The 127,910-nt window shown below is 29.4% G+C and overlaps 10 protein-coding genes and 1 pseudogene across 22 annotated transcripts; 6 read left to right on the top strand and 5 right to left on the bottom strand.

The window, feature by feature from the left end:
- Positions 1–4,419: 4,419 nt before the first annotated feature.
- Positions 4,420–5,433, top strand: LOC111039572 (putative nuclease HARBI1). The gene is made up of 4 exons (XM_022323129.1): positions 4,420–4,562; positions 4,644–4,782; positions 4,849–5,102; positions 5,238–5,433. Exons 1-4 carry the CDS (start codon positions 4,420–4,422, stop codon positions 5,431–5,433), a joined length of 732 nt encoding a protein of 243 aa, XP_022178821.1.
- A 985-nt stretch (positions 5,434–6,418) lies between these two features.
- Positions 6,419–8,530, bottom strand: LOC111039571 (myb/SANT-like DNA-binding domain-containing protein 3). The gene is made up of 5 exons (XM_022323127.1): positions 8,488–8,530; positions 7,564–7,667; positions 7,260–7,418; positions 7,059–7,191; positions 6,419–6,972 (listed from the first exon to the last, which is right to left on the bottom strand). Exons 1-5 carry the CDS (start codon positions 8,528–8,530, stop codon positions 6,419–6,421), a joined length of 993 nt encoding a protein of 330 aa, XP_022178819.1.
- A 15,514-nt stretch (positions 8,531–24,044) lies between these two features.
- On the top strand, positions 24,045–40,959 carry LOC111039575 (lachesin-like). 5 transcript variants are annotated; one of them, XM_022323140.1, is made up of 7 exons: positions 24,045–24,067; positions 34,290–34,708; positions 37,977–38,218; positions 38,288–38,544; positions 38,610–38,873; positions 39,430–39,569; positions 40,505–40,959. In XM_022323140.1, exons 2-7 carry the CDS (start codon positions 34,666–34,668, stop codon positions 40,642–40,644), a joined length of 1,086 nt encoding a protein of 361 aa, XP_022178832.1. In that variant the 5' UTR covers positions 24,045–24,067; positions 34,290–34,665; the 3' UTR covers positions 40,645–40,959. The 5 variants fall into 5 exon arrangements, with proteins under 5 accessions (XP_022178832.1, XP_022178835.1, XP_022178833.1 ...); XM_022323141.1 differs by lacking the exon at positions 24,045–24,067 and adding an exon at positions 30,757–31,269 and having other exon boundaries at positions 34,447–34,708; XM_022323138.1 differs by lacking the exon at positions 24,045–24,067 and adding an exon at positions 30,757–31,269.
- A 2,020-nt stretch (positions 40,960–42,979) lies between these two features.
- LOC111039569 lies at positions 42,980–44,146 on the top strand. Its single transcript, XM_022323126.1, has one exon. It carries the CDS (start codon positions 42,980–42,982, stop codon positions 44,144–44,146), a length of 1,167 nt encoding a protein of 388 aa, XP_022178818.1.
- A 12,160-nt stretch (positions 44,147–56,306) lies between these two features.
- LOC111039577 (tigger transposable element-derived protein 4-like) lies at positions 56,307–57,715 on the bottom strand. Its single transcript, XM_022323146.1, has one exon. The coding sequence runs from the start codon at positions 57,561–57,563 to the stop codon at positions 56,787–56,789; it is 777 nt and encodes a 258-aa protein (XP_022178838.1). The 5' UTR covers positions 57,564–57,715; the 3' UTR covers positions 56,307–56,786.
- A 3,766-nt stretch (positions 57,716–61,481) lies between these two features.
- Positions 61,482–91,007, bottom strand: LOC111039576 (histidine decarboxylase). 2 transcript variants are annotated; one of them, XM_022323144.1, is made up of 17 exons: positions 90,810–91,007; positions 82,971–83,046; positions 82,450–82,622; positions 82,210–82,323; positions 82,012–82,134; positions 78,979–79,113; positions 78,293–78,436; positions 74,650–74,716; positions 74,380–74,542; positions 70,697–70,767; positions 68,814–68,833; positions 68,648–68,746; positions 68,378–68,561; positions 67,606–67,758; positions 62,097–62,252; positions 61,873–62,022; positions 61,571–61,710 (listed from the first exon to the last, which is right to left on the bottom strand). In XM_022323144.1, the coding sequence occupies exons 2-17, from the start codon at positions 82,996–82,998 to the stop codon at positions 61,571–61,573; spliced, it is 1,920 nt and encodes a 639-aa protein (XP_022178836.1). In that variant the 5' UTR covers positions 82,999–83,046; positions 90,810–91,007. The 2 variants fall into 2 exon arrangements, with proteins under 2 accessions (XP_022178837.1, XP_022178836.1); XM_022323145.1 differs by lacking the exon at positions 90,810–91,007 and having other exon boundaries at positions 61,482–61,710; positions 82,971–82,998.
- Positions 91,008–92,444: 1,437 nt separating this feature from the next.
- On the top strand, positions 92,445–95,614 carry LOC111039568 (annotated as a pseudogene).
- Positions 95,615–103,990: 8,376 nt separating this feature from the next.
- LOC111039567 (zinc finger MYM-type protein 1-like) lies at positions 103,991–105,796 on the top strand. The gene is made up of 8 exons (XM_022323125.1): positions 103,991–104,098; positions 104,216–104,305; positions 104,471–104,548; positions 104,628–104,873; positions 104,943–105,061; positions 105,159–105,256; positions 105,335–105,691; positions 105,762–105,796. Exons 1-8 carry the CDS (start codon positions 103,991–103,993, stop codon positions 105,794–105,796), a joined length of 1,131 nt encoding a protein of 376 aa, XP_022178817.1.
- On the top strand, positions 105,582–107,252 carry LOC111039566. Its single transcript, XM_022323124.1, has 5 exons — positions 105,582–105,691; positions 105,762–106,255; positions 106,472–106,685; positions 106,750–107,042; positions 107,139–107,252. Exons 2-5 carry the CDS (start codon positions 105,827–105,829, stop codon positions 107,250–107,252), a joined length of 1,050 nt encoding a protein of 349 aa, XP_022178816.1. The 5' UTR covers positions 105,582–105,691; positions 105,762–105,826.
- Positions 107,253–108,898: 1,646 nt separating this feature from the next.
- On the bottom strand, positions 108,899–117,336 carry LOC111039573 (farnesol dehydrogenase-like). Of its 8 annotated transcripts, XM_022323132.1 has the most exons (8): positions 117,120–117,296; positions 116,906–117,014; positions 116,303–116,552; positions 112,359–112,527; positions 109,896–110,019; positions 109,621–109,753; positions 109,336–109,461; positions 109,020–109,106 (listed from the first exon to the last, which is right to left on the bottom strand). In XM_022323132.1, the coding sequence occupies exons 3-8, from the start codon at positions 116,432–116,434 to the stop codon at positions 109,020–109,022; spliced, it is 771 nt and encodes a 256-aa protein (XP_022178824.1). In that variant the 5' UTR covers positions 116,435–116,552; positions 116,906–117,014; positions 117,120–117,296. The 8 variants fall into 8 exon arrangements, with proteins under 8 accessions (XP_022178822.1, XP_022178824.1, XP_022178825.1 ...); XM_022323133.1 differs by lacking the exon at positions 116,906–117,014 and having other exon boundaries at positions 117,214–117,336; XM_022323136.1 differs by lacking the exon at positions 116,906–117,014 and having other exon boundaries at positions 116,303–116,482; positions 117,214–117,334.
- A 4,160-nt stretch (positions 117,337–121,496) lies between these two features.
- Positions 121,497–123,548, bottom strand: LOC111039565 (zinc finger MYM-type protein 1-like). The gene is made up of 2 exons (XM_022323123.1): positions 122,981–123,548; positions 121,497–122,812 (listed from the first exon to the last, which is right to left on the bottom strand). Exons 1-2 carry the CDS (start codon positions 123,546–123,548, stop codon positions 121,497–121,499), a joined length of 1,884 nt encoding a protein of 627 aa, XP_022178815.1.
- Between the last annotated feature and the right edge of the window lie 4,362 nt (positions 123,549–127,910).

Below are 127,910 nucleotides of genomic sequence, written 5' to 3'. Positions count from 1 at the left end.
AATACTGTCTTAATAATATATTCGTGTGTGGTCCCTCTTACCTTGGCTATCTCAACAGTTTGTTTATCACAGTACTTAATATGTATACTAATGAACAACATTTTTAATTTAAAAAAAAGATTATACTTTTAAAATAGTTGATAACATAAAAACAAAATGTATACTTCACAAAAAAACAAAACTTAATGGTAAATTATTTATGTTAAATTTAAAACTATAGTACCTTAGTTACCATAATCAGTCTTAAAGCAAACTTATTAATTAACAGAATCATTTTCAGATACAGAAATGACAATTGTATCCTTCTGTTTTGAACATGCTGGAATACTTTGATACCACTCATGAAATTCTGCAGGAATGGCTTCAGTCTTACACAGTTTCAAGATATCTTTTTTTTCAATGTTAAAACTGGTCTTGGCTTATCATTTAATTGTTTAATATTGTAATATTGTCAGGATATTTTGTGGGTTTTCCTCTTCTACTTACACATATCTGAATAGTTATATTTCAACTCGCCAACGCCAGGCTCAGTTTTCTCATATTTTAAAACTTAAATTTTTAACCAATTAACTTTATAACCTTGCGTATCAGTTGAACAATTTTTTACTATCAATCTTGCTAACCTTTTCAAATCAAGAAAATCATTATACTTAAATTCTTGAACTGCGTAGCTGGAACATTTTTTATTATACCTATTGGACCGAGCGAGTCAATAAATATTCATGTATAGTATAAACAGGAACATTTTTTTTGCTGACTCTATCCACTTCCATGTACGAATGTTCACTTTCCATGAAATTATGTGTTATATCATCAATTTTTGAATGTGTGACAATGTATAAAAATAAAGCTGCTGTATATTGATTCCTATTTTGACCACTGCATGTATCAGAAAACAGGGAAATATTAGTTATATTTACTGGTAGCTGTTCAATCCATTTTGGTAAAGCTGTTCCAATTTCAGAACTTCCCTCTTGTCCATTTAATTCAGTCCATAAAAAACAAAAGGCATAGTTTTCTACTGTAATACATACTAGAGCAGCGATTCCCAACCTCTTTAGCTGTAAGGACCACCAATTTTGAAAAATAATCTTTGAGGCCCACAAATAGCTCACCTATATACGAATGCATAAATATATATATGTATGTATAAACAAACGTCAGTTCTTAGAACTAAAAAGAATTAAAAAATCAATTGTTTATCATGAAATTAAACATATATTAAACTTAATCACAAGTTAAACAATTTGATGTGATTTTTGACATTAGTACCTCTTACTTGTCTTTCGTGAGAGAGTCGATATCGGGGTGAAAACTGTATGGTTTTAGAATTAAAGAATTAAATCACTTTCAACGTTCAGTTTATTTCTATATTTACCTTTAATTATACACTAATGTGATACTATAGACTGTAAGTGATATTGATAAATATTATTATAACCAGAAATATTATTAGGTATATACTAAAAATATATGATAATATTTTTTATAATTTATATTATATATTTATATGGTTCACGGCCCAGTACCACGCTGCTCGAGGCCAACAAGTGGGCCGCGGCCCATGGGTTGGGAACTGCTGTACTAGAGACTTCAGAACTAGGAATTTGTAATACGTTTTGTTTGTTCTATACTTGATCAAACGATCACATAAATCTACTCCAGCCATATTTTCATTATATTGTTTTACAATAATAAGTAGAGGTACATCAATTTTCACTCTTTTCATTTTATTTCAATGTTTACATGCATTAATTGGATTTTTTCCACATTCATTTGAAAGTAAATGTATAGGTTTGTTGTCAAATCATTTAATAAGACATACCTTTGTATGTATTGTATCGTTGTTCCTCTCGATTTTTTCATAAGTATTTTATCTGTAACGTTTTTGGTATATTATTTTTCATAACCGTGCCAGTACTCAAAATTTTCTTTGTTTTCAAAATGTCTAAAAGTTATTGCGTAGTAAAAAATCGATCAAAATAAAGGCAAGTACCTAGAAGTATGGTTTTTGATAAATGAATAACTGCTGACTTACTTACAGTTAGAGAATATTTACTTTCTGTAATAAACAACGAACCTTTACCTTGATATACACAAAAATCTAACACTAATCCATGTTTATTGGCTAAAATAAAGTTTTTTAATACAGTTGGATTAGGTTTTCCTCTTACAAATTGTTTCATTTTAGTATTTCCTGTAAATGGTATTATTTGTTCATCGATACTTAAATGTACATCTCGTACTAACCGGTAGCAGCCAGCTCTTATTGCTTCTAATAACGGACGAACTTTCCATAAAGAATCTTTTCAGATTCTTTGTGGTTTTTTTTCGTTAGTTATTGCATTATCATTTACAACTTTTAAAAAACCACGAATTTTATAAAAACGATTTCTAGACTTAGTATTATTAATAAGAGGTACTCTAATGGTTTTTGATCAAAACATACGCCATTCTTGGATATCCAAGCTTGACATAAATATATTACATTCGATAAAACGTTTCATTTAACCCTTTCTTTAACGAAAGCTTAAAAACGTTAAAAAAATTTAAAAAAATTTGTGAATTTTGATTTTTTCCTATATCTAAGATTGGGTATGAACAAAAAAAAATATTATTTTTGATCCTTATTTTATCCTTGTCCCTTCAGTCCTTTACGGTCTGGACTTATAAGTCCCGTCAGGCATTTAGGTTATTTTTCTTATACATATAAACAATATAAAAAACACGTTTTCCTAAGGATTTTTTTATTTTAATTTTGAAAAAATACAAACGATTACAATTTATAGAAAATTTTATTTTTTTTATATACTTAAGATGTTTTTTTATAATTCATGATACTCAGAAAAGCAGTTTTTTTCATTGACACATAGATGGACCTTGCAATACGAGCATTTTGAATGTGGTCTTGACTCAATACCTTTATTGCTGCATACTTCACATTGTGTTCCGAAAGTTGGATGATGGATACCTAGATTTCCAGTGCGGACGTCTCTTGGCATAGAATAAGCTGATTTTCTTCTTTTTAAATTTTTTTGGATTTGAGCTGGTGATTTTTTTTCTGTGGTAATTGTTTGGTTAGTAAACCTCGTACTACAGCTCTTCTGTATTCCAACACCGGAATTTTCTCAAATAAGGTACAATAAACTACATAAGAATTTACAAACATAATATCGATCAAACCAAAAAACCATCTGTGCCACCACTTGCGAGATTTCCTATCTATATCATACAATGCACGTAATCTGTCAGCATGGTCTACTCCACCCATATATGAATTGTTATCTGAGACAACAGTCGGACATGTTACTGAAACTGAAGTACCGTCCTTTTCTTTCCTGTTTACAGATGTAACTTCAGAACCATGAAAATTAGATATTAAGTTGGCGGCCTTATTATCCGTCTACTTAAAAAATGAAATCCCATCTGGTAAAAATTTGTTATCATGTTCGCCTCTTTTCATTTTTTTGTCTGTACACATCTCTGTCGGTAACCCTTTTCTGTTGGTCCTTATAGTTCCGCAAGCTGGAGTGTTCTCTAGTTTTAGTTTCTGCACTAAAGGTAGTGAAGAAAAATGATTATCAATGTATATTTCTCGGTGTTCGTTCCAAATTGATTTGGTAAGTTCCAAAACAACTCGTTTACCCAGTCCATATTTGTCAAACTCATGGTTTACAATTTCTTATTAACCTTGATAAATTTTGAAAGCTAACATGTATCCTTTTTGATCTGCTATGCTCCAAATTTTGTAACCTCTCTGTACTGGTTTCATCGGATTAAATTGCTTCAATGTTGACCTACCCTTAAATTGCACCATACTTTCATCAACACTAACTTGTCTAGTACCAAAATAGTTACGTTTGAAAGATTCATTAAGTTTATCTATTAATGGTCTTAATTTGAAAAACTTATCTTTGTTGTTTGTAGGCATTAATGTACTGTCATTACAGTGTAGATGAATGAGAATTTTTTCAAACATATCTCGTGACATAGCATTTGACACAAGTTTAACTCCAAGATCATCTGATGTACTCCAATAATCTTTATAAGACGGTAAACGGTTATATCCCATCAAAAAGTTAATACCTAAGAATACTAACATATCTTCTCTCTGTATTCTAATTCCGGGTTGCATGAACATTTACTGAACCGATAAGTCGTTATCGGTTCTGTAAAAATAAAACCGTTCTGTAAAATTGATAAATAAAAAACCAATAAACCGTTATCGGTTCGATAAGTTATAGGTCCGAATTCGGATCTGTAAAATTTGCAGAACCGTTTAAAAGATTCCTTATCATTTAATTTAAAATTTATTATCACTTAAAATTATTATTTATTTATTTTCAACAATTATTAATTTTATCGAATTCCATATTGTTTATTGTTTCAAAACATTTTAAATTTAAATAATTAATTGTTATGTCTTCGTCGTCCTCGTCTGATGATTCCGATGAAGATATTATTCTTCAAATTTTAATAAATCTTCCAAGACCAAGGCGGTTTAAGGATAGGTCAAATCCGTTGCAGGACTATGACGACTTGGACTTCAAGTGTCGCTTTAGGTTAGAATTTTTTTATGTCTGTTGTTTTCATTCTGCTGATTTTAACAGTTTTTAATAAATTGTGTCATTTGCTGTTAATAGATTGTCGAAGGAAACATTTATGATACTTTTGCATATGATCGGTGATTCTATTAAACATAAGACAAATAGAAGTTCATCTCTATCACCTGTACTTCAACTTTTAATTGCTCTGCGTTACTATGCTACTGGAGCATTCCAAGTATTTTTCAGAAACACAAATTATATAATTTATAAATAAGAAGTACAGTACGGTTTTTAATTATAGATGGTGTTAGGCGATCATATTCAGGTTCATAAATCTACTGTTTGTAGAGTTATTAAAACAGTGTCCACAGAAATTGCTCGATTACGTCCACATTTTATTGAATTCCCTAGTACTGTTGCAGAGCAACAAAGAGTTCAATTAGGATTTTTCAGATTACATCAATTTCCTCGTGTTATTGGTGCCCTAGATTGTTCGCATATCAGAATACAATCACCTAAAAGTGATATCGGCGAACAGTTCCGTAATCGTAAAGGGTATTTCTCTTTCAATGATGTGATAGCAATTTAAAAATATTGGATATTGTAGCGAGGTATATTTAAATCGTTTTTAACTTCATTAAAATAATCATCCATTATTACGTTTCTTGTTACTTTTCTATTTTTATTTAGATGGCCTGGATCTGTCCACGATAGCACTATCTTTGATAATAGCTTGATACGAGCAAAATTTGAAAATAATGAGTTTGGAAATACTTTTTTGCTTGGTGATGGAGGTTATCCTTGTAGAAATTATCTCCTAACTCCTTTATTGAATCCAAGAACTGAAGCTGAACGCAAATATCAAGTATATTTTGAATACATTTAAACGCTAGCGCTTGCCACACTTTTTTCAGTGGCGTGCCGAGAGGAGGAGGTTATGGGTTATAACCCCACCTATTGCCTTTTTTTATCCAACCTACAGTAAAAAAAACAACTCATTCGAAATGTATACCTCCTCTTTTGTGTTTGGTGGGGTTAAGTTTGATTTACCTTTACCTAAAACTGTTTTAATTTATAACTTACAACTATAGTCTATAGGTATACCTACCTGGCTAACGGCACTGCTTTTTTTTTTAAACTATTATTTGTTTTGATAGAAAGCTCAAATTGGTTCAAGGAATGTAGTGGAAAGATTGTTTGGGGTTTTAAAGAGAAGATTTCCTGTTCTAGCAGTTGGAATTCGCACAAAACTAAGTACTACTATGGCTACTATCGTTGCTACAGCAGTTCTGTATAATTTTCTTCTAAAAGAAAAAGATGAGATACCTCAAGAAATTGATAATCATTTAATTGATATTGAATTACTTCAAGAGATACCAACCTTGCCTATTCGACAGTTAGGAAATGCTGAAAGATCACATTTAATAAATACTGTGTTTTCTTGACATAATCATTAATTTGTAAAATATTTTAATTTTTTAATTTTTAAAACATTTTTTGGTTTAATTGTCTATTATTCATTTTTTAGATAACTTTCTGTAACAAACAATATAAAAATTAACTGAATACCTATATAACAAAATAAAATTAAGTAAATCTAGATACATTAATAAAAATAAATGATAATTATAACATCCTGTTCAATAAAATTAGTAAACTTTAAACAAAATAATTAATAAAAACTTTAAATTAATCAACAAAATGAAACTTATTGTTCTTACAATATATCCTAATTTTTTTTACTTATTTTATAGCTTAACAAAAGGTTATTTTTAATTTTAAGGTAACTTTCTGTATTATCAAATTTAGATAAAAATAAACTTTTACTATACATATTATAATAAAATAACAAACACACATATATGAATGACTTACAAATTAATTATTAATTGTTTTGAAAGAATAGTTTCTTTCATTTTATTCTGTCTTAGTTCAGACTCAAGAATTAGTTCTTTTAATTTGTTTTGCTTGAGTTCTGAATCACACTTTTGTTGTTCAGTATCATATCTTAGGACCATGATCTTTTGTTCCATTTCTGTAATTTCTAACTGCAGTTTTGATTTTTTTATTGCTAACAAATTCAAATTGTCTTTTAGCTTTTCTTTACTTTCAACTATATCCAAATGTTTGGAAGTCAAAAGGTTTAGTCCTTCATAAACCTTTTTTGCAGAAGACTCATGCTTTTTGTTTATATTTTGTTCCACAGTTGCAGGATGACTAGTGGCGACGTTATGAGCAACAGATTGTTTGTCCAATATTTTTACCAATTTGTTGCTTGGTGCTAAAAGTATTTCTGGAGATCTTTTTTTTGTAACTGGTTTCTCAATTAAATAGGGGTTTTCATCAGAGTTGTTAAATAAGTCATCTGATAAATCATCTTCATTTAATGTTTGAATAATGAATTCATCAGGTGGGTTATTAACATCTAAAAGTTATAAGATAATAATAAAATATAGGTACCAACATCTACAGTTTAGAATAAATAACTATGATAAAATTCATTATACATACTTGGATAGTCAGAATCACAATCATATTGGTTAGATAAAGGTTCTAAACGATCACCTAGGATTCCAATGACTTTGTCTGTTGTACTTGACAGCATTGATAAATTACGACCACCACCAGTTTTGTAAAGTTCAACCTAAAATGTTCAATATTTTAATTTAAATATTTCAAAAACAATAAATAAATTGAAATGATTATAGGTACCTTATAATCACTTTTGTCTTTTCGAGCCTTTCTTTTTTGAACATCATATACAGATTTCAATTGACGAATGGTTCTGATACCAGTAATTTGTTGGCAATTGTGTGTATTTGCAATTTCACCCCATGCCAAATCTTTTTCTTTATTTGTTGCACCATCAGTCTATACATTTTAATATTGTATTACTAACATATTCTGAACACCAGAAACATGCAAATTTGACTTTTGAAACTGTATTCATTCATAAAATTGTTGTAGAAAATAGAATCAATAAACAGTAAATAATAATAAAGCATGTTATTCTTACCTTGATATTTTCAATAATATGTTTGTATGGCAAAATAAGATCGATTAAAATTGATTTTTCTGTTTCGGTAAAATTCTTGCCCCTTTTTTTGTCGTCTTCCATAACTGTTTCATTCAACCCGGTAATTATTTAAATATTTAATTATTTAATTATTAAATTAAATAAAAGCCATATAGTTTTAACAAACACATTACAACATTTACAACACGGAAAATAAAAATATTTAACAACTGTCAATTAATTATTAAATAACCACAACATTCTTATCTCTTCAAAAAAAAATTATTATCTTAGATAAGAATAATATTTATGTACTACTGAATACCAGATAACTGGTTATAAACTGATTATTTGATACAATTTATAAAACTTTCATGAAACGCAATCTGTTCTTTAACTTCCATTATTTTACTATCAATATATTATCGGTTCAACAATTTACGGAACTGTTTCATGCAACCCGGCATAAGTGTTTTATTTTTCTGTGTGCCATATAAGTCTGTTTGATAAACCAAATCATTCAAAATTGATTCAACAAATACCATAAATACATCTGTAGGGGTGTGCATTTCCAGAAAGGGTTAAGTTGATGTCACTAGTATAGATTTTCCTGTTTCTACAACACTTAATATTAGTGCAATTTACCATATTTTCAATAGTTTTTTCGTTAGTTTATTGATTAAAATAATTTATAGGGGCCTATTCATATCTTTCTGAGTCATTATATTCATCACGTGAAGAACGAATTAATTTCTTTTTGGGTTTAAAATGATTTGTTCTTAGTCATTTCATGGTATTTATATATTTAATTTGTTGTACGTTTCGATTCAAATTATTATTAGAATTAATTACTGTGTAAGTGTCAATCTGACTCGCATCTACTGATTTATAAGTAAATGCTGTTCTGCAGTTAAATAATATTACCTATCAAAGAACTGAATTCTTTGTCTGCATCTTTGAGCAGCATGATACAACAATAACTTCTGAAGAGTTACATTATTTTATTGTAGCACTATATGTTTTTATTTCTTCTAAGGTACTTTACTCTTCTCGGTCCGCACAAAAAAAGATTGTTTGCAAGGGAAAAATCTTCACAGTATTTTAATTAATAATTTTCAATCACGGTTTCGTGTCGGTGATTTTCATGATACATTTTTTTTCATGAATCTTAATTTTATGTACATTCATATTCAGTGTTGGTAATATTTGAGTAAGTATATAATATAAATAATGAGTTGCATACATTTTGTATCTTTTGTTGCGATCTACCGCGTATAGATACCGTTGATGAGATAGGGGATGAAGTAGTGTTGTATAATAATTAAAGTAGACTTGACTATTTATTAAAAGTTAATTCAAAATACGAGGTGTTAAAAGTTGAAATGTTGTACATTTTGTTGTATCAGGATACTTTAATCATAAAATATTCTAAATGTCTTGAAAATAAACGATATCAGCTCGTTTATTTTTTAAGTTTAAGATATTGCTGATCAAAATTATTCGAATTAAATATTGCAAAATATGGGCTATTCCTATATAGACCTACCCTCAAGCTAATCAAGAATTTATTTCTAGTAATTATTAATGGTTTATTTTCTTTTTGTGATCCATATTGATCACATGTATGTATAAACTCAGATACATTTTTCGTACCTGTACAGACCTTAATAAGAGCAGAAGCTTTGTGTAAATCGCCTGCGTCATTGTCTTATGTTTTATTCTTTGTAATTCTAAGTGTACTACTACCGAATCAGTTCGTGTTCTCCTTCTTCTTAATTCATTCGTTTTACTTGAGGGTGATTTACATGTTATAAGGTTGTTATTTATTGCTGCGACGATGTGAAAAATCGTCTAATATTAGAGGAAGTTTTATGTGTTTTTTGAATTGTGGTAGATGTTATTTGGTTGTTTTGGAATAAAATATTGAAAATGAAATTTGTGCGGTTCGCAAATGGCTTGCCGCTGAAGTGATCTCTCACTGTCGTTTATAAAAAGTGTTCTTCGACGCTGGTGTCTTGGTTCCGTATGAATCAGTTTGGATGAAGGATAGATTTTAAGTAAATTGAACAAACGACTTTATTCGTTAATTATGAGTTATTTATTAAAGTTTATTAAAATATAAGTTTGAGGACGGAGCGAAAAGTTTCTGCCCCAGAATTTGGTTTATCCTATAATACTGGGAATGACGGCGATGTTGAGGACCAGGCTCAATGACCAAACTAAGTCCTACAAATGTAGGATGTTAGACTAATTCTAAATCCGCTATGGGAGAGTTCTGTATTTATACATAATCTCTTTTGGTTTACAAGTACATGGTAGAGACTAGGAGGTGGTTAAATAAATCATTGACTAGGAGTTGTTGTCGTCGTCGGCTGGATTCTTAGAAATGAAAATGCCCTTTATTATTGCCCTCTCTCCTCTGCGATTATCTGGTATATTGAACGGGTAACGCACTCATCTTTCTATACGTTTACGTTTCCCGAATTATTATTTATTTCTACTCTCATCATTACATTTTTATAGCAATCATTTATATTATGGCCTATCCGATTACAATATGTGCACATTACTGCTTGCGATGTATTATAGTTTGTGGGTGGCCTAGTGAAATTATTTCCATTAGATTGAAGATTTTTTTTTTTTTTTTTTTTCATTGAACTTAAGCCCGGCGACTAAGGCCATTAGCTGTTGTAGGGGTTATGAACTGTGGTAGGGGTAAAGTTGGTACGGTTGGTTTTTTTTTACGATTATTACGGTTGTTACGGTAGGTAGAAAACACGTGTATGTGTGGCAAGGTTTTGAACTACTATGAACTCGAGTGGTCACCCATCCGAGAACTAGTAGCTGTGGCCGTTACTTACTCACAGTCGCATTCCGCAACTGGTAGCAGCCAACGCGCCACGCCAAGCCACAGATTGAAGATTGTTATTACTGTTATTTGAATTATTTGGTCTTACGTTATTTTTATATTGCGAAGCATAGGGATTTTCTCTACAATGATAGCATTTTATAACCGGTCTGTTAGCGTTATTTAGCTGTGAATAATTATTTGTTCATACATTATTTGTTCTTGTAAAATTATTAGAATTATTACTATTATTATTATTAAGTGATTATTTCTACATATTGTTGTGTGCGTAATCTCAAAGGCTCCAAAAGCCGTAAGCTTTTGAGACAAATCGAATAAGTACCAAATTGAACTGAAGAATAACGTTTATTTAGCAGAAAATATGGTAAGTGTATAATAGCGTGTGCGTGTATGACGAGAAGTTGCTCTGGTCTCCGTGGCTATGATACATCTGCCCAGTGTATTAACCAGTTGCTCTCACTGATTGTGGTTACTGCAATACTTCTTTAACGACGAATGCACAATGTCAGGAACGGAAGAGGTTTGCGTTTGATTAAGAACGTTGTTTAATAACAAAGAATTAACATATAACTTTAAGTGTTTACTAAAAGTAAATAATTAATATAAAATAACTTTAACGATAATAAATGTATTTTGAAGTGCTTCGATTTAATATTGAACTACTAAACCGGAGAGACTGTGTGTGTAACGTTTCCCTAGAGGCTCTTGGTAAGCATGGATAAAACGTTTGTGTATGAACTATCTCTGTCGCTTCTGTCATGACTACTCCTATTTATATGAGACATACAGTGATTGAGGAGTGGATGATTGACGTCATAAGACTGTCGCGATGTGCCTAAACTCGGCCTTAGCAAATCAGATGGCAGCATCAATATGATTATCTGGTGGCGTGATGTTGTTCTGACCGACTGTACTTTGGTACAACGTTTTTATGTAAAACGTCGGTTTACTACACCAGGCTGTACTACGGGCTCCCTTATAAGGAGTGACGGTTCCTTTGATGCAGTGGCACGTGCAGCTTGTATGTGTAGTGTTTTTCGGTTGTTGTGGCTGATTCCTAGAACAGCGACTAGTGTTCATGATTTCTAATCGTGTACCTGTCCAGTAATTTATTACATAAGTAGATGCTAACCCGTTTTAGGACATTAGTTGTTTTGTGCTGACGGTTTTTTATGTTTGGACAGGTTTATACATTCGTACGCTATTTCCTAAGGACTGTGGTTTCGGTAATACTGTATACATTGTGAAAGGTCAATATATTCTATACTACCTTATTATAATATTACATTATATATGCGGAGATTCCAAGGCCCGCAACAATATAATAATCTCAATAATAATCTTAATAAAAACAATATAATATTCTTCAACTACAATAATCTCTATTACTTCAATGGGTTTCAATAATAATCTCAATAACTTCAATAATAATCTAAATAACAATTAAATAGGCTTTTATATAGATTCTACTAGTTACTAGTAACACTTACACTACTATATGTACTTGACTACCTTAAATAAATTCTGTACGCCTCTATTGTACTAAAGTCTATGTAACAATATTTAATGAACTATTCACTCACAATAAAGCGGTATTCGTCGATGATTCCATGTTCCTCTCGATATTACTGCAACTTGTTTTGCTTAGAATCGTCATTTAGAGTTGTTGATGAAGAAGAGTGGTCAATTCCTCTTGTCAATGATGAGCCTTTGATGGTTTGCCTCCTTGGAAATCCTACCGACTACGCCAGATGTTGTGTGCGTAATTTTTAAAGGTTTTTTTTTTTTGAGATAAAGGCTTCAACAACAACAGGTTATTAGCCTATGCTTACAACAAGAGTGAACAAAGATAAAATAATGTATACAGATATTTACAGTTTATAGTTTATAGTTTACAGTATACAGTTTATGTTCAAGATGGATATAATGAAAAAAAAATGTGAATTGCTTCGGTGTTTTCTTCACTGAGGGCGAGTCGGAGGGATGATGGGTTCTTGAAGATTTTCCGAGCTTGAGAATATTTTGGGCATCTTATCACAAGGTGTTCGATTGATAGAATCTCGTTACATGCAGTACATATTGGGGCAGGTTCCTTGGTGATGAGGAATGAGTAGGTGAGGTGCGTGTGGCCTATTCTGGCTCAGGTAATGATGACTTCGTCTCTTCTTTTTAGGCTGACGGGAAAATTTCATTTTTTGATGTGGGGCTTGGTGATTCTTAATTTATTTGACAGGGGAACGTTGGACCAGTTTTTCTGCCATGTCTCTAATATTTTGAGGTTAATGATGTTAAGTGATTCAGAAGATGTGGTTAGGTTTAGTTTGGAATATTCTGGTTAAGTGAAGCTTCGTTTGCAAGTGTGTCTGCTGTTTCGTTGCCAGAAATGGCGACGTGGGATGGGACCCACATGAAAGGGAATTTTTTCTTTGATGTTGATATCAGTTCCTGGATGTGCTGGACTAGTTCATTTGTAGAATAGGGATTTAAGATTGATTCTAAAGCACTTAAAGAGTCACTGATGATAACGAATGAGTCCGGAATGGAGGAAGAGGCGATTTTCGGAGCTTCGAGAATATCATAGGTTTCCGCTGTGTAGATGCTGGTGCTGGTTGGGAGAGAAAATTTGTAATGTTCATGTCCTAGAACTTCCGCAAAGCCCACACCTTTGGGATTTTTAGAGGCGTCGGTGTATATAGGTGTACTACTGGAGTATTGTTGGGACATTATTTCTGAGAAGAGATTACGGATGATAGTGCTGTCGGTTTAATGTTTACAATGATTGGTAAGTTGTGTATTGATATGAGGAAACCACATCCATGATGGCGATGAGAGTTGTATTTTGCTCATCTATTGTGTTTGGAGGCCAATATTTGTACTGATCGTTGTGAAATGTTCAAAAATTGTAATCCTGTTATTGGTAGGACTAGTAGCAAAGGGATTGTGGAGAATCTTGCTGGATATATGATTAGACAAGTTGTTAATTCTTAATATGTATTTGAGTATAAGGCTATGGCGTCTTAGTTCAAGATGGTGTTCACCAGCGTTGCATAAGATGCTATCTACCGGGCTGGTTCTAAAAGCTCCAGTAGCCAAACGTATACTTTGATTATGTATAGGATTAATGGTGTTGAGTACATTATTTTTTGCGGAATTGTAAATTATAACGCCATAATCGATTATCGATATAATGAGGGATTTGTAGATTCTGAGGAGGCTTTTTGTCTCGGATCCCCATGTCTTGTTACCGAGTATTTTAATGATTTTCATTCTTGATAGACATTCACCTTTGAGTTTTTTCAAGTGGGGGTGCCAACTAAGTTTGTCATCGAACGTGAGACCCGGGATACGGATATTATTGGAAAAGGTCAAAGGGAAGTTCATGAACGTGATTGGCGGAAAGTGTTCTTTTTTCTTTTTGTTGAATATGATACATTGCGTTTTTGAGGGAGAAAACGTAAACCCAGACTCTGACGACCACCTGGATAGGACATTAAGGAAAGTTTGAAGAAAATTGGCGGTAGTCTCAATTTGTGATCCGCTGCTGTAGATATGGCAATCGTCCGCGAAGAGAATGTATTTGACCGGCTTAGGGATTTTTTTACAAATGTCATTAATGGCGACAAGAAAAAGAGTAACGCTGAGAGCAGATCCTCGAGAAGCCCGTTGACAATATCGTGGGATGATGAGAGGTGGTTATTGACTTTGACGCAAAACTTACGGTTGGCAAGAACATTTTTTATAAATCTCAGGAGGTTGCCGTTCAGTTGCCAGTTGTGGAGAATTGTTAAGACTCTGTTTTTCCATACAGTGTCGTATGTTTTTTTGATGTCGAGAGCAATTGCAATGAGGTGCTGTTTGTTTTTATATGGGGAGCAGATGTTGGTATGTATTGAGGTTAACGCATCTAGTGTTGAGTGGTTATGTCTGAAACCACATTGCTCTTTGTTAAGGAGAGACTTGGATTCTAACATCCAGATTAGACGTAGATGAATTCTGGTTTATGGAAGAAGTGAAATTTTGCCAAGAGAGGGTTTTGCTGTTTTTAGTTGTGTAACGGGTTATGGCTCTAGCATTTTTTAGGAGTATGTGGTCTTCAGGAGTTTTGGTTTTTTTATATCGGTTGAGTCTCTTCTTATAGTTTTTGATTGCATCATGACAGTCCTTATTCCACCATGGAACAGTTTTTTTCTGGGATTTTGGTATTAATATATGATTTCCTAATGTTAACGTGTGTTCGCCACACCCGTATGGCTTATTGTATTGTAGTGATTTGTAACTGGAAAATGGTCTACTTTAATGAGTGGCATATCGTTTTTAACTATATAAAATTTTATATTTTCAAATGTTTCTGTTCCTATTTCTATCGGTATTTCTACTATATCTATGGTGCTTTCTAACGTTTTACTTATTCCTCATAAAGAAATTGTTTCACCTGGTACTAACTTCCTATCCGACGTTAGTTCAGATAAACGAATTATATTTACGCTGCTACCTGTATCCACTAAAAATTCCAACGTTTTATTTATAAAATTTACTGACCTACTTTTAATGCGCTTCAAAGCTGGCTCTCGAACGAACAAACAATTTTACGTCCTCCGTCCACGGTGTACCATCTCTCGTTACGGTCTCCTTAAGTCTTTCTCTGTGTTCTTCTGTCCTCGGACAATGAAACAGTACATGTCTCGCCGTTTCGAGTTCTCCGCAGCTACACGCGGGGGATTCTTTTAACTTGAAGCCGTGAAGCTTTTCGTTAAAGTCCCCGTGTCCCGTGATAAATTGCGTGGAGAAATGGTCGAGCTCTATATCCGTCCAATATCTGGTCTTCACATCCGGGAACCACTCGTAGGTCCATCTCCCTTTATTACTGTTCGTCCATCTGTCTTGCCATATTTGTAGAACTTCCTCGTGCTCCTCTTGTATTTTGTCAAATTGTTCTTTCCCGAGCCTCACCTTCTCCTTCACTGATTGCAATCTCAGCTCCAGATCCAGTGGTAGGCATCCTGCAGCTACCTGCAAGGCGTCGGTGGAGGTGGTTTTGTACGCACCTGTTACCGACAGCAATGCCCTTCTTTGTTTGCTGCCCAGTCTTTTGACGGCTTTCCCCGTTAGCAGCGCCTTCTCCCAAATGGAGACCGCGTAGCTAAGGCGGGGAACAAAGACTGCCTTGTAGATTACTCTCGATGTCGTTTGATTAATGCCCCAGTTGGCCGAAGTAGCGGATCTCATCCTACTGTACATACTCTCAGACTTGGCTGATGTTTCCATTAGGTGGTCCCAAAAGTTCCTTTTGTAGTCGACTTGGACGCCAAGGTACTTTACTGGGCTCCTCAAGATGACCAGATCGTTCCCGAAACGAATGGCGTACCCGGGTTTCAAACCACCCTTGAGAGTAATCACCTGGGTTTTTTGACTAGAGAACTTTAGTCCTCTGTCATCCGCCCACTGTATTACTCTGTCGAGTAGGTGTGAAATCCTTTCCTTGGCGATCTTGATGTTAGTCGCCGCTGTTACGATGGCAAGATCGTCCGCGTACGCCACCATTTTCATTTTATCTGAAAGATGTACTTTCAGCACTTTATCCATAGACACGTTCCACAATATCGGTCCTGGTTGGGAGCCTTGAGGGCACCCCTTGCTAAGCGTGCAGCTCGTTGTTGACTTCCCGATAGTTATATGGGCCCTCCGGCATTCCAGGTAACTTTTGACCATCCCGATGGAATGGGAACCTGCTTCAAGACTAGTAAGGTCGTTGAAGAGGACATCCCATTTCAGATTGTCAAAAGCTCCCGAAATGTCCAGAAAGACTCCGATGACTAATTTTTCATTCCTGTTGTCCGTTCAATCAAACAGGGAGTTCATGGCACTAAGCGTCGACTTGTACGGTGTGAACCCGTGTTGATCCGTAGAGAGGTTCCTCGAAATCTCGGCCTTAAGTCTCGTTATTCTGAGCGTCTCTAGTATTTTTCCCAACGTCGGCAATAGACTCACTGGCCTATAGGACTTGGGTTCCGTACGATCTTTATCGCTTCCTTTCAACAAAACTACAACTTCCGCATCCTTCCAGCAGCCTGGGAAAAACGAATTTTCCAGGCACCTTCTGTAGAGACGCGTTAGCTGTAGTTTTATGACAGGTCACGCTTTCCTGATTATGGCTGCTGTTAGGTTCCAGGGCTTTGCCAAGCACCGGGAGCAGACTTACGTATATTGTAGACAGAGTACATCCGGGTTTTGCGGCCTGCGCCATACAACTATGGACCGTGTGGTAGCTCAGAGGAGCTAATTACGAGCCATAGAGGTTCAGGCGCCGCTACTGCGACGCCCGGGTCGTCATAGGGACCACCAGCACCGCGACGAGCGCGTACCTTTCTGATTTCGGTCGGCTTTCGCCTTAGGGTTCCGTCCTCTCACTAAGGTTCAGTGATTGGTTACTATCTAGCGCTGGTCCCACGGCCACCGCGTTGCAGCCGAGATAGGCACCTCAACCTTGAGGGGCACTGTTTTCGGAGCGGCTTGCCGGTCCGACGTACAGTGGGGCTCCCCTCTCCCGCGGCACTGACTGGGTTTTGAGTTGACGTCAGTTGGTCAACCCGAGATGTTGCCATCTCTCCCACTATTCTAGCTACCCAGGCCGGCTAGTGGTTGGCCTTGTTATCCCATTTGGTCCCCATCGACCTAATGGGACTAGGGTACTCTGGGCACTGGATGATAGGATCCTTTGTGACCATCATTGTTCCCTGTTTGATCCTTATAGTCGCCTCTTACGATCAAGTTGGATCAGACTGATGCTGCAATTCTATTCCCCAGCAACAGGGTTTGATGTCTGTCCTTATCCTATGTCTGTCTCCTCTTTTGCTTTTAGTGTTTCATTCGCAAATCTTCTTAGTGCGCTGTAAGTCTTTCTTGTTCTTGTGAAGTCATCTGGCTCACATGGCCATGCAAAGCCTTCTTCTGTGAGTGTCTGCTCTAATCTAGTTCTTTGTTCATTCCATCTGGTGCATTTGTAGATTGCATGCTCTGGATCATCAGTTCCCTCGCCACAGCTGCAATTAGGTGAATCCCGTAGGCCTAACGAATGCAGTTTTGCCGCGAAGTTCCCGTGTCCAGTGAGATACTGTGTGGTGTAGTGGTCTAATTCTATTGGTATGCTGAGTCTGAATCTGATGTCCGGAAATAATCTGTATGTCCATCTACCTTTCGTCGATTGATCCCATCTGGCCTGCCATATGTTAAGCAGGTTGCTCCTTAGCTCTTCCTGGGCTTCAACTGTTATTGTCCCCATCTTTGTTTCTTGTCTTGTCCCTTCCCATAATATTTGAATATCTAGGGGTAGGATTCCAGTTATGACCTGCAGTCCTTCCGTTGGTGCTGTCCTGTATGCTCCTGATACAGCTAATAGAGGAGTCCTCTGTCCTCTTGCTAGTCGTTCTCTATCAGTTTTTGACCATTCCGTCATCCAGATCGATGCCCCGTATGTTGTTCTGGGGATGTAGACTGCCTTGTAGATCAGAAGTGCCGACATGTAGTCAACACCCCAGTCCCTACCAATCATTCCCCGCATTCTGCTAAATTCTTGCGTTTCTTTCTGCGTTATATGTTGTACTTGGTTCTTATATTTCATATCTGTGTCGATGATAATACCTAAGTATTTTATCTTTTCCGATACTTTTATCCTTTCCTCTCCAAAAGCGAAGGTGAACCCATCAGTTAGTCCTCCTTTCAGCGTTAGTCCAGACGACTTGGCTGTAGAGAATTTCAGCCCATATCTGTTTGCCCAGGTAATTAGGTCAGTAAGGTGTTCCTCTGTCCTTTCCACCAATTCCTTGCGGGTATTTCCTGCTATAAGTGCCGTTATGTCATCTGCGTATGCTACTCGATGTGTGTATTCCTGCCTGATGTTTTTCAATATCTGGTTCGCAGCAATGTTCCATAGTGTCGGTCCAAAGCCTGAACCTTGTGGACACCCCTTTGTGAGTATTGTGCTGACTCTTGTATGATTTGCCGTTATTACAGCCCTCCTGTTAATTAGGTAGCTTTTCGTAATATTTATCGTTGCTTTTGTTGCTCCTAGTTCAGTCATATCTTCAATAAGTGGAACCCATGCGACGTTGTCAAAGGCTCCACTTATATCGAGAAAGACACCTAGTACGTATTTTTCTGTCCTGCTATTAACCCAGTTCTTTACTTCGTTGATTGCTGTTATTGTCGATCTCTCCTTTCTAAATCCATGTTGATTGTCCGCCAGATTTCCTTGTATTTCCTCATTTAGTCTTGTGCATACTAAGTGTTCCAGGGCTTTGCCAAGCACTGGAAGCAGGCTGACTGGTCTAAATGATTTCGGATCTTCTCTTTTCTTGTCCTTTCCTTTTAAGATTGTGACTACATCTGCCGATCTCCATAGTCTTGGAAAATATCCTTGTTCTAAGAGGTCTTCGAAGAGATTTGTTACATATTGACTGATCTGAGGCCAGGCTCTCCTGAGTATTTTGGCATCTATGCCATCCTCTCCTGGTGCTTTTCTTGTTGACATCCTCCATATAGCATTTTTAACTTCATCAACGCTTGTCCTTACGTGAGCCAGTACCTCTCTTCTGGGTTCTTGTGTAGTACGATCTGCTGTGTGTTCACTTGGTATGAGAGTGTCCAGCAAGTATTGTAATGTTTCCCTAAGTGTTTTTGTGTATTCTCCATTGGATTTTCTGAGGACCGATGGTGCCTCGTGTGTAGCTGAGCCCTTTTTAATCCATCTAAAACATCTCCCCCATTTATCGTCTTTGATTTCTCCAGCGAATCTTCTCCATGAAGCCCGTTTTTCACTTCTTAATTGTTTAACAAAATTATTTCTCTCTATGTTATATGCCCTTCTGTGTGTTTCTCGTTCTTCAGGGTCTGAATTTATTTTTCGGAATGCTGCCTTCATCCTCTTTCTTTGATCATCCAGTTCTCTGGTCCACCATGGAGGATGCTGTTTAGTCCTGACCTTTCTCCTTGGTATTGCCTTGTCGGCTGCTTTTGTGATAGCCTGCATTAATAGTTCTGTTCTATCTTCCAGGTCTGCATATCTGAGATCATCATCAACTAAGCTTAGTTGTAAAACTAGCTCAGCACTGAATTGATCCCAGTCTGCCTTATCTGTAGCGTATCTTATCTTGCTTTTTAATTTCTTGAAGGATTCGCCTCTTCCGATGTTATATCTGATAAGTCTGTGATCGCTGGTAATTTCACCTTCTATTACCTCCCAACCTTCTATTTCTTTAGCTATATCTTTTGTTGATAACGTGATATCTATATTGTGTATATTGTAGACAGTCGTCGGTATAATTATTTTACTTAGGTGGGAATACTTTTAGCAATTAAGATATTAGGATAGGTCAAGCCTGGGAAGCTAAATGTGCTGAGGCGACAATAATATTTTCTATATAACGTCGCCGTAAGCGCAGGCACGAAAAGTCCCGTCGTCGCTCGGCGAGGACGCGGGTACGACGACCGTCCGCGTGGCGGTCGTAATACCGGCTAGGCGATCCGAATTTGCTCAGTGTTTTATTTATGTTCATTTTTAATGAAAAGTGTTTCCGACCCGAAAAATTATTTGTTTTATTTTTGAGTAGTCTCGCAATTCTACCGTACTCTTTAAAAAATCCGATCTGGACTTAAAGGCTTAAACGGTGATGGTATATCACTTGAAAAGTGCGTATACGACAATGGTGATGACGTGATTCTATTGTTCTCGTTTATTACGCGTTGTCGGAAATAACCTACAATTAGAGTGTCATTGACAACCGGCTGCATAATATGTACACCAGATAATAGTTCATTCTTAAGTTCCCGAAAGAAATCTCAATATAATATATAATTTAATGTATTGTTTCAATTTAGACACTTTAAATTTAACTGGTAAACTATTACTTTGTATTATAATATTTATCTCAGAGAATTATTCTAAGTGTTAAGAATAATAATCGGTTTATCGGTTTAACTCTAAGTCCAAATAATTCACTGTTAAAAATAATAAATCAAAAGACTGACTGGGGTGAAGGTGCTGTGGCTCGCCTGGTCAAATCACATCTGAATATGGGCTGTTCGGGGCTCTCTTATACAGGCCTAACCACTGCTTATCCTAGCCCCTTCGATACGATTATCGTTCCTACGGATGTTGCGTCCGTCTGTAATCTCTCGTAAATGCTTACGGCCCACGCCTAGACACGAGTGCGCGTCCTTGTGTAATTGCATTATTGATTATCTACTGCGTATTTTCAATTTTGTTATATTGTATTATTATGGATGCATTATTACATATTATATTTTATATAATCAGCATCCCAATGGCTTGTTATATTGATACGCCCCTATAAACTGGTAACATTTATGTAGTGTCAAAATCCGTACTTTTGAATCTTCTTCCCGTAGTTTGAACGCTATCCTTATCACCCTACATTATTGCTCAGACTGGCTCTCCTTGAATATTTATTTATGATTGTTTCTAGCCTACTCTTGATTACACTGTTGTGTAGGAATCTACCTTTAATTATATTATAATAAGATTTAACGCAGGACACTAGTCCACACGCATGAAAGTCCGACCTAGTGTTGTTAATGTACAATATTTTTTTACTTCTTGACAAATTGTTATTCTTAATTCATTGCGAATTCGGATCAGGCTTTTTAAGCAACAATGGCAATAAAAAATAAATTAATATATGTTCATAATTTAGCATATATCCATGATGTGTCCATGGCCTCAATGTAACTTACTATGTAACCTTTACTCCCTTTATAATTATATATTCTGTTTTTGTATATTGACTTAACTAAAAACCATTTTCTAAGAAGTTTATATTATGTACAATTAAGAGTGTAATGTACATACATTATAAAAATTATTTTAGAAATAGTTGTTAATAAATATTTATAGCTACTTATAAATATTAATTTACATTTGTTATTAATATTTGTACCTTATTTCTAAATATTAATGAGAATTTGGCTATAATAAAATGTAAATTGATTTGAGTATAAAATCATTTTAATACTTGAATACTTTTTATTGCTATATATTCAGTTTTTATGTAACTTATATTATTAATAATAAAATAACCATACTAATATTTGCAACACTATTTTATTTTTGTTTATTATTTATTAAGTGTATGTTATATATTTGTGTTATTATGAATTTATATTATTTAAGTAGATATGTTCAATGTCCAATTATATTTTTAAACTTAAAACAAGTTGAAATGTATTTTATAATTTTTGTTTTCATTGTTCCTATAGAGTTGTTATATTTAAAATGTACCATAAAACTTATTGTAATAAAGCAAATATTTCTTTGAAAAAAAATTATATTCTAGTTGTTTCTATATTAAATATTATAACCTTATGAGATATACAAACTGGGTTTGTATCCACTGCTAGGAATGGGCAATTGCCAGGAACGTTATTTGACGAGCATTCCCAGAAATACGCTGGAACCATAAATAAATTGTGGGAATTATTGTATACTCACTATATGCCTAAATATGATATGCTACAATTACATTTTCATGATTTTTGATAATTCTTAATTTAAATTACCACTTAACCACACAATGTAACAAATAAAAATTTAATAAAATATATAAAACATTACAACTGCCTTTTTTTACCATATAGTAATAATTATTAAACCAAATAAACCACTCTTAATTTTAGTAGTTTAATTAGTTCAAATACATAAAAACATACATCATACATTTATTTTTGTCATCATGTGTTTTCTTCAGAAAGTGGAGCTTGGAAATATTGTCTATACATGATACATTTCTATCAATAACTTGAAAATCTTTTTTAGACCCAACAAAAGATTTTAAACTCCAACCTTTAAATCCTGTTTTTCTAAAATTTTCTACTGAACACTTAAGTATTATGTTTTATAATTTAAAAATATTAAACAGTTATTTAATAATATAAAGAACACTTAAGAAAACAGGGAAACTTGATAACCGACTTTTAAAAGTGGGTTCATACATTTTTAAAACTGTATAATATTGAATTTAATTTGATTTTTTAAGTAACATAAAATATTTTTTTAAATTGTTAACAGATGATAACACTGAAAATTCATATTACAGGATTTATTAGGATGATCATGTGTTTGCACTTAATACTAATTGAATTAGTAAAAAAAAACACTGGCACCAACAAAATGTATTCTATAAATTATAATATAATGTAGTATTAAATCTTTATTTTTATTGTAATTTATGGTGACACCAGTATTCGGTGGAATTCTGCCCTCCTAGTGGAACAAGCCGTAAGCCCAATAATTGAATTGTTGGTAATATGAGTTATTCATATCTTTAGTTGTAGACACCCTTAATTTTTTGAAAGTTTTTTTTCAACTTGGCCAATTATTTTTGTTTTTTTTTTTCATTTTTGAAGAGATGCTGCCTTTTCATCTAGTATTGTTTATAAAAAAAGTGCAGTTTCTCTTTAGAGATATTTTGTACTGTAAATTATAATACACATTTATGTGATTTTAATTTAATATAATTTATATTGAATATAATAAAATAATAATAATATAAATATTAACTGAAAATTAAATTAAAATCTATTACCTGATTTAATGTACAATGCCTCTATTGCAAAATAGTATAATATAAATTGCATTTGGTATGTTTATTTAGCAAAATAATTGTTTAAATTAAAAAACAATTATGATATCATAATTTTAAAACAGCATTGAAAATAAAAAGATAATCATTTCATACTTTTAAATGAACTTATATCACATAAAAACAATTTAATAGCTATACAAATATAACCTTTTTAAAGGAATCTACTCTAGTCAACACAATTATTTTATAGAGTAATATACTGTACTAGAATCATGAGTTGATTTTGAGGATTTTTCTGCTTGTTGTTGGTACAATACTCAAAAGTTCTTATAACAAAAAGTGTGTTATTTTTTAGTTATCATATTTCACAATTTGATTGTATGTTTTCCTCGCTGTTATGGTCGTGAAATTTAAATGATTCACACACACTTCACACTCTTCATAGCCGAAGGTTGAAAAAGAAATTCACTTTTAATCTATAGAACTCATAAGAACTTTAAACATTCGGATACTTTGTTTATGTCACTGGGAAGATAGAGTACATTTGGGTCATGTTCCCCGTAGTAATGTGTGGTAGTTGAATGGAAAAGTTTGATATGAGTATTAACTAAATCATGTGTTTCAATTCTAAACTCAGACTTTGGTCTATTGCATGTGCATTTATCTGATGGTTTAGTTAATGCATCATCATATGTATTATGCTAGATGTCAAATATCACTATCATAATTTTTTTGAAACCTAAAATATTAAGGAAAAATACTTAACAAACTTTTATAAAAATTGAATCATTATCAGTAAAATGATGAGTGTTAGATTGTTATAGCGAATTATTTGTTGTTGTTTTAATTTATTTAACACTACCAAATACCAATACTGATGGAATCGATACAAATATCAATATATGTTACTGCCTATAGTAACAAAGAAGAATGGCTGGAAAAAAGTTAATTTTTGTTTATTTTTAGAATTTCGGTGTATTCTTTCCCGGGAATGTTGCTAGGAATTTCCAAAAAACCAACTCTATCTCCCTCAATAGAAGTAAGTGATCGCATAAAATAATTATTTAAAGTCAATAGTTTTAGTTTGTATGGACATAAGTATTTGTTAATTTGGCGTATATTTAAATATTTAATTATGCAGACATTTTTCTCAGCAGAATAAGTTTATAAATTGCAGCAAATATTGGGGCTATTGGGAATAATATACCACATACATTTTTTGTAGATTATTTATTTCAAATTATCGAAGTCGTTGGCTATTTACTCGTAAAATAACAATTTATCTCAGTTTTTTTTTATTTTGTTCATGTTAATAACGTATTATTTAATGATAATATTATATTAATATTATAATGATATAATTTATGATAATTAAAAACTTAACGCTTTACAAATAATTTGTTTACTGAAACTAGCAAATAAGTAATAATTTATGACCAAGATAATACACATCTTGTTGAATACGATTAAGACTGGGCAAGTTAACTAACTTTTTAACTCGTTAAATGAAAATAGAAAAATGTGGGATCGCGTATTAAAGACTATACAAATCCGAACTAAAAATCTGAACTTACAAATTTGGAATCTAAAAATCTGGACGGTACAAAACCGGATTGTTAAAATCTGGCGGCGACAAACTGGATTTAATATTATCATTTTAACTTAATTCATTATTATAGATAATTATTTATTTTCCTATTTTATTTATAAATAATATTTGATATTTCTGATTATTTTTTTTTATTGACTTAATTTTTACAAAATAGAATATATTTTAAATCTGTGATTTGAGAGGACGTTATAATAATAACTAAAAAACCTATGAGGGCCCCTAGCTAATAATCTTACCTTTAAATTGTATAAGAAGTTAATTCTCTCTAATTTTTAAACTTACGGTGCTAAAAGTGATCTGCCGAGCGTAAAATGTTGCTATATTACGCACTTGTAAACGGAGACAACATAAACGGCCAAACGGGTATCACTTCCTTTTAAGAAAAATATAACTATATATTATATACTATAACTATATAACTAATAAAACTTATTAACTGATGATAAGTTACTTTATAAGACAGGCAAAAATTTAACTTGGTTAAGAAGGAATCTTTTACTTCGAGATTATTTTACACGTTTATTAGGAATCGAACACAGTACCTATATTTATATAATTTAATATTACTTCAATATGGAAAAAAGTATCAAATTTTGTCGAAATATAAATAGCAATTGTAGTCTTTAGCTTGAAAGAGGCACACAATGGTCAGAAATACAAAACCTGTATTATAATATGGTAATTTTCGTTATTATTTATTAGAACCCGGTACCGTATCTGCGTCATTGCTTATTCTTAAAATGGGATTTTATATTGATTTTAGTAAATATTGTATTGTTATAAGTGCACAATTAACTATTAATATACATACTTCTCTAAATAATATACGAATAATAATGTAACTGTAAATTTATTATTGCTGGTCCTAAGTACTGCAACAACAGTGCCAGGTTGCAAATTTGCCGCCTGGGGCCGATTTTAAAATTTTTCCCTGCAACCCCTTCCCCCACCCACCAAATAAATACATTTATATACACAAGTAACAACATAATTTTGATTGTTTAATTAACATATATTATTATATATTATTATTATATTTAATAAACATATCGTAAAATCGGTAGTTTTCTAAATGTATAGATCTTAGTACTAAATATAAACAATTTTATACAAACTAACTCTCTTACCGCTAGCATTTAAGCATGGTATGAATACAAAAAGTTTTAAAGCTATTTCCACATTAGGAAATAAATCGTTTAACTTTGATTTTGTTGATGCTTGCAAGTAAATTTCATTTCTCAAAAATGATTCACTATTGTTTTAAATTTTATAAAATCTTCTCAATTTCCTGTTCTGAATCTTAACTATAAGTCTATAAATATCTACTATTGCTTTGATTTTTCTCTTAAAATATCATTGTCAATTCCTTCCACATTTAAAAAAAAAACCAAACAAAGCATTTATTTCAATATATAATATATATAATATACGTTGTAAACTTTTACTTGTTGCATCGAATCTTTCTAATATTGGAGTCCAGAGAGCTATCATAAATGAGAACTCGGGTATACAACAATTCATACACCAGTTTTCTGATCCAAACTTAAAGCTATAGTTTTCAATAAATTTAACACACCTTTAAACCAAATTTCAAACTCTTACAAACACTGTACCTCGATTACCATCTTGTAAGTTTGATTTTTCTTTTATTCGAGCTTGTAAACCGTTATACATACCAAACATATTATGTCAAGCGTTGAACATGACAGTAATTTAATTTTGATACTTAATCCCGTTAATTGCATTAATATTGTGATTTTCATTCCCATTTCTTTACTTCTATGTCCAACCGATGGAATAAAACATACGAATCGTTCAAAAATCGGTGCCACTAAAATTTTGTAGCTGTTGCAGCTGCCCCCTTCCCATCCCCTTTAACCCAGCAACGCAGAGCAATAAGGATATTGATTTTGGTTTTTATCTCTTAAGTTGTTTTTGCAGTAAATAAAAATATTAAAAATGCAAAATCACATTTTTTTAATAACCGTATAAGATCATATTTTTACAAAATTCATAAAAATAATGAAAATTGTCCTACAACAGATAGGGTAAAGCGTTAATTTCTACCAACGATAATAAAAAAAAAATTTGTACAAAACATTCAAATTCATTTTAAAACAAAGTGGATAAGTGAATGTCACTCTGCTGTACTGTAGATTACAAGTGGGTTAATGTAATGAATTGGCCAAAATATAAGTTTCAAGTACTTACCAATGAATAATATTTGTAAACTACAACAAATTAACTTTAAATCATTATTCTTGGTTATATAATAATATGTAATTTCGTCCAAATTTGAACATAAAATAACTATAAATAAACCGTGTTTATTTATTTTTCAGATTTTTTGATTACTTACAGAATTAACTACTTGTTTGCTACTTTGTTTTTAATTTTTGATCCTTAGCTATAATAGTTATATTATAAATATTTAACTACAAAAAAATGTGTACATTCTCAAATTGATATATTTTGTCAACATTTAACTTTAAATGCTTATAAAACAAAATTGTGCCTATGTATTTTTAATATTTTTCAATGGATATGTAACAATATATCAGGCATTGTATTATATTTTTAAGCTTTTTTTACCAACAAATTAATTGTCCTAAAACGAGTTGAAATATTTTGAAAATTGTATTAAGTATATGAATTGATAAAATAAATATATATTGTAAATTTCAAGTACGTACAGTAAATTCGTTTTTAAATCACAATAAAATAAGAAAGTCATTGCATTAGAAATCGAGTGAATATTCAACTCTGTAAATATTTCAACTTCAATCGCTCATAAAACTTTAATTTTTCCTTCCTGCAATAGAAATTTTTTTTTGATACATTTAGACGAACCTAAGGAATTTTGTATTAAATTTTAAAATCTTAGATATAAAAAGAAAAATTTCATGAATTTCTAACTCGAAATAATTTGTGATTTTTACGAATTTTGACAAAATTCTCAATTCAAACGCTCATAAAAAATGTAAGTTGATTTACGCTCAACTTTTTTCTTAATTTCCACTAACAATAACCTATGATGAATCTTGAATTACATTTTCAAGTTTTTTGATTAAGCGAAAATTTTTTATCGACATTAATGTATTCTATAGGATAAAAAAATACGAATAATAATCTAAAATTTCATATACCTACCCATAAATAGTTCAACACTAGTCAAAATATTTTTAAAATTTTATGGTGTATAGAAAATGTGGATATAAGCATTCAGTGAAAATTGAATGTATCTAAACGGTATTTTTTTGTTTAGAGTTACACCAAAACCCAAAATCGTTTTATTGAAACCCGGGGGCCCGTAAAAATACCTGATTTTTAAAATTTTCTTTTTTGTTTTTCCTGCCGCTTTTGAAAACCTTTGAGAATTTTTTACTTTTGACCTCTCAAAGTACCAACTAAATTTACTTTCCTACTAGAAAAGATGATAAAAACAAATCAGTAAAAAAATATGATAAATCAAATAAAAATAATATATATTTTCGATATTAAAAATAAAATATCAGTCTTGCAATATATTAATAAATGTTGTACAAAAATCAATTCAGTTGTATGAATAAAAACTTGAATAATAATCATATTAATATTTACATTAACCAAAAGTAGTACTAACTTAAAAATAAAAGTAAAGAAAATATAAAAATTTAATAAACCAATAGCCATGTTTATTAACGTTTATTTTGATGCATATTTCAGAGATAAACTCTCCGCACCTACGTTTAAATTCATACTTCGAATTTTTTTTTTTGTGTTTTAAAGTCTTTGTTGTGTTGTATGACTATTGCAGACTGCTTTTAATTTTAACACACGTTTCGGTCTGTACATATTTTAAAACTTTCGAGAACAAATGGAGATTTCGATGATGATGATGATAAAAACTACTATTATATCTCAAATGAAAAGATTCACATTCATTAATAATCTCATGAGAAGGCCCCTCAATTTTGAAGGAAATACTGAATATGAACTATAAATAATTGGCCAACAGTGCATTAGTAGGAGTTTACCATTCCCCAATTTTATAGACCCATGATCTTTGTAACGAAATAAACGTGTACTTGGGAATATCTTACACATATTTTAATTTTATCTCTAATTTCCTTACAACTATCATGGGCCTATTGAACTGACTTGTTCATTTAGCAGTTTATGGTGGATATATTGAACTATAGGGTTGACGGTTTTTTGCTGAAATACCACCGAAACAGTATACCGTAAACCGGTACACACCGTGACACCGGCGCATACCGAAACCCGTAATACCGTGGGACGACGGTTTTTTGTTACACCGCTTCTTGCTGAAATGAATGTTAATTAAAATAAATAAATATTGCTTAAAGTAGTAATGAGGAGGCTTCACTCGGATCTAATACCGGTTTCCGATTTCAATGCCGTCAACCCTAAATTGAACAATAATATTAAGACAAATAACAAACATAATATACAATTTTAACGAATATAAAATGTTCTTTATTTTCCATTCAATTAGTATTAGTTATGATTTTAGTTTAAACTCCTACACAATATTTTGTCACTGTGTATTTTTGGTATTTTTTAAATGACATATGAACAACTTATGAGGAACCTTGGATTCAATTTTCAAACTTTTTGAACCACCAAACATTGAATTAATTCTGCATGTAAATCTACTGTAAGTATTATTAATAGTAAAATAAATTACTTTAATAGAAATAATATCACAAAATAAACATATATATGTATAAGTACTATGTATGAAATATGAATGTAGAATACCTATATATGTATGTTTTTTAATTTAATCTTTATTATCTAATTAACTATTGATTACGGTTCTATACCTATTATTAAATACAAATGCATGCGATATGAATAATCAATGATATTAAATATTGGTGATACTTAAGGCACGGAAGTGTTATTTATTTGTTTTAAATCTATGTTATATACTTATGTGATTTATATATTAAAATAATTATACCCTTATGACCTAACCTACAATAATATCTTAAAAATTAAAAATTACTTTCATATAAATGATTGTTATAAATAGCTAAAAAATCAAATTATTTTGAAATTTTAATAATGTATAGAAAATGTTATTATAAACATCCGGTAAAATATAACGGTTTTAGTTTTTTAGTTACTTCAAAAAACTTAATCAATTTTGTCAAATACGTGTTTTGGGTAAAAATCCCTGTTTTTCCTTAAATGTTTTTTTAAATTTATATATATATGTTATGTCAATATAAACTATGTCTCCGAGTCTCCGTATTCCTTAGTTTTAACTCATCATTCTTCACAAAAAAATAAACATTTTTTAATTATATTGCAGTGTAGTGTACTACATGGTAGAGTTGTGCAAAATTTAATCTAGATAATTATTTGAATAAAATATTAATCTAAATAAAATTGCATTCCAATACCGCCCTAATTTGTTATGGCGCTCCTCTCTACTATCGGGTTTTTACAGAAAATTATGTAAGGTAGTCAATATTTCTCCAAAAACCTAATTAAGACGTAATTTTCATGGCCCGGTCGGCTAGTAAGAGCCAGATTAAAAATAAATTCAAAAAGTGATAAAAATAATTTTATATTTTTCCAACCACTCTGGAGTCTGGATGAGGAACACGCTGTAAACATCAGAAAATATTTTTATAATAAAAGGTTATACATGGAATTTAATACCAAGTAACAATAATAATATTATAGTATACATAATATTATGATATATTATTCACGATCGACGACGTCGCAATTTCGGAAAAAGAGTAAACAAAAATAAAAACCATTTATTAAATTTATATCCAGATGAAATATGTATATTTATATAATATATTGATAATTAAATATGTTATTAATTATTATTATATGGGTACCAATATCCATAACTATTTTATATTTACGTATACGGACATACGGTGTATTGGTGTAACGTATATAATGTTTTAAGTTATAACCCTTGATTTATTAATATTCTTAGGCATTTATTGCGGATGTATTATGTAGGTTTAAAACTTTTAACTTAAACTATTCCGTATTTTCGTTTATATAGAAAAAAATAACATTTCTTTAAAATCTTAATGTGGATGTGATTTGTAGGGGGGCGCATTGTTCATCTGCTTAGTTGCGTGGTGGGCCAGTACTCAGTAATCATTACCCTATATATTATATTATAGTCGGTACTCGGTAAGCAATGTTGTCATCCTGTAGATTAAAATATAGTAATAACCAGAATACATTTGTATTTAGTGCTGAGGTAACGCATTCTTAATTCGTATTAAAACTGACATAGTAATTCATGGTATGTAAACGCAGACACGCATAATAGTATAGTCACATGATACTACTGGGTACTGATTTAACGTAATGCATGTTTCTATCGTATGTTTTCGTTTTATTTTTTTATCGTGACACCTAGACACCCGGGAGTAGTGTGTAGTGCGCGTCAGTAGTGTTGTGTTCGATTTGTGCTTGCATATAGGAATATAATTGTACAACAGTAAAATTATAAAATATCACAGTAATTTTTAATTGTATTATACAGTGTGTGGTCGTGCAGGGCTTTATAACCGAAAGTGGATAAAAAATCTTTAAAAATAAAATAACTAACCAATGCTTAAGATTGTGAAATATTTGATGTAAGTACCCAACAAGTACATACAAAACATATTTTAAACATTTTTGACCCTGAAAAATTAAATTGATTACGCTGCTTGATGAATGACAGACATATAATATATTAATGATTAGAAATATATTGTCATGTCTGTAGACAAGCAGCTGTTATAGACGTTACAGTACCTACTTATATACAATCTTGTGACGAAGCAAACTAAATATGGCGTCAAATTCAGTACTTATTATAGACTATTATTTATTATTTATATTACTAGTCTGATATCTGCATTTATTAGTAAAAGAGTTTTTTAGTTATGTTAGGGTTGCTGCAGATAGTACTCCGTTCACAGATCAAAAGTATAAATATTTAAATTTTAATATTTTGTAAACATTTGTGGACTTGACAGGTATATACTGTGATTCTTTAGTTTTGCTGTAGAATTTTCTTACCTAATTAAGTAAAAACTGAATATTGTCTTGTTCATCATACATAAATTAATTTAATTAACAATAAATCTTTTATACTCTTTTAATAAATCATCCCAAGTCTCTATAGAATAATTTGATATGTACTTTAAAAGTTTAAAATAATTAAATTAATATTTTTATAGTTACAATTTGATGTCAGGCTTTTCATATTTAATTGGAAAATTGAAATCAAAAATTTAAATAAATTGACATAAAATATCAATACCTAACAATTTATTGAATATAAAATCTAATAACTGTATTAGTTATTAGGGTAGTAAGTTGAAATGGTTGAATAGTTTTCAAACTGAATAAAATAAAAACATATTTTTTACCAAATATTAAATAGTTTTGTAAAATATTGAATTAAACTCATTAAATTACCATACAAAGCAGTCCCTAAAATTGTGTGTAGTACAAAATTTAAAAATGTGTTATTCAAATTAAACGTTTATTGTAATATGTACAATTTTATAGCTTAACATTTTTTTTATGTTTTGATTGTTTTTTTTCCAAACCACATTTTAACTATCTACATTCTGCACAGACACACAGCAAACAATATTTTATGCTGTTATGTGCTATACTCTTATTATAGTTGTTATTATTTATTTATTTATTGTTATTGAGAGCAGCTATTTTTATTTTTATCAGTTTTGTTGGTAGTGAACGGTGATACTGTGATAGACAGTAGTATACTAGTGTTTATCTAGAATTAACCCGCATACAACACAACAATAATTCATTTTTAATTTAGATTTTACCGATTTGGAACTATGTGTGTAGTATAAAAATTTGGATATTTTAGGGACTGATACAAAGTATAGTAGTTACAATACCTAACTAATAGTAGACTTATACCAGATAATTTATTTGATGATATCTTCTTCTCCGGGAGTTTTATTGTGGCTTTATTTTAAAATTCACCAAAATTAGAAATTAAGATTCCCCTAGTTCATTAATGAAAAAATTAATATACCTAATACATCAATATTAAAATAAAATGGATATAGGCTATTGAGGCGATAAATTTGTTATTTAAGTCTGTATTAATTTAGCATGTGACCTTGCTGTATTGGGTGTTGGTTCAACATTGTTAGTCAAATTAAAAATCAAAAAATTGTATAAGATATAATATGAATTACATTTCATTCGGTAAAAATCAATCAAATAAAATTGTATGTTATTCTATGAAAATAACATGTGTTTCTTAACACAGTACACTTCCTACCACCTAATAAAATATAAAATGAACAACACAATACATATAATATATATATATATATAATATATATTATTACATTGATCTTGTGTATTTACTTGACTAAATGCCCCATACTTCACTGACCTCCAAGTTAACTTCCATAATATTATATGAATAAAAAAATAATTGAATATTTTCAGTATTAATTATTTATGTATAAATATTAACAAATAATTAATTTAACTTTTATATTTTTTAATACTCATAACAACATGTATTGTACTGATCAAATTAAGTGTACCTGTTACATATTATTACTAGGTAAGTATTATATATTATAAAGGAACATCTTTGTCAATTCATAGAACAATACACATTTCAATACAATTATTATTCGTAGGAAGGTAAAAAATGTCTAGTTATTTATGAATTATTACTGAAAAAAAAGAATTACTTTAAAATTTGGGGAGAGATATATAGCTCATTCATCTTAGGATGATAATAATGCTATTGAGGCGCTCATATCAAGCGTTTGAATTTCAAACCACATCCCTCTTATAATCTCTTTATATTTCAATAAGAAAATCATAAACACTAAAATGCATACAATCATTGAATCATACATGATTAACTAATAAGTGTCATATACCTACTCAATCCCATCCACAACATGCACTCATAGTTTATACACACAATTAATATAGAATCAAATGCAATATTCTCAGTTCTCACATGCTCTAGTAGTCTAGTACACACAAACAAGTACAGTGTAAATAAACAAGCTTCAAACACAAAATACAAATGAAAGAAAATGCCTTAAACGAAATTATATTTTAGATACTAACACAGTAAGCCGGCAGAGCCACAACAAATCTCGACATAAAAAGTCTTCAGACCTGCTCTCCGATCTACACATTTAGTTTGCATTCGATATTATACATTTAAAACTTTTAGTCAACTAAGCATTTTTAGTTGAACTATTTTTAATATGGAAATTGGTATTATATTGAAAAAATTATAAATTAATTATTATCTCAGCCTATTTGTGTCATTGGCAATAAAAAAAGGCTTACATACGAATTTAAGGAGCTATACTGTTAATTCTACTTTAAATTTTAATGTACTATTCGTAAGGCCCATCAATATATATTACACAACTTGTAGTTGCTAAAAAAATTAACTGTTAGTTAATCGTGCGATGCTAAAATTATGCATAAAACTATTTCTTTTTTCCATATAGATACAAGTTAAATAATATTTTAAATCACGATTGTTTCGCTACTCTATAATGATGTTTTGAATAAAGTGCAATAAGTACTTATCATTAACCTGTAAATTGTTAATGTTTATCGCATATTGTACCCACAGATCGAGGATAGGGGTTGCAAATGCTGCAGTAGATAATTGATTCACGAATCAATTAGATTAAAGAATGTTGAAAAATGCCGTTACTTACATTTCAAATACAGTACTGCCACTACGACATTACGAATTACTGCGACTACATTTTGGAACCCCTACCTAGGTACCTCACCATCAACTTTGAGTTGACGAATGCGTTCCTTGATTAAAACACATGCTCACATTGGCTAGACGGAACCACCTCCATGTGTTTTGCGCCGGAACAACGATTTTTGCAATTCCACATTCTACGGAAGCGAAAGGCGTTTACTTAATTTTATATTTTTCTCGTCCGTTCGGCGTTTGTTGATACTCAACATTTCCGTTATTACAGTTCTCCGAGATGAAGAACGTCTATGGAATCCTCCTGCTGTGCATCCACCTCGGTGAGTACCACTTTATCTACTACTTGTTCTATGCACTTAACCAGGCCGCGCATGGAGAACCTTGACCACGTCCCATTGAACGTATGTTGTTGAGGTGACGTTTAAGTCAGATATGTGGATGGTCTAAATCCATATCCGTTTTCGACTGATAATGTTTAAGCTGTCATACAACCGACTACGGTTACGGTCTGTGCATGAACATGTTTTGCTTGCTTTGTCAAATCTGGATGAGATCTTTTCTTTGAAACTATTGTCATACTGAGCAAGTAACAACAAGAATGATGTGACCATTGCTAAATAACAATTTTTTAGCCATTAGTTCAACTGACCGACTTGATTGTACGGTACAAGACAGTATGTTGATTACTGTATACACTTAGGTTGCATATTTTGAAGTCTTATTTCTCTTCTGGCTGTTAGGCAACTACCAAAAAATACTATAGGTAGGTTACACTTACAACTAACATATTATATAGTGTTTGCTGTAACAAGCTAGTAGAGCTTTGCCTAATGCATTTTGCATGCCTATTATACGTAAGCAACATAATTGAAATTAGACATCCGATCAGTGTCATTCTTATGGAGTGCACGGGGTACACTTGCAACCTCCTGATATTATATTGTAACAGGTATAAAAAAAGGCATTTTTTTAACTAATTAAATTCTTGCTGGAATTTGCTTATAAAATATTTTAAGATTTTAAAATAAAAATTAATTAACAATATTTAGCTATTATCACAATTAAAAGATAAAACTAATAAAACTTACAGCTTACAACTCTAATATCATTATTAATCGCCTAAAACTTTTATCTTCTTAGTATTTATATAGAATCGATTAAATCGTTAGTATTGTTAGTCCTTGATATATTGTGTTAATTACATTATAATAAGACCTGTTATTTTTATGCCCTAAAAATTTTAATTAATGCACTGCTAAAACAATGCATTTTTATTTTTAATAAATTTGTCATAAATTTTGGTATATCTTTTTTTTTTTCTGTTTGAACCGACGGCGCCGCGGGGACTGCTTTCGTATTACTTCCGCAACGCCGCCATTTGGTATATCTAAATGATAATAAACATTTTAAAGGATAGCAAAAAAAGTGTAACAGAAAAAACTAATTGTTTAATCTAGAAAAACCTGTATTTACATAAGTTAAACAATTTTTTTTATATAGGTTTAGATTATAATATATTTATTTACCTATAGGTACATAGTTAAGTTTAATCAATTTATATAAAAGTGCAATTTTGGATTCTTAAACTTAAAAAATACTTCTACATTTAAAATTGTCAATAAATAAAAATTACTTTTTATTATCCAAAAATACATGAAACGTATATATTATAAATTGAGCATATCTTGGTTTAATTTGAAAAGCAGTTCAAAGTGCTTTGAAATTGCAGCCAAATTATTATTAATAATTATGAATTTTTTACTAATTTAATAGGTACGCTTGCACAGACTAACAATATTGTCAGTGCATTGGAACATAAAGTTGAACCCCAAAGGCATAGAGGTACTAGACAATTTTAGAAAAAAAAAAGAAATAAGAATGACGAATTTAACATTATGAATAGTACATTTAATTTAATTGTTTACCTACTTTAGTATCTTTAAAATCCATTTATATCATTTAATTTGTAATACTAAGTTAATATAATATGATTTATGAAATTGAACGAACAAAATACCATGGCCACTATTACAGTTATAAAAACACATACCTATCCCGCCCCAGAACCAATTCAGAATTATACCACTGCCTCTAACTCAGCCTAATTTTAAGCGAGTTTCATGCTTGTGGTGTTTGTTATGCTAGTTTGAACTTTTAGGTAGTTATAAAAAATTGTCTCATTATTGATAAAGAAAATGTTTGACTACTGTTTGAAAATGTTCAATAACTGTGTCACTGTTACTAGATGATGTAGCTTGGTTTTTAGCCTGTTATTTATTGATACACATACAATTTAAAGTTAGAATGTATTTATCTAAGTTTTATTTAAATAACATTTCTTTTTGGTATAAATATATTGTATTTTTATATGCAATTAATATTTATATGCATTTTTTTATCAATTATTTAAAATATTATATGGTTTATGTTGAGCAAATTTTATATTAATCTAATGAAATATAAAAGGCAAAGTATACTGTTGCCGGGACTGTAACTAATTATAAAATAATAATCTTGAGTACCATAAAACAGTTATAAAACACTGTTGTTTACATATTAACAGAAATTAATAATAATAATAACTATTAAATATTTATAATAAATTTGAACACATTTTATTTTCTTAAAAAAATAGGCAATAAGTAACATTAAAAACATAACAAATTATAATGTCTTATAATATGTAGTAATGTGTAGTTCTTTTAAAGCACTATATTGTGCATTTGTTTCTTCCTATCTGGAATATGGTGTACTGATCAGAAATCCTCTTACTTTACATCAGTGTTTCTTAACCTGTGTTCCGCGGAACCCTAGGGTTCCGCAATTCTCACTTAGGGGTTCTACAAAAGCACTTTATCTACATTACCTATCATATATACTTTTTATAGATAATTTTCATAGGGGTTCGGCATAAAAACAATATATTAATTGTTTGGTGTTCCGTAATATCAAAAAGGTTAAGAAACACTGCTTTACATGACTCTTACCAGCTTGAACGTGTTCAAATTACGTTTTTAAAGTATGCATCCTTTGTTCTGAATATTACACTTCGCACAATTACACACCGATATTAAAAAGATTAACTTTAGATACATTGAGTAACAGAAGAATCAATGCCAATTTAGTTTTCTTATCCAAACTCATAAGCAGGGAGAGTGATGCTCCTTATCTATTGGCTATGGTCAATATTAATAGTTCCAAGTGCTAATTTGCTTAAATTTTTTCCATTTCATATCCCAATGTATGCTACTAACTATTTATGCAACAGACTCGTCTTGTGAATGATGCCGTTAGCCAATGAGGCCCATAATGACTCCTAAACTATTTTTAATGCCTTTACTAATTTTTCTTTTTTATCCTTATTATTGAAAATAACAGGAATATTAATGTTTGAATCATTGTATATTTTGATGTGATATTGACAGACTTCTTCCTTTATTAAGTCAACATTGGCGAAGTTAGCCAATTTTGATTTTACATCAATTAGAGATTATATAAATAGAACACATAACATATTTTATTTAAATATTAAAAATGTGAGGGTGCTGTATAATCTTATTAAGAAGACCAATTTAATTTTATCTTTAGCTTATTCTCAAAGGACACCAATGATATCGCATATTACGCAACAACGTATAACAGATATTGGCGATACGACTGAATTGACATGCACAGTTTTATATGCTTCTGATTTCAATATTTTGTGGACTAAGATTGACAAAGAAAGATCTACTGATCCTGTTACGTTTTCATCTGGAAGTACACTTATCATCAGGGATTCAAGATTATCATTGAGATATGATATGCATAGCAATAGTTACTCATTACAGGTATCTATATATATTTAGACATAATATGATAATTGACATTTTTTTACCAGCAATAATTTTTATTTTCAGATTATTGAAATCCAAGAAACTGATGCCGGTTTCTATCGCTGTGATGTCAATCTTGGGATGAACAACAAATTATCAGCTGAAACCGAGTTAGTAGTACGGAGGCGCCCATTTATTTCTGACAACTCAACTAGATCGTTGATTGTAAACGAAGGTCAACCAGTAAAACTAGAATGCTATGCTGGTGGATACCCTAGTCCAAAAGTTTCCTGGAGGCGAGCAAACAATGCAATTCTATTTAATAATATTTCAATATATCGGTACCAAATATAATTTAATAAAATAATTATAAAAATCAAACATTCATGTTCATTTAATCTTCTAGAGGAAACATTTTAAAAATTGATTCTATTACAAAAGAGGATCGAGGAACGTATTTCTGTGTTGCTGAAAATGGTGTTGGTAAAGGTGCTAGGCGTAATATTGCCATAGAGGTCGAATTTGCTCCAGTCATAACAATTCCTAAACGTCACTTGGGACAAGCTTTACAGTATGACATGGATCTCGAGTGCCATGTTGAGGCATATCCTCCACCAGCTATAATTTGGTTAAATAATGGAGTACAACTAACCAATAATCAACATTACAGGTATACTGTTGTATCATGACTATTTTTTATTAATTTTTTTACTAATGATTTATATTTAATTATTGATGTTTTCGAGTTCATGTATAACAATATTATATTTTTTTTTATTACTCACTAGATCAGGGATTCTCAAACTGTGGTAGTACCCTTGGGGGTAGGAGTCTGGCCAACAAACCAATAAGGAAAAAATTCTTTATAGTCTTTAAATTATTTTATATATATTTTAGTTTAGTAACTAAGAAGGGGGTACTCAAAAAAATGTATTCATAAAAAGGGATACAATGTTTATAAGAGTTTGAGAATCCCTGCACTAGATATACACTTTTTTAGATACACAGTTTTCTTTATGTTATATAATTAATATGTCTAATAATTGTACTCGTGTTTATATAATAACTCCTGGGCCTCCACACAAGAATACTTAGCACTGCCCAGTATTCTTTTTTTTAAGAAATAAAGTAATACAAATAATTATAATAAAATTTGAGGACTCTAAAACGTTTCAATGATCCAAATGATCTAATGAAATTTTAAGTGGTTTTTCCTTAATTTTCAGAATATCACATTTTGCTACCACAGATGAAACAACAGATACTACAATACGAATCATCACAATTGAAAACCGTCAGTACGGAGATTATGTCTGCAAAGCATCAAATGTATTAGGAACTACTGAAGTCACAGTTACTCTTTATGGTAAATATTGTTTCCATTAATATGTGTGCTTATGACAGCCCATAACAATCAATATTGACAATGTTATTGACCAGATTTATATGTGCTTAAAATCTTAAAACTAAGATGTTTTTATGCTTTATAATTTCATTAAAATAATCTTTTATAATAAGCATAAATATTCTTTTTCATAGATATGTATTAAATATTGAAAAATGAAATTAAAGTAACAGTTTATAATAATTATAAGATAGTTTAAGTTAAATTAACCCTAATGTTTAAAAAAAAATTCAAACAGTCATATTGATTAGGCATATTTGGTTGTAGCTCGCCCTGTCACATTTCGACTTCTCTTGAAACCAGACTCAATTTTCTCGATGCTCAACCCGAGTCTGCATCCATAGTCGTTCCTCTCCAATTGAGTATCTTATCAATAATATGTTTGCATTTATTTATTAACCCTTACATTTTTATAAAATATTCAAATTAAACCCCAATAGGTCAATATATTTCTAAAACATTTTTCACAAAATATTCTTTAACTTTGAAATATGCTTTCTTATGCGCTGAAAAATGTTGTACATCAGTTCATAGAAAAATTAATCGTTGAGATTATCCAATTTGAGCTGCATACACTCAGTAAAAATATTTAAAAACATAAAAATCTGGTGTCTATAGTCAGTCTCATGAGAGAAAGGTACTATTCCGTTCATGGCACATGCAGACTGAATTCCTCACTAATGCCGAACCATCAAACAATCTGATCTAATACTATTCAATAATTTCCAAACCTGCTATATATTTTTTTATGTCTAGCACAATAGAAGTTTAACTTTTTATGGTAAGAGATATGTAGATCAAATCCTCCTATATTTGCAGAGTACACATTTATATTTATTTTATATTTATTTTCATCAACTTACTTTATTAACTATTTATATTTGTTTATTTTACAGAAACTATCATACCAGTGTGCCCGCCAGCCTGTGGCGAACTATCATCATTGCACTTAAAAAACTCCTCTATCAAAATGACTAGTGCTTATGTTCCTTTCTTGATTGCTATTTATTTATTTTTTGTGTACTCCAACTTTTAAATTATCATACCATTTATAAAAAAATGTATTAATGAGTTACGAACATTATTTTTCCTCTAATTTTCCATACATATATTTTGTTACCATTTTTGATTTTAGATTATACAAATGTCCAAAATGTATTTTATACAACTGTTATTTGTGCTTTTATTAAATTAAATTTCTTAGTATTAAAAAATTAAATCAAAATGTTAAGCATCAAGACTGCAGTTCTAAATATTATATGTAGGTTGGAAACCCTGTAGATAAATATTACTTACTATTTGTATATATGACTATGCACTATGAATATAATATTATACTTTAATGCTTATATTTTCTGAATTTTGTCTATTGTAATATATGCCAAAAAAATATCATAGAATAATGTTAAAAAAAAATTGTTTTTATCAGTTTTGTGTATTTTATTGAATGGTGTTACAACTCTGGTGTTATGAGTTACAATATAATACAACTAAAATAATTCACATTGCAGAATCTGTACTAAGTGTGTACAAGATATATTTTTTTGGTATTTATTGAAACGGATTTTCTAATATTATTTTATTCAAATCTAAAATATTCGACTACTAGATGCTTGTAAAGTTCCTCAGAACGCTTGAGTGACCTCTAGTGACGATTTTTTTTACTCAAAATACTAAGTTGACGTAATTTACACTGACTTCTTAAAAGTATTCTATACAATCGACCACGGTACCTTGATTTTCTTTCTAGATAGACTCCGAGTTGGTGATCCACTCTTACTTGGTTAAAAGCTTAATTGAGCGATTGTAGGCAGTTCGTTAATCTCTTCGGTAAATCCTCCAAACTGTTTTAAGTCCTTACTGGTATTCCTCAAGGTAGCCACTTAGGTCCCCTTTTTTAAAAATATTTTCATAAACACCGTTTGCCTCACTAATTACTCCATGTCGTATTTTACTGTTTCCTGATGCCATCATTTTCTATTCTATTTCATCTCTTGATGACTGTACATTTCTCCAGAATTCTTTAACAAAATTTGCTAAATGATGTAATTCGGCTAATCATTAATATCAATAAATATAAAGCAGCGGTTCTCACACTTTTTGGTTCACGGGACACGGAGCACTCATGTTCCTAAAAAAAAATTACGGAGCCCCCAAAATTCAGAAATGTCTATTTGAGACAACAATAATTCATAGAAAATGATGTTGTTTATAAACAAATATGTGGATTTATAAATAGTTTACAGTTTTAAACTTTAAAATAATACATATTGGTACGGTCCAAATAATATTGAATACAAGTATAAAAATTAAAAATGTAACTAAGAAATATAATAATAATTTAATAATTTGAATTTAATTAATACAGATGATATATGGGAGCCACGGAGCCCCTAGATTACTATCGCGGAGCCCCAGGGCTCCACGGAACACAGTTTGAGAACCGCTGATATAAAGTATACATTTCATCGCACCAGAGATTTTATTGAGTTTGATTCTTGTTTTCAAATTCTGAAGATCTAATAATATCTTCTATTTCAATAAATGGTGTTAATAATGGTTCAGGAGAAAGTAACCATGTTAAATCAATACTATGACTTGGTTGATTAAATGTAGAAAATACATTAGTTTTTATATTGCTACAGGGCTGCTACCAAGTCACTTTTTGTCACTTTTATCACTTTTTTGAAATACTGTCACCTTTTGTCACTTTTTTTGCTTTTTCATAAAAATAGTCACTTATTGTCACTATTTTGTGTAACAATAGGAGATATATTTTTTTTTAATCTAGATATTCAAATTAACAAAGTTGAATACAAAAAAATCATAAAAATTGTTTTGAAAATATCATATCATATATTCTGTTAACATCATAGATAATAAAGATTCTTTATTATCTATGGTTAACATGCCTAAATTTTATTTGTATGTTGTTAGCACTGGAAATAAGATTGTGCATGAACCATAGATAGCAGAACAAAACTAATAATAGAATATTAAATTAATATACTATGAATATGATTGTAATATTATTAATTAATATAATAGTCATATTTGTTATTATCTATTATCACTATTTTTTGTATAGTTAGCCTAGCATAAAATACGTTTTATTTTATTACGGTTTACTGGTTTAGTGTTTAACTTTCACTTGTAAGTTGTAATTTGAACTCAAAGGTTATAAAACTAAAATCTCCAGTAAAATGGGAAAGTGTACTGTGAATAAAGTGTGGTTTGAAAAAACTGATAGTCATGGTTACAAGATATCAGAATGGGCTAAGGAAGTTGACAAAACACAAATATTTTGTATTGTTTGTGCAAACAATATCTAATGTGAAAAAAAAGGATATCAAGCCCTCTTGCAGCACTCCATGACTGACAAACACAAATATAATTGTAAAAGTAAGTTGAATTTAAAACAGTTACACCTTAGTCTAGTGTCAAAATCATCAAGCGCTACAACGACAGAATTTAATGAGTCAACAACTGTCAAGCCTTCTGGTAATCTGGAACTTGGTGTATACTGTAAGCAAGAAGATGCTACTAAAGCTGAACTTATGTGGACCATGAAGAGTGTATTGTGCAATATGTCAGGCAGTTCATGTGATGGACTAGTAGAATTATTTAAAGCTATGTTTCCAAATGCAGTTCCTGATAAATTTAGTCTAAGTCGCTCAAAGATGTCTTACCTAATTACTGATGCTTTAGGTCCTCATTTCAGACAGATTGTTTTAGATGGAATTCAAAACCTTTCAACATACTATACGCTTATGTACGATGAAACCACCAACTCTGAAAGTAAAAAAGAGTTACAAGTTGCAGTACGTTATTGGTGTAACACAAAGAAAGAGATTGTTGTAAGCCATTTAGAAACTTTTTTTATTGCTTCTGCCACAGCGGTAAAGATTGAAGAATATTTGATGTTGGCATTAGACAATGCAGACCTTCCCAAAGAAAAGTTACTAATGTTAGGCTCAGATGGACCAAACGTTAATAAAAAAGTGTTTCGACTTGTAAATGAAGGAATAAAATCTATTAGAGGTCATGGACTAATTGATATTGGTTCATGCAATATCCATATAGTACACAATGCTTTTCTTAAAGGTCTTGACAGTTATGGATCCGATGTATCAGAATTTGTTATACTTGTTTATTATTTTTTTAAAGGGTGGCCCAAGCGATGGGAAGATTATTCAGTCATTCAGACTGAAAAAGGAATTCCAGCCCACCGATTTATAAAACACTGTTCTTCGCGTTGGCTTACATTAGGTGCAGCAGCTGAAAGAATATTAGAACAATGGGAAGCATTAATGCATTACTTTAAAATATTTGTACCCAAACATAGAAATGAAATCTTAAGAACTCCAAAATTTTTAAAAATATCTTCATTTATAAAACTAGTCGAATTAAAACCGGAAATTATTTTTGTTGTAAATAGCGCAAAAATGTTTCAACAGTTCACATTGACATTTCAGCGTCAAGAACCTTTGATACATGTAATGTACGATGAACTTTGGAAACTTTTAATTACTATTTGAGGAAAAGTTTGCAAAGAAACAGCATTAAGTACATGGAATAATAACGATTCACTATTTATAAATGAAAATCTAAAACCACTAAACTCAATTGAATTGCCTGATAATGTTTCAGAAATATTAGCAACTTTTGATGAAAAAAAAAAAATAATGTTTTTGAAGAATGTGCAGACTCATTACAAAGCAGCTGGTTGTCACATTTTAGAAAAAAGTTCTTTCAATCATGCAACTAAAATAAAATATTTTTCTTGTTTACAACCAAATGAACTGAAGGTGGATAGAAGTATAAGATACATAGTCAAAATTTCTGAATTTATGCCTTTTAAATTTGACTCTAGTTTATTAATTGATGAATGGAGATTGTTGAGATTAGAAAAAACAACTATTCCACTTAATAATCGCATTGATCACTACTGGAATAATATATTTGATATAAAAAATAATTTTGGTGATCAAAAATATCCTTTTATTACAAAAGTTGTAAAGGCAGCATTAACATTATCTCATGGCAGCGCTGATATAGAACGTCAATTTTCTGTGTCTGGTAATGTTTTGACTGAAGATAAAACTGCTATGTCTTGTCGCATGTTAAATGCTCGACTCAATATAAAACAAGGCATAAAAAATTTTCACAATCGACCTGATTTAGTGCCTATTGACAAGAAGCTTTTAATTGCTGCACAGTTAGCTAAGCAAAAGTATATGTCAATGCTAGAAAAGCAAAAAAAAAGAATTTGAAGAATCTAACAGGCAGAAATTGAAAGAAGAAGAAGAAGAAAATAAATGGAAAAAAAATCTTGAAGAGATAAATAATTGTGAAAAAAATATCATTAAATTGGAAGACCAGCTTAAGTCTGCACAAAAACATCAGGATCATCATAAAAAAGCAGCTGATAAATTGCTACATGATGCTAATGTTAGATTAAAAAAAGCGATTGAAAAAAATGATGTAGTTGAAATGAAAATAGCTCAGAGTATGGTCGAAACTGCTACTAAATTAAGGAATGAAGAACGTGAAAAAGAGACTGAAACAGTGTATATTCAAAAAAAAATTGAAAAAAGGAAGAATAACATAATAACGAAGTTGAACAAAAAGTCCAAGATGGATTGATAATAATTGTAAACATTTGTAATAAATTTGAATAAACATTAAAATGTTTTGTTAAAATATAAATAATGTTTCTTTTATTATTAATTGTAAGTCAATAAAATAACTAAGTTATAAGGTCAAGGAAGACTGATTAAATAATATAATATTAATTAATGACAACATAATGTAACTTGATTCATTAAAAGCAGGGACTTAGCTAGGTAGAAAAAAACTAGGTAGGTACCTATCAGAAACTTGTAATCAAAGTAATATATTGAAGTTGAACATACCATTTTAATTTATTTTAATCGTTCAATTTTAAATCTGGTATCCAATTAAGTGATAATATGATATTTTGTGAAAAAAATCTAGTCACTTTTTATAGAAAGAAAAATTAGTCACTTTTTTCCCAAAAAATGTCACTTTTCTCACTTTTTTAAATTTTAGTAACGGTAGCAGCCCTGTTGCTATCAAAAGTAGCTATAGCTCAGTAACTTTTTTTAATTTCGGTAACAAAATAAAGTGCATCAATTGGTTTTGTGGTCACAAAAGATGGATGAATTTTTTTTGACTAACTAAAACGTATATATTGCACTAGTTACTGAAATATTCTTAATTGCAAAAATGAAGTATGTTTCCATATGATGGCAAGGCACAAGCCCTTTTGGTAAGCACGTTTTAATGCCACCATTGTCAGAGAAATATATCAAAGTAAATTATAAAGAATTGCTAATATCGTAGGTTGTAGATGAGTAATAATAACTTTTAGTATTAATGATTAGTGCTAGCTACATTATTGTTAATACCTAGAAATTACCATTTACCAATATAGGCAAACGGCTATACTACCTAAATGTATACTAAACAGTAAACACAAATATTACATAAAGATTATTCATTAATTTACTTGCAGAGTATGGTTGATCCCTCGTACTAGCTTTAGCTACACATTTTAAATTATTATCCACAAAAATACATTCCTTCATAATATGCCCACTTGCATATGCATTTTCATCCATTTTGGCTAACTTCACTTCTTCTTTAAAAAATGCATCAACACAATGTGATTTAATACAACTAGAAGCAGCCACGATCACCATTAACAATCAACACACTACTAGTTAATAACACTAGTATTGTTATCTTAAAATGTAGTGTGCCGGATCAGCTGGTATTATATAAATCTTGTTCCATTCCCCACATGTTGCCTGAAATTTTTGAGAACAATAACCACCAGATCACTCAAGCGTTCTGAGGAAGTTTACAAGCATCTTGTAGTCAAATATTTTAGATTTGAATAAAATAATATCAGAAAATCCGTTTCAATAAATACCAATATATGTAGATATAGTTCGTTTTAGTTCTTCATAAGGATTTGAATTTGAAACCAGTCGTTTTAATTCACCTTGAATTTCCGAAATTGGTTGCTTGGTTTCATGTTCAATATCCGAAACATCTCCTTTTTACTGAGCTACATATGTGTTCATTAAAATCATCAAACCAATAATTGATTCAACGCGAGTTACAAAAAAATCATCTAAACGAACTGGTACAGTTTTGTGTTTAAAAACGATTGACTTCAAATTTTTAAACATACTTTCGGAGGAAGCACTTGTTGCTGTGAAGCTACCATATTCAAAAATAGGGACCATCACAGCAGACCAACAAGTTATAGGTTACCTTAAGTGCTTACGACGATCAGACAAATTGCTCTCATGTAAAATTGTTTGACTCTTGACGTGCAACTTTTTAACTCAAGCCATGTGCTAGTTAAATGTATCACATGATTACCTGCCAGCAACACCGTCGAACGCACGGTTGCCCTATTTTGGTTGCCTCTCACACAAAAATATTCGAGTCAAACCGATATTTCCTGAACACTAAATAATCTCTGCAACAAATATTCTAGTACAAAATAGCCAATCCACAGTTTAAATTACATTTTTTTTATTAAATATTAATAAATTATACCACATTACATCAGCTTTACAAATTAAATCAAAATACATCTCATCCTCCTCTTCTCAACGACACCTGTAGTCGTCAGACCACTGCATCAAGGGTGGCCAACAGGTCAGTAGCGATAAATTTGAGTCGATCGTAACTCCCTTTCGCATTTTCTTGAATTTTTTCAGAAAACAAATAAAATATTTATTTTTTGTAAATTTGTGTATCTTTGTATATTTCAACATTATAAAATTTATATATAGAAAAATACAATAAATCACTATGAAAAACGAGATTATACAATAATATCATCGAGTTACTATCGTATACCAACGGGGTACATACCACGTAATCTGATGGATATACCTCATTAATTCTTATTAATGGCCTTTATCGCGTTCGTATAAATTGATAAATCAAACCAGTCCGCAATGACATTAACAATAAATATATACATCAGGCACGCCCGGAGGGGGGGTGGCAGGTGGTGCAAATGCACCACCTGAGAATTTTAATAATTTGGATTTTTCAAATAAATAATAAAATATAAAAATTCCTTCTCTGTAAATTTTTAATTTATGCCCATGATTATTCCTAATATAGTAAATATTAAATACTTATTAGCTATTCTGGCATCTGGCTATTCTGAGATACCACCGTCTGCCGTATTTTAGTACTGTGTACAGTCACGTCTAACCACGCGTCTATTATTAATACATTTATTTTGGTCATTAATAATATTATTATGAATTTCGTTATCTGACATCTATTCTGTGGTACACTATTATATATATATATATATATATATATATGTATGTGTGTGTTATACATCTAAAATTCTATTTAATTTTTATATTTTATAAGAAGTAATAAATAAAATGAGTTATATTTTAAATATATTTTGTTATACCCATTATTGATGATAAATAATATATGTATTCGTAGTATCGCATTCATGACTCGTGTAGTGTGTGTGTGTTCATGTATTGTATGTATCAAGTGTGCGCATATAGAATTATTTTCCAATACAATCGTGTCAATATGAGCAAAAGATCAAAAACATATCACTTTAATGGAAAGTGGAAAACAGACTACTTTTTTACTATGGTGAATGAAAAATGTCGTTGTTTAATTTGCAATACTTCTGTTGCAATGCCGAAGAAAGGAAATGTAGAGAGGCATTTTAATACAATGCATAGCAAATACAAATCTGATTATCCGCTTAATTCCTCCGCGAGAAACAAAAAATTGCAAGAGCTGAAATGAGGCCTATTGCTCAGTGTAACATATTTTTAAAACCACACAATCAATCAAAATCCGCAACTAGTGCTTCCTTTATTGTAAGTCATAAAATAGCGGCAAAATATAAACCTTTTTCAGACGGTGAATTCATCAAAAGTATATTGGAAGAAATAGCAGATCCTTTGTTTGAAAATTTCAAGAATAAGGGAGGAATAAAAAAAAGCAATCCTTGATTTACAACTATCTCGAAACTGTAATGAGACGAATTGAAAAGTCGAGCCACAGCGTAACAGAGCAGTTACAAATCGATATTGATCGGTGTGTTACATTTTCCTTGCAAGTCGATAAAAGCACTGACGTATCTGACACAGCTCAACTACTTGTTTTCATAAGAATGTTAATGAATGATTTTACATCAAAAGAAGAATTGCTTTGCATGATTTCGTTAAAAGGAAAAACCAGAAGTTTTGATATTTTTAACAGTTTTAAGGAGAGAGTCGCTTAAATGAAATTGCCACTCTTCAGATTGGTGTCAATAACTTCCGATGGAGCAGCAGCAATGACAGGACGGCTGCACAGTTATTTCAAATTGACGAAGTAAACCTTGAGGATTAGATGATCAATATGCAATGCAACATCTCCTTAAAAGCTAGATCGTCAGAAAATAACTTTTGGTACTTGGTAAGCAAGGAAGAATTTAACAATTTAAGACGATATGCTGAGTCAATATATTCCTGCTTTGGATCGACATATCTATGTAAATCGGCTTTTTCGTATTTACTTCAAACCAAAAATAAGTACCGATCACGTTTGACTGATATGCATTCTGAAGATAGCTTGAGATTAGCATTGTCATCATACACCCCAGAGTTTGTGAAATTATCAAATCAAATGCAAGCACAAACATCTCATTGAATGCTTAAATAAACATAATAATAGAATAGCAGTAATAATAAAAGTAGAATTATAGTTATAGTAGGAATAAGTTAAAAATAATAATTAATCAAATATATATTTATATTAAAATACGTGTTATGTTACACTGTGCAATTCAACGTTAATAATACTTATTTTTATTGTAAATAAAAAGTAATAAAAGAAGTCTAACACGCAAGCTACGTATGATATGATTTTTTTTTGGTCGATCGCGACAACCTAGAAAAACTCGGAGGTCGATCACAAACCTATTAAAGTTGCCCCTGCACTACACTATTTAACATAACTGTTTTGTTCAAGATCACCTAGTTATTTTTTCCGTGTGGTTATTCATCTTTTGATTACCTACCAGAAAAAAAATTAGAATTTATTAATTTACCGTTGAATATCAAATATTGTAAAAATATTAAATTCAAACGCTCATAAAAAAATGTATGTGACGTTTTAATAATTTTTTTTGTTATTGTAAAGATAGAAAAACTTTTTGGGGAATTTTGTAATAAAATTTCTTATTATGCTAGCTATGAAAAAAAAACTTATGAATTTCAAACTTACATTTAATTTGAATTTTTTTTTAAATTTTGTTAAATTTTGAACTTTAATTGTTTATATAAAATAATCATGCCTATAGTAAATAAATATTATAAATAACTATGTATCTTTAATATGCATTTTATGTGAAACTTGCAGACCTTTAAATAATAATTTTTATAAATTGAACAGTACATTTATTATTGGGTACCTATTTAGACAAAACACAAAAGAACATTATATTGGTTACAAATTAGTAAAAATATTATTTTATTAGTTTTGTGTTCATACACATTTTATGAACCATTGATCTAGTTAAATAACTTGATTGAGTTTGACTAAATAAATTATCTATTTAGTCATTATGATTTATATTGTTTGTACTTTCTATAAATAATATAATTATATTTAAATGACTCATTATCGGATAGAAGACATACACCAACCTAAATTTCCAAAAAAATGAACTGAATGAACGTTTATGTCCATTGCTAATTCAGACATTACTTCCCTCTCTTCTTTCTCTCTTTTTATATTTTACCCAATTAAATTATATTTTGTAAAACTCAACAATTTTTATTTATTTATTTCTAATTGTTAGGATATGTGTGTTTCTTATTTTTTTGCTTTATGCACAGGCATTTGTAATGTCTTTCTTTAGAATACTTTATTATAAAACTTTTGTAAATGGGATGATTAAAAAATTAATCAAATAAAAATAAGTATTTCAAATAAATAAATGGTAATTTGTTTATTTTAGATTGAAGTTCATTGAAACTTGTACAGGCGGAGTGAGTAAATGTTTAGAACTTTTGGATTTCAATTCTACTACCCAATGAACACTTTTTAAATCAATATTAATTATTCGATGCTCAAGAAACATCCAATTCTAATTTTCCGGACTATACTGCATTTTTTTTTTATTTACTAGCTCCTACTGATTTATATAGGTACTTTTAATGTAATACTTTTTAAGTAATCATTGTTTGATTTAAATTTTAACGCAAACTAAAATTATATTTATATTATTTACATTTCAACTGTGTAAGACGTATAAGACAATGTTTCCAGAATAAGTATATTCCGTACATACATTAATACATAAAATAATATTTTTTTTTTTAAGAAACTGAATACGCACGTATCTCGCGCTCCCGCTCTCCTAATTACCTAATTAGTGTACGTCTAGTTTCAATGCTTAGTTGCGTTATACTTATTAATAACAGTGTAAACTTACCGTTAATTATAATAACTTTGTTTTTTTAAAAAACTTTCCATGGTAAACTGTTAAGACAGTGCGTATATTGATCAAGTGCCAAAACACACTATTATTTGGTTACACGTAAGCCACAGTGTTATTACGTAACTGTTCCATTGCGGTTATCTTATCTGCTGACCGCCGTCAGGCGGTCTTGCTACATACATAAATAAACTGCCCACTGCCGCTCGCTCATTAATTATTATGTCGACAACAAAAACCAAATAAAACACCAACGCTAATCAACAGTCCAAACCCAAGGCAAATAAACATAAACAATCAGGTAATGATAATACTCAAAGCAGCTCTGATATGGACGTAAATTCAAGCGATCCCTTTACCATGGTTAGAAGTAAAAGAATCCTCTCTGTCTCCTCTTAAGCATCATCTGAGAGTGCTACTTCCAAATCTTCTCAGACACATACTCACAAAAAAACAAAATTGTTCAAATCAACAAATCGTTTCCAAATCCTTTCTCAAGAGGTTGAGACTGGTCCTGACACAACATTGCCTCCAAATTTGGATAACGACAACCACAATGATGTTTTCAAACCTCCCCCTCCGATCGTTGTAAGAGGTTTAAGCAACTTCTTAGATCTATCAAAAGCACTCGTTGAACTAATCGGTGTGGATAACTTCTTTTGTAAAGCATCCGCCGACCGTCTAAAAATCCAAACAGCTAACCCGGAATCATACCGATCCCTTATCCATTTCTTAAAAAACGAAGAAGCAGAATTCCACACATACCAACTTAAAGAGGACAAACCTCTCCGTGTCGTCATATGAAACCTGCACCCAACCACGAACCCAGACACAATTAAAGATGAACTAGAAATTCGTATGTTTTATGTCAGACGTGTTACAAACGTGCTTCACAAAGTGACCAAAGCTCAACTTCCTCTTTTTTTCGTTGAATTGGAGCCACAAATCCAGTCTAATGATATTTTTCAACTTACATCACTCCTACACACAAAAGTTAGAGTTGAAGAACCTTACAAGTCCAAAATAATAAGTCAATGCAATAATTGTCAAGAGTATGGGCACACCAAAACGTACTGCGCCTACCCTCCGAGATGTGTTCGTTGCGGTGCCGATCATAAGTCACCTGATCTTCCAAAGCCACGTTCGGATCCTCCAAAATGCGCACTCTGCTCTGGTGATCACCCGGCAAGCTACAAAGGATGTACCATCTACAAAGACCTCCAGCGTGCCAAAATACCATTTACTAAAGGTAACTTTGCACCAACATACTCTAGACCCAACTCATCAAATGTTAAAGATACTCATCCCTCCAATGACACTCACCCTTATCACTCTAATGCTCACACCCCCACTTATGCTAAGGCCATCTCTGGCAGAGCCACCAATAACGTGACTTCCGAATCAACTACTGATTTAAATACTACTATCACTAGATTCCTTGAGGATTTTAAATCTCTGATTAATCCTCTCTTGTCACTACTTACCAAAGTAATAGAAAAGTTACTTATCAAAGTATAATGCCTCACAACTCAATTACAAATAAATCTCTTATAATACTACTATTTAACGCTAACTGTTTAAAAAATCACGCCATCGAACTGCAAAATGTTCTATATAATAAACGCATTGACATTGCCCTAATCACCAAGACGCATTTCACTAAATATTCTACCATTCATATCCCCGGATACAAGCTATTAAAAACTAACCATCCTGACAGAACAGCCCACGGTGGCATTGCCATACTAATTAAATCCCTAGTCCTTTTTGAACACCTTCCAAATTTCTGTCTTGATCATCTTTAATCATGTGCAATTACTATAGAACTAAATAATATTCTAATTACCATTGCTGCAATTTACTCTCCTCCAAAACACAAGTTCACAATTAATCATTACTATAGTAAATCAATAATTTCGTTAATTACTTTAACACAGTTGGTAACAACTTTTTAATTGGAGGTGACTTTAATGCAAAGCACCACTCCTAACAACCCCCGTGGTTCAGTCCTTCACAACTTCGTATCACAACACATTTCAAAGTTCTTGCCCCCCGGCCCAACATATTGGCTGACCTCAGTTCGTAAAAATCCTGATATTTTTGTGGCAAAAATTCCAAATAATATTCTTACTAACACTATTAACATCCTAGACCTAAATTCCGACCATTCCTCAGTAATTTTAACTTTAAATGTCTCTCCACCTCTACGTCCTATTTCTCCAAAGTTATTTAATTGCACTACAAACAAACTCCAATTTCACAACCTTGTAGATCATCGTATTAAACTTAATGTCAAACTTAAATCTAAAGACGATTTTACAAACATTATCCAATCGTCGGCTTGGTCTTCATCAAACCCCCCCCCCCCTTCAAATTCGTTTTCCACCCAGGACTTCATCCGTGAGATTATAGTAAAAAAACGCAGGGCTAGAGCGCTTTATCAGCACTCTCAGCTTCCCTCACATAAGCAAAATTTATAACAAACTGTCTAATAGTCTCAAAAAATTACTAGCTAAACACAAATCTAACTCTTTTGCCAGTTACTTGAAAAACCTTTCCCCTATAGACGGTAGCCTATGGAAAGCAACAAAGCGTGTTTGCAAAACTATAGCCCCAAATACTCCAATCAAAAAACCTGATGGTAGCATGGCAATCACTGATTTTGATAAAGCCGAAGCTTTTAAACAACATCTTTTTGATATTTTTGTCCCTCACTTCGATATTTACTCTCCTCAAAATATAAACACTGTCGAAGAATTTCTTAAAGCCCTACTCTTAGTGTGCTCCCCTGTCAAACATTTCACCCCAAATGAAGTGAAATATACTATTGACAAATACCCCCCTAACAAATCTCCTGGGTTCGATCTTACCACAGCTGATGTTGCCAGATGCCTTCCCAAAAAAGCAATTGTTCACCTCACACATATTTTTAAAGCTGTCTTTAGACTATCCTACTTTCCATTGATTTGGAAATTTGCAATCATTATTCTGGTCCCCAAGCCCAATAAACTTCCTGACTCCACCTCCTCTTTTCGTCCAATAAGTTTACTGCCTTTCTTTGTTAAAATCCTAGAAAGACTTTTATTAAAGTGTATTCCACCAAGCGTTACGTCAAATTCCATTCTTTCTGACTCCCAGTTTGGTTTCCGCAATGCTCACTCAACAATTCATCAAGCCCACAGACTGGTAGACTTAATCTCATTTGCACTAGAAAAAAAATTATACTGTACATGTGCCTTTCTAGATATATCTCAGGGTTTGGCATGACGGGCTCTTAAGCAAACTGAAGAAATTTTTACATCTGGTCTTCTTTCTAATCATCAAGTCTTATCTCTCTGACAGATACTTCAGCACTCGTATCGGTGACACCCTTTCATCCATAGCCAAAATCTCAGCGGGTGTCCCCCAAGGGGGCATTCTTTCCCCTTTGCTCTACAATATATGTACCTCAAACCATCCTATCACACCCCACACTCAAGTCGCTGACTAAACTGATGATAAGGTAATTATTTCCATAAGTCCTGATCCCATCACAGCTTCTAGCTACCTACAAAATCATCTATCTCTCATGGAAGACTGGTACACTAAATGGAGGTTAAAAATAAATCAAACAAAATCTGTGCATACTACGTTCACTCTTAGACCCTTACCTTGTCCTGCTGTCTCCATCTTTGGCTCCCAAATTCCCAATTCTTAAACGGTTAAATACCTCGGTCTAATCCTAGATCGTAGGTTAACTTGGGATCATCATATAAAATCTAAGCGTCTAAATCTTAATGCCCGTTATCGTTTGCTTAAAACATTCATCAATAATAACACGCACACTAACCTAAATACAAAACTACTCATCTATAAATCCCTAATTAAGCCAGCTATGGGGTAATGCTAAAAAATCTAACCTTAACAAAATTCAAACCTTCCAAACCTTAGCCCTCAGGAAACTCAATGATCCACCTCGAACAGAACTATCCACTCTGACTTAAAAATGAAAACTGTCCAGGAAGAAGCCAAAGCACATTATAAGAGTTTTCATAACCGTCTGTCCACCAACAGTAATCCACTAATCCGCGATCTCGCGGTCCCGACCATTCCTGGCGATCCTCCTAGGCGTCTAAAACGCAATTGGTGTCGTGACCTTCTCACCCCCCCCCCTCAAAAAAATTTAAACAATAAAAATTTTTTTTTTAAAATAATAATAATAATATAAAATACCCATGGTGAGTGTCATTAATGGATGGCTTCTCACAACCCGTGTATTCATGTAAATATATGTTTAGGTTAGCATTTTGTACTAATGTTAATTGTATATGTTGTATCTCTCATCACATGTACTCATTGTGTCTCATAGGTACAAATTGTTTATTCCAAATAAAGAAAAAAAAAAACGGAATATTTTTAATAATTATGAATATTAGCTATTATCTCCTGTATAATGTATAAAAACAATATTAATTTGTATTATCTTTTAAATGTTTGGTTAAAGTTAATAAAGTGTTCTGAAATTGTTTAATTTAGCAAATTCTAAACCTCTCTGCTTACTTGTGGCTAAACTCCGGGTGATATAAACACGTACCTCTCTCGCAGGCGCGAGGCGGGGTGACCGATTCCTAACCTCCACTTTCTCATAGTTATAAGCATAATAAATAATAATATAGTTATAGTTATAAGCCGGACATGCGAACAGCAAACCTGTTTTGGTCCGCCTCCGAGTATATTCTTATTTCGCTCGGAGTATAGTTTTTAAATTGTCTTCTGCAAAAATAAAACTTGAATATAATGTAATTATGTAAACAATATTAAATTTTTAGGTAAGTATTAATAATGTGCCTTCCTAGGAAATCTATGACTAATGAGGAAAATGAAATAATATGTAAATGCAATATATTTAATTAAATTATAGATAAGCAGGTATGTAATACAGTAGGTAGGTACTGAAAATATAATATTATGATTAGAACAGTTAATTATTTAATTATATTAATTAATATCACTAACATTCTAAGGCGCATAAGTAATAGTTATATATGTGAATTAAACATTTTAAAACAAATTGCAAAGATTAGCTTATACAGTTATATAGAGTAGGTACAATAATTTAAAAAGTAGGTGGGACGGTACAATAATTTGTAAAGAAAAGAATTAATTTTAAGCTTAAGTTAAATAATTAAATATATGTATAAGTTATAAATCTATTATATGTTAGCGGCAATGTTGATATTTAGTCATTTTAGTGAATTACTAGTCAATTCCAAACGGCAATGATTATTTTAATAACCATATTTCCTATCTATTTTAAATAATGTCTTATTGTCTCAGGCAATATGTATGGATATTAACGTGAGTCTATAAATTAGAGTGTAAACTTTCTATCAAATATAAATAATAATAGGTAGGTTGGTAACTACCTATAAGTTATTACAATATGAAACCAATATTATGGTGAATGTTTGTTTTCCAATTTCAAGCAAAATACAGTCAAATTCGCTTATAACGATCTTCTAGGGACCTAGGGAATCTGATCGTTATAACCGAACATCGTTACATCCGGATCATAAAAAAAAAAAATAGTTTTTTTGAAAAATTGATTTATTAAACACATTTTTTACTGTTATTTAAGATTACATATGTATTTTAACATTCAAGGTATTTATATAAATTTAACCATCTTTTAACCAGTCGGAAAATATGTCACCGGTCATCCATGCTTTTTTATTGCTTTTGTAGTCGACTGGCAAGTTTTTGACATTTTTAAAACATCTCGGAGTCTTAGATTTTCCAATTACTAACAATTTTTGTTTGTAAGAACCAGTCATATTAGAGGCTACAAGAATTGTGAGTCGCTCTTTAGATAATTTACCACCACTGCATGTTTCCCCTTTAAAACGTAATGTTTGAGATGGTGTTAGACGATAAAACAATCCAGTTTCATCAGCGTTATAAATGTCACAATCTGCATAATTTTTACGCAAATTAGGCCAAACGTGTTCCAGCCAATTTTCCGAAACACCAACAGGAACGCTTGACGATTCTCCACTTATTTTTCCAAAAACGATATTGTGTCTTTGACGAAAACGGGTAATCCAAGAAGAAGAACATTGAAAATCGATTTTATTAAAACGCTTCCCGAATTCGGTCGCTTTTTCTTGAAGTATCGGACCACTTATTGGAATATTTTTAGATCGTTGTATTTTGAACCATTCCAAGAGAGCCAGTTCGACGTCTTGATGTTGGCTACATTTTAACCTTTTGTTAGATGTCACGTCTTTTTGAAAAACGCTTTTTATTTGGTCTTTTGATTTCCATATGGTAGATAGTGTTGATTGACTAATTCCTAGCTCTTGGCAAAGATCTTTATTAGAAACACCACATTCTAAACGTTCAATTATTTTCACTTTTTCAGCAATAGTGAAACAGCGTCTTCTTTTATTTGACATTTTTAACTACGGAATTCAGAACGTGTCTAAACGGATAGCAATCAAAACGGCGACTAAACGAGTAAGAAACGTATGCTGTATACAGTACGGTCGCACAAGACACATTATCTGTTACAGATAAGATTAAGTCATATCGATTTGGTCGAAATCAAATTTACTACTAGGTACAATACTGTATTAATAATCGCTATAGGTGATTATAAAAACAAATTTTCGTTTTAAAATAACATCGCTATATCCGGATTATCGTTATAACCGATATCGTTATATACGAATAAAAGTAGTACACATAACATATAAAACCAACCAAATACATTGCTTTTGATCGTTTTACCCGGAATATCGTTATATACGGCATCGTTATAAGCGAATTTGACTGTAGATACCTATATTTTGTTATTTAAAAAAATATATAATTTATATTTATTATCTACCCAGCAAAAATAATAGTACCTACTATCATACAAATTAATTTATAAACATAAATATTATGAAATGTTATGTTGAGTTTTTCTTGTCACTAACATATTTAATAAGTCGATCTTTACTGTTAATGGTCAAAATGCACTCAAGTACATTTCGATTATGTTTGGTGCAATTTTTTCAAACCAACTAATTGATAACCAATCTTTAATTGTCTTTATATGCCTAAAAATTACGGGCTTGGCGATAATTTTCGTTATCGTTTTGTCTTTGTAATACATGAACAGAAAATAGTTACCGACAATAACCTCTAATCAATAATATATAGTTATCACATTAAACAACACTCAAAACACAATAATTTAAATAAATTAAGTCAATTATTAGAGCTATCATTATTTCCTAAAATGTTTATTCTCTATAATGATTTTGACTAGTAATTGTTGAAAAATGATAATATCTGACATCATTGCCGCTAACATTTATATTAAGTTCTTAACATTCCAAAGCATTTCCTCAATACAAAAATACAAAATAGGTAATACTAAATATTCACACATTTTTTTATAACAATAATAATGTATGTATTATAATATTATTATTTATTAGCTATTGACAGTTACATTAAATATAATTAAGTATTTATATTGTGAAGTAGGTACAATAAATCGAGACGACTGCGACCAATTAGCGAACAAATCAGGCATATGTGTATAGCGGGAATATTAGGTATAATATAATACGTATTATATAGGAATGAATTTTATAATTTTTTTGGAGACTTACATTCTTGACGTCAAGATAAGCATTTAGCCACCCAATATTTAGCCTACCCACCTATATTTTTTATCTGGATTATTGATTTGAATGTTATGCCCACATATGGTTGTGTAGGAAGATTATAGTATTATAGATGTATAGTATTTATCTATCTGGCTTTATGAGTAGGTATTTTAAAATTTTACACAACTACGATTTTCAGTTTGATTATAATATAAACCTATTTTAGATTTTATTTTGTATTACAATGTTTAATATTATTGGTATGTTAAAAAAATAAGAATAACTAAACTGAAATTAAGTACCTATCAAATTATATTTTTGATAATACTTATTTTCTTTTCAATAGTGTGATGGGCGATTACGATAATAAATGTTTCCTGAAGCTTGTGTTCCAACTTCCAACATAGGACTAATACAATTAAATGAAATGTAATTCTAATAAAGTAATATCACGTTAGCTTAGACCGTAAATGAAAAAAAAAATATATATTTATTTAATTTATTACTGATTAATAGTGTAGTTTGAAAAATTCCAAATTAAAGGTCCCCACACACTGCAACGGTGGCGGTAAAATTTTTTGTCTTGGCGGTGCCGCCGCGGTGGCGGTAAATTGTGTCCGGACTCATTTCACCGCTACCGCCACCGCCACCGCTGCAGTGTGTGGGGACCTTAAGTCATATCTATATGGACTCTAGCACCTACATATTATATTTTTTAAAATACAATACACATTGCAAATTAAGTTATATATAGAACAAATAATATGTATCTGTTTTATGTAGGCCTAAGATTTTATAATCCTCTAAAAAAAAAAATCAAATAGTATGAAAATACAATGATATGGGTTATAAAAATCATAAAATTCTTGGTTGTATTATAATAGACAATAGTACAACCATTATTTAATTATAAGGTTATACAACTTTAAAATAGTGTTCAAATCTTTAAATGATATAGTAATAAATTATAGTATAGGTATTTAAAATTTTGGTAGCGGTGTACCGATAATTATACCAAATTCATAAAATCATAGATAATAAAAGTTTATGGATTAATTGCTAGGTACTGAATTAGGTACATTTTATAATTTATTTTCAAATGCATATGTTCATTGGTAAGTGTTTTTACTTTTAACTAATCAAACTATATTTGTGTTAGATTGTGATATCTCACAAAATTTGTTAAATAAAATGTTCAGTATATTTTAGAACAACAGAAGTTTTAATGTTCCTAAAAAAATTGAAAAAGACGATGATGATCCTATAATTTCTGCCGTTCCAAATGTTCATAAGATGATAGTCAAAATCGTAAATATACCTATAGTAGAATGCATTAATAATTAAGACTAGACAGTAGGAAATCTAGAAACTCGTAGGTACTATAGCTACCTATGTCCCATATTACAAGTAAATTAATTAAGCTTATGCAATTTATATTTTTAGTTATGTATATAATAAACATGAAACATTATTAATTATAGAAAATAGTAATATTTAAGACCAATCTTTGAATACTTGTTTAACAATTTACTAAAACATATCAATAAATACTGTTTTTAATTTATCTACCTAGGTACTTAGCTATTTATTAAATAAGAAATGTATGGATTTATATTCACATATTTTTTTAAAAATAAAAATATTGAAATATTGTATTGTGCATATTAAATACTTGATAAAATAATGTATATTGTGTATTATAATTGGAGCTTGATAAAATAATTTATATTGTGTATTATACTTGGAGCTTGAAACAATACTTAAATATTTATCTAAATTTAATACCCATTTTTAATGAAATATTTTGTGAAGTTTAGTAGGTAATTGGGGAATAAATTGATTGTGAAAAATGTGTAGGTATAAAAATAAAAATATTCATTGAAAATATCATATTGTTTAATTTTGTAATAATGAAATTGGTATATTGGTGGCGTATAGGCAAGCCATGGTGCACTTTAGTATAAAATATTTTTAATCCAAAGTGTTAGTGTAGATCCACCCATGTTGCTTGGCAACAGTGTTTGATTTTGTGTACCTGACTATTTAAAGGTCTAATTGATTAGAATATAATTAGAAGAAGTACATATAAATATTTATATGCAATTTTTGTCAACTCTTTTGTTATATTTATTAAAATATGTAGGTAATATAATATAATATGTTTAAGTACGTGTAAAGTAATAATAATATTGAAAATTGTATATTAATTCTATAAAATAAGTAATAACTAATTCATTTTTTGTAAATATATTGAATGTATATATATATATATTTGTGTGTGTGTGTGTGTGTGTGTGTGTGTCTACTGTCTTATACTTAGTATTCTGCAAATAAATTAAAGTTGTCTTTTAACTTAACTGTGTTTAGTGCATTTATTATTTAACATAGGCATTTTACTAAAAAAAATTCATAATAGTAGGTAGGTAAGTTTATGGTTATATATTTAATTGTAAAATAAAAAAAATTACACATTATCTGAAAACCTTAAACAAAACATTTACTTACTCAGGTGGCAAAATTGAAATGAAAGCAGTTAATAGTAACTTTATAGTTTCTATTCTAATTCGATAAGCGATAGACACTAAATTAAATAATATAGTTTAAAGATGTGTAATATATGTAGTTTGTAATAAATAGAATAAGATTTATAATATTGTAAAAAAACAATGCTATTATTCTTAAATATGTTTAAGTATTATTATTCTAAAAAGTTAAAGTGTTTTCGATAGATATTTATTCAAAAAAAGTACGAACAGCTAGAAATAAATAGTGAAATAATTTACCATAATATTGTGGTACTATTAATCTATAAGATCTGCGTTATTCCCTTCAAACAAAGGAGTTAGATTAGTTTCGTGTTGTGGAAGACGAAAATTACGAGATTTTGGATTTTTCGGTTCTCCGTTCTTCTCTTTATCATCACTCTCAATGATTTTATTTTCTATAAATCATAAAATGAAAATAGAAATAAATTTAACAAATTCCAAATCTCAATGCATCTGAATTATACAACCGAATGTAATTAAATTTGTGCGTATTAAACGATTCAAATAAACACTCGTAATGTACACATAATACTAGTATCCTTTGATTTAGGCATCACCTGAAGTTTCTTCCGAAGGATTTGTAGTGCATTCCGACATGATTGCCTTTTTCGATGCGGTTGGAATCATTCCCTGGACGAGATCCATCCGCGAATCCAAAGAAAACTGTTTTCCTGACATCAAAATCCCTCGAATTCTCCTTCTCATCGCTTGGAAATTACAATGAAAAATAAGATTATTGTTTCCATCAAAATGACAATGATTTCAGTAATACTGTATTTACAAGAGCTGTCTTTCATTTCACTTCTCAATAGTTTCCGTGACCAATCATCTCCGTTATCAAACAATGCGGCAAAGCTTCCGTTTACTACTTTTGGTGACATAGGTGAATTTGCCAATAGTAGACTGGCCCCGAAGTTATTATTCCAATTACGTGTCTCTGCGAATAAAATGCAATTAAAAAGAAAAACGAAAAAACAAGTCTTAAACATACTACTGAAAAAATGTTGTTCAAAAGCTCTACATTTGATCAAATTTAGTAATTTTTTTAGTCTATATAAGTATTACAAAAGAGTCGAAGTTTAACTTAAGAGTTAAGACTATTCAAAATAATGTACTTTGGTTGTCATCAAATACTACAGACGTAGACTGGAGAAATGGTACAAGAAACCGTTAAAACATCATAACAATTTCTTTTTTTTATCTATATTTTATAGCGGACTTGTAAAAGATACTTCTTAAAAGTATTCAAATACAGATACCTACAGATACTTATTTTAAAAGTTTTTGAGTACAATTACACATGATTTAAAAAAAGTATTTATAGATACTTTCAAATATCTAATTTCAAATTGTTGTATTAAAATTTTTTTTTTATTATTATTTATAATTTTTTTATTTTCATATATTATTAAAAATTAGTTTTCATTATCATTTTCATTATTATTTACATTATCGATTGAAGAAATACTCAAAAAAAAGTAAAAAAAGTAAAAAAAGTAGGATACTTAAGCGAGGGTCTGTACATTAGATATGTTTCTCAACGAAATCTGACTGACTACTGAAGAGTCTGAACATAGGGACGTTCTGATACTACCGATACTAGTAAAGTATCGATACTTTTCTTTTCATGGCAATTTTTTTCATAGCGGTTTCGTAATGCTTTACGTTTTTCGATTCTATGTGCCAAAGAAAGACATAAAATGTCAAAACGATGTTTTCATTTTTCTAAATATAATTTCTTACTTTACTATTCTTCAATATTTGATTGACAAATATTTATTATTATGTTATTTTAAATAATGTTACTAAGAAGAAAGGGGAAAAGAATTCATTAAAAGAAAATGGATAAATTGTCGAAGTCCAGTGTCTCACTGTGGAAGAATAAGGACAATTGAGAGACAAATTTTCAAAATTACAATATGCCACATCGCAGTTTGGTAGGGTACAATACGAGCTGTCATTTAGTCCCAATTTGGTTGAGTGGTATGGTAATGGTTGTGACCGGCACGTAACTTGGTGTATTTGGTTACGATAGTACGGCTAATCTTTAGAGATTGAAATCATGGTTGAGTAGGAATGTTTTTACTATTTTTCTATATTCAGTAATATAGGAGTCTGGGAATGTATACCATCTCAGCTTCCACAGTTTCTATATGAATTTACAGTGAAGAATCCAGTAGGTCTAAATCAGTATAAGGACCTGAGGGTTCGGAGAGAATGACGGTAGAGCCAATTAAATAGTCAGAGTGCTTGTTGTCATGTATATATCCTCCCGGGTATAGGAAGGAAATGGAACAAGAATTTTTTTGAGGGATAGCAGAGAACTCTTAAAATGGTAGGGGAGCACTTAGAAAGAAACTGGTTGTTAAAATATTGACTTGAGAATCAGAGACAATAATTCAGTTATAGGGGGATAGAGAACTAATGTAGACGAGAGCTTCTAAAATCACCCAGCATTCGGCTGTAAAGAAAGAGACGAATGAAGACAGGTTGGCGGTTGATTGTATGTTTAGTTTAGGGAAAAAATAAGCATAACCCTGAATGAAAGACGGAGGACCGTGAGGACCAGAGTCCTTGAATCAAATTTGTCAACAATAAATTGCTTAAATAAACCTTTGGTTTTTATATGGTGACATAGAAAGTAGTTTTTTTTTAAACATAAGGTCGAGTTTTCTTAACTTAGTTTTTTTCTACCCGGAATGGTAGGTGAAATTATCACAAATAGTGTAAAGATAAGAGCATCATAGGGTATGATATATAACTATGAAGGCGGTTCATGGACTTAGTAAACGTGCTTGAGATCCATTGAGAATGACTGGGTTATGATTGAAAGTAAATAGTGAAACTACGAACGAATCTCTATTTGATTAGGTTCGAGTTAAAAATATCAATTATTGGGGAAATTGACAGGAAAAATAAGAAAATAAGTTTGACCGCTAACCAAAGATTTCTCTAAGCAGGATGACTTCATATTCAATACCATGTCAGGGGTTGATTTTAGTGTCCCAAGCGCGGGTCCTTTGTGATGGGATAAGGCTGCGGAACCAAAAAACCAACAACCGTATTCAATTCGCTCTAATGACTGCCATGTTGAATTGGAGTAATGAGAAAGGGTGTGAACCTCACCAGCTAAAGACCTGAAAAGTGTCGGTGTCGGGTTTTCAAATTTTCCGCTAATCTTGTAAATTATATTTTATATTTTAGTTGCTAAAACCCTCTATTTAGAGGGAGGTTAATACAGTGTATTACATCAACAAAGATGACTTCACAGGAAAAACTTTTACACCTCGTTATGTTGGATTTTAATGATTTTTTTTACCTGAAAGATTCTTTAAATAATATAAAGTTAAATAAAATCGGACTATTCATCAACAAGGTATGAGAGTTTTTCTTATAGGACATATTTTTGTACTAAAAACGCACCAGCTCCAACGCCCTTAACAAATAAAGGATTAGGGGGAGGGGTGATACAAGTCTCATCACCAAAAAAATACTATCAAAACCGTCACTGAATTCAATAAGTCGTGCAGGAAAACTTCAAGTATTTCAATGGAGAATATCCAGAAGAGAATCGGATTCATTATTATTACTGGATATAACTTATAAGTTAGTGATAAACTAAAAATCCGGCCCTATTATCGGTTTACATAGAACAGCGGTTCCCAAACTGTGAACCTCGGTGCCCTATTGGCACCGAGAGCACTTTCTAAGGGCACCGCGTTCTGCGGTCTACGGTTATCAATGAGTATTTTTTTTTTGTTCTGTCTCTCATGTTATTGACAGCGGGGCACCGTGGTTAAATCGGTTCCAAAAAAAGGCACCGCAGAAAAAAAAAGTCTGTGAACAGTTGTCCTAGAATATTGACCATAAATGACTGAATTTGATTTCACAATGAATTAGGTGAAATGGTAGCCTGGTTGTTAGAAATAAATAGTGCAATATGGCCAAACAGAGCCTTAGACACCTCTGATAGGAATGGGTGAGTGGGTGGGTGGATCTCTATTGATACCCAGAAATCACTGATACTTTTAGACTCGGGGAAAGGATAAATCTTGTTCTTGATGCCGTTTATTTTTCTCCTTTTTTAAGACGGTTAATTTGGTTATTGATAAGATGGAAATCTGGGAATGAGGAGGAATAACCGGTAAAGTAGAGATAAGTGTTCATGGGTGCAATAACATCGGACATAGCGTTTGTTATAGGTCGGTCAACTTCTGAAAAAGTGTGAGCCTTACTCACAAAATTGTTTTTGTTGAATTGTACAGCTTCTGAGAAGGGTATATTTTCCACAGCCATGATTTTCTTCTGACTGATCTACTCCAGGCAATTACAATCTGATGGAGAGGAGAGAGTTGTGGTCGATTTCGGAGCATTGTGAACACCAGTTCTTACTGCGATAGAATTATCCTGCTTGGCCAAATCTCAGGAAGTTAGAGCAATGTACAGGTGATTTCGTGTTGGGGTAACATTGATGAAAACTTTGAAAATCAAAATCTAAGAAGGAGAATCTCAGTTCGACTAGATTGGATGTAGCATGTTGTCTTTAACTTTATGTGGAATAATGTTAAATCATGATGGTCGGAGTTGAGACTCTCGAAAAAATCCGATTCCGATATTAATTGGTCCAGCCTTATAATTTCTAGGCTTTATATTGATACAGAAAAGCCTCGACTATTAAGGGGATTTTCTGTGAGCCATATATTAGAGTTAATGACGCTGTCGAAAGTAAGTCTGACTTAGCGCCTAACGCTATGGTCTATGCAACTCCATTGATCTCACCATGAGTTAGTTTGCTTATCTTCATAGGATGCAACTTGTCTGGGTGTAAATGTATGTGTTTAAGATGATGTAAGACTGACCCGTATATGAATCCGAGAAAGAAAGGGAGTATATTAACACCTTTTATCGGTAGTTGAATTATTGATAGTAGATATTCAAGCACTATCATTAACATTGTCATCTGAGGTAATGGGATTATTATCATTAGATGTAGATTCCACGGTGAAGACTAAATTTACCACAACGTTATATGTGATAATATTTCTGTCGACCGCAACGAAATTAAACCCCTCTGTTAAGTTAGTTAGTTGAGTTATTACTATTATCGATACTAGCGTTGGATATATTTAATCATCGAATATTGAAGTTTAAAGAAATCGGTTTTGCATTATTCTTATTATCCTTATACTTAAAAGTTTTGGAATATGAAGAGGATTCCTTCTCGATAGGTTGTCTCCTCCTAGGGAGTAATTTGGGGCTTTCGGGTTCACAATCTGGAGGTCTGTTATTGCCGCCTTCCTAAGAAGACGATATCTTTGCGTGTTTAGGTATATGTATGATTATATAAATAATGTATATACTAAGAATATTTTGCGGCTGATAACAGAGACTAACTAGCGTGGGGTAGAAGGTTGAAACCAGGCTGAATATTAGTAGCATTTACAATATTATATAATCTTAGAAATGTAATATTATTATTCAAAAGTGTGAAAAAAATATATAATATCTAAAGCATCTATTAATCATCACTACAAATTATCTAATAAATAACCTAAATAATTACCTAAATTGTAAATACAATAAGTTAATTATATTCAACTCGATTGTGTTAATAATACAATTTGCTTACCTAGGTATAAAATATTATAGAGATACGATGTAAGTAGCTCTACGATTACGATTTACCTATTATAAATACTTAATAATTTTGGTAAATTGGCTTGTATACTTATCAGGATGGAACATTTTGGTTTATGAGTTCATATAGGTTTAAAAACTATATTTACTTTTTATTGATTTGGTATACGAATTTTGATAACATTTTTTTCAACAATCAACATGAATTCAACTTGCATTGTTGGCTTAGGCTCTTCACAGCGTGTATTATTGGGCAGAGCCATTGATTCTCATAAAGATTTTGGAAGTGGGTATACAAAAAGAAGACCTTGTCAATTTTGAGCTCGATTAGTTTTTCACTCCCAAATAGGGCTGAGTTTCTCTATAGAGTATACATACTCTGTTATCAAATCGTTTATCACTAGGATTCTAAGGATGTATTTATTTTCTGAGCAGGTTTCATGTTTCCTATTGAATTTATACTCGAAATTAGAATATTGGGTTGATATCTCTAGTATCTAACCGATGCGAACTAGAAAATAATTAGATGACGTTTACTGTATAATATATAAATGTGTATGGAATTGTGGAGCTTGGCACTCTAGTTGGTCTCCTATGAGTACTATCTATAATCTATATAATATAATATGTATTTAATTAAACTCGAGGTTTACCAGCCAATGAAACTTTTGATTTATTGTAGGTAGAGTCAGCTTTATCATCGTTGATGATTTCAGTAGCTGTCGCTTTAATTTCAGCCCAATCTCTTGTAATGTCCGAAATCGTAGTATATTGTGACGTTACAGTAAAACGTATAACGTATTTGCCTATAAAGATAAGCTTATTTAATATTTGTATTTAAGCAATTACGAAGCATATAATTACCGAGGGTGGGCAAGTTAATTAATTATTTTTAACTCGTTTAACTTAACTTCAGTTAAATATAAATTGAAATAGAAAAATATAACTTAGCTCAAAATTTACTTTTCTCTATTTTTAACTGTAAATGTTACCAGTTCAGCAGAAAAAAAATAACATAACTTGAACTGTTCTTTTTTAAGCTGAAAATGTCAATCCATGCGAAAGCACAATAAGTAAATTTGAAAAATTATTAAATGTATTTATATTTAAATTTGAAATTCAGTAACTAATACAGTATTAATGTTTTCAGAATCGGCACACCACTAATATTTATATAAGTACCTATGTACATTAAAATATAATGGTTCCAGAAAATAATTTTGTTTCGTTAATTATCGACAGAAATAAACGAATAATATTCAAAATTTAGTGCTAAGTGACCCAATATTAAGGTACTTAATAGACAAAATTGATTTATCTGGTTTAAAATTCAAAAACATATTTAAATTATTAATTGTAAACTCTAATTAAGATCCACTATCAGAAATATTTAAATCTTACGATGATAATAATGTATTGTATTACCTTTAAGTGATGCAGGAACACAATGAATTCTTCCTTTAGAATTTAAGCGCTTCAACAATCTTTCAGTTAAATGATTTTCTCCACGCAAACGAAAGACAACTAAGCCTAAGTATCTAGGTGCAGGTATTTCGAATCTTTTATCATTCAACACAAGAAGTTCAAATTTGTTAGCCAACTGTACACCCTACAAATATAAAGCATTTATTAAATATTATATATGATTGTTCGATTTTTTTAATTGTAGGTATATAGATACAACACGGTACTCACTCCTCTGATATGCTTTTGAAGACCTTTTATTCCAAAACAACGAATCACAAACCACAGTTTCAAGGCTCTAAATCGTTTACTTAATGGTATTTGCCAGTGCTTCAAATATAAATGTTTTGTTGAGAGCATTTACTGAATATTAATTTTAAAATTAAAATATACTTACCATATAGTCGATAGCGAGTCCTAAAAATAATGATTGTAAGTTTAGATTTTATTTTTTAACATTTTTGAAGGAATAAATTATATTTTTAATTATTGAATATGAGATATGTACACCCCGTACCTCATATAATCCATCTTCAAAAAAGCATTAGAATTTAAAAAATAAAAATAAAAATGAATAAAATATATAATCATATTGGACATTTTTACTTTCAAGATCTAGGTTAAATCACTTTTAATTTTACATCTCTTGATACTAATGGATAATCAGAAAAAATTGAGCATCTAAAATACACATTTTAGATTCTGAGCGGAGAGATAAATGTATTGATTTTACAATGATGTGTGTTTTTATATTTATATTTTTTTTTTTTTTGTGTCTGTGACGGTTTTGGTCAGTAAAAGTGCTCCGATTTTCTTCAACAGCAACTTTTCTGGTAGGAAAGTGGATTTAGTTGGTGCATCCAGGAGGTCAAAATTCAAAATTCTCAATAGTCTTCAAACGCAACAAGAAAAATAAACAAACAATTAAGGAAAAACGGGAAATTTTTCGCAAAACCAGTTTTCGAAAATATTGATTTTGGTTTTTAGTAAAACTCAAAAAAATTTACAGTAGATACATGAAATTTTCAAAATATTTTGATTTCTGTTGAACTATTTATGAGCATATGAAATTTTCGAGTTGAAAAATATTAAAAATATGTGGGGATGATTTATTTTATGAGCATTCAAAGTTCAAATTTTGACAATATGTACCAAAATGAAAATTGAAAATGATTTTTTAGTTGAAAATTTATAAAATTTTAATTTTTTATTGCTAAAGATTGAACATTTAAAACAAAGTTCTATACTTAAGAGGACGCCACACCTGCATGTGCTATCTCCGTCTTACAAATGTACAACATAGCAAAAACTGTTTAGCGCGGGACAACTTTTCTCGCACCATATTTGTTGTAGAATTACCAAATTTTCACAACACGTAAAGAAGAACTGTATCTGTGCAACAGAGTGCTTTTTTTTTTAAATTACACTTTCCAATCATATTTTATAAGCGAATGAAAAAAACAAAATGTTTAGAAGCAAATAACTTTTATTGTATTTATGTTATCTAAAATATAGGCACGCTGTTGCATAGATAATTTTCTACTCGATATGTTCAGAAATTTTGGAGCCACTACTACAAACACAGAAAGATAAAAGTTGTCCCGCGCAAAACAGTTTTTGCTATGTTGTTCCTTTGTAAGACGGAGACAACACATGCGGGTGTGGCGTCCTCTTAAGCAGCTTTTTCTTCAACAGAATCCAAAATATTATATAGAAATACAGTTATTTTTTACAGATATTTTAAGTTCAAATTTGGTCAAAATTACATATTGATACAAAGAATAACGTTTGTCATTTTGTTGTAATTCGGTTCCAAAACAGCCCAGTTTTACATAAGCATATTTATTATTTCTTCCCAACATTACTAATAATTTTACTATTAATTACTATTAATTCAACTTGCTGGCTACCGTATTAATAATAAGTACTAACAGTATATAATATCCGAGACTGACATACCATCTCTACTCAGAATCGTTTTTTGTATACAATGATATGATATCATTGAATTCAAATTTAATATCGTTCCGTTCATTACAGGGACTTTCTAGACACCTAATTTACCTACAAAAGAGCTACATCCACTTACCCGCTTCTTTTTTGTTCTTTTAACCAATCACAATTCAAAAGAGAATAACTTTTTTATTTCATTGGCTTTTTAAAAATATTTAGGTATACCTATAGCAAAAATAATATGTACCCATCCACCCCTACATATTTAGATACATATATGTATACTTTAATTTAAAGTGATATGAAAAAAAAACTGTTTGTACACACCAGAATTTTCATGTTGTAAATATAATGGATCGACATTAAAAGTACGATGAAGACATTCACTGTTTTTGACCCTAGTAACAATAATAAAAACATAAATTATGCAGTATGTACCATATATGTGGTGGAATGGGGGTTATTCAACACATATAATATTATGCATTATTATATGAACAACAATTTTTATAATTCTAAAATGAAAATTATATGTTATACTCGTAGGCGGAGATCGGGGGGGGGGGGCTTACGGGGACTTAGCCGCCCCAAAATAAATATTTTGAAGTTAAAGCCCCCCTAAAAATTTAAGAAACAAAAACATACTTTAACATTACAGAATGTTTTAGGGATAATTTATTATTATTATTAAATAAACACCAAAACTGTAAAAAATAAGAATTTTACATCAAATTTATACGTAAATTTGTTTTTGTTTGGATCCAACAACTATATTTAATAATTAATAAGGACTAGTATCACACATAAACGTGCTAAAAGCTAAACGTCATACTAGGTGTATCTACTTCTGAGGCAGTGGATGTAGAAACTATTTTAGCTGAAGATTATTTTAGAATAAATATATATTTTAAAGTACTTGACTCTATAATTGTAAATTTAAAAGAACGGTTTTCCAATGAAAACTTGTCCATTGCTGTTGGTGTTGATGAATTTATTAAACTAAATTATGATGGAAGTACTCAGTTCATTGATCATTATAAGGTATTTTATATATTATTTTATAAATATTCAGAAGGTACTAAATTAATATATAAAATTATAAATAAAATGTTCACTCTATAGGATTTACCGGGTTTGAATATTTGTCAACAAAGTGTAAGGTCAGAAATGATGGTTGCTAGGAACTACCTAGTTGAACCTGAAATAGGCGATATTGAAGATATTAAAAAGAATATTTCACCTCAAGTCTTTTCTAATTTTTGTAAAATGCTCCTACTAGCTTTAACACTGCCAATTAGTTCTGCTACATGCGAAAGAAGTTTTTCTGCTATGAGGAAAATTAAAACTTGTTTAAGGATATCAATACAACAAAAAAAATTTAATGAACTATCAATCTTACACATTGAAACAGATAAAACTAAGGGGGACGAGGTGACCGAGTGGTCTGACTCTTCCGCTGCGACGCAGCCGGTCGCGGTTCGATCCTCGGCCACCGGGCGGCATTTTTCTCCGGACAAGTCGCGGTGACCGGAGAGCAAGTGCTGCCATCCCCCACCCCCGGGGCATGGCAGAAACCTACGGGTGCCCCATTCGAAATTCTGCCAAAACAAACACACACGTGTTCCCCCTACCGTTCCAAAAACCTACAAACCATCAATACAAAAACCTACAGTACCTACTAATAGCTAATGGCCACAGTTGCCGGGCTCAGGATCAATTAAAAAAAAAAAAAAAAATCTAAATCTTTACTAAATGACACTATTTTAAATATATTTGAAAAAAAGTGTAATAGGTTAATACAATTAAGTTAAAAATGGCAATTGTATTTTATTAATTTTTCCTTTTTTGTGAGTATTCTAATTAGTAGGTATAATAATGAGAATTTTTAATTATTTTAATGAGTTATTAAATATAAAAAAAGTGTTAGGGGTGTGGGGGCAAAGCCCCCACGGGTTTGTTTGCTACCAACTATTTGAGCCCCCTTCAATATTTCAAAGGATCTCCGCCTATGGTTATACTGTACAAGTTGCGCATACACTTGTACATAATTTGATTTTCTAATATATTAAAATCGTTACAATACAAATATCGTGCACAATATTACATAATATTAGGTTATTATGTTCTAGATGAATAACATATGTATTGATTTTACAATTATGTGACCGCGTACACAATAAGTAGTCGAAATAATGCTTAACAAAATTCACAGTAAAAACAAACAAAAAAAAGTTAAAGAAAAACGAGAATTTTTGCGTAAAACTAGCTTTAAGGAAATCAATTTTGTGTTTTTGGTGTAACTAAAAAAAATTATTATAGATACATGATCTTTCAACATTTGGGTTAATATTCCTAACAATTTTCCACAGGTGATGACATTTTCAAAATATTTTAACTCTTTTTGAGCAGACATTATATCTATTATATATATTATAGACACTGAAATTTTTGTTTTTTGTTGTTTTTTTAAATTTTATAAATATTAAATAATTTGCTTGGTCAAAAAAATTGAAAATTGAATAAAAGGTTTCTCATAAACTGTTAAAATTGTTGCAAATTATTTTATAGTTAAAAATGTATGATTTATGAAACGTACTATTGTATTATTATTGTTAAGGGTTGAAAATATAAAAAGAGGTTTCTTATAAATAGTTTATAAGCTAACCAAAATATCTAAAAAAAAATACAAACTGTTTTTTTTATTGACATTTTAATTTCAAATTTGTTTTTAGTTAGATATTTTAAAAATGAAAAATGATTTTATTTATTTTTTTGTAGTTTGAAAATATTATTATCCGTGGGCAATTTAAACTTTTAAAGTATATTATTATATTTTATACACACAAAAATAAGATATTTTAAAATGCAATGTTTTCAGTAAAAATGTATTTAACCTACTGTACTAATAATTGTAAAATAAATTACTTTAATAGCAATAATATCATAAAATATACTTAGTAATGTAGGTTAGCCGACCGTTATTTTTCGTAGGTATACAATGATTTTATATCATTGTATTTAAATTAATAATTTAAAAATCCATTACTGTGACCCCTCTAGACACACTTACCACAGTTGTATTTGTCAAGAACCTTTGTTATTGTAATGGATTTGTTAAATTTCAATTCAATGATAACTCATTGTACACGAATAGTGATTCTAAACGAAGACTGTGTGTTAGTCTAGCATACTTCATGATACTATATTATTGATTTAGTAATACTAGGTAGTTGAGCTTTGAATTTATTTTGACCAAAAACACTGCATTTGCATATTATCTTAAAACTTATTATTTTGGATTAATATTGCCCACATTAATTAAATAGTAAAACTTATTACTTTAGATTAAATATCTCATTTATATAAATAGCGACATTTTTCAGTAAACTTTTTTTGGTAAAAGCTATAAAAACTTGTTGGAAATCTTCTATGAAAATGTCTCATATTAGCTATGGAAATGAAAATTGTATGAATATCAAACTCAAAAATAATTTGCATAATTTCGGGATTTTGGCGAATTACGTTCATAAAATCATAAAACATTATTGGGGATTAAAGCTCAACTTTTTCTTAATTGTTGTGTTAACACAATTTCAAGTTTTTCGATCCAGCAAAAAATTAATTCTCGACAATAATTGAAAATAAAAACTAAAAGAAAAACATGAACATTTTTCATGGCCATGGATAGTTGAAAAAGAATCATAATATTACTAAAATGTTATCGTGTATGGAAAATGGCTATTTTAACATTTGGTTAAAACTGAAACATTTAAGGTTATTCATTTTTAAAATACACTAAAAAGTTAAAATCGATTTCGTCAAAAATTAGTTTTGAGTATACACTTCCATTTTGCTTTTTCTGTTTCCCAATCATAAACCAAAAAAAAATAAATTTCATGTTTGATATAATAATGGTAGTCATTTCCTATATTAAATGTCGAAGTAAGCAATTACGTAAGTTTATATGTATACGCTTCTGACTACTGTCAGAGCACTGTAAGAGCATTTACCACATAGCCGTGCAATCGAAATGAACCATCATCCATTTACTTGGGTTGAACGCTATCGAGTCCGCGTATGCAACACCCGATAGCCAATGACGAAATTCCGGACATATGAACGCTGTACCCGCGTATGCCGCATCAACATGAAACCACATGTCTTCTGCGTGGCCTAGAGAAAATTATACATACATTTACCAGAGAACCAGAATAGTTGGCAACAATTAGAAAAAAAATGTACAAAAATCTTTAATTGAATTTATCATAAATTATAATTACATATCGGTCCAAGTTCTTCAAGTTTGTCAAACGCACAAGCGCCAGTTGTACCCAACGTCGCACAAAGCTGTAAAGAGCACACCACCAATTGAAAGTTTATATAATGAGGTATAGATATTACGCCAGTAAATTGTATGCAAATCGAATGAACCTCATACCTACTTATCTAGATATGTGTATATTACATACACATATATTGTGTTAAATATAATTTATAATAGTTTGCTATGTATATACATTATTGACACATAGTATAATAATATTTCAATGAAATGTACATGCGTTGAAGTTTTCCATTTCTACTTTAATCCTATTTCAAGCAACACTCTGACACAGTGTCACTGTTAGTTTACTACACAGTAAGAAATCTGTTGTTGATTCAACACGCGTTGGTGTCAATGTCGTACACAGTTGAGTGTTTTTGAGCTGGGAAGAGCTTGGTGTTAAATGCACATTAAGCGATAGTTAAAATAGCTACTACTCGCTGCTATAGTAAGACTCATGGTGATCAGTTGTCAATACAACATAAACTGATATTAAGACAACAGTAGAGCTGTGTTTATCTTAACAAATAAAATGATGTAAATATGATATATCCTATGTTTAATGTAACATTACAGAAGTTTTAAATTAACTTTTATTTGAGATTTGGTTGAATATTGGTTATTGTTATCTTAACTTAAGTTACTGATATTTTGTTAAAGTTTGTATGGATGTTGAATAGTTAATTCAGTTAGATGGTATTCGTAAAACTACTTAATGTAATGTTAACTATTCGACAAGCGGAAAAAAATAATTCAACGATTGCACACTATTATTTTACATTTGGAGGGATTTGAAAAAAAAAATGAGGATTTTTACACCCTATACTAACGCCTGACACCATTAGCCTATAATCTACATCGGTAAGATCGATATTTAAGTGGGTATATATCTGTATATCAGTACATTTCTGTCGCATAATATACATAAAAAATATATCTTTATTTACTTTTTATGGAATAATGCATAATTCTTAACTTTATTTACATACTTTTAAAATAATATTATATACAATTAATGTTTTCATATATAACTTTGCCAATAGTAATTTATTTTATTTCAAGTGTTAATATGTTAACACAGAGTAGGTATACAACTATTATAGTATAAAAAAATAAAAAAAATAAGAATATTTATATAGTATTATTTAAAAGCTTTTTATTCGCCTGACCTCAATGAGGCATAAAGTTTACCATTGCCTAGAACTCTGGCAATAGTTGGCGTTGAATCAAGTAGTTCATACATATAACACCCAAACAGTTTTGAGTTTAAATTATTTTTATTTCATAAGCACAAAAATGTTCATCAAAACCAACAGTCAACATTGGCTTTATAATAAAATAAGGAACTCTGGTTTCATTGACCAACATTTTATGGATTTTCCCAAATAAACTGCCTCTAGCAGCAGAATTTATTTCTAAAACTAAAAGCATATCTTTTTTATACATCAAACCTTTATATTCCAACCAAACTGGAAAGAATGAATTACATTTGAATTCTGGTGGTAGATTCGAAATTATATTTGATGGAAACTCAATAAAAGAGGATACTACATTGTAACCAGATGAATAGTTTAAGTCTGGTTTTAAACCTGAATTTGGTAAAAAGCGACCGATCATTTGCAGTTATATTTTATTGGATTATGTATGACTTAAATTAATTCTATTAGATACAGCATTTGCAATTGCTTTTACTGTTGTATGTTTTGCTTCAAATCGAATTGAAGAAGTTAAAATAAGAGGCCCATTCTTAAGAAGCAGTAGGCCATAATGTACCAGAAAATGATATTTGGGTTACAGGATACCTTTAAATATTAAAGACAAAATATAATAGTTTATAAATATAATTTTAGACAAATATAATTGATTATGTTCAGCTACTAATGCTTGTAACTGAACTGAACATTCTGGCTGTATTTGTCGAGTCGTGCACATATCCTACTATTTACATAGTAAAATATATAAACTCCAGACTCCAGACTTTCTTTGCACTAACTCACCAACAATAAATCCAAGGTATCTCACTAAACAAAGCATTTCTGAGAAAGGCATGATTATACATCCATTGGTTATGTAAGTAGAACTTATTTTTGGTGGAGAACTTTTATTTTCAGTTACGCCACAATTAAAAAATTCTATTCAACTATTCATAATCTCAAGAGATATATATGTTAAATCAATTCAATTTTTATAATGAGAGCCATATCATAACGAGCGACGCCTTCTGTGATATCATATATAAAATCACTAACCGAATTTCTTATTACATGAAAGCTGGGAATTATATTAAATATACAATATTTATTTAAACTAGCTTGTGAACTATCAACTAAATTAATATCTATATCATAATTTACTTCATTTCTAAGGGTCTCAGAGGATTCATAAATAATTTTTTGCATAACAGATTTTGGAGAGCGGCAAATTCGACAGTAGTGATTAGCTGAAAAACTCTCAACAAATCCAAGAATTGAATTTAGTCCTAAATTATGACCTAGGATTAATCCAAGACAACACGCGGACAAAATAAAATCAGAGTAAACTGAAAACATACGAGTCACGACAATTTTGTATAGACACACAAGTACACAACAGTAAAACACAAAAGTAATATTATCATGTCTACCAATAAACTATAAATATCATAAATTAAAAATGATAATAATTTATGAACATTGATTTTAGTACTTAGTAGAGTTATTGATTAATCGTGTATTAATCTGTATTTGTACTCAAAATAACATTTATAGATGAGCGTATTTTTACTCGTACATATAAAGTGGAAATAAATAATAATGTATTTAATTCAACAATAAACTGATGTTATAATTATTTTAACTATAAACTAGTTGATAATGTGATATTCAACTACTCAGAGTTAATTCAACTACTATAATTAATGCTGTATTGAGTAATCTTCTAGTGTTAAACTATGTGTATTTCATTCTACATACACTGTTGTTATTTTAACACTCCAAAGTATATAGTTTACAATTTAGCTGATTGACAAATTTAGTAGGTAAAATGTAAAATCAACTACAGATTTCTAACTGTGTATAAAATCGTGGTTTTAGGAAAGGACAACTATTCAAATTCGATTACACAATCTTTAATGTCTATTAGTTAATTGACTACGTTTTTAAGAGTTAAGAAAATATTGTTTAAGTGATGAGGTGACAGTTCGTAGATATTTTTAATTAACTGCTTCGTGTGATGTACCTACCTAAATTATTACTTTTTTTTCAATAAATTATCTTATTTATAAGACACACGACGTCATGCAATTAATTAATAATTACCTGATATGGTATACTTATTAGTTGATAGTTGTTTGGTTAAAGAAAAATACGTTATACCTACCATTGGGCATTGACTTAATAATGTGTAGTATCTAGTACCCAATGGTAATACAATACATATTATTTTTGACGTTAAAAGTGCCTTAATACCTTATGATACCTATTCCATATATCTCATATCTTCATTATCTCCATAAACTATCATTAACATATAATTATTTAGTTCCTCGCAACATATAATTCAATTTGTTTCATCCATAACTTATTTGGGCACGTCAGTTATCACTTGACACGTATACTCACAAAAAATGGTATCAAGTTTTGTTTTTTATCAGTGGCGATAGCTTCCATAACTTGAGCTCCCCTTAGTGATAAGGAATCGTCGCTTTCAATAAATCGCATTTTAACAAGCCCGATGAGACCAGCTTTTTCGACTGATGAATGAGCCTGTAAGCAAATAAACCTAAGTCGTCAAGTACCTATGTGTATAAGTATGTAAAATGGATATATTATAAAATAATTATTGTTTCTATGCAGTTCGATTTGGCGTGGTGTTCGATTAGATAAATAATTACCCATTAGTTACCTAGTATACCTATTTAAATGATTTGACGAAATAATAATTATTACAATGTATTGTAGGTATTCAGTGGCTTTTAATAAACTTTAACCAAAACATATTGCATTCATTAATATTAATTATATTAATATGATATTAATAACACTTGGGACAACAGACCATTGTCACCACTTAATTTGTATTAAGTCAATATAAATGTTGACCGAAAATCTTTCTTTTTCACTTTCTTTCTTCTTTTTTTTTTATTCCACCGATTTAAATTAAATTCAAAACACTATTACAAAAAATGTAACCAAAAAAATTAAAATTTCACTGACTACTAAAATATATAAATAACTTAATAAAATATTTTTTGAACATGCTTCCGATATAAAATAAAGAAAATAATCATAGCAAACGATTTAGGTACCTGATCTGAACAGTAAGCAACTAGTCTACTGTTTATTTCTACATCTTCTAGTTCTGGATTTATCTCCTGTATCCGACGGATAGCTTGAGTCCTGGCGGCTAACAAGCAAACAAATGTGGCTTCGCTCGATGTAGTCTGAAAAAACAATAACAAAAGTAGTCAGGTTGATAATGGAATACATTATACAATATACAATATATAATATACATATACAATATACATATAATGTAAGAATTAGTGGACTTGAGGGTGGGCACACGTGGCATACTTATTGTCCCTCAAAATTAATCGTCTTCGTTTCAAATATGTTCTTTTTTTCGTATACGAAAAAACATTTCGGTAACCATTGTCTGTAGATGCGTAGGATACGAGTCATGTGATACAATGAAATGCAGTTTATGAAATCCGTGTGCTTAGAAGCGGATTAGCTGAACGGTATACTGGTAAAGTTCCCAGTTAGCCGTAAAATATTTGTTCTTTTTATAACATCAGCGAACATAAATAATATAATATATTATAGTGTTTGGAAAGGACGTCGTTCATATTTAGTGAACAATACTCAAATCTCACTCGTTTTTTTTAAATTGAAAGTGAACGTAAATGACGTTTATTGAATTTGGACGATTCTTAAGACGCTCAATTTATTTACCGTTTAATAAGTTTATTTTAAAATATATTGATTAATTATATTATATAATAATAGTTTCTTATTATATTTCCTATTATACACAAATTTATAAAAAACTAAATGAACGACCTTGCAAACGAATTCATTTTTGTGAACTTGATTTTGAATTTATTCTATTTATTTAAATATTTTTTAATTTCAGTACCTATTCAAATTATAATATTACGTTTTTATTAAATTTACCCAAAATAAATTGTTAAGATGGTTTTTAAGTGACGTGATGATTATGATGATATCCATTGTTGGATCGATATAGAAATATGAATGTTAATGAAATATAAGTACCTAGTGACAGTTAAAAAAACTTAGAAACTCGAGAAAAAGCGTACGAAAGTATGAGCTCTGCTTTGAATTTTTCTGGTCTGTCATTAAAACAAAAATAAAAACAGTTCGTACAACCTATAAAAGTGAGCTCAACCAAATTTTAAAATCGGAAAAAATTCGAGCTGGATTGACAGTTCTTAATGTACCTCTACTATTTTGGTTTGAAAAGCTGATGAATAGCAATAATTGCAATGAGGCTTTAGTGTAGCATAAAACAGTATTTGGAGTTAGGTAAGTAATATAAAAGTTATAATTACAGTACAAATTTCCGTATCCAGATACGTGAAAACCCATGTTATTACTTGTTATAGTTATTTTTTTTGTACCTACCGATAACGAAAACCGTAAGCGATAATTTTATTGAAAACTAATTTCAAATACAAATAACTATATTGAACATATTATTATTATTTTTATTATTGTATTATGTTATCTTAAATTAATAACATTTGCAAATAATGGCCATTACAACTAATGAATAAATAATAACAATCCTCACGTTTTAAAACAAGTACCTACTTATGTACATTTTTTGTATTATTAAAAAAACGTTAAATTGTATTGATAAGAACAAAATTAAATCATGTTCTATTGCCACAGTATAGCTTCCGTCGGCATACATTTTTCTGCTTATGGTATCGCGTAAAATCCTTGCAGAGGTAGGTACTGTAATGATTGCTTGAATAATTCGTTAAATTTGTTAAAATGTGCTAGTGTTCTTTCAAAATCACCAGGATCTGGATTTTTGTTCTTTAAATATATTCATCTGAGGTTTTCTTTGACCAATTATGTAATATAAAATTATTTTACTTGTTCAGTAAAAAGATCGATAGCAATGAAATAGTCATAATGGACGTTTTAACTGATACGTGTGAACCCAGCTTTAGTGAACGTTTCGATCACTAATAATATAATACCATTATATTAGGTATAAATGTATAATATCATTTTTTTTTATATAATACAGGTTTCTTATATCGGTAAGGTTAGAAACTTAACCTAAACGTACACTCTTTTTCTGTCCAACACTTAATTGCTAAATTGCTAAAAAATACACTTTGAGTAGCTAAGATACATATGAGATAATTGATGATGTAAAAACAAAATACTGATTGATTGACAAGGAACTTACCATACTGATTTGTTTAATAAAATGTACAATAGTAATATGATCTGCAAAGGCATTAATAATTAATTTTCACTCTTGTCATTTTGGCAGCACTAAGTAGTACGTATGAGTTAATTTATATTTTATTTTCGACTCTCAATACTGTAGTCTGTAATGGATTTGTCTCATTATTCATTTTATTTAATTATTAAGATAGCTATATACATATATATTCATGGAATTTTGGGCACTTAGTAATATAAGTAGATTATTTTTTTAAATTGTGATTTTTAACTGACTATTTAATAAATATTATTATGAACTAGATGCAACTTCTGTAAAATTAAATAAAAAAGTTACGTATTCTCCCATGTTAGAAGTTTATTATTTTAAATTATAAATAAGAGAATTCTCTAAAAAAAAAGGTTTTTGTGGACAATTTGTATTAAAATATTATATTGGATAGGTCTGTCACTCTGTAATAATTTCCAGAGCCGAATTATTTAGCCAATTCGCCATACATTAGTATGACTTTATAAGTAGATAAATTTAAATTGAATTATATTGTAAATACATTTAGTAATGAAGTCAACAAATAAAGTTTAACTGTTTCTTTTTGTATATGTTTTACCTGTTGCACTTATATATTGATACAAAATTGTATCAACTTTTAATAAAAATTAACTATACAGCGAAAAATGATAATCAAATATTTTTTTGTAAACCGTGTTTTTTCTTTTTGAGTTTTAGCAAAAAAAGCTCCTCTCCGTGTGGCCATTATTCCCTATACTGATTTATACGATATATTTATTTGTCATACACGAGATTATAAAGCATAAGTACAACATAACATTGTTTTCGTCTAAATAAGTCAATAGACATGGCACGCTTTAACTGTATCAAAAGTAGCTACCTGAATGACGCCTCCTCCTTTGCTCTCGTTGTGCGTGTGTAAAAACGCTTCGGGCAGTCCGATCATCTTTCCCAGCCAGTTCATCACTAAGATTTCCAACTCCGTGCAAGCGGGGCTGCTAGCCTGCAAAGCAAGATACGCAGTACCAATTATTAGCACCTACATATATTTTATTATCATCGGATTCGGTGACCTTACCCATGTGAATCCTAGACAGTTGATTGCGTCCGCCAGCATATCACCTAGCAACGACGGGAACGAATTCAGAGCGGGAAAATACGCGTGCATTTGAGGCGATTGCCAGTGCGTGATCTATATAATATATTATATTAATATACAACATACACATTAGACTGATATCGGTATACAATGGACATTGTACCTTTGCACAGTCGTTGTATTATTATTATTATTATTATTATAGTCTTACACGCTTACCCCAGGCATAATGATGTTCTCAACGTCATCCATTATGTGATCCCACGATTCTGGTTCGACTGGAGCACAGTCGGGTGTTAAGTTCCTCAGGTATCCTGGATGCACGTTCGGGTAGACACGTCTTTCCCGTATAGTTTCTAAATAGTCTGCTATATAATCTATCATTATTTTTCCTAAAATCATTTGATGTAAGTGAACACGATTCAATATAAATAATAGCATTTGATTGATTTTAAATTTGCTGGCAATAAGATCAGTCGTGATTTCTTCAACGGTTAAAAGATAGTTATATACATATTAAAAGATGTGACAGTAAAATTATTTTCTATTGCGTGTATATTTATAAGTAAAACACTCAAATATATTACAATACAATATCGTTGAAGAAGTCTTAGAAATCTACTTCATAAGCTGAATAAAATGAAAATACATAATATACTTTAGTCGTTGTGAGAAATAATGATTTAATTTTAAAACTATGATAAAACTTAAATTAATATTATCATATAAATTGTATTTACCTCTTGTTCTATATTCGTTGAAATCCATTAGAGTAGATAGAGGTTTTTAAATTAGGCTTTATGAAAATTAATTGATCTAAAATAATCAACAAGACAACACAAATTAATTAAAATGTTATAAGTGGTTAAATATTGGTAGTACTATGTCTATCTGGTCACTGTTAGATGTTGAAATACAATTAATTTTTTTCATTAGAAATGTACATCTACAAAAGTCCAACAATAGTTACATAAATTAGTAATTTAGAAATATTATAAATACTTTGAAATACTACCGAAAACCAGGGATCGATTACAAAATCAGTATCTTATAGATAATAGATAAAATTGTATGTATTGTCTTTAGGATCTAGTATCACAATTTTCTGAAAAATGTCAAACATCTAAATAGGTATTAGGTACCTATACGATAAATTTTTTTTAAGCTATGTAGAATACATTTAAAAGGCAATGCTCGATACAATAAAAAGATGAGCAATACACATATCCCAGTCTATATGTTTCGTAATTACTTCTTAACGATTTTCTTTCTACTTATTATTGAATGTGTGGTATTCATAATAATAATTATCAGAAATCATAAATAATTTACTACATGGCTCTCTTAAATATTCTTGTCCAGCTGGAATGAATTCACTTTTTATGTTTAACTTTATGTTTTTTACTAGGTATCTTTTATTCAACATTTAAAATATAAAGATTAATATTTAATTTATCTTATTATAATATTGACAATTAGTCGTATACCATTTATATTTATACCAATTTGGAATTGCATTACTGTCATCTATATAATTTTAAATAACGTTTTGATTCTAAGCGCATTACCATCCAAACTATTGATTTTACGATGATTAAGATACATGATTTAAATTACAACTTTTTTTTGTGGGTATCTGTGTTTAGAAGAAGAAAAATACTTTGAGATTAAACGTTGGAGGTGGTTTCTAAGAGCAAACTTTATCTAGTTGATATTCGGAGAATCGGAGGTAAATATTGAAAATTCGAATTACTTTTTAAAATAATCAGGGAACGCAAAAAATAAGTTAAGGGAAAATGGAATTTTTTTTTAACCTAACCAGCTTAGCATATTTTTTACATGCTATAATTTTTAATATATTTTGAACTCTTTTTAAGCAATTTATACATATTATTGAAATACTCGAATTCTTAAAGTTTTTTTTCTATAATTTATGAAAAATATTTTTCACAAAGTAAAACGCTTGGACATTTAACACAAGGTTTTTCAAAAGTTGTCATCATAGTAATTTATAAATATCAAAGATATATAGACACAATTTTTCTTGTTGACATTTAAAGTTCAAAGCACAACGCACATTTTAAGTTTTTTAATGTGATCTATCAATTTTAGTTACTTTGTAGTTATACAGAAATAGTATTCATATAGGGAATTGAAACTTTTACGAACCTATATTATTAAATTATATTTACAAACTTAAATTATCAAAACATTTTACATTTAGATTAATTTTGTACTATTGTCTATAAAAATACGAACTTATTCACTAAATCGGCATTGGTTTCAAGCCTCCAAAGTTAATTACAATTATGATATTATCTATGATATAAATATATAGGTACTATTTTAATAATTAAATATTTATAATATAATAAATGCAATATTTTTGTCAACAATTAATTCTATTTACTGTATCAATAATAGTAGAATAATTTACGATAATAGTAATATACCTAAATACCTGTAACATAAAATATATTTTAAGAAAATCCTTTTTATTTGATATACTCACTGAAACATACAATTTCCAACACTTTTTATATAAGAAATATAGAATTTTAGAAAATGGATGGTCTATCTTGTATTACATTATTGACTAAGAAATGATTTTTATCTGTTATTAAATGATTATTGTTTCTTTTTTTACTTATATTTGATGGGAGATGAGTTGTTACTGGATTTTGCCATAAACCATCAGCACTAACACTGAAACATTGCAGGGACTTGATTATAATAATTATAGAATGATTAAACTCATTCAAGAAATTATAATAGTTTTATATTGATTGCTTACATAAAACGAATTTATAAAAAAAGATACATTTAAAAAATAATCACTATCGAAATAATTGACTTTTTTATTCAGTTTTCAATGTAACTAGAGTGCCCATTAAATATCTAGTAATTAGTTGATAACATTATAAGTATTGAGTATTTATGTATCATGAAGTATGGTACTCTAAAGACAAGTACCTAGTACTAGTGCCTCATTTTAAAGTAGGTATCTAGGCATTCTAGTCATCGAAGACATAAATATAATACATAATATATTATTATATGACCATACACATAATACGTATTGTCGATTATTATTGACAATGATATTTATAGCAAAGTAAGTACCAATTTAAGTTATTAAATATTCACAACTCAACACTAAACAATCAAATATAAGTTTATAAATAGTAACTATACTTATAAAATCCTGTTAGTTTGTGAAGCAATAAAGTTTTATTTCTTCATTTATTTGACAACCGATTTAATTCGGTAATTACATATTTTTAACTATCTCGATAATATAACCAAAATGTGCTTGGTGATAAATTCTAGTGTTTTAAGTAACAAACGATATAATGTTTGATGAAAACACTTATAAGATTAGTTTAGGATAAGTAGTTGTAATTTGTTAAGTGCCGACTTCACCTGGTACCTTGATCGATAAATTCTAATAAAGATACATATAAAAAGTTATATAGTGACAAATAACACTCAATTACTCTTTATGATCGTTATTTATCAGACATCTTTTTAAGGTGTCTGTATATAGAGATTTGTTTAACTTAATTTCCTGGCAACATTACGCATATTATACATTTATACCTATTAAATATCTCTAGTACGAACTGATGCAACATGCATAAATTAATTCCGTATAGATTTATTCTTTTTATAACTTATACATTGATACCTCCAAAAATGTGTAAAATAATATATATTCATTTATCAGTCATCTATGTGTGAATTTTCGGATTTTGTAGTTCAATAAAACGTTATTTTTCTATTAAGTGCTTACACAGTTACTTATTACTTGTATAAATTATAATGTATTATTCCATTTTTAAATTATTTTATCATTTTTATGTGTTTATTGTATATACATTATACATATTATTATATTATTATTATAATCATGAAAAATTAGATATGTATTACTTTTTCTAAATAAAATCTCCGTTTTATGATGGATGCAATTTACTCAAGAACGATTCAAAGAGATTACATGAATACACGAGAGGAGTATGAAGTATATGTACTTAACCTCAAAGTATTAAGACATACGACATACCATAAACATATATATTATTATTTAACTCAAATAAGATTCTCGTTATTACTTATTGCTTATTATACAATTGACGATATCGTATTTATTGTGATTAAAAAAAAAAGAAAGATCACAAAACTTTTTTATCTAAACGTAATAATTTAGTTTGAAAAAGTGTAGATTGCATAAGTGAAAATAAAACGTGTACCTAAAATATAATTCCATGTTTGAATTACAATAAAATATGTAGGTACAGCTCGATCTTGAGCAGAACCATAGGTACCTTTGCATTTATTAATTTATTATGATATTGATGGATATTTATTTTTTTTACATCAGTTTAATTTTTTCTTCGTCTTTACACGCGTGTATATAATAGTATAAACATCTTTCAGTATTTTAATCATTTTAATAACTGATTACAGTGTTGAAATGATAACAATTATAGGCATATAGTACTTACTGGCAACCCAATCTGTCATGTCACCATGTCAGCTATCATATTTAATGTAATTCCAAGTTTATACATTTCTATTGAATATAAATATATCACGTTTATTTGTAACAATAAGTTGAGATTGTTTTTTTGTTTGTATAATTATATATGATAGTTATAATTACCCCTCCACCATTAATCATTATATTATAATATTATTATGCCTCATTATTTATATCACACATAGTATTGTGTACCTATACCTAGAATAGTAAGTATCTGGTATATCAATTATATATTTAGTTGATTATAATGATTAATCAGATATTAGGTAGGTACACTGATAAAACAAAGAAATACGCAATGTAATAAAAAATACCCAAATTTATCAAAAATAAATATAGCTAAAAACAAATAAATCAATGGTTTTCAAACGGTTTACCTTGGAAGTCTTTTTATGTTCTAAAGTTAAATCATTTGGTCCCAGTTAAAAAAATATAATTTGTACATAATATTATGTAGCCATGTATGGATAGGACTATCTTTATTTTACTATTGTTCGTAGCAGTATGGGTATTTTAATGTTATCAACTACGGTCTACGATGTGTTAATGTGTAATAATGATATAAATTAATGTTTTCTGTTCATTTTATACTGAACGAAACCAGTGAAATTGTTATAGATACATACCAGTAGTACGCAAATAATACAACTTCGAAACCTTAAAACTTAACGTGTAATTTGATATACAAAATCAATAGGTAGTAAACTTTCGTAAATATACGTAATATATCCATTTGCATAAAACGAAATTTTTGAAAAATAAAAAAAAATAAAAACTCTTATTATACCTATGCATATATTTACATAGTATCCTTGTACAGTGTACGGTCATTTATATTATTATTATTTGAGGCTTTTACTTAATGATAGGTTTTTCATGTGTGTGTAGGTGGTGTGGTGAAGAGATATTATTATGTGGATACTGGATTTTCAATTGCAATATTGTAATTGTACAGACTACACATGTATATTGTATAGGTACCCTCATCCATAGTTATTAATTGAGAAAATTAAAGAACCAAAATAGTATGAAAATTACGCAAATACGGGCACTGTTCGTTTGCACGTCATTCAGATGATCAATAACATCAGATCGGTTGTAGATATGTGTACATCTTAAACTTGTCAGAATAAATTCACACACGCTTATTTTAAGTCTATATAGATATGTCTATTTCTAAATATGTTTACTTACGTAAGGTTCTAACTAGATTTTGAATATCATCTTAATTATTTTATTAAACATTAAAATACTTTTTGCCGTGATATTTGACAGAAAGCTACGTGTGCAATCTAACACATAGCACAATTTTTTCTATGGTGCGTGTTTGTATTATGAGATAGGTTATAACTTTCATGTATAGTTTATTTAGTTAATTGTGATAATTTTCTATTCGTTGTTATTAAAAATTTTACTAAAAGTTGCTGACATTTCTACTATAGCCAATGTTGTAGACATAACCCAAGCTTTAGGATCACGATAATTCCCTAACTACCACATTTTATAGTTAAACTAAATCATCATGCAATTCAATAGTCTTAGACAAATACTTATCCTGATGAGAGTTCCCTTCTAGTGTCATTGTGTTCAAATTAAATATTGATTTTTATGTTTTACTATCAAGATTCTTTAAAAACCCTAAAAATTCAAATCTATTTTCATTACATGAAATGCATACATTAAAAAAAATCAGTGAAAAATTAGGGAAAAAAATTAACAAATAAAAATTGTGGAAGCTGGGCAAGCTTGTTTAATATAAAGTTGAGAGTATTCTAGAATTAATAAACACTTGTATATTGTATTCTCAAAATAATTATTGATCATCTACATTAGTCATTAATACAATATTAATTATTAATGATGTTCAATGTCTTGAATGTTTTTATAACCTATCCGTAGAAACGTACACTTCGCATTCACTAATCACTTGCATTTTAATTGCATGATAAACTTTCACCGCTCTTAATAGTTTTTCAAACACAATAATTTAACTCACTTTCGATAAATATTTTGATTTTTATATAGTTTAGTTAAAAGATTAATTTACACACGTAAAGGTAAGTAGTGCGAGTTTTACTTATCCACAAGTGTAACGAATTGTGTGGTGTCGCGTGTTGGGTTATTGTAGAAATTATAAATTTCCTTGAAACGGTTCAGACTACCATATCTTTAACATTTTATTTCATATGAATAGAAGGTTTTATTTAAATAAATTAAATTCCAGTGCTCGAAAATCAATTAATTACATTGTATTTATAACCGCGACTGTATCTTGAGAAATCAGAAATGTGATATTTAGCCCATTATTATGGCCACTCAAGGATATTTTTATTCGCATAATTTAGGCTTCGAGATCACAAATTGTTTTATTCATAGATTGTTTTATCTATTAAAATATCATCTTTAAAGAAACGATAATATTTCATTTTAAGTGCTTATCATTAGTTTAAAAAAAAGTCTAGTTCGAAAAATGGTAATAGATAGGTATTTAAAAAAGAAGTTTTTACAAGAACTAACCAGCTGTATTGTCATAAAGTAATAATATTAACGATATCTGATATACTAGATATTTGGAAAGACAAAGGGTGAACGAAATTCAAGCCATATAATACAGTATATTATTATGTACTAATATAGGTAATGTAATGAGAAACTATTCTGTATGATTTCTTATCATTGACAACAACGACCGTTGTCACCTATATATGGTTATATGCATAGACTTATTATTCTAACGTAAAATAAATTTTCAGAAAACGCTTGGAATTCTGTTACAAGAAAAAAAATTAAAAAAGTGTTGTTCTTGAGCCATTACATCTCAATAGACTTCACATCAGTTTTAATTTTTGAAAGTCGTCCGATCGGAATACAATATATTATTTAACTACCTATTAATTAAATAATTTATAATTATTAACTTTTTTGAGGCTCGAAAATATTATAAATATTACACAAGAATTTAAAATTAGCTATGAAACAAAAAATATTCTAAAAAAAAACTTTCGAAACGTCAAAATGGTGAATAACATAATTATATATATTTATATTTTGTTTTTGCAAGGACTACATCCATATTTTCAACTTTGCTTGAATTTTATGAGACAGTGTTTGACTAGAATACAAATCTTATAATATAACTTATGTCTTAATATATTTGTACAAGACAAAAATAATCTGTCATTAAGTGACCAATAGGTATTTTAATTTATTTTAGACTTGGACGAAATTATAATAATTTTTCGTTTAACAGGAATAATTTTTTCAATTATTATAAAAAAACTGTTGATAATTGGAATTAAAAACCGTATATGTGTGAAATGGGTAAAAGACCTCTCACTCAATTTCACGAACTTGCTGAAAATCTTAGCTGTTTTAATAGTTACTATTAGGGCTAGGATGTCGATGCATTGTGCATATACATTTCATATATTTTTAAACAGAATAAGAAGTTTTTATTTCGTATTTTTCGACAATTTTCTATTTTAATGTTATTTTTAAATTTTTTTAGAGCCATTTAGGTTTTTTAGGATATTAACTTCTAAAATCTGGGTTTTTTGTATTTTATTTAAAGATTTTTACTTAAAAAATTAACTTTTTAACGTGCTATAAAGGTTTTTACCTAATAGAATATTATTAATCGTAATTATTCGAACGGATCGTACGATGTAAAGATAATGAATGGTGATGAAAAAATAAACGAAAATAGTTCATTTTTTTTAGATTAAACTACTTTAAATTGTGCAGTCTTACAGACCGTTTTAAAAAATCAAATAAAAATGTATTTTTTGGTCAAAACTTTTTAAATAAAAAAAACATTTAAATGAATTTCATAAGTGCATAATTTTGAATTTTTATGGTATTTCGTTCCTGGCATTTCCAGCTCTAGTTACGATACAAACAAAAAAAAACAAAAGCGACTATAAATAACATAGGTATTGTAAAAAATCAATGGTCGTTAATAAATCTTATGAACAACGAATAACCACTATAAAAGTGCTTAAGATAATAATAAAATGTGATGCATAATAATTACCTCTGAGACTTTGTGAGACGATGTATTCTTATTTCTTATACCGACAAGACTTCTTTTGAGCACACGTAAAAGAAGAATGTCCAAAATTACTGTCCGCCGGCTATAGTGATGCTCGCCGTTGTCTGGAGTTTAGCGCATGTCTTTTTTTTAGCGCTCTCGTTGGTGTACAGCTCGCTTGTAGGAGTGTATATACCGGTATTAGGTTTCAATGTGATCACTCTATAATAATTAAACGTTGCAGTCAAGTTGTCAACATATCGGAGGTTCGGACATAATAGGGATTTATTTTTACTATGACGTTGTGAGCCAAAGTCGTACAACCGTAATTTACTTAATACTTTATATATGTAACTGTGATGGATGTATAATGATTTATAAATAATAGCTTTATTATACCGCAATGATTGCATTATATTCGATCAATTATCGAACTTTGTTGAGTACCCACTATTATTTATTTTACCATTTTTTTTAGATGGCCAATGCAACAAACCAATAAGTAATTTTTATTGAAGAGCTATACTCGTATTGTTTGGTTAGGTATAAACTGAATTTTTCGGATATTATTGAATAATAGCCCATTCCTTACATCATGTTTACCCACCACTTATGATTTTTATTTAATTCGTTTTCTTTTTCATATCTACCCTCTGGTTTAGAAAATACAATTTTTTTGGAAATTTATTTTTAAATACGTTGTTATTATGATCGAGTATAGAAATAATACTTATCAAATGCATACCATTCCATTTTAAGTGAATACGTTTTGCCATATATTTTTTAAATATAAATTATTACATGACTAAAATAAGTCTCTGTAACCGATCAGTGCAAAATGTGTAACATGTGTCAAACCTTCAAAAAATCTTTGTAAATTCTAGTTATTCATGTTATTAAAATGGAATTATCGAATACGATATAAATAACTTTTCATGTCAGAGATAATAATATTATTGTATCCTAATAAAAATAAATTCAGTATTATGTTCTTGTTTCCACAATTCATACCCAAAAATATTAAAATTAGGTAAAAGTACTATTGTAAATCTATAGATATTATAAATGTGAACTTAATTCAAAATTAATTTATTAATACTTATATATTTTTCAAAATTTCAGAAGTAATATTTTTTTTTTTAATAAGAGTTTGCAAAGTTCCATGTAAGTATCTACCGTGTAAAATAATACAACAGCACAAGTCGGTGCACACCATTGATGTCACGAGTGTCGAACGATGTTTGATCTAAAGAATATTTTTTTTGAAAAGACATCATTTTAGATTTTATTTCTTCTATACATTAAATTATTTAAAAATGTGTTCTTTTTGTTTTTGTTCCCAGTTATAATCGAAAAAGTAAATAAAAAATACTAATCTATAAGCAAAATCCGTCCTCCCAGTTTATTATTCTCTAAAATAGCTATACTATATTATATTATTTTATTCGTTCAACGTAAGACACTCACTATTTCAGAAAAATTAACGTTTTTGATAATATTTATTTTACACAAATAATTATAAATCTTGACAAAACAATATTTTCGAAAAAAATTATATTTTTCACAATTATTTTAAAGTTTTTTACTCTTTTGAATGACAACATACATTTTTAACAGTATCTGAATATTATTCGGAACATGTTAAATATATTAGCTTTCCTTAAGAAGACAGAACTGTATTATAAAATCTAATCAATCTCTATGTATGTATCAACAATTAATAACCTGTGCGTTGATGTTTTTTTAGCTCAATAAAAAAAAAAAGGACACATATTGTAATACTAATATGTAAGTTATTGTAATAAATTAAACATACTTTACATTTTTATATCTATATTTTAACATTTAATTAAATATTTTAATAAGTTAGTTTGGATCTTAATAATTTACTGAGATTTTTAACAATATCAATAATGTCATCGTTATCAATTTCGAGTAAAATCTGTTTCTCTACACTCATCAGCATAAAATACCTCCAATATCGATTCCGTTAAATTGTTTTACAGCCATGATTTGATGTACTTCAGAATTGAGAATGATTCTTCACATGCTACCTAAAAAATAAAACTTACGTCGTTATTTTACTCATATTATTACTGCACATTATTGATAAATTATGTTTGTATTGAAAATAATTTATTAATTAGTGTTACTTGAGTACATGGTAATGTAAGAAGATATTTGTAGGCTAAAGCAAGGTTTGAGTAAGCGTTAATATATAAATTATACAGTAAAACATTGTAGCAGCAAACTGAACAATTCATTCATGATTTATACATTTTTGAATCTTTCCTTCATTACTGTCAACATCATCATTGTTATCGTCATTAGTATTTTTTATGTCTTTATTAATTTTATATTCGTTGACCGTTGTAAAGACATTTTTTAATATTCCCAATTACCTTCAAAGCTTAAAAGCTCATTTCTTGACTTTTCAATTGTTATGAAATTATCAAAATATTTTAACACTTTACACAACTCAGAAACCTAAAATCTATTTTTAAACACCAAATGTAAATAATTTGTCATGCACGCGCGTCATGATATTAAAATATAAAATATTTATAATTTATATTTATAGTTTATACCTATTGACTATTTTATTTAATAATATAATAAGTAATAATTATATAATAATTACAAATTATTTTTGAGCAGCGGCCCATCCGGAAAATTCTCGGTATGCCAGTCCACCTCTGCATGGTATACCCATGTTAAAATTAAGTATTCATCCACAGATACTGATGATGATTATGGTAAACCAAAAAAAAACCGAAATTTAATATTTCCTCCGATGAAAGTGATGATTCAGGTAACGTGGTAAACTAGTAGATCCAAAATATTGCACTAGAAAGTACCTATAATTTGTACATATTGCTTTTATATTAATAAATATATTTTGGATATACAATAATGCCCAACACATTGTCCAAATCTTCTGCTACTAGTGTATCGGAAATACTCATTCCTACTTCAAAGGAAATCTTGTTCACTGATACAGTGGATCAGTGTACCTACTTGTACTGTACAGATTTATTGCCTTTCTCTACAACAAGTACTCTCGACCAATTGCCCTCAACTGTTACATCAAATGATGAGCTGCTGTCCAATTTTACTGAATTTGTATAGTAACATTCAACAGAATTAAATAGTAATAGTATTCAGCCAAGTGTTATACCTTCAGAATCGTCATTTAATGTACCTAGCTATTACTTATTAGTTATTAGTATAAAGTATTACATATTGCTATGGACTGGCGTCCCGCGTTAGACCTTGGTAAAGATGATAACGGGGTAATGCTATAGATTAACGCCTTTCACACGTCTTAAAGGTAATTACAGGGTAACAACAGGTCTATATAGACCAGGTACGGGATCTACACAATATATGAGGGATGCGACGTGTGTAATGATAATTAAGCAATTCAATCATTATTATATTTTAACCTAGTCTATTTCGTTTCCTGGAAATACTGTAACAATACTTAGCCACGTTTATGATTAATAATTCATCGGTGCATAGTAATCTCGAATAACACAATAATATATTTTCGTCTACACACATGACAACGTCCAGGATGCGGACTCAGGAAAATCGTGGGTCGTGGGTCGTTAGTATTTCCTGGAACGATAGCCGGCACCGGCATCCGTGGGAATGATACTCGTATCATGAAGGCTAGGAGAAGTAGAGGGTAGGCCTATATAGGAGACCCCCGAACAGCCTATATTCAGATGTGATTTGACCAGAACAGCCAGAGCACCTTCACGCTAGTCAGTCTTTTAATTTTATTATTTGGACTTAAAATAATTTCGATCAGTTTATTATTTAGACTTAGAAAATATTCGACTCAACTCGATATATTTCTGAACAATCTGAATAATACATCGTGACCGGTATTCTAGAGCAGATTATTCGAAACACAGTTTAAATTACATTTGTTTTCTATTCTAAACAATAATAAATACAACTTCATACCTCAAGCGTTGCAAATTAATTAAATACACCTCATCCTATTCCCTTCAACGACACTTGTAGTCGCTAGACCACTACAATATATTAAAGTGTATACTATTTTCTTGATAATTATGATCTGTTAACTATTTTACCTTCTTAAACTATAATTAATAGTGATGCTTAACTATTACCAGAAAAATGTACACAACTGGAATGTTTTTATAACAATTAGATTTATTCTCGACTAACACAACAATAAAATAATGCATTGTAAATATCCTAGGTCTGGCCTCAGGGCAACCTGCACCTCCGTTGCAGGTCTCCAACCAACTGCTGTACCGAACATTTGTAACTCAGGTGGAGAAAGGTTCAACAGGATAGGAAGTATCTTGAACAGAACTAAATTTAATTTCATTTATGCAGGGTATATTGTTAAATATGTACCTAAAAATAACTATTTAAAATTTTTTTTTAAATTATTTTATTATCAATGTAGTAACAAATAAATATTTTACTCTTTGCACTATATACAGCACTTAAAGTCTAAAGCGATATGTTAATAATAAGCTATATAATAGGTACCCAAGAATAATATAATAGAAACATTTTTTTGTTTTAACTTTTGTAGTCTAAGACATGTATGGACCCTCAACATATTGAAATTTTAGAAAAACTGAATCATTGAATAGTTGAAAATAATTTAATGTTAAAACGTCTATTGGCAAAAATTGAAATTAATGGAAACTAACAAAAAAATTGGTTCAACTGGAGTAGATAATATATACTTGGACTCAAAATATATTTCCCAATTTCCTACTAAAAATGAAGAGATTGTGTCTTGTATGAATGTATAATAAATTAATAAATAATATCTTGATAGAAAAGTTTTATGAGAACCATCGGCTGCATACGAACTGAGTCCCAGTATAACCTTTTATGACGAATTGAGTCTCAGGTTGTTTTAGGGTATAAACCAATTGAATTCAGTGAAATTGTAGGTATAATACTGAGTCCCGGTAAAATATTATAATATAAAATAATTATTATATTAATTAATATATATAACCAATATATATTTTTTCGTTTGATACAATATATATTGACGGGACTTTTAAAAGCTGCCCAATACAGTTTACTCAACTGTTTACTATCCACGGAATGAAAAATAATAACTACATGCCATTGGTATTTTGTTTACATTTGGACAAAGCTGAAAGATTCAATAATATAATATGTATATATAGGTATATCCGTGTGGAGCAGCTTTTGACGCGCTGCATAATTTTCGCTGTGTCTGGAATCTGGATGGTTATTTTATATTTTACCCAAAATAATCCTCGTACTCAATTCGTATACAATTAGTTTCCTAACTCCGGACTCAATTAGTATATGTCTCGTTTGTACCCGGGACTCAATTAGTATATTAATTTTTTCCCGTTCAGGTATGGGGACTCAATTAGTATACAGCGGAACCATTGGCGAAATAAATTTAGGGAACAACATTATCAGAATTTTATCAAAACTTATAAAGTCATAACCAACCAATATGCCATCAAATGCTCATGGACAGTCAGAGGCAAAAATATGGATACCAGAATAGGAGATTCCGGTTTAATGATTTTAATCTCAGAAGTAATAAATTATAATGGTTTATAATAGTTTTACTCTATTGTTGTACAATATAGCATTTAAAAGTTATATCTTACTAGTTTTTAATACATTTTATTTTTGTGTTTATAAAAATATTGGCTGATTGGCGACACACGTTTTTCTAGCAGAAAATACCAAAACTATTTCCAGCTATATTTTCTTTATATACAATTCTGTAAGGTCAGACATACATATTAATTTGTACAAGTTTTTCTATTATGATTTTTTATTGGAGTATTATTGATATTATTATTATTATTTTTAAATTTTATCATGCTCGTACTACACATTTTGATAATTGAATGGCAAAAATATAGTTATATTAAAGGTGAATTGTTTAATTGTTGAATTGTTTAATTGTCAGTTAATAGTTAATGATCTAAGCCCCAAGAATTTTATTAATAAAAAATTGCTAAAATCATGATTTTAACATCGCATTTTCAGAGTAAAAAAAAAAGATTTGGAAAAAGAAGTAAAAACAACGAAATAAATAGTTCTATTGCAAGTCAAGTAAAATATCCACTATTTCAAAAAGAAAACTAAACAAGAATTATTCTTATGACTAATGCCATCAATTATGTGCCCTAAAAATTTATAAAACACGTATGCAGTTATACCCTAAAAATTACCAAAATATGCTTTAAAAAAAATGTTATTGTAAGTAATATTCTATTTTTAATTAAACCATGTATTATTTTTTATAATATTATACTATAATACAAATTATTGCCAAAGATTTACAAAAATATAGTTTATTAATTTTAAAAAACATTTTCATATTTTTTGTTAATATCTGTACCGTTTGTACTACTAACTTCACATATTTTACTTGGCGCAAAACTTAAAAATATTTTTCCTTCTTCATCGGCATTTAAACATAAACACGTTAATACATGTTAATATATTTTCATAAATATAAAGTAGACATATAATTAAATATAGTATTTACTTGGGCCATTTTTACAAATTATTAATTTTGATAGATTAATATTAATGACAACAATTTTAATATTGTATTATGTATACATTTCTGTTACAATAAGCGTTTGATGTTCAAATTTTGTCGAAATTCCGAACATATTGTATTTTAAATTTTAATACAATACGCTTGTAAATTTAATTCAAGGTTTCTTATAAGTTATATTTAAGTTATATACCAATACATGTAGTTAATTTATAACATATTTATTTTTTTGGAATTATACCTAAATTAAAAATTGGTCGAAATGATATCTTACGAATTGCTCTTAAAAACAATAGAAACTAGCACAAAGTTGAAGTTTAAATATTTTTCTTACAATAAACCGTGTATTCATACATAAAAAAGAATATATTAAATTAATATTATCGCTTCACTCATGATCTAGAAATATTCATCTAACATTTGATGTTCATAGGTACATAAATATATAAGTATTCATATTTAGACTTTTTAAAAACGTTATACCTAGTTGATTACCAACTGTAAATAAAAGTGATTTTGTTGAAAGCATGAAGGTAAAAGTATAAGGACTGTTCAAAGTGTTAGCTTTGGCCTTTTGGTTCGTCTTAAAATGCTTAACAAATTGAGTTATCCTAAAAATAATGTTTTTAAATAACAATGAACACTTAGGTACCAGTGATTTTAAAATAATCATTTCGTACAATTATTCCATCCCTCACCCCATGAAAACCAATAAAACCATTCTTTTTCAATAAATGACATTCATTAATAAGGCGATGACGATGACCCCAAATAAAAAAGCTATACATTTATGTTTTTTATTTACACATAACAGATAAATGTCAAAGAGTTACGTCTTTCATTTTAACGATCTCTACATACACTTAATCTCGAATGAGATATTATTATTTTTTTTATACGTATTGCCATCCAATATAATACATAATAATTATAATGATGATAATACATATCATATACATAAGAGCTATATATTTTGTTCATTAGTAATAACTGCAGTTAAAGAAGCAAATGTTATTAGTAGGCATCATTTATTTGACAACTTGTAAGATTATCGAGTAACATTTTATCTATATCTATATATAATATATTGATGTGAAATATTTTAGACACATTCCATTTATTACATTTTTCGTTTGGCCAATTAATTTTTACTATACTATAATACAATGTTACATAAGAAAATCCCAGAAATAAGTATTTTTATCAACTTTATTCAGTCGTTTTTATTTTATGACGTAGTAAAATGTGTTTTTTTTTACTTTTTAGTGTTTGGTTGTTACCTAATTAATTAATTAGGTAAATATATGTCACAAGTTGTCGTTTATTATACCTACTTGTTTATCCTGTAAATACGGCAGTAAAGTAATTAGTAAGAATGTCATAGTTATTGAAAGAAAATTTAAAACTCAGATTTCTGTTCTTGAGTGTAAATAATAATAGAACTCAAAATTGTATTATCCTCTATTAGTTATTACTTATTACCGCACCTACTTTTGATTATTATTCACTTAAAAAAACATAATACCTACACATAAAATAAAAATTATTGAACAACATAAATAAGTGAGGCATAGGCAATCCATGTCAATAAAATCGTTAATTATTTTTCACTAGGTAACTATTTGATAAAATGTGTGATTTAAATCTTAATAGGTGCCTTACTAAGTAATCATTAACCATTGTCCATCATGAATTCAATAAACTACTGATTATTTATGAAAGTTCCCTATCATTATATCGTTTTTATTTTGTATAGGTAGTTATTTTCGAGTTAATTCTGTATGAATACTTTATATTATGTAGTATTAAAAAAAATATTTGTATTTACCAAATAATGTTCGATTGCCAATTTAATACTTATATGTGAGATTTATACATCGATTTATTGAAAGGGGTATTGATTACTTTTTTAGAGTCGGCAAATCCTCTCCATGTGCTTAGTTGCGTTTTGATTGCACCATTCCAGTTTTATAGGGTGTAAATGCACGTTTAATTTGATCTTGTTCGATATTTTATTGTTTCCAATTTGGTCGTACAGCCTAAATGTATTTTATTTAGTTTCGTCTGTCACGCACAACAGTTTATGCCCAAATAATGTTAATACACATAAAAATCATTCATTTACACATATATTATTATACGTTTATACGTACAATGTACATGGGATTTATAGATACGCACGACAAGCGTAAAGCGAATCGCACAATGTAAAAACTGTTTACAGTGTGTTAAAACAATCAATTCACAGTAGACACGTCATGTACAGCTAGGTACCTACTACCTAAACAATAACTTGTTTAAAACTTGCACTTTTACATATTATACGCGTTAGTACATATTGACTGTACCCAGAGCCTTATAGATATCCCATAATATTTAGACATTATTGCTGGAGACACCTTATAATTTTTCTTGTCTTTCATACGACAAAAACTAAAATCGTTTGATGTATGAAATTGTTATACTTTACGACTGAATGTCCAATTATGACAACGTTTATACAATTATAACATATTATAACATTTCATACAAATATTTGTGGAATTATCCTCAACTTTTTTTTTAGTATTTGTCATCAAAACTCATGTTATTCGAGTTTGTATTCAATTTTGTAACCTTAAGTATTCAGATTTCAGATTAAAAATTATACGCGTGTTTAACAACCAAATAATTTGGAATCGTTTGAGATTTTAAGTGATTCTTAAATGAGGAGTAGTAGTGTTCAAACAGATCCTCCTCTCCTGTCAGCTTAAACGAAAAAAAAAAGTTATTCTTAAAAGAATACTTTAAAACGCTTTAACAGATAGTTATGAGTGAAATTTTAAAATTGTTTTTTGTGCATATTTTAGACTTAGGATATTATGGAATAAAATTCTAGACACTTAAAAAAATGAGTTTTTAACTAACTCTTAGGTCATAGAATAATTTCACTGATATTAAATAAACATCCAAATATTCGATATTAATTATTTTGACAAACAATGTCTACAAGTACTATGTAATACATAAAGTATTTAGTTTTCAAGTAATCCTGTCCAACAACAGTAGTCTATTTCACTAATATGATCTGTTTTTACTTATCGCATACTATTAGCTTCGGTTGACATGATTTACTTTAATAAATCACTGCATACTATAGTAATGCTTTATTCTGCATTTGTTTTCATTTAATGTATTACAATTTTAAATTATGTTTGTTTAGGCAAATACCATATTTTATAGATGAAAATAAAAAATGCGAATATTATATAATATTAAGTATTTAATATTTTAGATTGTTTTAACATATTCATGTTAATACATGCAATTTTCACTGAATGTTCATATTCACATTTCCTTTTCAAAATATTTTGACTAGTCTTGAATTATTTATAGACATATACAATTTTCGATTGTTACTAGTCTTTTTAAAATTAATGTCAGAAATTTGGAAATGTAATACAATAGTCATGGTTTCTCGTAAATTGTTGTTAGTGGACATTAAAAAAAAGAAGTTGAACGTAAATCCACAATAATTTATTATGAGAGTTTGAATTAGAAATTTACAACATTTGTAAAAAACAAAGACTTGCAAATTATTCTAAGTCAGAAATGTACAAACTTCTTTTTTATGTGTAAGAGATTTGAAAAATTAATACAATATTCCCCTTAAGTTTTCTTACATCTAAAAAAGAAATTATCGAATCATAAATATATACATATATAAATGAAAATGTATATTAAAATTTAAAAAATATTAGTTATATGTATAACAGTATAACACGTAGTTCTTTATTTCGAAGTAGTGATAATGTTATAATAATGACATTAAATATTGATCAAACTTATAGTTTGATTATAGGGTCTACACACCGAGACATATTAAAGAACAATGATACAAACATAAATATGACGCCACTATTATAATTAAGTAAACACCATTTTTACAAATGAAGAACTACAAAAAAATATTATCGCTACGCTTAAACACTTATGTACAGACATTTTTCTCACAGAAAAAAATATATTCTCACTCATCTATTCTTGCTACACATATTATCTCATACAATACGTATAAATACAACATACATAAACCTGCAGCTACAATTTATAAAAATTATTACTTACGAACTTTATTGATATCATTTAAAATGCATGGTCGCCAGCACAAAGTGGGTCTACAAACCGAATGATTCTTATAGGCAGTTGGAAAAAAAAACAAAAATTTTGATTATTTATTTATTTTATTTTATTACATATTTTGCCAGGGTATCTTTATTTCTGACTTATATAAACCATTCTTTCAACCGGACATTAAATGTCTTACCTATTTTTCAATATTCTACCCAATATCGATTGTGAAATGTTTAGTCTACTTCTTGTTTCAAGTTGTTCCAGCTTTGGAAAGCGGCAGTACTTTTCTAAATGTCTAATTTGTCACTCAAACAACAGAACGTCGTGTTAAATTAGCACTCATGTTAACAACAATAATATAGGGCATACATATTAAAATAAAGCACACATCGAACTAGTAATAATCAATATAAATTAGTGTTCTATATATAACATAATCCTAAAGATTGACCAAGTTCAAAGCTTTTGTCATTTATTGTATAAATAATTATTTCCAACAAATAGTTAAGAAATTAAAATTCACAAATAAATATATCATGTTTTAAAATTAAAGCTTTGTAAATTTTTCTTGAGTACTTTTACTGATACAAAATACAATTATTATTATAATATTGTATAGCATTTGAACAAAATACATAAGAGGGAGGATGCATGTGTCAGTTGTTGAACACCTCTCACAATTAAATACATTAAAACGGAATGCCTCTCATTGGGAACAGATAAACGGGAAGCAGGAGAACCAAACATACTCCCAGAAGCACTTCATTCAGACAACATAAAAAACACAATTAGCTTTATAATTAAGACCAATTTAATCAATATTTTGTGACTCGTGATTTGTACATTAATATCAATGTAATTTGAGATAAAATGTGAGCATTTATAAAGTTGTAGCAGTCAATGGTCTTAGACACTGATGTTTTAAATAAAACAAAAAAAATACACATGAACATAACACTATACAACAGTAAAATACTATTGTCATTAAAGAATTACACCGCCTCCTCCAGACATGAAGTATACCTACAATATTATTCGAACGATAAATCCAATGATAAAAGCTTACACACTGTACAACCATAACATACTCGTTACAATAATTGTTTGTAAAATTGTATACAATTATATGATATATTTTAATTATATATGTGGCAAATTGTTGACCTCAGGTCGTGGGTGCCTGATTAAAAGCTAACAAGCAAAAAATTACCAACAGAAATATAAACTAATAGTTATATAAATCATTAGTGTACTGACGATTTTAGTTCGATTAGGGAACTCAGATTGACGACCAACCAGGGGGGGGGGGGTTGGCCCACACATCCTCTACCGAATATCTCAATTATTAGTAAATATCACACCCACATTAAAATACAAAATAATTCGAAATGCAGATATTTATATTTGCCTTAACCCATACAATTTTGTTTTGAATTGTTGAATGTATTTATATAATTTAACAGTTTTGAAGTAATAATAATGTGCTGCATGACGCTGGTATTCGCATGTACCTATGAAGCTTAAAACGTAATAAAAAATTTGAGCTAAAATCAGTCATAAAAAAATATGGGCTTGTAATCTTGAATTAGCTACAATTTCAAAATTTAAAATTAAGAACTTTATATATTTCTAACAAAAATTATTCATTATTTATACTTGTATGCGTTTTCGACCAATTTTAGTAAACATTTGTATAAAAGAGTCAGGAAAAAATAAAATTAAGGAAAAACGAGATCTCTAAGCAAAACCTCTAAGCAAAGACGCAAGGTTGCAATAATTTATATCAAATATAATTTGTCAACTCTTTTGACTTACTTCAGGGGCGTGCTCACGGGGGGGGGGATGAGGGTGTCATATCCCCCCCCATGAACTTTTTTTTATGCATTTTCTTAAGTTTCTTGCTAGTTTCGCTTTTCTCGAAAAAAGAGGTAATGCATAATTGGTTTTAATTTTTAAGTTGTATTAATAATTATTATCATCAAAGATATAAAATATATATTATAGTAGTCAGTAGATACGCATACACAATACACATCTGTGAGTAACATTACGTTATCAGATACCAATGGACTATTATAACATTAAAACATTTCAGTCCATTATGTTTCGATATCTATGTTATGAACGCGCTATATAACATCGATATATCAGTACGACAGTTAGTACAGATTATATCCATCTAACGGACCAAAATAGTTCGTTCCGGGATTCCCGTCACAATCTATTGTTATCAATAACCGAGCCAAAATAAACTAATAACTGCGGGCCATCGCGCCCATCGGCCATAGACTGTAGAGTACTTACATAGTTACATCTATCTCTGACTAGTCTGACTGACCACGACAAAATAAAAATAATATATTTTTTTTTATAATATACCTAATTTATTTTGTCGTGATTTTGACGTTTGATCGTACCTCGTGCAGTCGTGCGTTTTGAAATAATAATTTTCATATTTTCATAATAATTATTATTTATTAATTATTACTATACTATTACAATTATGTCAAAACGTAAAATTAGTGATTATTTTTCTAAAAATACAAATCAAGATGATTGTGAACCAACTTCTAGTAAAAATTCAACAAAAACACCAAGTACACTGAATGAAGTAAGTACCCAATACTTAAAATGAATTTACATTTTAAAGTTTAAAAAACTTGGATAAAATGTACCTACTGCATCTGTTCCAAAATCTTTTTACTAACACTATGCAATGTGGTTTAAGATGTCGAATATTAGTGAAAAAACATCAGTTTTGGTTCCGGTTTTGAATTCAATATCACAATCGCCTTCAGTGTCAGTATTTCAAGATCAGGTAAAGTTTTATTTACTATAAAATCATTGTAAATTATATCTTTTACAATAATATTTACAGTTTTGCAGTTTTTAGCTATGCAAATATGCAATACTAAAACTTATATTTATACACATTACAAATGCCTAACTGCTTAAATATTTTTAATAATTTCATATTTTTTAGACTGAAAGTATGCATGCAAATGAAAATGATATAAGCTTATTCGTAAACTGTAGATTATCAGATGCTGATAAATTTACTGTAAGTTTAGACTTTATTGCTGATAAAAATAAACTGTTCTTACTACCTACACCTAGTGTACATAATTTTTACTGTTTAGGCACTTAAAAATGTATGGTTACCATTGCCAACATTTGAGTTTCCTTTAAACCAAAAAAATAAGAAAAGAGGTTTAAAATTCCAATATAAATGGTTGCTTCAATTTAATTGGCTTGCTTACTCAAAAATAAAAAATGGTGCTTATTGCAAGTTTTGTGTAGTATTTTCAAAATGTGGTGGAATAGGGAATCAGCCTTTAAATAAATTGGTATTAGAAGCATTTGATGCATGGAAAAAAGCTCTTGAGGTAATACAGTATTTACAGTTTTTATGAATAAATTGTTTATATTATTAAGTGTGTTTGATGTTTTAATAGACATTTCGTAAACATTCAAAATGTAGTTACCATAAGTCTGCTGTTCTTAATGCTGATCATTTTGTTAGTATATATACAAAACAACAACCATCAATTATTGAGGCTGTTGACACTGATAGGTATGTAAATAAAATACTCAATCATAATATTAAATTAAATAAGTTATAATACAAATTAAGAATATTTTTTTAGATTAGCTAAAATAAAAGAAAATAGAGCAAAACTTATACCTATAATTGAATGCCTTATATTATGTGGACGTCAAGAAATCGCTCTAAGGGGACATAGAGATTCTGGAAAAATTAATGTCAATGGTCAGTAATCATTAATGAGTATCTAAAATCTATTTTTAATATTTTTAATATATTATTTTATCAAACTTTTTTTTGCAGATGATTCAATTAATGATGGAAATTTCCGTGCTATTCTCAGATATAGAGGAAAAGGAGATGAATTTTTAAAAAAAAATCTAGAAAATGATTATCGTTACAAATACATTGGGTCCAAAATTCAAAACGAAATGATCATTGCATGTGGAGATATAATACAAAAAAAAATAGTAAAAAAAATAAATGATTCACAATGTTTTTCAATACTGGCTGATGAAACAACAGATATCTCAACTAATGAACAACTAACTTTATGTGTGAGATATTTGGATACTCAAAATAATATATGTGAAGATTTTTTGCAATATATAAAAGTAGACAGTCTTACTGGCATTTCACTTTCGTCAGCTATTATAAATGGTTTGTATATTATCTTAAAAATGATATAAATATATAATTTAATTTATCTGTTTGAAATTTAAAATTTTAGGTTTAATTAGTTGTGGAGTTCAATGCGATTTCTAATTTGGTCAAGGATTTGATGGAGCAAGTAACATGTCTGGGAAGTTTAATGGCGTTCAAGCGATTATCCGTGAACAGTATCCTCAAGCAATATATGTCCATTGTGCTGCCCATTCACTGAACTTGGCTGTTTCTACTGCAAGCAATATTAAGCCTATTCGAAACTGTTTAGGCATATTGGAAAAAATGTATGTGTTTTTTAAAACTCCAAAGCGTAATAATGCATTGTTAATTGCAATCGATGAAGGTGATTTTGAACCTAAAATCAGAACACTTAAAAGACTTTGTGCCACACGCTGGGTGCAGCGTTATGATGCTGTGAACGATTTTGTTGAACTATTCCCTTGTGTGGTGGCTGCATTAGAAATAATTACAGAATGGAACGACAGTACTGCCACTGATGCTGCCATATTATTAAAAGCTATTGATAGTGAATTTTTGATCTCACTTCAAATTACAAAAGTAATTTATTTATTTTAATTTTCTAAAAAATAAAGTTTTAAAGTTATTCTTATAATCTTGCCGAGGCTATAATTTCAGCACTTAAGAATATTAGGATTAATATTGAACAAGAATTTAATAATATATTCTTAATGGCAGAGGTAATCAAAGTCAATTAATAAATTTTATATTTAATTTTTATCAAACCATTTCTAAACACAATATAATGTAATTTAGGAAATGGCTATAGTTATCAGCTTAAATCTATCAGTGAAAAGAATTACAAAAATACAAACCAATCGTGCAAATCCATTTACAGATTCTGATAATAATAAAATATCAAACATAAATGTTGAACATTATTATCGAACTACAATATTTATTCCATATTTGGATTTCTTTATTGCACAATTAGAAGAAAGATTTACTGCACACAAAACTATTTTTAAAGGTTTTTCTTTTTAACTAATATTTAGTACTAATTATAATTTTTACTAATTTATAAATTTAAATAGGATTTGAGACTATTTTTTCAAAAAATCAGTTCTTAAATGCAAGTGAAATTGAATCCTTTAAAAATCTGGCAGAGTTTTATTCACCGCATGTAAATAAAGACAACAGTTTGGCTGAACTGAAAATATGGCGAACAAAGATATTGGACAATTCTGAAGTCATTAAAACTGGCCTAGATGCTCTTCAACTCTGCAGTTCCTCTATTTATACAAATTTGAATAAGTTACTAAAAATTTTATGTGTCCTACCCGTTTCAACATCCACCCCAGAAAGAACGTTTTCAACATTAAAGAGGGTGAAGACATACACTAGAAACTCAATGCTTGAAGTACAATACTCTTTAACTTATTAGTTTAACCGACATTCAATATTTACTTGCATTTTATTTTAGGACCGTTTGAATGGATTAACGTTGTTGGCAGTACATAAAGATACTAGCATTACTCCAGATGAAGTCTTGGATGAAATGTCTATGAAGCCAAGAAAACTTGATCTTATACTTTAAGTCTTTAGATCTATACTTTTATTATGTCCGATTATAAAAAATAAAATATTTTATAAAATGTTAATTTTGAATATGATTAGCTCTATATCTAGTATTATATCATATAATATATATCAACCTATTTCTAAAATATCAATATATAAGAACATTTTGTGTACATGACAATAAACAAAACAAGATACAGTTTATCCCCCCCCATTAGAAAAAGCTGAGCACGCCCCTGACTTACTTACTTTTTTATTTTGTGTTATCTATGTACATTTAACCATATTAGATTTAGAGCGGTGTGATGGACGCATTGATTTTATAAAAGTTGTTTTTTGGATTTTTGGATTTAGATTTTTGTTTCTTTGTACACGATAAACAGTCACAAAAATGCTTTAATTTTAAACTTCAGTATCTTTTCCGATAGGAAAGTGAATCTAGTTGGTGCATTCGGAAGTTCAACATTTAGTATGCCTAACAGTTTTCAAAAGCAACAGAAAGAACAAACAAAATTGAGGAAAAAAAGGAGTGCTTACACAAAACCAGTCTTTGGAAAAATCGATTTTGATTCTTAGTATAACTCTAAAACAGATTACCATAGATACATGAATTTTTCACAAAATGTTAGTGATACCATACACCATAACATTTTTAAAATATTTTGACTCATGTTGAACTATTTGTAGTCATATGGATATGATATGTTCGATTATTATTAGTCTTTTTTGATTAATGACTAAAACTTGAAAATATAATACAAGGTTCCTTATAATTTATTGTAATTGGAAGTTTAAAAAAAAAGTTGAGCGTAAGACCACAATAATTTTTTATGAGCGTCTGAATTTCAAAATTTTTTCAAAATATTTAAAAATCACCAAAATTTATAAAATTATTTTAAGTTAGAAATTCATAAAAATTTTTCATTTCATATCTAAGATTTTAAAATGTAATACAATAATACTTATAAGTTTGCAGTCTAATTTCATCAAAAAAAAATTCTACTGGAAAGTCAAATAACATTTTTATGAGCGTTTGAAGCTGACATTTCTACAACATTGAATATTCACTAGATTTCTAATGTACCGATTTTCTTATTGTGTTGTAATTCAAAAAAGAATAGCTGTAGGTACTGGAAATTTACACCATATTTTTATATTATCAATACATATACTTGATAACGTTTTCAAAATATTTTGACTTGTCTTAAGCTGTTGACGGACATTTTCAACTTTTTCTTAGTTTTTTTCTTTAAATGTTAATGTAATTTAATTTCTTTGATTGGTCAAAGAGAGTGAAAATTGAATACAAGGCTCCTAATATATAGTTAAAATATCAGTAGAAATGTATTAAAAATACATAGGCGCCTTTTTATATTATAATCATTGAAACTTCAAATGTTGACAAAATTTCTCAAATTAAAAAATAATTTTGTAGTTAAAAATGTATTTAATGTTCAATTTTTATAGCTAAGGATTGAAAATTTAAAACAGGGTTCATCAATCATTGATTTCTAATTTAATATCATCCATTGCAGCGGCCTTCTAGGCATCTAATGTGCAGCAGAGTGACATCCACTTACACGCTTTTTTATTTATTTAATGTATCTAGAACTTGATATTACTTAATCGTAGGTAGGTATTAGATAGCAAGGTACGCACAGAAAAAGGACTACAAACTTAATAATTTAATACAATTGAAAAATATTCAAAAATACACCAAATACATCAAAACACATCGTACACATTAAATATATCAACTATAGCAAATGCGCATCGTGAATAATTACAAATTAATATTTAATTCTTGAAACGCGTCCTTAATAAACGGTAACATTGTCTCGCTTGTTGGCCGAATAAGAATTTCAGAAATCTGTAAAAAAAATTATATTTAATAGCTTTTAACTAGTAGTACATTTTTCAAACAAATATGAAAACGTCAACATTTTCTACATACAGAAACACATGAAAGCTTATGAAATCGTTATAAGTCATAACACTCATAAGTATTTATCAACAACTCTTATAGAATTTCAATTTTTAAATTGTAATCATATTAATATATTATGTTATAATTTTAATTATAGTTCATATAAGTTTACGTTAACGTATTGTGGTGAGGCCAAAGCATAAACAATTGCATCAGCTATATTTGAAGGTTTCAACATTGGTGCACCGGGAATATGATATTCAACCATTTCGGTATCTACTAATCCCGGACTGATACTCTGAAAATTACAAATAATTATAATTTTTAAATTTGATCTAGAATTCAATTGTATTGTTTTAATAATTCAAAACATTTATATAATAATATTTAATAATTTAATTGTTTAAATAATTCAGTATAATATTTTTTCCTATATATTCAAAAATTAATTAATTACAGTGACTCTGATTGGCAGGTTGTGCAAAGCCAAAAGTTCTCGTAAACTCTCAGTTATTGAAACGCTACTAAACTTGGTCGCACTGTAGACAGACATGTTGGCCATTAATGTTGGTGGATAATGGCCAATGTCACTGAAAAAAGGCATAATTATTTAGAAGTCGAAGCATTATTACTGTTCTAAAAGGTGATGTAAGGCAAACAAAAACACACATACATTGAAAAATTAATACATTCCTCACTCCTCTCAGAATCTAAAAGTGTAGACGTTTTTACCTATTTATATTTACTATGTGACCGATGATTTTCAACTCCTTCATGATATTCACGGCTTCTTTACTGCAAATGCTGGGTCCTAACACGTTAGTGTCAAACATCAGTTTCCAGTCATGTGGGTTTCCTGATCAGTATAAAACTTAATAACATGAATAAATTGTAGTAATAACTAATAAATTATGTAGACAGTCGCCATTGGCATTAACCACCAATTAAATATTAATATTATTGATTTGTATATGTATAAAGATATAAACAAAACAGTTAAAATATATTGATAAATATTGTAAAATATACCCAAAAAAGGATTAGTTTTTTTTTTTTTAAATAATATACATATAAATAAAATTTTAAAAACAATTAAATTTACTATAGAAATAATTTTCGCTACAATGATTAATGACGGACACATTATTTACATTATAATCATGTTCGATTGAATTGACATACCTTTGTAGGTTGCAAATAAATACAATATACTAAATTTTTTTTTTTTTTTTTAATTTCAAGGAGAGAGCCCTCGGTGACATAGGCCATTGGGTTTTTTGTGTTGTATAGGTTTGTATTGTAGGTTTTTTGGGACGGTAGGGGGGAACACGTGTGTGTTTGATTTGGCAGAATTTCGAATGGGGCACCCGTAGGTTTCTGCCATGCCCCGGGGGTGGGGGATAGCAGCACTTGTTCTCTGGTCACCGCGACTTGTCCGGAGAAAATTGCTGCCCGGTGGCCGAGGATCGAACCGCGACCGGCTGCGTCGCAGCGGACGCGTCAGACCACTCGGTCACCTCGTCCCCCAATATACTAAATTATTAATATTATAAGCACCTACCTATTTTATTTATTTATAAAATTTAATAACAATTTTGATTTCTTGTAACAATCTATGTTATTTTATCTCATAATCAATAACGAAAATAATAAAATACCTTTATTATTATAGATACAAAAATAAATTGCAAAGTTGTAGAATATAATACATAGGTAGTAACGTTGGGGCACTAACATGTTTTGAGGTCAAGCATCGGCCGACATCGCTAGCTCTCGGATGGGTGACCACCCTGGATTTTAGTGACGAATCCTCGCCCCGTAAACACGTGTTCCAAACCAACCGTACTTCTCCCGCAATAAAAACCGACTGATAACCTTCAGGCTAATGGTCTTAGAAGTTAAAGCCTTGACTCAATAAGAAAAAGAATAAATAAACTATAATACTTATATAAATAATTATAACATATTTATACTGATGCATTTAGGTACATACACGTTTTCTATACTACTAATTTAACTACCTATTATATTTAAAATTTTAACAATTAAATTGAACAGATATTTTGCGATTTAATTTGTATGGTTTTCATGATTTCATATAATTATTTTTTTTTTGACTTCAAACACAACGAAGGTATGTAGTTTTAATATTTTTTTAATACTAGAAGAAAAACTTACGTCAGATTTGGTATTACATTTTCAAGTTTTTTGACCTAGCAATAAAATATTATCAACATATGAAAAAATAAATTTAATAAATTAAAAAGCCTCTAAATTGCTTAAAATTATCACAAAATATAATACAAATAAAATCAATAATTTAATACATATTTTCATTATAAATATATGACGATTATTTAATTAATAGTGAAATCTTTTAAGTTTCAATAGGTAGGTTAATAGTTTTTAATAAAATAGCGAAAATCATTAGATATGATAAATTGTTACTATGCGTTTGAATATCAAATGTGGTCAACGGTTGAACGTAAATCGCTCATAAAAAATGTATTTCAGCTCATCTTCCTTTTTTTGGTTTAAGGAAACCTCATGAGGAATCTATTGCATTAAACTTTTAAACTTTAGGTATTAAAATTAAAATGTTATGCATTTTCTAAAACAAAATAATTTGCAAGTTTTTATGATTTTGAAGAATCAATTAAGCATTTGAACAAAAGTTCATTATTTAAATGTTCATCAAAATATTGTGACCATATTTTTATATTTCTTAATTGGATATAAGAACAACTTATAACTTATAAGGAGCATCGCATTTAGTTTTTAAGCATTTTCTCTCTTGAACAAAATTGTTATCAAGCATTAAATTAAAATGTCAAATGTCTATACCAAATAAACAGTTTTAAATTTGACGGTTGTATTTGAATAACAACTACATCCGATTTTTCTACTAGAAACCATACCCGCAATTGTTTTCTGCTACCATACTTACATACTTTAAAATCTAAACACAAGGATACAATTTAAAAAAAGATGTGTGAGTTGGTAGTGTTTGCTTTAAGTTTGGGTCACTGCAATGTATGTGTTTGATTTAAGTTCAATGATATTATTCCTATCATTGTATACGAAAAAGAAATCTGAACGAAAACAGTCTAACAGTCAGTCTATATTACTAAGTACATTTTATGATATTATTGTTATTGATATAATTTATTTTACAATTATTTACTAGCTACTTGCCTAAAGCGTCACTACTTTTCCAAACTCCAGCGTTGTTTACTAATACATGGACCGATTTCAACGTGCTCTTTATCCATGAGAAAGCTTCTTGTATGTTTTGTTCTGAACACAAATCAACAATGTAGTAATGAAATTCACCCGGTTTTCCGATCAACTCTTTTCGCAACTCCTGCATGATTCAAAAACCATTTGATAATCGTGGCGGTTTAAAGCGTTTACAATTTGTAGTAATAATTGAAAATTATTTACGAAAATGATAACTAAATATATAGGCAGTATCGAATCTAGTGGTTGAGGTGAGAAAGTAAGGTTCCTTACTCAGAGTCCCATACATAATATTATGAGGGTGATTCGATATGTATTACAAAACATAAAACCAGCAAGTACATTTTTTGAAAAATAAAAAATATTTGAACAAAATAGAAGGAAGAAAAAAATAAATAAAAAGGTCTATAATGTCTAATTATAATTTCATTATTTAGTTTGTTATTATTACAATATAAAGAAGTAGAGATAAACCTTATTAATTTATATTGACTTCAAAAAAAATATAGTATTATAAAAATAAAATAAAGTATTAACCCAATAATTGTATATTCGTATATTTAAGATTGAACCCTGAAAAATAGTTTTGATTAGAGGTCGGAACTTAAAGAATAATAATTGTTTTCTAATAACTTTACACGATGTTCGTTTGAATTAAATGTTTTGAATCAGAGATTTATAATTGTAGTGCATTATCTAAATATTAGTAAATGTTTAGGTATTCGAAAAAGAAGTAACATGTCATTAAGTATAAATGTCTAATCCTTCAGCCCCTTCCAAGACTTATATTACCTACCTATTAATGTAATAGTATTATTTTTATATTTTTTGTTTACAATTCTTATTAGGGTGGTTCTCTGGTATAGATGAAGGAAAAAAATTGAAAAATGTTTAAGTCACCCCCCTCAAATCGGTTCCACTACTAAAAAAATGCAATTAGAAAAAATTTCGGACAAATTGATAAACTTTGCCACAAAAGCTCTGTTTCAATAGTAGAAAAATGTTCAAAATCGTTAGTTTTTTTAATATTATTAATCATAACTCTTAAAATAATAATTTTACAAACAAATTGTACATACGTTAATTATACAGTACCATTATTACAATAATTTGATTTACAAACTTTTTTTTTTTACTTCAACTTTTCAAATTATTTGAGTTTAAATTAAAAAAAAAAAATTGTAGGTTTTAGTTGTTTGTCACAGTATTAAACAAAATGTGTTCTATACCATATAATGCGATTTAAATTAATATAAACCTATGTACATTGTATCTTCTATATAATATACATTTTAAGTAATACTGCATGTTGTATTCTATACGACACAAGAAATTATTATAATAGAACTTCGTAAGGAACGTGATAAAAAAATACGTCAAGATTATAATTTAGCAAATGAAGAAATAGTACTTGTACACTGCAATGGAAAGATTCTTCCCGTATTAATGGGGAAAGGATTAGTTGATAGGCTTCCTTAGTCGCTTGGTTAATGGTCACGAACAACTCCTAGGTGTCCCAGCATTAAATACTGAAATTGGAAGTAATCAAGCTAATGCGGTATACCAAACGCTTGTAGACTGATGTTTAACTGAAGATGTACAAGCTTTTTGTTCTGATAATACTGCATCAAATACAGGACGTTTAAATGGAGCTTGTGATTTACTAGAGCAATTATTAAAACGCGAAATCGTATACCTACCATGCCACCATCATATATATGAAATAGTATTAAAAAATATTTTCGATGATCTCAAATTCAGTGGAACATCGGGTGCAGATGTGGCTAATTTTAAAAGATTCCAACTAGCCTGGGTAACGATGGATACTAAAAAGTTTAATTCTGGGATTGAAAATTGTATTGTAATGGGTTCTGTAAATGACGTTTGTGATGATATTATTAAATTTTCTATAAATCGACTAGAAGAAAATCACCCAAATGATGATTACCGAGAGCTTTTAGAGTTGGCGGTAATTTTTCTAGGTGGCTACTTCCTAATCGTATCCATTTTAAGAAACCAGGTGAAATTCATCAAGCCCGTTGGATGGCCAAAGCTATTTACAGCTTAAAAATATATTTATTTCATGAGCAACTTCGGTTAACAGTGAAAGAGGAAACTGCATAAAGAAATATTTTTATTTTTATTATTCGACTATACATTAAACTTTAAAGTATGGTTTGATGCACCCTCTCCTATCAAAGCACCTGTACAAGACTTAACTTGTACTTAAGATCTTTGTAATTATACTGTAATAGATAAAGACATATCTCAGATTGCAGTTAAAAAGTTCTTTAGTCACCTGAGGTATTTGACGGCAGAATAATGTGCATTCCTTTTTTTGATGAAGCTGTTTCAATCGATATGAATAGAAATATGGTAAAAGCTCTTAACAACGAAGAAAATACATCAGAATTATTATCAACTACACAACGAATAACAATATCTCCAAAAAATACTAAAGAACTATTAGAAAAAGAAATCGAGGATTTTATGTGTAAAAACTAATAATCTATTTAAGCGATTTGCAATCAACACAGATTTCCTAAAACTAGACCCGTCAACTTGGAAGAGAAATGAAGATTTTCAAAAATCAAAAGTTATTTTTAAAAACATTTTTGTTATCAAAGATGTCACAGAAAGAGGTGTAAAATGAATAGAGGAATATAATGACATAATAACTAAGGACGAATCTCAAAAACAATATTTATTACAAGTTGTTAGCGACTACCGAAAAAAATTCCTAGACCACAAAAAAGAAACGCTTATTGTATCATTATAAATTGAGTGGTGTCAATATAAATTAAAATGTATTTTATATAATTAACTATAGTCCTAAATTAGTTATTAATTATTACATATAATTAAATTAAATTATTTGTCTTCGTTGTTATTTCAAATACAAAATCTATAAACTATGTACTGTTTTGATACTCATATTCGAATACACCTACAAATTTAATATTTAAAAATAAAACACATATATAACAAATTATAATACATTTAATTTCCTATAATTAATGTTGTTGGAATTTTATTGCAGAATTTTTATTTCTTGAGTTATGATTGGTAAAATTAAAAGAAACTGAACATTTTTGTAATTAACTATTTTTTAGAAGTTTAGAGCTTTTGTGGCACTGGTTAAATTTAATCAATTTGCCCGAAACTTTTTTTGTATGCTCTTTTTTAATAGTGGAATAGATTTAGGGGGGGGGGGGTAATTAAAAAAAAAAATAACATCGAAAATTAAGGACCACCCTAATACTTATGTGTAGCTTGTAGAAACTGATACATGTACTATATTATAGTCAGTCTGTATTGCAATTAGATAGTTGTAAATCCAGGGCTTAATTTTAAAAAAAAAATACTGTTCACCTTTATAAGAAATTTAAACGTAATTGAATTTTTATGTTTAACGTTATTAAAATCTAAACGTTTATACAATTCTCCATTTAACGTTATGAACAGTTTAAACATTATTTAAATTTAATTTAAACTTAAACATTTTTTTAAATTGTAGCATTCATTTTTATTTTTTAGAACTTTAGAAGCGAACACTAGTCTTGACTCTTGAAAGTTGGGGTATATGCATCCATGACAAATCAATTATGATTGTATAATCAACGATTTCGCCAGCTAAGAACGCATGAAAAATAATTTTTTTAATCTTTTAAATATTTAGGTAATTATAATATAAAATATATTATTATAATTTTTAGACACATAAAAAAATAAACTCTTAAATTCTATTTATGTCAATATTTTTAAAAAATATTTTTAACTATAGTTAACTTAATTATTTAATAACTAATACAGATAATAAACCTATAATATTTCTTGAAATAATTTTTTTTGTGAGAAAATCGGTACCTAATGGTTTACACACCCTGAAATTCACCCACCTCGAGTCTGTCTTCTCTCCTGGCAAATCCGACGACAATCATTCCGCTGTCAACCAGTCGCCTACAAGTGGCCGCTCCGATCCCCGACGATGCACCCGTGACCACGGCGACTTTTCCTACCCATTTGTCCATTTTCGTTGAAATTATATGGTTTACGCCTCCGTATGTCTGCTGCAGCAACTAGTTGACGGTTGTTAGTATAATAATATAATATTATTATTAGGGCTGTACATTTAATGCACTAAAGAACCTTAAAAAATGCATTAAACATGTCAAAAATGCAAAAAATATGCACTTAAAAATTAAAATGCAGAAAATCCAATATAAAATGCCAACAATTACAGTATAAAATTCTTTTAAAATGGTTTTTAATTTAATTTTAATTCTAATATTAATATTAGGTACAGGATATTTTACATTAGTACATTACATGCATAAAAAAGTGTTTATTTAATAAAAATAATAATAATGAAAATGTTGGTTGAATTTGAATTTTCCGTACTTAATGCTATTCACCTGAAACATTTTTAAAAATTTTAGAAATAAATAACTTACAAATAACTTATGTAGTTATCTAGCAATTGCCTTATTTTATCGACATACCTATATACAGCCTGTGTTCAAAAATACATTTTTTTCAAGCATTTTTGCCGTCAATTGACGGAATTTGATTAAAAATGCTGGAAAATGAACTAAAAAAGGAAAATATGACCTAAAAATGCACGAATATGACCTAAGCAATTTAAAATGTCAAAAAATGCAAAATAAAAGTTGCGTAAATGGATTCGCAGTTACATAATTCAAATTGTGTACTTACAAAGCTACGTTTCACAATCACCAAAATAAAATGCACTTTATTACAAATTCACAGCCCTAATTATTATATATTATATTATATGGCTAATACCTACTAATGCAATGCGAGGAATAATAGATACGACCACCTACGCCTGTCGAACTCACTAGGTATTTACGGACGAAATAATAATGTAGGTACTCTAAAGTTCAAGCGTTTTGTTATCATATTAACATGCGTTGTACCTACGCGCAGTACCTATGCACGAGTGTTCTGAGTGTTTCGTCGATTTCGATAAAAGGATAGGTAAGTAAATAGGTGTGATCATATTATCATTTACATAAACAATATAGGTACCAACTCATAATATAACAGTATATTATAGTTCACTTTTCAATTAAACCAAGTGTGTAGACATTTTCAAGTGTCTATTTTTATTTATTTCCACTTATTACCTTCGTAGGTATAAAATTGATAATCTAATATCGTATAATCGTATACCTATTATATTATAATGTTTCTGCTGTAATAATATGATTCAATAATAATGATAAATGAAGCTGAACTACCGTAGCTGGTATAATAGTATATTATTATATTTGTGTATATGTCTAATGTGCGACAAAATGTGCAGTAACTCAATTTTTAAAAGTGTGTTATACGTCTATATTGGAGAAAAATTAATTTTTGAATTACAATATTCTTATTCTTATACTTGATTCTGTTCTGAAACTTTGAATAACTTCTTATTTGCATTGTAGTAAAATAGAAATAATAGAAAGAGATCTACATTGGTGCCTTATGAGGTATTAATATAAGTTATTTGTGGTTCATACGGTGATTTTTATTCCACTACTCAAGTACTGAAATACTCAATAATATTAGATTGATGTAAAAGTGTATCACTTACCTCGTTTAGTTTCCAACGATGTATATATTATATTCTCTTTGGTATTGGTATTGTCGCTATTGTCATACGATTTTTAGTCTACAATATCCTATCATAATTAAATGTATCTACACTATATTGTGTAAGTTTAATAATAAGTATAATAACTTTTTTAAACAGTTTTATGGCTTTTTATTACGTCCAAACTTTTAAAATTATATGATTTGTAAAATATATTTTGAATATGATGAGGGTGTATCATATTTTTCATTTGTGGTTAAATGGGCTATTATTATATATTCTTTTCCAGTAGTAGTAATTATATGTGGCGTTAGTTCTAAGTTGTAAAGGATAGATTTATATTAAATTGTTGTATTTGCTATAGAATATATTTTGGGTGTAGTGTATAATTAGTCTTTATGAGTTTTAATTATATTGGCTGATGGGCGATAGCGTTGTATTGTGTTGTATATTTCGATTCGTGTGAATTTAAAATTCATTATCTTGGCGTTAGAATTTTTGTTTAACAAATTTATTTCTGAGAAACATTGTGATGGTCCGGTTTTTTATCACATTCATTGGTAGGTATTTTAAATATTATATTCTCAACTATTAAATTAATAGTTGTTGTACCAATGAATTGTAGCAGTGTTTTATCTGCGTCTGATAATTGATATTTATTTAATGGACGTATTAGTTTTGTATTAACTAGGTCAGGGCGAAATTTGTTTTGAATATTTCAAAATCTGTGGAAGTTTTTATGTTTTCATTCTTTAGATTTGCTATTGTATTCATAAAATGTCTTTAACTATTATCTCCTTTTTAATTGTAACCAAATAATATGAATAAACTGAGTTTTTCTTTACCCCGGCCTAAATGCAAATAACAATAATTATAAATAGAAAAACCCCATTATTTGGTTCGCGCACGTACGTTGTAATATTGAAGACAAGATGTTTATTTTATATATTATGGTCATTTCCAAAAATTTAAATTAATTTTGTGTTTGACAGTCGAATAGTGTGATTCAAACAATTGGCACTGTTCATGAGATATACTTACTATATACTCTACATACTGAAATAATTATAATCACAGTGTTGCTTAGTTTTCATTGGATTATATAAGGTAAGTAACAGTTATATATATTATTATTTATTACGTATCTTTTCATCTTATTATTTTACTAGTAGTATACTTACAGCTTAATGTAGTTACAGTTTAATTGTTAACTCAAAATAATAGGTTCTATACTTCTATTAGAAATATTGGACGAAACTAGAGGAAGGAAGCCTAAAGATATTAATGATCTCATTGACAATGAAATAATCGAATTTAGAGATCCAGATTGCCTTCGAAAATAATAGTAAGTTTAATAATGTTTTAGTTTTTTATATATCTTATTTGTATATGTTGATTCTGGCGGCATAAGAAGATTTATTTGAAAAATTATAAAATATATTACGAATTTTGGATAATATTATTGGTTGGGTACATATTTTACCATTAGTTTTGATGCTTGATTCCTGTTTAATATTTTGGTAGTACCTACTTAGTAATTACTAATTAGCATGAATGATTTAGTATTTATATTTTTTACCACATGACATTATATTAAATAATATTTGTATAATCTGTAATAATATTCAAAACTACTATCCACATATTACCTTCCAATTTAAGATAATAGTAATAAATAAACACAGCTACTAATATTCTAAAAAATATTTCACTATTATTTTTTCAAGTTGATGAAATAAAAAAAAAATGTGTGACAATATCTGAAAAACAACTTCTAAAATTAAAAAAAATTATCTATGCAGATATTTTAGAATTTCTGCTCCAAGTTATGGGGAACAGAAATAAAAATATTAAATAACTGCAAAACCAGAGTTATTTAACTGAAGGTAATTTTGATGAATCTTCTGGTTTGATTGGCCAACATTTTGAGTTAGATAAAATCAAATAGAACAGACAAACAGGAGTTAAATAAATTAATACAACTCTTGAAGATTAAGGTGAAAGTCAACTATCACTGGGGGAAACGATTGTTGAAAAAAGTAAATGCTATAAAATGTCCAACAAAAAAAATAAACAAACGACAACATTTTTAGAATAATCTTCTAGGGCCTAGACCTCTATACCTATTTATTGACGTGTGTAAAATACAATTTGAACAAATAAATAAGTATAATCACAAATTTATAAAATATAAATACCTATTTATTAACACGTGTAAGAGTCATTGAAACTGTTTGGACGGCGTAAAGTTTGAAAAGTTTCAAAACGGACTCCCATAGAAATAAGTTGGTAACCCCTGTTATAGGTGTTCTGCGAAGTGGTAATTACAAAGCATTTACATATAGGCCATACGATCACTGGGAAATGTAAGATCGGTGACAACAAAAAAACATAAATGTTAAAGTTATAATACATAAATATATACCTTGTAGAATAGTTGGTAGGTATATGTATATAATATATATATTTCTTGTTTTTAATAATTTAAGCAAATAACTACTAACATAAGAGTATACAAATTTAAAAAGTACAAAATTGTCTTATTTTACATTTAAATATATCTTTTATCACCATACTTCAAATCTTCACCCATGGCCTATCATTTTTTTTAAATACTCATAAATAGTTTAATATTTGTATTATTACTAATGTACTTGGCTTAATAAAAATATTTTTAATTGACATTTTAAACTTGTGTTTGTATAACCACGTCAATACAAGTATACGGAATGTCAATAAAATATCATGCAAAAGATTAAGATGCATGTAAGTATGTCCGTGGTTACTGGTTAGTATGTACCTATATAAGGCAGATACCTATACTATTATGTCATTGATGTCAAAAGTTAAATAGTAAGTACCTAATGAATTATAAATGGTATAAGGTAAGTACTCCATAGTCCGTAACACTGACTTTACAAAAATGAAATAAACTTTATATAAGTTTTGTATAGGTGCGTGTGCCGTTATTAAGTTTAAATACAGCTGGCAGATGAAGAAGTATAGGAGGAGTTGGTTTAAGGACTTTTTTGTAAACTAAAGAAACAGTTAAAAAATATGAAATTGACGAACACAGCAAAAATTCTACTCCTAACACTTACCTTACAAACAGGGCCGTCCTTAGGATTTGCGAGGCCCAGGGCGAAAATACTTTTAAAACCTTTTAGGTATATATTTATATCTATGATCTATTATCTCCATAAACATATAATGACATCAATAATTCTTATCACACAACAAATTTGGTAGATACCTCCCTAATTATAATCTAAAATAAGGGTTTTTTTTCATAAAACATAATATAGCTAGGTAAATAAAATAAAATAATTTTAGAGTATACTTAAATAACATGTTTTTCTTTATTTACTGATATTAAATAATTTATTTATCGTCACATATTAATATTTATACAGATTTTCATTTCAATAAAATAACAATAAACAGACGAATTAAAATACTAAAAAATACAGTAAAAATCATTTTATTCGTCAAAAATTAATTTTTCTGGCTTTTATTTCTGCGAACTTTTCAATAATGTCGTTATAGTCTATATTTTCACACAAATCACGTTCAATTGAAATAATTGCCAAATCAGAAAGTCGGTCTTGCACCATAGTTGTTCTCAAATAATTCTTAATGATTTTTAACTTCGAGAAACTTCTCTCAGCACTTGCAGTTGTTATCGGAAGAGTTAATAATATTCTTAACGCGATAGAAATATTTGGAAATGAACCACATGTTGATTCTATTGAATCAAGACACTCGATACTGGTTTTTTGTTTGTTCAAAATTCTACAAAATATTTTTAACTCGTCAAAAAGTTCAATTCCATTTATATCGCAATTTTCACCGTCCTTTAATAATATTTCTAAATCCATGCAATGCTTTCGTAATGTTTCATCTTCAAATAACTTCAAATTTTCAATATTATATAAAAATCCAAAGTTTTCTGAATGTTCAGATAATTGCTCGAATCGTTGATTAATTGATACAATTGCTTGATCTACCAATGCCAAAAAATAATCTTGATAAAATTTTTGTTCGTTAGAAACTGTTCGTGTATCATTACATTCATAATCAAACTGCTTACTTTTTTTTAGAACTCTAGATTGTTTAAAAATTGGTTGAGTTCCAATATCTTCACATAATTGTTGTGCAGTTTTTTTTGATAACTCAAACCCCTTTTCTCTAAAATTATTAAAAAAATCTTTAAGACCACTTAATAATTGAACAGCATTACTCAGTTCCATAGCTTCACTCTGAAGACTCTTACTAACTTTATTAATAGCAGATAGCAGTTCATACCAAATAACAACACTTAAAATAAAATCATAAGAAAATTCATAATTTGCCAAAGACAAACTCTCACTTTTTATCTTAGGATCCTTTGTTAACTCACTGACTTCTACTAAAGCATCGTGTACTTGGCCTAATTGAAAACGAATAGGTTTAATCGATTCAACCCGAGACTCCCACCTGGTATCTGACATTGGTTTTAAAGTAAAGTCTGAAACGTATTTTAAAAGAATAGTCCATCTTTCAGTAGAAGCACTGAACATTGTATAAATTCTTTGAATTACGCCAAAAAATGTCATAGCAGCTGGTACAGACGATGCCATGTCCCCGAGAAGTAAATTAAGACTGTGCGCAGTGCATGGTACAAAAAAAGCTCTTGGGTTCTCTGAAATAATTCGAGATTGTACTCCCTGTTTTCGGCCGACCATATTTGCCCCATTATCGTATGCTTGGCCACGGCAATTTTTCAGGTCTAAGTTCATTAATTGTAATTGTTCTTTTATTTCCTCTGTTAAATTTGAGCCAGATTTATTTGAAGTGTGAATAAAGCATATAAAATATTCAATTATTTCGTATTTCAAATTTTTCGAAATTTCTACAATGCGTAAAAGAAATGTAAGCTGCTCCTTATGACTTTTATCAGGTGTTCCATCTAATAAAATGGTGAAGTATTTACTCTGTTTAACGCGATTAATTATTTCATCACGTATTTTTGTGGCAATAATACTAATAAGTTCGTTTTGAATACTAGGTCCTAAATAATGATCATGTATTTCATCATTACATACACTTCTCAAATGATCGGCCATAATAATATCAAATTTTGCAATCATTTGTATTAGTCCTAAAAATTTACCATTATTCGGTGTATATAATTTAGAACTTGTACCACGAAAAGCGTCATTATGTTCTGCTAAAAACTCTATACATGCAATAATACGTTTAAGAATACTACGCCAACGTTCTTTTTCAATATTTAAATTATCTTGTATATTATTATCTACAGTTTTATGAAGATCAAGTCCCATACGTAATTGTATCCATTTTTCTTGAGCCTTAGTATGTGGAATAGATAATTCATGTTCTTTTAAACGTTCACTAATCTGTTTCCAATTTGAAAATCCTATTGAGGCCAAAGATGATGTAGACTTTGACGGGAACAAACGACAATAGAGACAAAATACTCGATTAAGAGATTTAGAATACAAAAGCCAATTTCTAATCACATTTTCACCATTGGCCATTATTCTATTATAATGTATAACGCTAAATTTGCGACCTTCATCGTTAGAGGGAAACTTATAATTTTTAATTTTTGATGGTGGGTTTTTAACTAAATAAATTCGTAATTTATCATTAATATTTTGTGGCCAGTTACCTGGATCGTCGTAGTTGTATTCTTTTTCAAGTACTTTTCTGCTCTCGATGTCTTCTTTCGGTCGTACATCGTCTGATACCAGTTGTACATTTTCATTTTCATTTTTATTTTCATATTCATCAAAACCACTATTTCATTGAACTTCTACTTTTTCAAAATTAACATCGTCACTATCGCTCAATTGGAGATTCACATTACTTTCAATTTGAACACTATCGGCTATCGGCACATTTTCATATTTATCACTAACAGTATTGCATTGAACTTCTACTTTTTCAAAATTAACATCGTCACTATCACTCAATTGGAGATTCACATTACTTTCAATTTGAACACTATCGGCTATGGTATCATTTTGGTCTTTTTTAAAAAATTTGAATAAAGAGTTTTTTTGACGTTCATTTTGATGTTCAATAGCAATCTTAAGTTTTCGTTTTTCACCACCACTTTTAAATTTTCGATATTTATCGCGTAATCGACCACTCATTTTAATATTATTGTATTAGAATATTAGATGCAATCAATGTCAGCAGCAAACGCACGCACGATTACACGAAAAAGTAAAAACTACTACTAATAAAATCGGTCTATCTACTATTTGCTCAATAAATATTATTTATTATTAATTATTATCAATGTTTTTCAACGGTGACAGTCGACGAACGACGAACGAATAAATCTATTATTATCTATTACTAATAAGTAATAAGCAATAAAAATTCGACGAAAAAGACGGTCGGTGATTGCTGCCTGCTACCCGCATTACCACAGCGATGTGTTGCGATTACGACAATATTGTATTTTTGATATTTCAATATTTTTACATTGAATCAACTTCGTTATTTTTATATAAATTTCTACTTTTTTCAAACAACGCGAGGCCCAAAATTTAAGCAAAAAGCGCGAGGCCCAGGGCCCGGGCCCTGTTCGCCCCCCCCTAAGGACGGCCCTGCTTACAAAGTTAATGAACATAATATGTGGTCAAAAATATAGCTCCCTCCCACTAGATATTGTCACCGGGCCCGGGGTTCTCTCTTCGCGGCTCAGAGGTACAGTAGACAATGATAGCAGACAAATATTACCTTATTCATTCAAAATTAAACAATAGCAGCGATAAAAATCAGAAAACACGGGTTTCGTGTCATTTTAACGTTTCTCCAGCACGTGCATAGAAAAATCGGGGTTTGTCTTAATTAAAAGGAGTGTTCAAAATTTTATTTTGGCTGTACAAAATTATACAAAATACTATCAAGGTTTGATTTTAAGATTCGAAAGGTCAGTGCTGGTGAAACGGACCTTTGTTTGAGGACTATACTGTCAGTAATGTAAATACTGTCAATATTTACAGTGTCAATAATAATGATCGTGTGAATTAGGTATTTTCTCGTATTTTCTGTTAAAGGCAAATACATAGTAAATGTTTTATGGTATATAGTAATATATAATAAAAAATAAATAAATATTTAATGCACCGCACTTTGTAATAAATGTGTATACTGTTAATATTGTATGATTTGTCATACCCAGTTATTATGGATAAACGTAGGATATTTATTACCACGAAACGAGTCAATTTATATTAATTCAGTAAAATATTTCATTCGATTACGCTTCAAACGATCGGAGTTTTTCATCGTTCCCATTTGCTAATGGAATACTAAATAGGTATTGATCCATCAAATTTGAAATGCGTTTAAAATAATATGTGACTATGTCGAATTATTTGTTTACTTTATATAATCATATTCATTTTACCTGTTCGTNATTTAAAAATAGGTCTAAAAATAAATATCAAAATCTAAACCCAATTATTTTCAATTATTTCAATCAATATTTTAATTTTTAATTTTTCATTGAAATTAAATATTTCAAGGAAATACATTTCATGAAATTTTAAAAACCCTAAGTATAATTATTAATTACTAATGAGTATATTTTAATGTCCTAAATAAAAAAACCTACAAAATATTACTTATTAACATAATGAGTTAAATAAATTTATTTGTCTTCCATTTTGAACGGGCGTGCGGCGCTAATCTCGCTTACACTGCAGCATTATTTACGGCCGTCGTTAAAATTACATTTACTCGGGAAGTTGTTCATTTTCAATATCCACATTTCCCGAGGAGATACGTTGATGAGCCAGTTTTCCGTAAATAAAGATGACGAGCAATCGTCTGCATCGTATAGTGCAGCATTGAACTATGGTCATCATTTACCGCAAGTGTTATGATATTTTAATTTTAAAACAATTCATGATTATTTTATACTTATAAATTTAAAATGATATTATTTAATTTGACTTTAATATTAAAAACAACATGCATAAATTAAAATATGATGTTTATTATAAAATAAAATAAATTTTCTGGACGTAAAATTGTCCGTACCATGGAGCATACGAAGTAATCTGAAAACAACATTTTCTTATGCATAGGTACCAACATGATATATTTCAATAGCACAGGTCTTTCCCCAAAGATTGCATCAAGTGTTAATGTTGTAAGTAAGTATCTATTTGGCTTTGTTATAATATATTATATTGTGTATACTTTTTATATATTATGTAACTAAATACTTTAATATTACTGGCTTAACTATGTACACCAAAAGGCATCAGCTAATATTATAATGCGAGCATACAATGTATAGAGGCATCAAGTAGGCGTGTTTAACAAAGAAAGTCATCATGTTTCGAATTTTTTTTAGTCTAAAATTTAACGAAATTAAAATTATGCATAATAAATTAATTGTACTGCCTTTTAAAAGCATTTGAGTCCAGTATATACTATATACTAGATAGTACACTAAACTATACTTACTCTTAAAAATATCTTTTATTATATGTACAACTAAAATAGATAATACTTTTAAAAAAATATTTCAGATACATTTGAAATAGGTACTATTTTTCAAACAGTAAATGATATTAACTTAGAATCTAGATACACCTTTTTTATTATGCATTTCTTGATTTTAGATACTATTAGTATAACTTTTGTTAAAGGATTTTTAAAACTAAATTTAAATTATTTACTAAATAATATTTAAAAATTATTATTAATTTTATTACTGAATAGAAACGTGTACTAACTAACTTGTACCTGCCTTATTATTTATTAACTACAGCCATTATTTAATAATATGCATTAACATCAACTAATATTATAATGTATTAAAATAATTATCAAGAACACATTTTCCCCGAAAAAGTTTCATATACTATTTTTAAAAAAAGTACTTATTATTTATCATTTTATGAATTATATCATATAAATTATAATTAATGTTTGTTAAAATTCAAAATATCATTGTTCTATAATATTATTATCAGTCACACTAAAAGTGACATTTTATGTAGAGATACTTAACGATTTGAGGGTGATCGTTTATTTATACAACAATTTCAAGTGTTTTAAATTCATTGTCGCAAAAAAGTACTTAAAGGAAAGTGTTAAATACAATAGTATTTTAAATGTATTAAAATACATACTTGGTGATAGATATTTTTTGAACACCGATTGGCAATACTCAAATACCTACCAGTATTGTTAACGTTCTTTTATATAAGAATCTGTTCAATTCATTGCTCTATTACTATAAATAGGAATTCGTTCAGTTCCTTAATATTAAAATAAAGTAGTTCATTTTTTCGTTCCTATAAAAAAATAAAAAATAACTCATTCTTTTTTCAGTTTCTCTAAAAAAGTATCTGGTTCTTTACCTTAGTTCACATTAAAACTTTATAAAGTTATTTTATTACCTATACATCTCAACAATTTTAATTGAAGTACAGATGTGTACCTATAAAATATTACTTCAAATATTTCTCTACTAGATTCAAAACTCGATAAACGAAAGTTTTCTACACAGATGTGTAAAACTCATTTCTTAGTAGAACAAAAGAATTACAATATTTACGTTCATATTTCCAAAAATAATGGAAATAATTTCTTCATTCGTTCCTCTAAATAACTTCGGTGACGACGGTCTTCTCGCCGTACATTATTTTTAAACGTACAAATTCCGAAATTGGTCACACAAATTCACACTAATGGCACACTTATAATTAACAACAAAAAAAGTTTGAAAATTGTATTTGGTTGGGCTGGCGAAATGTACGTCATTTTTAATCGAAACTCGATTGTGACGGTAACACTGAAATTCCCTTAATTTAATTTTGTATTTATTTTTATTAGTACTATTAATTTTTTTTTTAAATTGTCAT

The sequence above is a fragment of the Myzus persicae genome, unplaced genomic scaffold (assembly GCF_001856785.1).
Source record: "Myzus persicae strain clone G006 unplaced genomic scaffold, MPER_G0061.0, whole genome shotgun sequence".
In the NCBI taxonomy this organism is placed as follows: Eukaryota; Metazoa; Arthropoda; class Insecta; order Hemiptera; family Aphididae; genus Myzus; species Myzus persicae.
Note: the sequence above shows the minus strand (reverse complement) of the source record. Positions and strands in the feature narration are given on the sequence as shown.

Coding starts and splice junctions, on each gene's coding strand:
- LOC111039569 (XM_022323126.1), top strand. CDS start 42,980: ATGACTGACAAACACAAATATAATTGTAAAAGTAAGTTGAATTTAAAA.
- LOC111039577 (XM_022323146.1), bottom strand. CDS start 57,563: ATGTCAAATAAAAGAAGACGCTGTTTCACTATTGCTGAAAAAGTGAAA.
- LOC111039567 (XM_022323125.1), top strand. CDS start 103,991: ATGTCAAAACGTAAAATTAGTGATTATTTTTCTAAAAATACAAATCAA. Junction 104,099..104,215: donor CACCAAGTACACTGAATGAA/GTAAGTACCCAA, acceptor ATGTGGTTTAAG/ATGTCGAATATTAGTGAAAA. Junction 104,306..104,470: donor TGTCAGTATTTCAAGATCAG/GTAAAGTTTTAT, acceptor CATATTTTTTAG/ACTGAAAGTATGCATGCAAA.
- LOC111039571 (XM_022323127.1), bottom strand. CDS start 8,530: ATGCTGCTCAAAGATGCAGACAAAGAATTCAGTTCTTTGATAG. Junction 7,668..8,487: donor AGAATTCAGTTCTTTGATAG/GTAATATTATTT, acceptor TGAATGAAACAG/TTATGGAAGACGACAAAAAA. Junction 6,973..7,058: donor TTGTGATTCTGACTATCCAA/GTATGTATAATG, acceptor TATAACTTTTAG/ATGTTAATAACCCACCTGAT.
- LOC111039565 (XM_022323123.1), bottom strand. CDS start 123,548: ATGGCCAATGGTGAAAATGTGATTAGAAATTGGCTTTTGTATTCTAAA. Junction 122,813..122,980: donor AATTAATCGCGTTAAACAGA/GTAAATACTTCA, acceptor CAAATTTAACAG/AGGAAATAAAAGAACAATTA.
- LOC111039575 (XM_022323140.1), top strand. CDS start 34,666: ATGAAGAACGTCTATGGAATCCTCCTGCTGTGCATCCACCTCG. Junction 38,874..39,429: donor ACCAATAATCAACATTACAG/GTATACTGTTGT, acceptor CTTAATTTTCAG/AATATCACATTTTGCTACCA. Junction 39,570..40,504: donor AGTCACAGTTACTCTTTATG/GTAAATATTGTT, acceptor TTTATTTTACAG/AAACTATCATACCAGTGTGC.
- LOC111039576 (XM_022323144.1), bottom strand. CDS start 82,998: ATGGATTTCAACGAATATAGAACAAGAG. Junction 82,324..82,449: donor AGAACATCATTATGCCTGGG/GTAAGCGTGTAA, acceptor TATATTATATAG/ATCACGCACTGGCAATCGCC. Junction 62,253..67,605: donor ATCAAAAGTTTCATTGGCTG/GTAAACCTCGAG, acceptor TTTTATTCGCAG/AGACACGTAATTGGAATAAT.
- LOC111039566 (XM_022323124.1), top strand. CDS start 105,827: ATGTCTGGGAAGTTTAATGGCGTTCAAGCGATTATCCGTGAACAGTAT. Junction 106,256..106,471: donor TCTCACTTCAAATTACAAAA/GTAATTTATTTA, acceptor AATGTAATTTAG/GAAATGGCTATAGTTATCAG. Junction 106,686..106,749: donor ACACAAAACTATTTTTAAAG/GTTTTTCTTTTT, acceptor AAATTTAAATAG/GATTTGAGACTATTTTTTCA.
- LOC111039572 (XM_022323129.1), top strand. CDS start 4,420: ATGTCTTCGTCGTCCTCGTCTGATGATTCCGATGAAGATATTATTCTT. Junction 4,783..4,848: donor ATGCTACTGGAGCATTCCAA/GTATTTTTCAGA, acceptor TTTTAATTATAG/ATGGTGTTAGGCGATCATAT. Junction 5,103..5,237: donor CAGTTCCGTAATCGTAAAGG/GTATTTCTCTTT, acceptor ATTTTTATTTAG/ATGGCCTGGATCTGTCCACG.
- LOC111039573 (XM_022323133.1), bottom strand. CDS start 116,434: ATGGACAAATGGGTAGGAAAAGTCGCCGTGGTCACGGGTGCATCGTCG. Junction 110,020..112,358: donor GAAAAGTAGTGACGCTTTAG/GCAAGTAGCTAG, acceptor TATACTGATCAG/GAAACCCACATGACTGGAAA. Junction 109,462..109,620: donor ACCTGCCAATCAGAGTCACT/GTAATTAATTAA, acceptor TGTAATTTTCAG/AGTATCAGTCCGGGATTAGT.